Here is a 117,365-nt window from a genome sequence, read left to right on the forward strand (position 1 = left end):
CAGAGATTTCCATGTTAGGTTGCAGAAGTAGACTTCAACCTGTGCCAAGGTAATGAAAGAAAAAAGTAAGAGTCAGTGTTTAAAAATAAACAAAATAAAAAATAAAATAAAATAAAATAAAATAAAATAAAATAAAATAAAATAAAATAAAATAAAATAAAATAAAATAAAATAAAATAAAATATCCACCACCAACACCCCCCAAAGCAAACACGTGTAGCTAATACTTCCCGCTTCACATTTTTGAACACCATCAATTTCTCTCAAGCTTTGAACGCTCTCAAGAGACCTGTCAGGAACACGTCAAGCAATAAATTTCACTGGAAGCCTTCCAAGGAAAGCTTCACTTTGTATTGATTTTTTGTGACTGGCAGTTGCTCCATCAGTAGGTCTTCTTCCCTCTTGTAATGAGGTCTCTGTTAAGGTGAAGAAAAGAAGCTCATGCAGGTGGCTGAGATGTTTCATTTTCGTGCAGGATGGCTTTAAGCATGTTATTCAGCACTCAGTCCCTGTGTGGTCTTAGGCAATTTGTATTTCTATCTTCTCTGTACATCTGATGTAAAATGGAAATAATTTTCCCTGCATCACCCAAGCTGTTATAGGGCACAGAGATACTACAGCCTCAAGAGCCCTGCAGTACCCACAATAGGTTAAGTGTAAACTCAGTCGTTTGAGTAAAGAGCAAAACAGTACGTTATTCTAAATGTTATCCCAAATGATACCTACCAGAGGAAGTAGCTGATATGTAATAATCCCTTGTCTAAAATGTGATAGAAGAGTAAAATGCACAAAACTTTCATCAAAAAGCCTGATTTTTTTTCTCCCCCATCTGAGTGTGAGGGAGAAACTTCAGGAGGGTCCTGCAGGTCTCAGGTTTCAAGGGAGGATCAGGGGCCATTTGGAAACCAGCAGGAACTCATAAATCAGACAGGAGGGGACTCTGGGTCTATGGAGGAGGGAAAAGAGATCACTAACCCCTTCATCTCGCATGTTGACTTAGCCACATTGACTGGACACCTCAAGATAAACTGCCAGACATCTTTTGAAGAGAGGGCCCTGCTGCTTACTGTCTCTTGCCAAGAAATCAGCACGTTTTGTCTGCATCTCAGCTGGAGTTCACAGCTGTGGTCACAGAAGCCATGAAAGTGTCTTACCTAAATTCCTGTCTCACTGTTTTGCACATTGCTGAGCACTTTCAGGTCTCCGTCACCACAGTTACTTGCTGTCGCAGTCCTGCCTCTATCACAGATCACCGTCTATCAGTGAGTCTGCTCATTCATTCCTTTGAACTGCCAGTGCATTTCAAACTGTGCTTCCTTCACTGTTAAATGGGGTTTGAAAAGCTCATGGTCCCTTGCCCTTCAGCTACAGTCGCACTGTAGCACTGAAATCAGCCCCATTCCTCCCACAGCTTCTGGCATGCCAGGTCCCTGCAGGCTGGGGACATGAGGAGGGCACAGTGATAGTGCCCAGTTCTGTTTTCTGATACGAAACTTGTTATTTCCCGTGGGCAGGATTCTCTTTTATATTTACAGATTCAATAATTAGTATAATCATTTTATTTCATGCTCAGGTTTGAATAAATACAAAGTAAATGCACTTCGCTATTCAAATCCTACTGAAGTTTGCTCACTAACTACACGACTGAAAAAGCAACTGAGTTTGTATTAATCAAATTACAATAATAATAATAATTCTAACAAAACTAGATTGCAGACCTTTCACGGTAAACAAAGTCTAGATAAACACATTTCAGTCTGAGCAGATTGTAGCTAGCAAATGTAACCTTTGTCTCTGGATGACTGGTGTATTTGGCACTTAAAGATATTGGGCTGAATCATTACAACTATTCCAACCCTTCAAATTACTTGTGCAATGAAAAGTAAAAAGAAAGATAAATTGCAGTGCATTAAATATACACTTGCAGAAAATGTGCAAGTCGCTCTGGTGCTACCAGAGGTTCCCACTCTCTGCTGCTACAAGTTTCAAGTGGATATGGGATTAGGCTCAAAAATTCATTCCTTTCCAAATTAAAATCATAGAATCGCAGAATTGTAGGGCTTGGAAGGGACCTCTAGAGATCATCAAGTCCAACCCCCCTGCCAAAGCAGGTTCCCTACACCACGTCACACAGGTAGGTGTCCAAGCAGGACTTGAATATCTCCAAAGGAGACTCCACAACAACCCTGGGGTTGTGACAGAAAATGACAAAGCAGTGTGTAACTCCTGTACTATCATCCAAGCTTAGCAGGGGGTTGTGTTCTTGAAAACAGACAGCTAACCAAAGCAATGAGAACCTTAAGGTTTTTTAATTGTAGATCTGAAGAAAAAAAAGAGACCAGATGTCTTTAGTTTCCTGAGAGTGACCAAAATGGGAAAAACAAAACAACAAAATCATTACTCACACTGAGAGTCACACTTGTTGAGTGATAGGGTTACAGTCCTATCCCCAAAAGATTCCATATGAATGCAAATGATTAAGCATAAACATGCAAAACAAGTCAGAGTACTGGACAGTTCTCAACAACTTATGAAAAGACTGTTTTTCTCCTAACTCTGCAGTGGTCCTTCACACCACGGCTGTACTCGTTTCTACACCAGATTCTTGGTCAGAGTGCAACAGAAAACAGTTCCCATATGGTTGGTCTTTTCCTTTGGTATACAAGCCCAGGGCCACTGTGTCGAGGTTTCACTGCCAAGGGCTTGGTGGAAAGTTTTGTACAATGAACAAGGAACCTCCTACCAAGGGAGTGCCCTTTGCTCTCAGAGGTGATTCTGAGGATTACCTCTTCTGGGATGATGACTAAAACTCGTATCTGAGACCTAGGTCCTCACCAGCTAGGAAGATCGAGAGGTCCAAGGTCACGTGCAAATGAGTTTGAACACAGGTTGTACAGGAAACATGTCATGACTTCACCATTAAAAAATTAACTTAAAAAAATGGAAATTAATCCAATTTATAAGTCAAGTGTCTCTATGTATTGAAATATTTCTCCACTGATCCATCCTGGGTTCTAACACTGTCGTTTCATGCTGATAGCCTTACTGCACTTCTTGCAGTGCCCAATTCCCAGGCGCTGCTATCATCATGCACTTGCCGTGAATTCTTTATTTGATTAAAAGGTTATTTAATAACATTGCTTGACAGACAAACACTCTTTCAGAGCACTCAGGCAAAAGGCATTGCTGTCTGCTTCTTTCACATAACGTCGTAACTCATGAATAACCTTTATGATGTTTTGCCACATAGTCTTCTAATGCTGCTACCAGCATCATGGCTCACCAGGTTGTCCACTGATATTTTGGTTGTTTTGCTTGTCATTTGCTGAGACACTATAAATGTATTTGAAATTGTGCTCCTATATTAAAGATGTTGAAATTGCCTTCTCTCTAATCTAGGAGTACTCATGTGGGAACAAATATTCTTCCCAGTCGCACTTAATCTGCATCTGACCTTTACAGTTACAAAGACTACAAAGGAATCATAGAATGGCTTGGGTTGAAAGGGACCTTTAAAGATGATCTAATTGAACCATAACAATTTTCAGTTCTGGGTACACTTTAGTTTGAAATAATTTCTTCTTACGGGTATCCATTCTACATAAGGCATATATTGTGTGAAGAACATGGATGTGTCTGTCAAGAATATATGCCCTGTGAAGAAGAAATAAACTGGGTATTTCAGCAAGCATCTTAAGGATATCAACAATAGGATATGAAGTGGAGACAGCAACAGTGGGTCACTGTCACAAGCACAGCATGCAGACTCTTGTTCATTGGTGGAAAAAAAATAATGCCTGATTAATGGTGGTGACTATGTTGAAAGACAGCACTTTGCAGATGAGAATTTGCTCTCTCATGGTTTTATTGTGCTCTTTCTATTCATTGTCATTTCCGCAGAACTAAGTAGGAGGCATTACTTTCAGAGCAGCCTACTTACTATATAGTTTCATTTCTACATCAGACCAGAACGTGAAACCATACCCTCAACCCAACAGATGTGAATACTACTCTTTCTGTTTTTAGTCATTTCTTTCTGTATTTCTGTTAAGCCTTAAAGACAACCCTTTACTGAAACTGGTTTTCCAGGAAGGGGTGGTTGGCATCATGCAGTCAGTGCAGCTTGTCTTGGAGACCAGCCTTGGTGGAAACTAATGTGCTACTCAAACCTCATCAGGTGCTGTCACAGACTCATATAATTGTAGGGGTTGGAAGACACCTCTAGAGATCATTGAGTCCAACCCCCTTGCACAGCATGCCCCCTACAGCAGGTTGCACAGGCAGATGTCCAGGCAGGTCTTGAGCATCTCCAGAGAAGGAGAATCCACAGCCCCCTTTGGGCAGCCTGTTACAGTGCTATGTGCTGCTCCTTAACACTTCACTCAAATACGTGCAGCTTTATCTTGGTATTATCGAACCAGTGAAAATTCACAAGCTCAATTCACTCCAGTGGTAGCTGTGCAGACTACATAAAATATTTGCTTTTTCCTTCATCTTCCTCCAGCTCTGGTTGTTGGCTGTGCCTTCCCAGTGACACAGAACTCTTTAGTGTCTCCCTGTAGCAGTTTTCCCAGCCATGAGTGATCATTGCCGTCTGCACAAACAAAATCACTGATTTAATACCCAACCTGCTTTCAGCACCAGGTGCAGACATATTCAGTTTCCTGCTTCTGCCTCATGCAGTTCTGCTTATAAATCCGCATAGCAGAAAATCGTATTCTTTCTGTACATGTTCCCCACACTTCACAGCCTGCAGGCATTCTATGGACAAAAACCAGGGCTGAGTTGCAGTATCTTTTTTTACAGTAAAGGTGATGAGGCACAGGGACAGGTTGCCCAGAGTGGTGGTGGATCCCTCATCCCTGGAGACATTGAAGGCCAGGCCAGAGGGGTCTCTGAGCACCTGATAGAGCAGTAGGTGTCCCTGTTTATTGCAGGGGAGTTGGGCTGGATGGCCTTTAAAGGACAGCCTTCAGACTCAAATGATTCTAGCCACCTGAAAGACTTTGGAAGCCTGCTGATGGAGAGAACCTGTTGAACCTACCCTGCAGGGCTGTTTTTTTCTTTGCACTCTTAGCACCCTTTTATCAGCCAGCCTCAGTTGTTTGGATCAAATTCGCAGCTATATTCCATTTCCAAAACTCAAAGAACAACTTATCAAACCGTGGCAGTTATCCAAGCAGTGTTTAATTTTCTCTTGTCACAATTAGGGTCACAAATTGTAGGGATTTAAAATGTTCAGGTTCAGGCCCCAGGCACCAATTAATAACTTAAAGCGATTCATGATAAAATCAACCAAATTCTGCAAATGAACTTCAGCACAACTCACACAACCGGAAAACAGTCTTTTCTTTAGTAGAAATAAAAAACAGAGACACATAGTTGCCTCTCTGTGCCCCAAATTGTCTCTAAAGACAAAGTAACAAAAGCATTTCATGCGTCGCACCGTCGCCGGCTTTAACCCGCTTCTAAGCCGAAGTACGGCAGGGCGATCCCCCGCCTCCTCCTGACACCTAGCGTCGGGATGCGACAAGGACAGGCGCTGCCTCCCGCAGCACGGGTGGTTCTCGTTTCACTGCAAATGAGTGGTGAATTTCACTGCAAAAGTGGTGAATGCGAACCAGCGCTGTGCCGGGAGATATAATGCCCCGCTGTGCCTGGGGTGCATCCAGACCTGCGCTGCCACCGGGCGAGGGGAAGGGGTTGTGCAGCTGTGCTCTGCTCATCCAAGGCGTCCTTGGCAGCCTCTTACTCATGCCTGAGAGGGGGAAAAAGTGCATCGTTAAGATACAATTATTTGATAACAGGTCTGAAATTGCTTTCCCCTCTCTAGGAAAACTAGTACAGGTCCTGAAGTGAATTAACCAAGTTCATTCCTTCTGAGGAGGTAAGTAAAATAGTGAACACATACATTCTATCCCTGGTACAAATAAATAAATAAATAAATAAAAATAAAATTAAAATCATTGCAAAAATAAAAGCTGTCCAAGGAAACAGACTTCACTGAGTGAGTTTTAGTGCTATAACTTCTATGCAGAGTGCAGGGATGTTGGAGCTGTAATTTAGATACTCAGTTGGATATCGAAGCAATGGTCACTGCTGCACAGTTATGGGCATTTATAATTTCTGTCATTGTCATTGGATTGAATGAGTAATCAAAGCATAGAGATTTTCAGATCTTTTAACAGCAACAACATTAAAGAAAATATAATAATAATAATAATAATAATAATAATAATAATAATAATAATAATGGATTCAGAAAGCAAACAGTAGCTCTGTTCCTAAATTCCCTTCATGATATGGTAAACTTATCCTTAGTACCCCACTTCTGTTGCTTATTTTCAGGTTAAAAAGCAAAATCTGCAAGGGGAGCTTTTCTTCTTGACTGGCTGGTAAGAAGAAAAGGAGTACACATTTAGATGCATGGTGTGTATTTTCTGTTTGAAACAGTATTTCTGGCTAAAGATTAAATTTGCTATTTTAGCAGAGGTCATGTAAGAATATAATGAAAGGCAAAGGTTATAGGCAGATCTGTGTCTTTCATTCATTTCACTGGCATGGTTTGTTAAAAAGACTGCTTTATAGCAAAGGGGGAAAATACACCCCCTCAATTTTTTTTATTTTTTTTTTCCTAAGAGGAATGCTCAGAAATTGCTCCTGGGACCACAGCACTTTCTTTTCCCCCTCTGCACGCAGACAATATTTAGGTCAAACTGTAGAGCTCAGACTTGAATCTCTGTGGAGCCAAATTCTGCAATCCAACAACACCCAAAGAGCTGTCATATCACAACTACATCATGACTACAGATGGTGGAAGACAGCCTTTTTAAAACTGAAGGATATGCCTTTTCCATGCCCGAATATCCCTAGAGAAAGAACATGGTACATTTTCCTTGTAAGAAACCAGAGGAAACCGTGAATTCATAGGCCATATGAGGTCACTTTTTCTTACAAACCAGAAAAAAAAATAAAAAAATCAACAGATGGAGTATCCGAGAGTAATTTGACCTGGCATTGCTTGAAGCCAAATCAGATTGCGAGAAAGACACCTTGTATTGCAAGGGACAGAAACTAATCACACAGCTAATAAAAATAACACTTGCCATACTCAGCTACTAACGGGAAATAAAACTACCAGCGGAGAAGCAAAAAATCAAATGTCTAGGAAACTCATTTATAAAGTCTTGGCATGCAAAGCACTGATAGGTTAACTGAGAATGCTCCATCACCGTAAATTGGTAATGCCATCATCAATTTAGAGTGTTGAGAGTAGAAGGACCTAAGTTTTAGAGCCAGTGGTCTATAAGCCTCTTCACCCAAGGACAATTATGTCCAACGTGATTACGGAAGACAGACAGGGCAGGAAAGAAGAAATCCTGGATGACAGTTTCAGGCACTTCTCCCTCGTGTGGTGAAGGGCGAAAATTACATCCCAGCCAGCAATAGCCATCACGCCCGAGCCCTCTCCAGTATTTGCCATAATCACCTGTCAAGGTCTGTCCCCCAGAAAACAATAAGGATGCTCCCAGCAACACTTCGCATCTGGCACAAATAATGAGTGCTCATCTGAAAGCTGCTCAGAAAAGAAGAAATTGCGATGAAAAGAACAAATGGATGCTGGCTGTCTCCTCGCTGCTTTGCCTGAAGGCGCTAACAGAAAGGTGACTTCAGAAAGCTACAGCTCAAGGAGCAAAAAACATTTGTTTCAATCACCGCCGTTCACTCTCTTCTATCATAGATGCTGCTGTTTGAATGCTTAACAAAAGGGTGATATGATTTGCTCCTCTTAGTTTACAGAATCACAGAACTGTAGGGGTAGGAGAGCAACTAGTTGATAACTGTGTTAAAATTTATCCTTCCAGACCATCTCTTCTGTTTTATCTGCAGCTGCAGATGGGAAAACGTCCTGTGGTTCTTGTTTGCCAAAGCAGATGGAAACAGAGTGGCATTCTGTGGAAGTGAGGTACTGGTATAGTGGCAACAAAGGAAGTAAAATAAAGCTGTTGGTATTCATCTCTGATGATGATGCATAATTAAACAAAAAAAAGATAAAATGATAACCACTAAGTTGGTGGAGCCTAATTCCATCCAAGAGAAAGATGTGTTATATTACACAGGCTATCACTCATGTTCTTAACCCACAGGTGTGGGTTTGGTGGGTTGGGTTAGGTGGCTTTGAGCAGAGGCTTGCCAGAAACATTTCAAAGCACCTTAGCTTTATTGCTTCTTAAACTGCAAAATAAGTCAAACTAGCACACAAGAGTAAATCACAGTCTGAGTGCAGCCAATTTACCCAAAGAGCAATGAAAACTTCCTCCTAGATTTCTCTTTGAATATGCATTCATACATTTAAAGGGATAATTTGTCACAGCCGATCATCAGGCAGCCTACCTCCAGCAAAACATTCTCCAGCAAGCATAACATGCTCACAGGTGCAATTCTGAGAATCTTCTTGGGGAAACAGTGCTCAGTGTTCCCACCCATCCCTCTCAAAGGCCTTGAGTGTGCTCTACCCCGTACTGAGTGAGGTTTTACCAAATGGCCCTTAAATTCACCGGTCGTACTTAGGTAGAACACGCAGGAGGCAAAGCAGAGTAGGCTGATGATTCAAGCTTGTCATTTCACAGGGACAGGCTGTTAGCTGTGAACTTCATTATGATGTGACATTTCCTGCTGTTTGTCCAGCTTAGTCTCAGCACTCAGGTGAGATGCACATTATACATTTCTATTACAAAGTCATATTTGAAAATGGACCCTAAAATAGTGACCAGCAGTAGATTTCCCTTGGAGCAGTCAGCACATCAGTGAGGGGGAAAAAAAAAAAGAAGCATTTTCAGTGTAAACCTGTGATTCTACACTACCACTAGTGTTTTCTGCTTATATAAATGGTGTTTGCCCGTAACACGAAGACTGAGGCAGTTGGGGGAAATCATGTTTTTCCTCTCAGTTTGTACACTTTGACAGTGGCCAATGAGAAAAATAAACCAGCAGGCAGTGGAATGTCCCCTGATGGTTCTCCATTACATTGTCAATAACATGTACACAGCAGTCATCCATGCAGGTCATTGTGGCTCAGGTGGAGATTTTGAATGTGCTGTTGTATGTGTGTAACCTAAGAAACTCTGTTTGTTTGTTTGTTTGTTTTCTTTACAGGGAATTCAACATTTGTACCTCAGGACTGTCAGTATTGAGGATTTTTGTTGAAGTTCCCATTCATGCTCCTATACAAGAATTCAGCTTTCATTCAGAATCAAAGCAAAGATGTCCAGCTAATATTTTGCATTAAAAACCTTAAAAAAAAAAAAAAAAAAAAAAGAACCAATATCATTCTGAAGTTAGAAATCAGCTTTCTTGACTAGGGACTTCTTTGAGCATTCAGTGTTAGCCAGATTCTCTTTTGCTAAACATGTTAAGCTTAAAGAAAGAGAAAAAAAAGCTGCCTTACCTTATGTTTTGTACTGGCAAGTGGAGAAACACTGGCAATATTTTCAACATTTGCTCTAAAATAGAAGAAAAGAGACGGGCATAAAATAGGGAAGTGCTAAACTGGAACAGCTCATGGTTCAAATGAAAGCTAAGAGGTAAATGTATGTTGGGTAACTCTCAAAGGCTCAACAGATCCATACATGAGAATGTGCAAAGACACATGTTCCTATTGCTCCTACAAAAAACACAAGCATTAAGAACTTGCACTTCCACAGTGTTTCCCCTGTGTTCTTTTTCCATCTGGATGTTTGAGGCTACAGGAAGTAGCATTTTACATCTGCCCGCTTTAACCCAGCTGTTTTGAACTTGGTCCTGAACACACAATGAATAAAGGCACGAACATTTTGTCATTTGTTTATTTAGTTGTCTTTGGCTACGTATCAGTAAGCATGGCCTTGAGGCGTGATGTTAACCTTGTTGCGTAATGAGATACTTACCACATTAAAAAATACTGGAGCAAAGCCCCAGATCCTGGGTGTACCAGACCTTTTAGTACTGAAAATTAGTTTGCAGAGCCCAGGTCTATTGAAGAGTAAGTGTGAGGAAGTGCTAGAATATTATAAGACCAACCTCTCCATGCTTATGCATTTCATTATGATCCCTGGACAGAAGGTATGACCATGCAGTACCATGATGCTGTAAAACACATCTTACCAGAGTACTTGCAGACTTCAAAGATATATATATAAATGCCTCCACCTCTAACTCCTTGACTATCCGTCTCTGAGGAATTAGGCAGCTATATGCCTGCTGCAGGAAGGGTGCAAAGCAGGGAGACACAGCCCCTGTGAGAAAGATTTTCGTTGTCTCCTGCTGTTGTGATCCTGTTGGTTCTCTCATCTGAAAATATCTTGGCCCCATGGCATAAATATATCACTTTAGTTTTTATGTGTGTGGAAAACTGAAGAAGTAATGAACTTTAATGAGACCCGTGTATTCCAATGCTTTTTCGAGCTTATCTCACTCTTGGACGTGGCGAGGCTGCTCTTGGAACAAGACTTCCTAATGCCTACCAGAACCAATCCCAACAATATTTTTCCCAGCGTTACCCTGTTTTCATAGCATCACCAAATGGTTTGTGTTGGAAGGAGTGTTTGAAGATACCCTGCTCTTTCCTTTTCCTCCTCTTCTTCCTTATCTGTACGTGTAATGTATACATTTGCAATGTTTGTACTGAAATCAATGCTCTCCCCATTGTAAAGGCGAGGCTGAAGGAAATGACCCATGCCTTTGTGCTTTGCTGAGCAGTATTAGCTGGTATGAGTCCTTGCACACGTCAGGGGCAGCTGCTTTCCTGCACTCTGCCTGAAGGTGAAGAATTCTGGATGGCATATTTGACAACAGAGATGACCTGATGGCTTCAAAGTGAGTTGGTCCTTCAACATATCCCTGTGCTTTTACGTTTTCTCTGAATCTCATGCTCTGGGTGGGTGGGGGTGTGTTGGGGGGTGGTTAAGTGGCTGAGAAAAGTGCTGCAGTGCCCTGCTCATGATCCGGTGTTTGTAGCCCTACCTCCATGTGCTGAGTTCTCTTGCAGTCAGATTGCACATGAACACACAGGTAATTGAGTGAACAGGTGAAATAAATACTGGGATGCAGCTGCAGAAGGGTGCAGAGCAAGGGCAAGGCCTGCATACTGCAGAAGTGAAGTGGAGCTTAGCAGTGCTGGGGTTGGCTTGCAGAAGTGTCTTGTCTGGCTACTCCAAGCAACGCATGAAGCATGGCAGCAGATTATGCTGTGTGAAGGGATAATCTTGATCTGCACCCTCAGCTGGAAAGTCACAGTGATTTAACACAAATGGAAATGTACTCCCACAGAAATGAGCTGCAGCTATCCTAGCAGCCTGAAGATTTGTTGCACCATGCATATTATCCTTATCTGCAAGTTCAAACCTGTTTTACACTTGTTCCAAATGCATTGCCTTGAACATGCCTACGATTCCAGTCCCATCTACCCTGCTTTCTCTCTTCCTCTCATAGCAGACCTTTCACTTCTTCAGAACATCCCCACTCCCTTCTTTTTTTTAATTTATCTTTCACATTCATCTTTGGGAACAACTGTAGGAAACACCGGATGTCCTAAGCTATTCACTTCAGAAGTCATTTCACTTTGGCACTATGTTGATTTTGCTTGAGGTGTACCAAAAAAAACCCCTTTTTTGTGTTTCCATTGTTTGTCATTTTAAACTCAAATGTTTGGCTTTAGTAGTATAAATAGCTGTTCCTAACCATTTTCCAGGACTAGGAAGCCACTGAACATGTAGCCCACTTGTACAAACACCATCTGGAATGTCTGTACTAAGTAAAGTCCTGAAGGATTGTAGGAGCTTTACAACATTTTAGTAACAAAGTGCAAATAAAAATTCAGATACTGAACACAAACACATTCATTTAAGCCTGTTTATTGAAAACCACGGCAGCATATATCTTATATTATAGTGATGTACAGTCACTGGGAATATAACTGTCCAGCTGGTGTAAATGTTTTAGTATAAACTCAAATTCTACCCTAAGACAAATTTGATATGGATTGACTTACCATTTTCAAATCAATTGCTATGTTCTTTTCATCCAGACATTCTTCCTGCATTTTTCCCTCTGACTCAACAACTTCTTTTGGTAACAATATCATTTTCATAAGATTTTGGACCATTTTAACCTGCCTTTGGAAATGGCAGCCTGGAGAGCGTGCCCCTGGGAAGAGAGCCAGGCTGCTGGCATGGGAAGGACATGGGGGGGTAGGGGTGGAATCTTCACTTTTTCCAGTCATGCCTTTTTCCTTAGAGCACTGCCCTCTGTCAGTGACCACACAGTGGCAGGAGAAACTCCTTTGCTCCAGAGAACATGCTGCAGATTTCACATGGAGATCCCACCCACATGGAGATTGTCACTCAATGGCAGGAGATTGATTAGGTACCACAAATCACTCTATAGTATGTGTAGGACCCCCTTACACCTCAACAGTATTAGAAAGGTAGCATGAGCTGTCCAGTCTACCTTGTTTTCCCCCAGGCAAAGGGTCAGAGGCAAGCAGTGTGGGTGGGAGTCTGGGGCCTTTGGAGAACGCACTGGAGACACCTGGATGGGTATCAGGGAGCTGTGGCCCAGCCACCAGCTGTGGTTACCTCTCAGTCCTTCAAGTAAGGGTGTTACCATCACAGGACTTCACACCTGTGCCTGTGGAATAAATACTTCCATCTTCTGGAAACCTTTTTCTTTTCCTTTTTTAACCTGTAAAGGAGTAGGGCCCTCAGGAAGCACAAATTCATTTCCCAGGTCTGCTACAGATTTTTGTATGCAGTTTCTGCCAAGACTCTTTGTTTTCCCTGCTGTGTATGAAAATTATTTTTTATTAACACCATGAACACTGCAGTGTAAGAGATGGAGGACACCTGCTACTACCTGCAGAGACAACCATGCTGCTTCTTCCCTTTCCTGAGCTGATCTCCTGCTTTAAAGCAGAAAGGTCTTCTACTATCATAGAACTTTTCACCCCTGCATGAATCAGCTCCTACATCTTACAGCAAGAAGCTGTATAGTTGTTAATTAGAACTGCTGTATTGGTGCAGGACCACACAGCCTGTGTTTGCTTGGCCTGTAGCTTCCCCTCATGGAATCACATAACATCTTATGTTGCAAGGGACCCCACAGGGACTGTCAAACTGAGCATCTTCTGGCCATTCATGAAGTAGAACTCCGGACCACTTCCAGCTCGAATTGACCTCCTGGCAGCGGGATATCTGGTGGCAATTCTGTAGCATCATGAATCCACTCCCATCCTTGCAAGGAATTCTTCTGATACACCTCAAGGTCCCACTCCTCTTTTTTCTCTCTGCACTTAGACATTAAATTAGCCTTTCGCACAGTACTAGCTGATGACTTCCTCACTTGAAAATATGTATTTTCCATGAAAGCCGGAGTTTGCATCACATTGTGCTTTGCAAAATCCTGCATTTCCCTCAATTTCAACTACGTGAATGTTCAGATCATAAACTTTTTGCTGCATTTTGCTTCTTTCCTTACAATTACTGTAATTCTTGGCTGCACCGTCTTAATGACCTCACATGGGCTCTTTGCATGTCACACCTTTCCTCAGTGCTCAATTCAAACAGCACCTCTGTCCCTTTCACAGCTTGTCAGGAAAAGCAATATGCTTGTAGAGGCCTGTGCGTGTTACTGCTTGTGGTAAATAATACAACGAAAAGACACAAATTTCCCCTTTAATGCATCTGTGCTGAAAACAGAAATATTTCATCACTTTTAATATGTGTATGTAATAAGCAGGTATCACTCTGTGGGGCACGGGGTGGTGAGGAACAGACAACAGCCAGCAGACACAAATATATCCCCTCTGGATGCCAAGTTACTAAAGCAGCAGCGTGCAGAGATCCACAGAGGATTTAATTATATCCACAAGCACTATTAGGACTTGTACCATGACCCTAGTTTTCACCAGTTATATAATAATGTTTAGGTTGGCAGCTGTAGCTGCTGCTTGCCTTGCTCCCACCAGCCAGGCCGCTGTGCCAGAGCTCTTCACAGCTCCGATCACATTGGCTGTGACAGCTCCATCATCCTCTTGCTAATGAAATGTCGCTGCATGTATGTGCTGGCTTCTGCATCTGCTCAATGAGGATCTTTCATTTACAGTGACATGGACCTAAACCATACCCACTGACTGACCCCCCCCCACCATGGCCCTGGTGAAACCCTTCCACACTGCAAAGATCTTTTTGCATGCTATCCCTTCCTTTGGTAGCCCCTTGCCAGCCTGTTTGTACATTGTATATCCAGGGATTTGTATTTTCTATTGTGTCATGCTTCTATCCCCAGCCTCTGATGAGTCTCTGTTTGAGACACTTCAATGTGATGTCCCAAAGGTGCCAATATCCTGCAAGAAGATAAGGCTGTCTGTTTCTACCTGGATTCAAGTCATGCAGCCTTTATGGTGTAGCTGGGATACAGGAATGTTTCTACTAGGCAGCACCTCCATAGTGCATTACCCCTTAGAGATGCTCTACCAGAATAGGTGGCATGGTTCGTCCCTACCCTGTTTAAGTGCTAAGCTCTGCAGGAGAACCTCATCTGCAGAGGGGGGTATGACAAACGTTAAACAGGATCCTGGGTAATCTTGGAAGGCAAGGGAGGAGAGCTAAGGAAGAGCATCCGAAAAAAGAATGTATGTGAATCCCTGGCTTTGCCAGCAGTTCCTGTACACTATCAAATGCCCTGTGATGTTCTGGAGGTTGATGTTCCTGCAGTGACGTCCCGGTGTCCCACCAGACCTGCCCTGTGACGAGTTCCAGCACTGGACCACATGGGATTCAGGTCAGGATTAAAAAAGCGTTTAATTATCTGTCTAAATAAACAAGCATGGGTAACAAGTTGTATTTTTTTTCTTTTTTTTTTTCTTTTTTTAATAAGGAATGTTGTCAGTCCTACTTTATTATGCGTAATAGAAGGAGATGAAAAAAAAAATCAATATAAGCACTGCACCTAACCTACTTAAACTACAATCACAATGTTATCTGAATGCCTTACAACATTGTTTAAATCCAGCAAGTAGACAAGAAAACAACAAATCTATGCAGGGTTTTTTATACATATGGTGAGAAAGTTTGCAAAGTGTCAAAATATATTTTCTGTTCTGTATGCTTCTTGTACAAGGAAGTGATGTGCAGAATACTGTATACTTATGAGCAGAGCCTTGACTCATACAAACAATAATCAACTTGAAAACATAAACTGCATATCTTAAAACATTACTCCAAATATCCTACTGTTGCTCATATAAAATCAAATCCAGCACCTATTAAAAAGTTCAGCCAGCTGATTCTCTTTGACTCCAGTGGGCATTTGACCAAGCCCACGATGGCTGTGAAGTACCTGATAGTCTAATTGTATTCATATGAAAAAAATCACATTGCATAGATTTAAACAGGAAGACATGCAATAACAAGACAAGTCACAGTATAGCAAAACCTTGTTTCTTTGGTGAAACAGAAGCAGATATAAAAAGTTACAAAGATTTTAGACTTTCATTCACAAAAAAAAAAAACAAAACAAAAAAAAAAAACCAAAAAAAACCAAAACCCAGACATTCACATTATACACTATACAAGATAATATAAATAGAGAAAAGTATTATGTGCACTGTTTGGGGGCAGGGGTGGGGAATGAACCAGCCAACGCAGTGATGCATTGCCAGGCCGAACACACAAAGGTCAGGTACCCAGGATGGAGCAGTCACTGCCATTTTTTAAGAGATATTGTCTGGGACTGTAATCAGAGCTCCCGATAAACCATGGCAAGGCTGCCTCAAGGATAGCTCTGCCTAGGACAAACTCTTAAATGTTGGCTGTGTTTTCTATTCTTTTCTTTTCCCTTACAACTTTTTGTATCATCTCCCCACATGACACAAAGGCATAAACCTCATCTCATCTGTCTCTGTTTTTGCAATGCTATGTTAGAAAGTGTATCCCAGGGAACTTACTGTTCTTTATTTTCCCTTTTTCTTTCCTTTTTTTTCCTGTTCCCAAAGCTGTGCAGGGAACTTCCCAGAAATAATCAGACACAGTCCTTTATGCGGAGAGGTCCTTTCAAACATTACCTTCTACATTTACTGTACACATCCAGGTCAGTTGTCACACTGACCAGGGTAAGAAATCATAACAGAAAACTCCTACGCACACACTGCACCAATTACAACCTATAATCTCTTTGTGCACACACTTCTTTCTAGAAAGCCAAGATCCTGATTCTTCCGCAAGTCACACAGATCTCACCCATCTAACCACAAACAAATGACCCTGTTTAGCAGGAATTTTGTTCTCTAGGGAAATAGCAAAAGATGGTTCCAAAAGTGGAGCTCAGGGGCTAATACTGCTCTGGCGAGCTCTTTTAATCTTCTTTGCATGGGTAAAATAACATCCAATAAATTAAATCAGTATGGCTTACTTCATTTATTTATGTACGCTTCACAGCTGCAGCATTCATACACAAACATTCATTACTTTATAAAAAGATTAAAAAATGGTTATATATACAAAATTATTTACTTTTTTGATTTTGCTTGTTTTTTACAAAAATTGATCCCCCAAACACTAGGTCTATCTCCATTTTAGAATGCAGAGACCTGTAATATAGACCTTGTAGTTAATGTTGTGAAAGTCACTTTTTTTTTTTCTTCTTTTTTTCTTTTTTCTTTCTTTCAAAAAAGGTGGCCCTGGTTGATAAAGTTAATGTATTAGCACTTGGATTTTTACAGGCCCTCCTTGTCATATACAAGTCCTCCATGCAGTCCTTTCTCACGAATGATGAGGCTGGAATGGAGAGCAGAAAAGAAGTTCCACATTGCAGTCCCTAGTTCATGCTATATCCCCACTTATGTGCTCTAAATTTTGTGTCACATGGACACACACTGTACCTTGAATGATAACTGGCACAGTTTGCATTTTAAAGAAAATTCATGTAACTTTTGTGTTTATCTTCACCTGTTAATAGCAAATTTCAGTCAGTAAAGTTATTTCAACCATTTCCAGCCTAGGTAAACATAAAAACAATGTCATAAACGACTGAAGACCTCTGAGGCCATTCTAACCATAAATATGCCCGAACTTAGTGTGACTTTTCATTTTATATACAGGATTTTAAAAACAACAACAACAACAAAAAACAATTAAACAACATTAAAATCATCTTATTTACATTTTCATTGGTGCTAAAATTGAGCTGTTTAAATATTGCAAAAGGCTGGTAAGTATCATAAAATGATCCACACTGATGGCATATAGAAAACTAATGATCATTATAGGCTGGAAATGGTTTCCTTTTATCCCCATAAGCACTTCTCCTCTATATACTTTCTTAAATTTTCTGATAAACACTTTTTGTTTTTTTTGCAAAATGCATTGTGAAATACCGGAGTCCGTAGTTTCAGAACTATTTCATAATACTCCTAAAAGTGATAGAAAAGGCACAGAAAGTTAGAACTTTGGCTGAAATGGTGGAAATCCCCATTCACCATTTAGCACTCAGCGCCTTGAGTCCTGCCACGTCCTGATCCAGCGATGGTAGTGTTTTGATGAGTTTAATGATGTTCCCTTTCCCGATGAAGAATGTTTATAATAGTATTTCTTAGAATAAGTCCTTTGGTATGTGGACGCTGCAATGAAAAGGAGGAAAAATAAAAGGAAATCAAAATAATTCGAGCATGAATCATACATCTTTACATCCTTTTCTATTTATACTTGGATAATGAGAGGGCTAACAAATGATTAACTAGTATGATCACGTTATGGACAGGAGAATCGTCTCTTACACAAAGTTAGAACACTCCTATAGGAGTTAGTGTTGCTAGTAATCTATTAATTTCAGAGACTTCATAAGAGTCCTGCTGTTTAATTTAAAAGAATCTTAATGGCTTCTGTAAAAACAGAAAAGGAACTTTCATATTAGTTCATCTGTAATATGAGACTTTGTTTATATCTCCTGCACTTCTCTTAAAATATGTGCTTGTAACTTATCATTACTTATAATTATAGATGATGGTTTTTATGTTAATGAGTGTATTGATCCCAGTCCAACACGGACTCATTTTCGAAGAACTTACGATTCATGCATGTAATTTTAGGCATATCCCATCTTCCATTCCCTTGGCAACGTATAGTTGGAACATGACGCTGGATGAAACCATCTTTGCAGTGATATCTAATAAGGGAGTTAATCTCATAACGAGGTTTCATCTTCCCAAAGGTCTTTGCATTTTCTACAACAGGAGGCTGACCACAAGCAACTGAAGGAAGACAAAAAAAGAAAAACAGAGCCCAAAACATCAGTTAGTGAAAGCTCTTCTGAATGTGATAACTGACTTCTATACCAGGGGCTTCAGCAAGACTCCAAAGAGACATGCTCAAATAAGAACATGGAGATCAGTCTTTTCTGTAGCTCTCCTGTTCTTGTAGAGCAAATGGGAAATCACAGGTTGTGCTGTTAATACTTCCTTTTTTGCTTTAAGTTACTGATATAAATTTGAAACAAAAAAGTTTTCATACTCACACAAAGATTTTCACTGGAGAGGGGTAAAACCTGAAAAGCAGTGAAGTTACAGCAAACATTTAAGAAAAATATCTTATTCTCAAAACTTATCATGTCCTCCTCAAAAATACACTGTTTAAAGACACGCTGAAGTCATGCATTCATCAATGCACAGAGAACATATTAACAAGAAGCTGAAAATGGTAACTGGGCATGGTGAAGTGCACTAAGGATTTTCGTTCTTCTTTACTTTCCCAATCCAAAGAGGCAGAGAACAACCAAGATATTAATGTACATCTCCTGGCATTTCTCAGGTTTCTTTTAACTATCAGCTTTAACTGTGTGTAAGCCCAGAATGCTTTTCAGATCCCAAAAGTGCAATTACATTTGGACTAGATCTTAGAGGTCTTTTCCAACCTTAATGATTCCATGATTCTGTGATTAAGCTACATGGTTTTGGAAAGTGTGGAAGGGAAGAGCAGCATCAGGACAGATGATGCTCAGTACTGAAGAGGAAACTGGAATCTAGAGCAATTTACAGACCACTTTAGGGGTAACCAAAAGTTAATGCATGTTACTGTTGTCCAAATGCCTCTTCAACACTGACATGCATGGAGCACCCATCACCTCTCTAGGAAGCCTGTTCCAGTGTCTGGCAACTCTCACAGTATAGAAATGTTTCTTAATACCCAGCCTGAACCCGCCCTGTTGCAGCTTTGTTTTGTTCCCATGCATACTATCTTGGCTGCCCTCATCATTCACAGTGATGTCATCAAAGGAAAGAATTGGTAGTATTTTCAAGACATGCAAGTATAATAGTCGTGCTAGGTCTGTCAATGTCTCTTGAGATCTGCACATAAGAAATCTGCCTGGTTTTAACCACAAATTTCAACTGGTTTTAATTCTGTGCCTGAGACAGAAAAAGATTAGGAGGATATGTGATTTGTGGATAAAGGTGATTTTGAGGGAGTTAACTCAACTCTGAAATCACTGCACCAATCATCAGAAATCAACGTTTTGTCCCTTTGACATTCTAAAACTGGAATAAAGAATTATATGCCATAGTTTCCATATAATGTTTCTACCTGTTCCTTTCTTGCAGGTGTAGGTCAGGTGGTAATTGCATGGAACATCATTCCACTGCCCATTTTCATGCCATATTATAACAACACAGTCTTCTCCAGCAGAAAAGAAACTATCTGGCTGGTTTGGTCGCCAGTTCTCATATTGCTGCAGGAAAGATTAACAAATTCATTATTCCCAGAGTTGAGATATATTTACATTCCATTTTACAGAAGAGCACACAACATTACCTTTAATGAACAGCAATTTCAATTGTTTGGTTCAAGCAGTTCAGCCCAAACTAAACAAAGCTAGATTTACAATATCTTCCCACTCAAGTAACAGATGCAATAAATAGACTACTATCCCTGCTAGTCAATGACTGCTACATGGCAAACCACAGGCTGGCTTCTCAGATTCAAATGACCTATTCTCTAGCTTCGTTTAATGAAGCAATGCAATGGGACAGCTTGCAGAATTAGGTGTAAAATAAATTAAGGTGTCAGAGTGTGTCCCCAGATCACTGCAGGTCAACATCTCAATCAAAAAAATGAATACAGTACAGAGCAGACTTTTCAGTGTAAGAAATGATTATACGAATTCTTCCATCTGAAAAAAACCTTAACACCACAGACAACTTGATCATATGAGGGCTGCTCTGATAGTATTGCTTCCTAATTTTCTCTGTTGGCTCAGGAAGTCACCAAGATGTTGGTGGGATGGCAGAAGAGGCTGAATCTTCCCACCAATATTCTCTTATACGTTGTTGCCATGTGACTGATAGCAGCAGAGAGACAGTGTGACAGAGTGGCATCTGACGTAGAAATGGAGATGAAGCAAAGATGTGGAACTGAATTCCTCCATGTGGCAAAAATGGCACCTAGTCACATTCACTGACACTTGCTGAACATTGATGGAGAGCAACCAGTGCACAGCACTGAGAACAGTGAGGCCGTGGGTAGTATGTTTTATCAGTGACATCAGCAATGTGAAAGACAAGCAATGTTCCGGATGGCCATGCAGACCGCTGCAAGCACAGCATGCAGTCTTCAATAGATTATGTATGCTCTGATGTCCTTGCAGTTAGCAGAGGTGGGATAATCTTTATACCACTTCTTGTTTCATCTTGATCCCAAGTGAAGCTCAATAATTTGAGACTTCCCTAATGTTATGCAAAGGAAAGCTTGAGTAGATATGGGAAACTATTCTTAGCATTTTTTCTTTGGGATTTCTGTGTGTCACCCCATGAAGAATTTAATGAAAGATAAAAATAGATATCTAAAAGAACAGGAATTCAGATAAATGCCAGACTTCAACTGGGCAGACAGTCCCTTGTATGGTCAAAATGGCAGAGTTTCTATATTGCTTATGTTTTCCTGAGTGCTTACATCTTCTTGGCTAGAGCCGGGCCATATAAATGTCATAAAAGTTTAGCTTTCTATTTTCTTAGCTTTATCAAATAACCACTATTCACTGCCGGTGTGAATACATTCTAGAAACAGAGTTAACAAATGCCATGTGAGTAGTATTTACCTTAAATTAATCAGGCTATGAAAAACAAAACAAAATGAAACAAACAAACAAGGAAACCTTGACCTTTCCCTGCTATATGTCATCTCTTCCATCAAAGATTTTAATTCTCTAAGCAATTTAACAATCATAGTTTAAATAAATTTGTTCTGTAGTGACTTTATTACCTTTCCAATTCATAAAACATCCTACAAGTGGAACAAGATTAAATTCATCTTTCCTTAGTTTCACCTGTGTCTAACAGGCCTAAACTACAATACATACTAACTTTTTTACTCAAGACCAGAATTGAGCACTTCACACCAGCTCCCAGCTGAGCCACACAAGCTCCATATGCTGCTACTTGCCTTGCCCCAAGGAGCTGAAAACTTGTGTTTGCTTTGTTGGCAGGGCTGCTGCGTAACAGCAAAGGATTATATCTAGACTCTGTGGTTTATTCAAGAATGTCTGATATCCTCCAGCATGACATGCTGTTACCTCACATCTGATATCATCATTGCACAAATTTATTTTGGCACAATACCTCCGATTCGGCTTGGTTTTAGTGCCAGAACTGCTAAGCAGAGGAAGTTCCAGAGTACTGAATTGCTTTCTTAGGTCTCCACCCAGATCTTCTGTAGTTTCTCAGTTCCTTATTTAGCCACTGATTACATGATAATGGTTCAAAAGGATTCTCACAGTCCTAGTGGAACAAGTTGCTAGAGAAATAAACCGATGTGTGCTTTTTTTTTTATTATTATTACTATTATTTTTTCTTATGGATGATATTTTTGCATAACCAGCAGCTTGAAACTGTTTTCCACTTTCAATATCGCAAATTAGGGGTGACTGCACTATGTGCAGTAAAACTATAACAGCAGAAGATCAGTGGGAAAGAACCAAAAAGAGGCAAATTCCTTATGTCAGACAGTGTATGGTACTGTTGGTTTCAAAGACACTCCTTACAATCACGCATACAAAGTGTGCTAAGTGTAAACACTCTGCTCCCTTCACACACACTAGAAAAAAAAATAGTATTTTAAACATTCAATTCATAAATTTTCTGTCAGAACGCAAAACTCTGAATATTCTAAATAAGATGCCTTGAACGTGCCTGGGTCACTTAAGATCCTCATATTTTGGTGCAGTTAACAGAATTTTACAAAAGTTAAGTCTTACTAAAAAGAAAAAAGCTCAATATTTCAATTTAATTCCCTGGCAACATGTGCCATGCGAGACTGTTTTCTTTTTAAGACCATGTCCAAAATAGATCAGCCATGGTCAGAGAGGAGCCAAAACCCACTGGCACTATCCCATCCAGCCTGCTGCTACTCCCACATCAACATGATACCAGCAAAACCACACTCAGCAGCATGGTGTTTCAGTGGATGAAGTGCAGGGCATCCTTCTGCCAACAGTCAGGCTTCAATCATGGCCATTAGTGATGCTTTTAGCTGTATCACACATAAAGTACAAGTTGTATTTCTTGTATTTTTCTATCTGTATATTCATTTGTCTCTTTGAGAGCTACATCTCCATTGTGTCTTACCATTAGCTCCCACTGAAAATATGAGCTCCTGTTATACAATTTTGCTTTTTCAGAAATCTTTTTTGTGTAGTCTTTTGATGAAACTGAAGCCCACATAATAAAAAAGTACCAAAAACCTTCCCACAGGAATTAGGCCAGAAGGCCTATGGGTTACAGCCACAGCTGAGGCAGGGCACCAGCTTCTCAGGCTTCCCTGGCTGACTGATCTCCAGTCAGTGACACTGCGTGTTTTCTTGTCTTGTGCCTTGTAGTAAAAGTTACATGTGCTTGAGGGAGATTTCCTTATACAGGACTGAATTAAAATTGCAGTCTTAATCAACCTTGCTCAGGTGATAGGATAAAGGAGGAAAAGAAAGCCAAGATGACACAAAGAGCTGTAAAACTACTGATTTGAGTGGCCAGTCACAATTTTTGTCATTCAGATTCACTGTTACCTATGAGATCCTGCCTCGTGGGAGATTTGTTAATTATTATTATTTTTTTTTTTTTTAGATAGCCAGTCTTATTTGAGAGACTAATTTCCTTCTTAATGAGTCATCCATTCATCTCTTTCAGATGTTTGCCTTGCCAAGATGAATCTCCGACCTAGTCTCTGACCTAGCACTGAGACATTTCAGCCCTCCCTTTATCTCCAAAGCGTGCACCAAGTGGTTTAGATCAATGACTGGGTTCTGCATTCCAGAACAGACAACAAACACCACCTTTAATGAAGCACAGCTACTGATGCAAACAAAACATTACTGCTTAACCCCTTTGTAGTGCAAAGCCAGTAATCTCTTGCATGTAACTAGAGCTAGGAAACAGCTTATTTGAAATACAACTACTATTTAGATTTATAGGCTTAATGACTTTACTCCTGGATTAAGGAAGCATATTTTCAGCATGTTTAAATGAGCTTAAAGCATAAACTTGTCTTGGCAACTCTTGGCACTTGTGATGTCCACCACGATTTTCATTTCATTTCAGTTTATATATATTTATAGACTTCCCTACCTGACAGCTTCTTAATGCAAGATTAATGTAGCTAAACAATAAAACAAATAAACTCAACTAACTAAACTAAATTAAATTAAACAAAAAACAAGCAGTGAAGTAGGGAGTCAGCTGACTGGATGTTCTCTGTGCCATTTCATCTTAAGTGAAGCACAACATCATTAAACCAGTATAAGACACCATTACAAAGCTTATTGGCTGCTGTCTCTATTTCCCCTCCCCCCTGCACCCCCCCTCCCCCCCCCCAATTTTGCTACATAACAGGAATATACTTATTCACAGTAGCAGACAAACTCTTAGAAGTCTTCTTCAGAAAAGCCTTGTGAACTGACCCTCACTGTGGAGGTTCTGTTATAACTGGCTTGCAAGCCCTGGTCATTACCCTGCTTTATAGGTTGGATGAATGACAACATATCAGCACTAGGGCTCAGTAAGTATATGGATCAGCTCAGAAATCCTTGGCTTGTGGCTCATGCTGTTAGTCAGCACTGATACAGTTACATGAGACACTCATGGGGGGGTGAAAGGCACTGCATTTCCTTTCAACAGAAAAAATAAAAAAATAAAAAAAAAAAATCAAACAGATTCCTGTGAAGATTTGGCAGTGAATAAAATACTTACATTAACTTTGCCTGGTCTTTAAATACATTTATACATTGAGAAAAATGTATGTTACAGCATAGGGTCTGTTTCACTTCATTTCACCCCAGTCCTGAAAAAGATTTCCTGTTTAATTTTATGAATGGGAGTAGTTTGGCAGAACTCACCAGAAGTATTCGTGAGACTAAAAAATCCATTCAGTGGATGCTTAAGCACAGGCCCTGTTTTAAAACCATGGGTGGTGTCCTAAGCTCCATAGGGTAGATCCCATGCATACTTCAAGCACTTGCTAAAATAACACACTGAAAGAAGGATCGGGCTATGAACGTTGGCAAGTCTCTGCTGAGAGAAATTTAAGTAAATTTGAAGACAACAACTATGTCTAAACTTACCTATGAGCATGTAAGATAAATGACATGTCATGACCCAGATATTCTGAATATTAATCAAATGTCATGACCCCAATATTCTGAATATTTAGATCATTGTTGAACAACCTCCCTCAGACCCTTAATCTGGGCTTTTTTCATGTGATTTGGGAAACACAGAATTTGGATCAGGCAGGCACGCAGTCCTTCCCACTGCGGTCAGTCACACTGTAAGTTACATTTTCAGAAGGAGCTTTGCTAAGGGCCTTTGCAAAAGATTTACCTTTAAAGGCCTTTTTGTTGTTATTTTTGTTTTGTAACATAACAGTCAGATAAACTGCAAATGCTTTTATGTTCTACACAACTTGCAAATACATAATCAAAAAGAATTTTGTGTAGCTCTGTGAACATCCTATAGAACTGATCATGTATCGATCAATAAGCACTAAGATTTTTGCAAAAATAAACAACTGGGAAAAGAAATCTAGGAAACAGGATCGGAATATGCGAGAATGATTTGCTAGCTGATGCATCTGAAACGCAAAAACAGTATCAAACCTATCTTTTGGGGGGAGCACAAGTTGTCACCTATGGCAGAAAGTTCCCACTAGATGGCAATGTCTACTCACGACTGCCTCTAGCTGCTTGCGGTAGTTCCAAAACGATCGTTACGCAGAAAGGATCTTTCTTTTATTAACTCTTTAACTGAAATAAGTGGACAGCACCTCAATGACTTTGACTTGCTCTGGACCAAGTCCTCTTAGGGTGTTAATTTTCACTGCAGCTCACACACTGAGCATGGATCATTTTTTATGGGTATACTGTGGGTTAGTTGTCCAGAATGCTTCTTAGTATAGCATAAGAGAATGAAAAACGAGTGGCACAGAGCTGGTGAAATTCTTTTGCTAATGGGCAGGTGTTTTACTGGAATAAAAGTATTTTACAATGCTAAATACTGGTTGACAGAATACATGTTCTTTGGGAGTCACACCAACATAATTATATGTTATGAATGTGATGCAAATTGTATAGGGTGGGACTTTCTCCTTTTGTGCACAACTTCCAGAAGAGTCACTCAAAAAAGAAAATCTTTCACTTTGTCATTTTTTTCAACAGTTATAGCACATCCGAAGTTGTCCAAGAGCTTTAGCCCAGCTGAAACAAGGCTCTGATGCAACTGGCCCCGCTGGTAAAAGTAAGACAAAAAACCACTTTGTCCTAGAGGCCCTCCTTACTGCCTGTGACATTCTGAACTAGAAACATACCTGTCATTAATAACATTATATAGTTCTCTTCCATTTAAACACAGGTCAAACGAGCATCTTAAAACGAGGCTGTAATGACTGACTGCAGCACAAAATCAAAACATTTGGTAGATTTAAAATCTCCTTCTGCAGGGATCCTGTGGGATATTGGCACAATGAGCTTTTTGTTTGCAGCTGACTACAGTACTTTTTAGTTTGTTTGCTTTATTTAACCCTCGGAGGCAGGCTGCCTCCCTGCAGTACCCGGAGCCTTTTGAAGGGCTTCACATTTAATAATGTTACTCTTTCTATGAGGACGCAGTTATGGATTTGCTCAGGTCAGAGCTTTTTGATTCACTGACCAATAAGGAGAGGAAAAGAGAGGGCTTTGTTTTTGCCAGAATTAAAACTTCTGTTTGGTTTTGCTTTGTTTTTATGTGGCTACCTAGCACTGACAACTGGAGGGCCAGCACTGTGAATTCAGGGCGTAACGTTGTAGTGCCAAAGGGAAGAAAAACGAAATGGAGTCTCTGGACAGTATTAAAAGCAGCAATATGCCCCATTACTCTCCCAGTGACAGACAATCTGGCCACAGACACTAGCCAGCTCTTTATTACTGTGCTAATCTTATGTAATGGGAGTGAGCTCACTGCCCTACAAAGCATTAATTATCAACAGCATTTTCCAAAGGATATGAATAACACCCCTTGTGAGATGGAGGCCCACGGCACAACCCCAAGTAGCTATATATGTGCTTAATCCATAACATGAATAGCTCCAAAGGACTCCTTCACCAGTGTGCCAGCTCACAAGGGTCCTTAACAGTGAAATGCCAGCAATCAAAACACAATGCAGAAGCTGCCAAGAACAACACCAGATTTTTTCTGTGTGGATGGGTGTGCTTTACAGCTGTAAAGGTTACTATTCACAGAGCTAAGTGAATTATTTAAATTCAATTTCCCTAAGATATATTCAAGTGTCACACTGTGTTCACTCTTTCCTAGATCAAGCCAATTGTTAAATATCTCCACTGATATGTCAAGTTTTGTTACTTCTTAGTTTGCATTACATGAAATTCAAGACATGCAAGGACTGAGGTAGTTATGGCCAAACTGTTATTCTCCTACAGTCCTATGACTGTTAGGGCCTTACCTCCTTCTGTATCACCACGACTTTCCAAATGTTATTTGTTTTTGTTGTTTCAACATTAAAATGTATTTGAAATAAATTTATCCATGATTGAACACAGCAGAATTGTTCACTATCACAGAAATGTAAGAAAAAAAATCTACAGAAAGTGCAAGAAATAATTTTGATTCTGTAAACTTTTATGTAAATAAACTCTCATACATGTATTTTGATTCCCTTGTAAATTACGAATACTAACGGCACATAACCACAATATGAAAAAAGAAGAGCATAGCAAACAAAACATGCTCTGTAATATTCTATTATTTCCTTCTGCCTCTTCCACCTGCCAATGCAATCATATCTGACATGTCCTGAGCAGAAATTTGCTGGATTTTGAGGAAGAAATGAACAATAAAGCCCTAGGAATAGTGGGGTGCTGTAAGTGCTCTGAGTTTGCCTCAGTGCCATCACCTTTGAGGTTATATGTCTGAAAGCTGGGTTCTAGGCAGACAAGCCTAGGTAGTCCTAGTTTTCCATCTCAGTGGCCCAGATGGTCCTGTGTGCCACCAGTGTTCCAAATCTGCAGCCATGGCCACTAACTTTCTGCGACCACTGTGGTGGAAGCTGAACTTGCAGCACAAGCCTAGGTCTTGGATTCCTGAAAGAACATGCCACCGAAAACCTAAAGGCCCTTTCTTAGTTGACTGGCAAAATTCTTATCCATTGATTCATTATTGAGAATCCATATCAGAGAATCTAAGCTTTCTAATACTACTAGAATAATGATAAAGAAGAACTCATCACTCTCTCTAGTCCTGTTACAGCATTTGAGCACTCATCTCATATGATCGTATAAGAAGGCTATGCAGAAAGAAAAAACCAACAGTATTTTGGGAGCATATGGAGTTAAAATAGCACCAAGAATTAATGCCAATGCTGGATATGACTATGAAGCTCACAAAAAGTAGCTAATGTGTATGTGTGTATTCAAGAGCACATAGATGGAAATGATGCACAGAGCATTTGGACATTCTGGTTTTCGATAAGGAATTCATGTATAAGCTTTTGTCCAGTGGTCATAAATAACAGTGGCTGGCATTTAGTTTCAGTTTAAAAACTCTAGAAAAACTCTTTATGTCAGGGGAATACCCAACAGATTTGGCAAATTTTCTACTAAATTAGCAGTCTTGAATAGAATTCTGGAACTGGGCTACCAAAATAAAGAACAGCCAAATTACAGATGCACTCTGATATACATAAGTTTTAATAGATGCAACAATGTCTGCTCAGAAATTCCTAATAGAATATGAGTTTTTAAGAAATAATGCTTATTTTTAAGATTGCAAACTAATACTATCATGACTTTTTCATCTGCAAATACATAAATGGTGTAGATTTCTGAACTACAGAATTGAAATTCACTGGAATTGTAGGTCATCATCAGGGAATTACATTTAATGCATACTGCTGATTATGTCATTATTTCTATTAATTAACAGGGAAGTAACAAATCACTAGCAATGGAAAACAGCAATATCAAAGTTAAACCACCCTCAGAGGGTGTCTGTTGTTGTTAGCAAGGTATGAAAAGCTACATTAAGAAATTCAGAATTAACTTATCTAGCATGAATGAGGCTTGATGCTGCAGCCCATCTTTTGTTACAAAAAGTACATGGGGAGAGTTAAGAGAAAGTGATGAAAAAAAGCTCCTCCACTCACATCCTGCAAGGTTATGTGGCTCAAAGGACGAATGGGCACATTGGTTTGACCAAGGAGACACCAAGCAACTAATTGCACAAGAAAACATCATTTTCCTACTTTTTTCCCCATACTGTCACCTCCCACTCATGGTAATTTCCCATGAAATGGCTCATTTGTAAGACATTTTAGAGAACTTTAAATCTTTGGCTATTTACATGAAATGGCAATAAGTGAAGCCTGCTCTGTTCCAGGTGTCTGTCTACATAGGCTGCAGCCACACAGAATGCAGTAAAGTACACATGTGTAATTGTGTGCATACGTGAGCATGTGCACATGAGTAACCTGAAGTCCAGAAGCTTCCCTCTTTAAAATTTTATGTATGGACAGATAATTGATTAAATGCCTCCTGAACCACCTAAGGATGGCTGCTTCCCCAGCCTTGCTGCACAATTGCCATGCAGACTAGGACAGTCTCCAAGAACACCTGGGAGGCTCCTTCTTGCATTCTCAAAGATCCAGCCAATGCAAGAGTCTGTATGCCATTCCTTCATAAAAAAGAAAAAAATGCATTCTGCTCTGTATATGTGAGGAAGAGAGGTGAATTTCTATATGTCATAATGTAAGAGCCGAAGTAAGACACTTAAGTAATGGTCTTAGACAAAAAGTCTAAGAGTTCTTCTGTATGGAAACTCTCAGAGTACATAATGTAAAATAATAAATAAGATTTTAGAACTACATCACAGAATATTAACTATCCCAAAACAAGATGGTGCACTGGTTATTGTTTGCTTGAATGCATATTTAGTGACTACATGTTTTCATGCAGCTTCTCTCAGTTCTGGTGGGAACTTTATAGGCCACCACAAAAAGCTGAGTGAATGATTTAATTTTAAAGGCATCTTACCAGTGGGCTACCATCAGTCCAGCGGAAATCACGCTCAAACATCTTGTCATTGAGGCCAATCCACTGGTAGTCATGCCCAATACCTAGTGGGAAAAGAACCAGGATATTTTTATTAACTTTCCCATAAATGGCAGAGATTTCATCAAAGAAAATTAAAAGAATTTGCTCAGAATGAATCAGACATCCTGTTCTTAAGATTCTTCTAATACCTATGCAAACAACTATTTGCAGGCTTTTTTTCTGCCTTTTTTTTTTTTTTTTAAATTATTTTATTTTCAGATGTCTATGAAAAAAGCAAATTCTCATCTAACAATTTTAAACAATCTCGCCTCTCCTCTCCTAACTACATCCCCCAAAGAAAACAGATTTGTTTCCTATCAGAGCACATACCAGGAAACAACACTGAAAAAGACTCATGTGTTTAAGTCTACATTTTTCAAGTTTTATTTAGGCTGTAGACTGTGACCAACGTCCAGACTGCGCAGCATTAGGACACAGGATCCTTTATGCCTACCTAATATGGTGGCATTCATGTTATTTGAACAAGAAATATAGAGCCACCAGAAAAAAAAAAAGAAAAAAAAAAAGAAAAAAAAAGAAGTTTCATTATTTTCAATACCAAATATGTATCATTTTCTTTGTAAGAACTCATAACAGTAGAGATACGGACATCACACAGCAGAAGTAAACACCAGGAAAACAAAGTGCATCATTTCAAACACTCAAAGTGCATTTTAACATGGAAATGCAAACTCTGAATGAAAAGGAGGATAAGTTGTGAACCCTGCACTTGTTCAGAGAGATTGTAACAGTACATACGATTCACGAAGACTTGTTCCTCATGGGATAAAATGCTTGTCAGGTGGGCTCCTTGCAGGCGGCATTCTCTTTCAGCTGTATCCCAGGTACGTCGGTGGGCAAAGTATTTGTAGCACTGTCCTTGGAACTTGTGCCAACCATAATCACAAGTCTCTGTGTCTGTGACAAATAAACAAACCACAGTTCTGATAATGGGCATGAAAAATAGATATGTTTCACATGGACGGATTTTTCACAAGGAGAAGATGAAGATATCCACTGCCTGTAGAGTGGTATGAACACAAGCAATGAGCACTCATCCTTGAGTACTAATTAAATTTTCTAGTTGTTTTGTCTATCCACTTCAATGTAAGCTGCAAGTATATTACTTATGTAAGAAATATACCCATAACTGGTAACTGTGACCTGCTGATCTAGTTATGCTGTTCCCAGGGAATTCCACAAGGACATTTTTACTCCATTATGCAGGGTGAATGAAATGCCTTTATGTTATACTGCAGTTAGTCTATATACCATCTGAACATTCTGAGTCTTTATGTGAGGACTAGGATTTTTATTTGCAAGTTTTGTGAATGACTGCACTGAATTACCTTGGTCTGGAAGAAACTGATAATGGAAAATAATCTTAAAGGAAAGTTCTTATTATTGTTCAGTCCACAGATGCAAAGTTGCAGTATTATCTTTCTGATTTTACCTTTCCAAATCCTTCACAAAAACCCATCTTCCTGGAGAAACTATCAATTAATGAGCTTTAGGCATCGGTTTCAAAAGAAGGCTATAAAGCTGAAATACAAACTAATGTACACTGCCAGTGCTCATATGAGCAATAGTGCTGATAGGAATATGTAATAGACAGAAGTTCATACCAGCCAGTATTTCCTTTTATATAAAGAGAAATAAACATGAGCCTCTGAAGAGTAACAATCTGTCAATTTGATATTGTTTTGTCAAGGTTAGGCAAATGCAATCAGAATAGATGGTAAGGAACAAGATTTCCATCCCAAGTCTGCTTCTGCACCAGCACTGTAGGAATAACAGTCATAAATCAGGATTTATAAGATACACAATAACAAATACGATGCCTGGGTTAGTCTGATCTGTGCTTGATAATGGGAAGAACCTGTTATCGAGAGAGCTTTAGAGAGGAATGGAAAAACTTCAGAGGAATCTCAGGAGTATTCTGAGTGGTGGTGGATAAAGTGCCCCTAAAAGGACACTTCAGCACAAGGTTATGACATGTTCTGACTACAGCTGGTTCCAGCAAACTCAGCACATGCTGCTCACTCTGAAGAGTCTCAGTTGCATGACGATAAAGAACAGGAACATCTCCAAAGAGGAATATGCAACTTCCCACAAAGTTTTGTATCAATTACCAGCAAAGCTTTATCTGAAAGCAACCATCTTGCCTTTCCACTGGTATATATGCATTGTGGGTATGAATCTGACCTCTTATTTTCAGTAAGTCAATATACATAATTGTTAATAAAGTGCTCTGGCCTAAAGGACCCTTTGCACTTTTTCAGGACAAAGACGAATACTACAAAATATGCCAATGACATATGTCTTTACTTAACTATTATTTAACTATTTAAATTTATTTATTTAAATTTATTTATTTATTTAAAATTATTTACTATTTAACTATTATTTAACTATTACTTTTTTCAGGTCTAAGCTGCTACCAGATGAGAGTCAGTTCTGGAAAAAATAAATTCACAACAGAAGGCTGATTGTTAATTCACAGAAGGAAGAAGCTGCTCACATCCTGAAGCATTAATGTGTCAATTTTCTGGAAGTTTTGTTGCTTTTTTTAATCCTCTGAGATAAAAACTAAACTTTAAAATATATGAATGGATATGTGCAAACATATCACTACAAAGGCTTTCCCTGTCAGCTCTTGGCAACATTCATAGCAAAGCAGTTATTGTCGTAGGAGTCTCATATCAAAATCTTGTTTTAAGTCATTAGTAGAGACATGGATATGAATATGAAGGCATAACACAACTTACACTGTTATCTCTTTTCTATTTTCAACAAGTTAAGCTGCAGAAAGCTGCCTGTGCTTTGACTAATACCAGACATGAAAAAGGAATGTAATCTATACTACCAGCTTGTTAGTTTTTGGTGTTTTCTGCTTTGCATTCTGTAGGAGGTGCAGGCTGTAATCTCTGGGATCTATGCCATTTCAAAGTTTAGTCTGCCTTTGGCTCCCTTGAACATTTGTTTAACTGCGCAATGCTGACTAACAGTGCTGTGTTCTCTCTGAAGGCACTTCAGTTTTTATTATTCATCTTGTTCGGGGACAACCTTGTCCCACAGGAAAGAAGCCAGATAACAACAAGGCAGTGTTGCATATTGAGAACATTGTGGTTGGAGAGCAGATCTGGTCTGTGCTAGTCTGGCTTTGGCATAGGAGGAGCTGCACAATTTGAGAGTTCTGCAGAAAGGTTGAACGGGAGCTAAAGAGTCTTGAAACAGAAGAACTAAAAGGTGAGGCTGAAAGAATGAGATGTAAATGGCCTGAGCATAAATTACAGGTTCCAGAAATTCTCTAAAGGCACTGGACAGCTAACTGAAATACACATACACAGAGCTGACATGCAGGCACCCATGCTGCCCAGACAGCTCCTCCCTCCTATACCAAATGATATGTTTGTTTTCTAAGAACAGCTGAATAACTTCTCCTGCACCTGCTTGTAGCCCAAAACTATTGAAACAAAAGAGACAGGAGTGAAGTCTGAAAAATAAACAGAGTGAAAATGAATTAAGAGATGATAAATCAGGAGGCTGGAGGATGAAAATGTGAACCAGCAAATAAAACTGCGCAGACTGTTTCATCTCTATTATAGAGAACTGAAACAATGCCTTTTAAAGCCTTCCACAAACTAGGAAAGTCTAATTGAAGGTGGTTGTAACCTTCCGACCCAGTCACCTGTGATAGCAGAGTAGGTGGGAGAAACTGCTGAATACAATACTCCACGTTCATTGTATACTTATCCTGGGACATAATCACAGCTTTCTGTAATATGCTTACTCTGGAATATGACGGAAAGACCGACAAATTGCGTGCTAAATTTATGATATTTTAAAAGTTGCCTGAGTAAGCCTTAGGATTTATTACAACTTACAGGCATTTCCAGTGATGTGTGCAAGGAGACACCTACATAGCTTCTGCTCTTTGTAACTGCGATTGTATACATATAAACAACATCTCTAAAGACTGTACTACGAAAAAGAATATTTCTCTGCCAATTCAATACATAGACAGGCATGATAAATACATTTTCAACAGCTGAGATACACTCTGACAGTACGCCCCTTGTCTTTAAATCAATTCCATAAGAGGCATAAAACTAAAACAGGTACTAGAACATAAAGAGAGTCTTACTCAGCTGTGAAATTGATCTGTGACTGTCAGCTTTAAAGTATCTAACAAACGTGTCGGGCCCATTAGCTTACAGGTTTTGAAGAACAACCATTTCTAAATCTTCAAAATAGTCCCCTCTCAGCTGCAAGACATCAGCTAGAGACCATTGGTTTTCAGATAATATCTCTGCACTGAGCCTCTCTCAAATATGTCCATCCCAGCATACCAAGTTCTGGGGACAAAGCGAGTCAAACGAAACAGAGGTAATGACAAGCATTTCATAAAGAACTTATGTATGAATAATGTTATTTAAAACAACAACAACAAAACATTGCTCCTGATACAATTATAAAGAAAAGCTGTTTTGCTTTCAGAACCTGGAACACAGACCAGCTGGCTATATTATCCCAAAGAGGCATGTCCAGCAATAAACACACAGGCACCAATCCAGCACACAGGGACGAACATGCAGCTGCCTTTGGTAAACAGGCTTAGTTAGGTGCACCTGCAGAGGTCCTGCAGTGGAGAAAACCAGACTTTGAGTCTGTGTGCAAGACACCCAGCTCATCTCCCCTCCTCCTTCTTCAGCCATGGAGTATGCGAAGCAACACTATGGGCAGTGGAACTGGGAGGCTCTGAGCTGTGACCTCATTTATGCAGATGCTGGAAGTTCTCAGAAGGGCTTTCCACAGAAAGATGCCAAGGCAATGACCACTGGCTCCCCTGGGATAAGGCTCATACCGAAGTCTACTTCAGTCTGCAGTCATCCTTTGAAAAACCTTTTCTGGATATTTCTGCATTTAGGAAATGACATGCAAATGTCAGCAAATGGCATGCTGTGCTTTGAAAACATGCATGTGATGGAAAAACAGAGTATTTTCTAGCAGAGGTCCTCCACTCCACTTTGATCTAGTCTGATTCAGAAGTAATGCTGGCGTGCTGACCTACAAATCTAGTTTAAAAAGGAAACACCCTCAGTTGCTCTATTTCTAACATCAGACAACTTTAGCTCTCTTCAGGAAGAAGTTCCCGGGCTCAGATTGTCTTCTGAACCGCGTCCACCTGGCAAGAAAAATGTCTGTCAGAGAGCCAGTTACAGCTCACTGGTTCTCAGAACTGATTTCCTTCACCCTGGGTTAGATCACCCTGAAGGCTCCTCAGCTTCCACCACCTGCTGGAGCTCCTGGGTTTGTCCCCCAGTTTCCTAATGATGGCACATACTTAATACTGTGGGGGAACGGGCTGGGCTCTACGTTAACTTGGAAGTCTGTTACCCTAAAAAAGTCTAATTCCGAATTTCATTTTCAGAAGCAATGTGCATTCACTGCTTCCTCTCACTTTTGTGAATAATCAGCACCATGTCTAAGAAAACCTTCAACTTCACTTTTTCTGGGGCTCTCTAAAATGAATAGTATATACTGCAGAAAAATAGGAGAAAGCAATGAAATATAATCTTAGTGTGCTCAACTCCACCTTTCCTGTGGCATTGAGGTACATATTCTGTTGTTCTGGCTGGTCTTTAAATCTAGTGAGGTCAGGACTGGTGCCTTGAAATAAAGCATGCTTGCCAGACAACTGTGTCTCAATTGCCAACACAGTTTTATTTTGTCTGGTGGAGTGGAAATTTGGCACTGAACACTTTTCCCAAGTCTCAAACCACTGCAGGACTTTAAGCAGAGGAAATTTAAATTCCAAAGCTCAGTGAGCAGGACTCTGGTTCTGATTGACAAACTAGGAAATGTTCCCATTAACCACCTAAAATGCACTCTCAGGTTGGTCATAAAAAGCAGCTGAAAGCTACCACGGTACTCAGAGCCAGTCACTACTACGGATTTGCTGAAATTAAAGGCAGGAGGAGGGGAGCAAAAACACTTATTTCTTTTGTTGTGAGAATACTGACAACTTGCAATTTTTAAGAGCAAATTCAGAACTCCTTTCAAATCACTACTGAAAAAACTAAACAGTGAAAAGCACTGGAGCAAGTCAGCTTCAAGAGATTTAATCCTAAGAAAAATTTGTACAGGTTGAGCTAGGAGAGTTTTCAAACTGCCTTCCATTCACTGAAGATGAGAAACAAGCCTGAAAATAGAAAGCATATTGAAGGCTTCAGACACAACATTAATTACACAAACCCAAGGGCCCAGTTCATTCATTTGTGAATGAAACTACTCAGCTGAAAAAAAAGAAAAAAGATATTTTTATAAGCATCAGAAAGTAAATTTTAAGGTCCCATTTCTTTTTCCTATGGAGATGACTTCGTTAATTTTACTGACAGATTTTGCTACCCCTTTTGCACTCCTATCTCTGCACACTAAGTATCTTGCAGCATAAATATTTGTCATAAATACAGCAGCATGTCTTGCAGGCAATACTCTAACAGCTACAAGAACTCAGATGTTTGATCTCATTTCAATTGTCCCATTCAGAAAATCTTTTAAAACTTACTTGGAACTGTGGTCCTGAAACATACTTGTCCTAAAATAACACCAAATTAATCAATCTAGAAAAGTCTGGGATGAAGTTCTCAAGGTTATGGTCCCCAGAGAACTGATATTTATATACTCAGTATACTGAGTGGGATATTTCCTACTTTCCAGTGACAGTTGTTCAAAGTGATGTGTTCTGATGTCTTTCACACTATATGTAATTACTTTAAAACAAAAGTTCAGAAGGCAGTAAAACTTGTTCCACTCATTATCCCGAAGGCATCTCTACAGTCATGAAATAACCTGATTTTGTGTCTGCAAGCCAATTTGAACAGGATGTGCTTCCCTTTAAGCCCAGTTTCAGTTAATATTCAGTACAGCAATAGTATGAATTTTGATTGGTTAAGCATGTGGACAATGCTCGTCTCTCACCACCTGAGAAAGATGGTGTAGATGTAACGCTAAACAGTCCACAGCTACAAATCATGGGAGTCTAACATGCTCAAATTTTGTTCAGACTAAAAAATGTAAACTCATCGCTACGATTTATTCATAAATTTTAATAATTTCTTCAATCCTTTATCTTCTAGAGGAAGCTAGCTTTATCTGGCTACTCTGGAAAAGTATTTAAATGGGAACAGGTAGGTGTACAAAGTTGGAAGTGTCTTAGCTATCCGCTGGTGTCATTCATCTCTAAAAGAAGTTGTATTTTCCTCCATTGTTTGGAAAACAATAACAACAAATAACAACAACAACAAAAAACACAAAACAGACATTCTACTCTTCATAATGAAGATAGATATGTAACATAACAATGTAAGAGTAAATGAAAAAGGATGAGAGTATAAACTTCAGAGTCGGACAAGAAGAAATAACCATAAGCGTGGCTTCTGGCACTTAAATTCACTTTAGTTCTCATGGAAAAGACGACAGCATTTTTCCTTTTTCACAGCCACATACACACGGCCTAAGTAGTTCTAGATTTGAAAGTATATCTTACCTTGCTCACAGAGAGCACCAATATAACTTGGTAGACACAGGCAAGTAAAGGTATTGAGGCCATCTATACATGTGGCTCCATTGCGGCATGGGTTAGACTGGCATTCATCAACATCTAGAACATAATGATAAAAATGTTTTCATAATTCACCCAGCTATCAGAAGGGAAATGTTCTTCAGCCTAACTCATAATTATTACTAGGACCAGTTCACACCAGAAAAAAAAATGATGTACTGCAAAAGGTCCAAGAGAGTGGTTTTATTTGCATGACAGCTGATTTCATATACATTTCCTTTCTCTTCATCCAGAAATCAAGCAGCAGTTTCCTCATGAAATACGACTTTACCAATTCACAAAGACCTGCACTCCTGCTTTAATTTCTAAATCTTCAGCGCTGCATTATGCAGCTGAGAAAGAAGTCATCTTGCACAGCAGGACTGTTATCAGTAGAGAACTTTTACTTGCATTTATGACCATCACACAAAAAATTCTCATCAAGTACAAATATCTACACAAATCTCGGATGGAATGAACAAAAAAATATAATCTCTGATCTCTGGCTGGTAACCACAGGATTCCTCAAGAAAGAGAAAGATCTAAGATGCGGCATCTAACATGTGACTTTTAGCAACAACAACCCACTAATGAACTACATTTTCACCAGTGCAAGCTAGCAAAAACACTGGCTAACTATTTTTTTAATCATCTGTCTTCCTGCAGAAAAATAAATGAAACCGCAATAGTACTTAAAAATGTTCTGCACTGATATCAATTTTTGGTTGAGTTTTTTTTCTCTCCAGTATGGGGTAAGTGGAATTCATTTTAGCAGTATTGCATAAGGGTTTTTTCTTTCATATTCAGTTGGTGACAAACAAACCCATGGTATTGATTAAGGAATTAAACTGAAAGCTTTTCCAAAGACTAAACTTATGTAAAAGTTATATACAAAATAGCCAAACTGTTAGCTTCATCTTAATTTGGCCTGCTGGTTTGAAAGGAAAAACTGTTTATGCTGAACTGGATGGGTGAGTTTCTCAAAACCCACATTCATAGCACAGAAATCCAGGTGTCACAAGCAGCTTGAAGAGATCCCCTGCTAGAAGAGTTACTAAAATACCAGAAATGCATCTGATAACAGTCATACTTATAATTTTCTTGAAAAAAATACCAGCTAACATTCAGTGGTTACATTTGGGTCTAGGCTATTTTACCACTCTTAAATATAGCTACACAATGCTTTTAAGAAATTATCCTGAATAAATTGACTTGATGTATTTATGAATTCATTACTTGGCTTCTAGGTAATTCAGTTATAATTCCCTTACATTTGTGTGTGCACATGATTGTGCACTCTACAGGCAGAGAGAAAATGGGACAGCGGGCCTATTATCATTCTCTTCTTAAGAAAGGCTTTAGTGCAGAGTGTTTTCACATATCCATGTTTTCTTCAACTTAAAAAAAACCACAATCTACTTTCGCAAATCTCATGTATGAAAACTTTATACTTGAATTAATTTGCAGACAATCCAGTAACTAAATGAAATCAACTTACCTAATTCACACTGCTCACCATTGAAACCTGGCAAACATGTACAGATGTAAAATGAACCACGTGGATAGCAGGTACCACCATTAAGGCAAGGATTACTTTTGCATGGATCTTGTCCTGTTAAGCAGAAAAATAAAGTTTACTCTGTGGACTCAAAGAGCTGATTTTTTTTTTTGAAGTTTTGGAAAAATAATTCTTACTTCTTTTTTTGCATTGATATCGCAAGACCTACAGTTGTTATAGAAACTATAATAACAAGATAGAATATTAAGGTATTTTTGTAAAATAGTAAAGCTATTTTCAGGCATCACTATTTATAACTTTAAAAATTACATGGCATTTACTATGAACCAACATAACTGATTTTTCAGAATCTGTACTACATTTGGCAGTCACAATATTCTACTGAAGATTTAGTCAGCATGACACGACAATTAATTATAGCTGAAAATAGTTAAACATAAGCAAAATGAATGGAAAATGCTTTTGCTTTTTTGGAATGGGGTTAGTTTATGTAGAATGACTGGGTACACAGAACATATATCTCTTGAATATACTGGCTGGCTGTTGATGTTTCATTTCACTATATTCAAACAATCAGTGCCCACAGATTCTTATTTCTTCGAAAGTGTTTTCATTCATGCACATTCCTCACCTTTCCTTAAACCACACTTCAAAAACACAAATAAAGGTACTGAGTACATTCGTAGCCGAACTAAACATTAAGATAAAAGCTTACCTGCTGTGAAATCCTCAGGTTTTATGGGAGTTATCATTTAAATAGCTTTTTCTTGCAGAGATGACTTGTAGTGAAGTGTACTTCAATTGAGTTTAAATACCTAGGTATTTGCAATTGATTTAATGCCTAGGAGCAACCATTCACACAAAAATTCACTAGACAACCATTTCTATACATCCACTTCTCACGGTTCGAGGAAAATCATGGAGACAGCCCTTCTGGGATGTAAGAATAAAGGCCTAGCTTACAAAATGCGTTTTGTAACCTAAACTGATTTAAAGACAAGAGAAAACTTTATGTTTTGGTTACATTTTCCCAAAGTGCTTTGGCTATTCTTCACAAAATAAAAGATAACATCTGCTTTACCCTTTCAAGTAAAACTTTTACAGAAGTGGTCTTCTTAAGGTACCAAATTCTCTATCTACTCACTGGAGGTAACTAAACTCTGTTTAAAGCTTCCAGGAGAAAATCCTGCCTTCATAAGCCTGGGCATGTAAGTGGGTGGATTCTTGCTTTAGAGGTTTTTGAAAGAATCTAATAGTCTTAAAATAGAGGTTTCTTTTAGGACTGCTTATATCTAAATCCAAAAAGCAGACCAATGTTAAGCACCTATTTTTACTGTGCATGTGTTCTCCTACCGATATTTTTCTAGTAAACATGTTCGAATTTTATAAATTTAGCTACCTGGATTATCTGAAGATATATAATAGAAAGCTATGTGATTTTAAACTTGCTTCGTTCTTTCTTCAGCTATAACTAGATAAATTAAATTGAAGTTATACTCATCATAAAGATTCGATCTACACCATCTTTGTACTTGATTAAATGGTGCCTAATAACCATTAATATTAGCCAAAATATTGTAGCAAATTATGCCTAACAAGATTTATAATTTATGAAAGACAGATGATGTATCAACCAGGTAAGCTATGGATAAACTGAATTCACAAAGTCTCAGTTTTTTCTTGGAAAATTACCTTGTAGATTAAGAAAACATATTTTTAATAAAAAATTCCAGTGTTTAAATTGCACGCTAGATCTGCTCTGCAATGTGTTATTAAAAAATACTACCTGTAAACCAGCTGTATAAGTGCTATCATCATGCCAACACAAAACAGCTTCCAGATAAAACTGGATAAAATAACTGCTTCTTCATAGAAAACTGGAAAATTGAATAATCACAGTTGAATTCTCTACCACAGTCATCCTGACTTTTAGAACTTGCTGGGCATCTCAAGTCTGATCCAGAGCTCCATGATGCAAACACTCACTGAGCTTGAGTTTCGGTCTCCCATCCTCTTTCATTTTGTCACAGTAGGGTTTACAATCATGCTGATTTCAAAGCTTGAGGTTCTGTTGTATTTCATACAGTGCTTTGATTTCCATACCTCTTATCAGAATTAAGACATTCATTTACAAATATCACAACAAAAATATGTAACAGTGATCATATGTGGAAGTTACCTGGAATTTGCACTGCTGTGCCTTCAACCGAACCCACACTTGTGCCAATCAGGAAATCTGATCCATTAGTGACATCCGGAAGGGAAAATGATGAAGTTACAAGTTCAATAGTATTTAGCTCCTCAGAGCTTACTGTTGACTGTTCATTTGAATAAGGATTGTTTCTAGGGGCTGCATTGTTTGTTGCAATGTTAGAAGAAATTGTTGTGATTTCCTGTTGACCAAGCAAAGCTGACTGTGTTTTCAAGCTTATATCCAAAGGCTCTAAAGATGAAGTTAGCATTGTAACTGTCTCCTGGTCAGGTTTAAATACTCCAACTTCTATACTGTTTGGTGAATCTGAAACAGGTGTGGATGAAAGCCTTGGTCTCTCTCTCTCAGTACTCCTATCACTTTCTTGGCTGGGATTTTTCACTCTCTCTGATGAAAATTCAATAATTTCTATTGTGCTAAGTTTTGGAACATCCGTGCTTGTTTCTCCAAAATTCAGAAAAGCAGTGGGGTAGTCATGTATTGATGGAGAATCTCCAGAAACAGTAGCATTTTCCTCAGTAATCAGATCATTTACAGAAGATTCCATCTCCTCTGACCTCTCAGTTACAGTAAGTTTATTAAAGTGAGGAGTACTTTCAGTAGTTATGCTTTCTGATTCAGGCTCAGGAGAAAACTCTAGCAGAGGAGACTCTGTTGTATCTAGATCTGTAGTGGGTGGTTTATAAGTTGCTGCAATATCAGAACTAACCTCTTTGAAAGTTCCATCCGATGAGTGATCAGACTCATCTGAATCCTTTGCAGATGATGTACTTGGAATGATTACCTCAGGATATTTAGATACTCCGTTAACTAACCGAATAGTTACTGAGGATGTAGGATTTTGAGATACTGAGTTAAAACTCACTGCGTCTGTTTCTTCATACTCTGCTGATGCTGATATTGTTCGTATATACACTGTCGAATGCTTTTCTTCACTATTGCTAGATGATACAGTTGCATGTTGGGACATACTCTGCGTGGTGACCATACTTACATCAAATGTGTCAGTTGTCAAAGCCTTTTCTATCTCCATAGTTAAATCTGGCGTAAGGGAAGGAACTATAGGCTTTTTATCACCTGATTCTTCTTGGCCCATTCCAGAAAACCCAGAAACAGACATTGTTTTGCTTTGATCTGTTATTATTTGGTTGTTTGCTGAAGTGTAAGGCTCATACATGTCATCTGCTGTGCTTGTCCTTCCAACATGTTTAGCCTCAAACTCAGATTCTTTAGACTCATGAGGCATATGCGGGCTTACCAGTGAGGGTACTGTTGGAAGGAAAATTCCCAGTTCACTGAGTACAGTAGTTGTGAGACTTTCTGTTGCAAACTGCATGGCATACCCTGAACCTAAATCCTTATCTACTGACTTTTGTCCATGTCCAGCTGTTACTGATTCACTACTTGGCTGAATTGAAGTAGTCAAAGAAAGATTATCACCAGATCCAAGTGAATTCTCTTTAATTATAGAAAAATTAAGTGTTGAATCATACTTGTCCTCTTCAGCTTTTATGCTATCATCACTGCCATATGTTGACCGTATGGCAAGATTTGGCACTGTCTGCACACTTATTATATCTTCAGGCATTGACTTTGAGTGATCCATGTCTATAATAGTTGTTTTTTCTGATGGGATTTGAAGTCGTTCTTCAATTAGTGTAATATCACCATAAACAGAAACATTCAGTGTAACGCGTCTTCTATCATCAACCACTGGAATAATATCCAGTGACATCCCAGCATCACTTGTCAGCTCTTCCGATGTACCTGTCTTTGGGTCAGCAGCTGTTTGATTTTCCACAATCTCTTTTTCTTCTGTAAAAAGAGGTGCTAATCCTGTGATCACAGTCTGGGATCCATGTCCTGGTGCATCTGTTGTTATAACTTCAGAATAAAGTTCCCCAGGAACTTGCGATGAAGCTGTTAGTTCGACTTCTGTCACAGGAGGTATTCTCAAATGAGTAAATGTATCAGCAGAAAATGAATCTGAAACACCATCCCAGCCAGATCCCTCTCCAGAACTTTCAGGTAATACTCTGCTTGGCATTTTTGTTGCTGATGTTGCAAGATATTTTCCCTTTTCTAGATAAGGAGTTTCACTCAGTATTACAGAAACAGGAGTTATATCATCTGTAGTCAGAATATGTGAAGATTCCTCATGAAAAACATTTCCAGTAGTAGCTGTTGGCCTGTTTGTTTCATTTTCTTCCCTCCCGTGGTCCATTTCCTTACTGTACGGTTCTTCAATCACAACAAAATAATGTGTTATCTCTTTGTCTTTAGAGTTGGAGTGACTGGAACTCTCTTCTTCTAAATCTGGGAAACTGGTGGTCACTGAGTATGCAGTTTCTGTCAGCAGCTCTACTGCAGTAGTTGTAATTTCTTCATTAATTCCAGCATTTGATTCAGTGCTTCTGCTTTCAAAGACTAGTGTCTTGTCAGTGGAAACTTTGGGTCCTATACTTGCAGGATGAAAGGGCTGAGAACTTAAAGTATTTGTGGTTTCTTTGACAGCCAATGACTCTACTGAAGGAACAACAGTAAATTCATCTCCTGATCCTTGTCCTGATGATAATGGATCACTGATGAGCTCATTGTTTGTTGATTTTTCTCCTTTAGGTGTCAGGAATAATCTGGGAATATCTTCTGTAGGGAAAATACTTTGTACCAACTTCTCTTCTTGCTCTGTATCCGTAACTGGAGAACTTAAGTATTTCCTTTCAATTACTATAGACTCAGTGACTCTGTCATTATTAAATGGCAACAATATTTTTTCACCAGATTCAGCTTCTACTTTGTTTTCTTCTGAATATGGTCTGATAGTGGGATGATTCAAAAATTCCACATGTTCATGGTTAGCCTGCGTACTTTTGAAGAATGGATCTTCTGTTGCTTCTCCTGAAGATTCTGTTACTTTTGGTAAAATTTCCCTTGGCCTGTCTTCCCATGAAAGCACATCTTCTGACAAAGGAAGATTTGTAGCAAAAGATGTCACTGTCAGCTCACTAGCTGTTTTCTCTTCTATTTTTGTATCTGCTGCAGTTTGCAAAGTGTTTATATTATGTTCAGTACTTGTGACTAGCTCACTAGGTTCAGCAGTGAAGGCATGAACCACAGCAGACGGCATGCTGACTGTTTTTTTGCCATATTGCTCTTGTGGTTCTGGGTTCCCAGAGGGTGAAACTGATGCTTTTGTAAATGGTTCAGTTAAAGTTTCTGCTTCTCCAGATCCCTGATCAAAAAATGAAAAATGGCTTCCAAGCATTTTTTCCGTAGGTCCATTAGACATTAATTTTGTGGTGCTGCTGTCAGCTTTGAGTTCTTCTCCAGAGCCATGCTCAATCATCAGAATTTTTCCCAAAGAAACAGTTGAAAAGCTACCTCTTCCCTTTTTGCTTTCTGTAGACTCAGCTACTGCTTTTATGCTACCATGTGTCACCACGGTGTCAAGAGTGCTGTTATCAACAACTGATTCTGAAGATGACATGACCTCAGAAGTTTCTAAATCCTCTGTTCTAATTACTGGTGCAACATGGGATGTAACCTCTCTTCTAGAACCAAGTCTTGATTTGATGTCAGAAGGAGCTGTGTAAGTTGGTTCTACTTGTGTTTGCTGTCCTTGGTTTTCTGTACTAAATACATTCTCAGACATTTGAATTGCTACTTCAGACTCAGTTGTCAAGCCATCTGACCCATTACTTGAAAGTGACGTTGTTGGTTCACCTGTTTCTATGTGCTCTTCATATTCTGTTGTAGTATTCTTCAATGAAACATTGATGACATTAATATTTCCTTCATGTTTTACTATTTGTGTTTCCATGACAGACCTTGATGGAACTGAAGTCAAAGTAGCAGACTCAGTGACAACATCTACGTCTCCAGAACCTGAATCAGTAAGTAGGGAGTCTGTACTTACCACTTTTCTTGTGGGACTCCCTGAAAATAAGTCTGCTGGTTCTTCAGCTGATCCTTCATTTATAAAAAGCTTCTTCTCCCTCAAGAAAGGAGTGGCGGTAACCTTTCTGGTTTTGGAATGCATGGTACCTGTTACTGGTACTGTTTCTCTGAGAGGAATGGGTTCCTGACTTACAGTTCTGATTTCATTAGTAGTGCTTCCAAGCTCATCCAGTTCTGATTTTCCCTTTGCATCAGTGGCTGAAATTTCCTGACTTGAATAAACAGTAGTCTGTACTTCTTTTTCATCTTCAACTTTCTTTTCAGTTGCAGCAGAGCTGCCAACTACTTGCTCTGTAATTAATTCAGACATAAAACCGGTGGAAACAGTTGCTTCAGAACTTTGATCAAAAGTAGAATAAAGATTTCTTGCTCCTCCAGGCGAAGCAGAGGTGATTTCTGAAATGGCTACAGAAATTTCTGTTGGCAGTACCGTGCCAGAACCCAAATAAATATCTTGCACTGAAAGTGTTTCTGCAACTGCTGTTTCTGTTGTCATGGCTGAAGCTGAAGTGCTGTTCTCTTCTACATCTCCAGAACCTTCTAAAACTATAAAAGAAGGAGCACTAATTTCAGGTTTTGCTGTATTACTTGTTGCTTCCAGTTTGCTTTCAAAAGGGTATTCTGCATCAAGTTTAATAGTTGATTTATAGTAATTTCCCGGAGTAGCTGTCCCGTATTTTGGAGAAAGGTCTTTCACAGCCATGCTTACGGTAGCAGTATCAAAACCTGCACTCGGAGCAGCAGTTACTGCAGAACCTTCCACAGAAAACACACTAAGAAAAGAATTTGTACCAGAATTGTTTTCATTATTTTCATGACTTGACATTGTCACAATTTCTGTGAGCACAGATCTGGGGAAATCAGATTCAGTGAAGCCATCTCCAGAAGACTCACTAGCAATCAAAAGCAAGTTTTTTGTTTCATTGGTAGAGCTCTCCTCAGTTCCATGCCACATTACAGTCTCCTTATTTTTTTGTGGTGACTGCTCATACATAGAAGTAATGTCTAAATATTTGTCTGTTGTGGTAACTTCTGACTCACCACTATATACTGTTTCTAACATTGCAACATCTGCTGTTGGTTGCGTGACTTCAAATGCCCCCATTACTTCTCCAGCTTTGCTTGGCTGCATTGTACCAGAAGCTTCAGTTTCAGATATTATAAAGGTGTTTGTTTCATTGATTTGTGAAAAGGTTAGATTTTTTGAATGCGCAACGCTTTCAATTTGGTCACTTCTTGCTTCCTCAGCTTTTGTGCTTTTAGGTGCGCTTGTCACTTGTTGCTTTCCATTGATGAACTGCAAAGCTGGAGGAGTTGTAACTTCAGTAGTATTTTCACAGTCTTCTTCCTCCTCTTCAAAGTCCATAAAGTTTGGAAAGAAAGGATCCAATATTATATATTCAGATGAATCCTGCACAGAGTCTGAAGTACAGGGTTCAGTCTGAGATGATTCTGCATCAGTATGGGATTCATCTATTGCATGAGGAAGAATGTGGCGACTGAACAGATCCAAAAACTCATTCACCGGATGATCTGCAAAAAAAAAAGAGCTTTTCATAATCCCTAAGTAACAGTCATGGTTGTGCATTATTGCAGACACATGAAGTATAAACAATCCTTCAGAACAAGAAAAAAACAACAGAAAATTAAAACACAGCAAATTCAGTATATTCTTCCACTCACACTATGTTAAATGCTGCCGCAGTATTTTACATTCTACTCAGGTCCTCTGATTGAGTTCACTGCTTATGTAATGCTGTCCACACCAGAGCTAACCTTTCCTGTGACATACAGGAGAGACAAGAACTATTTCTAGACCACAAGACTATGGTTCCAACTGTCAGCACAGGCTTGTGCTGATTACTGATGTTAGCTAACCTTCACTAAAACTGAGCTTAGGTGAAGCTAAGTGAAGTGAAATCTAATTTAAATGAGGACGTACAGAACATACCTCTATAGCTCCATTTATCTTCAGTATAGAGTAACTCATGTCACTAGTAATACCATGAAAACCACACCACATGCTCTATTCTTTACACTCAGATTCTTGGTTAATAGTTAATAGTTTCACTTCACAAAGTCATTGCAAATTGCCATTCTAAATTATTTAAAAAAAAAAAAAAAAGAAAAAAAAGAAAAAAAAAAAAAGCCAGATTTAAAAATCAGTCATCATTCAGTCAGAAACACAGTAACATAAGTAAAACCTAGTTATTTTTCTTTCTGTTTAATACTCACTTTAAAAGACTTACACACTCTAAGACTACAGACCTCCCATTTTCTGTTGAGGTAGCCAAGCAGATAGAAAGGAAGAAAGAACTTCTAAGTAGACCCTGTTTTATCTATAAAAGCCCTCGTGAATTCCTCTAAGACTTATGATCATAAAGTCTTCAGGCACTTTATAAATGCACCTTCTCAGAACACAATTTCAGACCCACTAGTCTAGATAATAAATGCTATCCTCACTGAATGTAATCATATCTATCCATGCATCAGACTACAGACTCAGAGAATAAACAACGATTTTCAAGCTTTGACTGATACAACACTTAGCCAACTGATTTGAAACTGGAAACTTTGTTCTAAGATGTGACTTCACAAACATATTCTGCTTCTGAGGCTACATTCAAAGCCATTTTGTCCAAAGTGAAATCACACTTTGTAGGTATAAACATGAGTAACAAATGAACAAATCAACATACAGGACTTCTTGCAGTGCCGTAAGTGATGGTTACTATCCAGAGAATATGCTTAGGACTTTTAGCAAACTAAATAAATAATAAATGACAGAGAACAATTTACAAGTATATCTTCCTCATTAGAACTCATTAGAACTCATTACACACAACTAAAAAAAAAAAAAAAAGAGAGAGAGAGAGAGAGAAAGAGAGAAACTAGGAGGAAAAGTATTTCATTTGTTTGAAGTAATTGTCCTACATATGAAGATCATTTAATGTCTGGGACAACTGAGCTCTCAGAGATAATCAGGTGATAATTCTGGAGAAGAATTTATTAAATCAGTGAAAAGCTTACCCTGTGCTTACTGCTAAACTTAGAAGTACTACGGAATCTTCATTCTGATAAATCTCAAGCTGAAGAGTAATGGCATTTCACAGAGAACAAGTATTAAGTGCAGTGAATCAGAGGCTATGACCTAATTGCTAAAGAATTTGGGAAAAATTAAGGTCCATTCAGTTTGTATAGTGTTAAGTTCAGGGTTCCCACTACAATGAAAAATGCTGTCTTATACCTAATTTCTGCCCAGCTACAGGCGTATTTTCCCAGTGAAGCCTGTGGTGTCAAGGACAAGCTCTTGTTAGCACAAAATTGTACACTTTGTTATCAAAATCCTGAACAAAAAAATACACAAGAAATCAATAAATGAAAAAGGGAATGGTAAGTTAAATCTGCTAGGGAGCTTTCAGAACTTCTGGTTCTTGGAAAATTCACTATTATGTGAAATACCGAAATACGGAACCAGAGAATTACAAATAAAAATATGCACAAACAAGAAAGATAGCTGTGTACACAGTCTGTAAGGGAATATATATAAATACCCCAGTATATAGACTAACAAGGCATAAGCATCAATTAAAGTTTAAAATACAGCTGTTCGGACTGTGTGCTTGAAAAGAACTATGTGTATTAAACAAACAAACAAACAAAACAACAGAAAACAAACCAGAAAAAGGAGGGGAGGGGGGGACGGGGACAGGATAGGTTATAATTTGTAGGAGGATACCACGACTAACAAGTTCTGACCAGTGCACTGTTTTTTGTAGGAGTGCACACCTGGGAGTCCCTCAAATTACTAGCTCATGCTAAATCACAGTAGGTAATAAATTTAATGAACAACATCTGTTCCAAATTTACCTAGAAGACATATACAAATTCTTACATATGCAAAGATCTCTATCAGACATTGCTTCTACTTTGTTAGCTTTTTCAAGATCTTACATGCCACAAAGATCCACATAAAAGAGCCTTGGCTATTGTGTGATGTTCCAATATTAAATTTTAAGAAGAGCCTTTCATCAAATACTAAGTGTTATAGTCTTGTTTTTCCCATGAACAAAATTACCAGCTCTTAAGAAAATAATAAGAAATCCAATTGAATTTTTTTTTATTAAAATTTCTTCTCCTTTCTGGAGTTCTGGTTATTCAAGTTGCCAACACTCAGCAGTACCAGCTATAGTAAATTCTCTTAAGCCTTAGAGATGAGCAATAATCTAACAAAAAATACAGCTCGTGCACCACATCATCTTGTCCCCTAAGAATAAGCAAGACTTCAGGATGGAAACTTACATACAATCATAAAATGTGAATAGGAAGGGAAAAGCTCTATCTATCAAAGTGGTTTATTGATGCTCAGGGCAGACACACAAACACTTGCAATAGCCTTAAACTGTCTAGATGTAGCTGAAAGATGCTGTCTATATTTATGTTTGTGCCCATTTCATCTGCAGGGAAAGACATATAGATTGGAGCATGTTATTAAGAGGTGAGGTGAGGACAAGGGAAAGGAATTCAGTTCCTAAATGCTCTTTTCAGTAGTTCACACATTACAATGACATATAAGACCAAAGTAGCACTTGTTCAAAGTGCTCTTCTATCACTCTCAAAAGAAGAAAGTAAAAACAAGTAGTCAAAAAGTAGTCTAAACAGGACTAGTAGGTCTAGACTGCCAGTTCAACTGAGATTTGTCAGTAAAGGCCTATGCTGAGAAAACTGAAGAAGTATGTAGTGAAATGAAGATGAAATAAATAGGTGGATAGGTTTACTTGCAGCCTAGATTGCTTTTTAATTGATTTAATACATTTAGATGTTTTATATTACCCACACAGCAAAAGCATCTATCTCAGAAAGTGCATAACTGTGTATAAGAAATGAAATTCCCTTGCTCCTGGTGCTTTTTGGACACAAGAGGATTTGACTGCTACTACTGAAAACCACAGAGCAATGGATGGAGGTCGCATTAATTTCTATTCCATCTCTTCTCATGTTCCTTGGCTCTAAAGTCAAATTAGTTTTCCACAGGCTCAAAGAAAAGAGTTGCCCAAAGTTACTGCTGCTTTCCACACATGTAAATAATGCATAACGTGATACCAGTTGCTTTTTGTTTGTTTGCTTGTTTTAAACACTATTAGCATACTACAAAGAATTCTAGAAGGCTTCTCCAAGACCATTTGGGAGGGGGGCAGGCATCAGAGAAAGCTTTCCCTCTACAAACCCTTCTGATAAGCATCTGAATTAGAGTAAAAAGTTAAATGAAAAACAGATTTTGATTTTTTTCAAACTTTTAAAAGCTTAAATATAAAAAACAGTAGACTTATAGATTAAGCATTCTTGTAAGTCTTGTACATAATAGAAAAATTAGCATTCAATCTGACATTCTGCAAACAGCACAGTTTCTCTTGTGGATTCCTGCAACTTCTCCACCTATGGGGAAACTTCAACAGTTATGTGTCAAAAGTAATAGTTCGTTATTTTGTAGAACTAGAGGTCTGATAAACCCATGATATCCACTGAAATATTCACACAGTGTACTGTGGACTTTGATTCAGGCCCTGACCAAAAACTGTATGTTTTTATTGTATTTCTGTAAATGTGACACTTAGTGACTGTAAAAAAAGGTAATGTAATAACTTGCAATGAAAATTCAAAAAAAAAAAAAAAAAAGAAAAAGAAAAAAAACTAGCAACATTTGGCTCAGAAGGAAAAGTGATTAACCATTTAAGATAAAAAATGGAGAATCCTCCCTCTTTTTTTCCCCGAGTATGGCTGTTACATTCCATGCTTTACAGGTTACATCACCTTGTTTATTCCCCATAGCTATATACTCTGCGCTTACTTTCAGATACCTCCTCTTCTTTGCTACCCATATTAGATGGGTCAAAGAATTTCACTAAGTCCAACCTTACACAGTGGATAAAAGATGCTTTGAAAAACTGAATCAAACAGACAAATCTGTGGAACACTTAAATAAACATACATGTTGTGTCTGATTAAGACTTCCTAAAGAACCCAAACTCACGGCTTTTATGTGCTATCTGAAAATTCACATATATTTGTAGGACACGCCTGATAGATTAGCAAGTGTGACCTACCAACAGCAAGCACAGTGTCATCAGACATCAATTCAGAAAACAGATAATTCCATTTCTCCTATAAAATGTTTAGTACTGCTCTAAGTATGGGGTCAAAACTGAATTCTTTCAACTGTAAAAAATGTCACTGAGGGCTTACATCTGAGCTTTGGAGCAGATGAAATCTGAGGAATGATTCTAAGAGCTCCAGGTGACTACTGACTCCCCAGAGCTCCACTGAGGAGCAGCTCTGAAGCAGAAGCTGTCTCCAGCAGTTGAGGACTACAGCTTTCTGAAAATCTTCCAGTGAAAGAAAGTCCAGTCAATCCTACAGCAAAGTGTCAGTCTCAATGAATATTTTGACTTAAAAGCATGCTGAAGGCGTGGAGAAGCAATTTGACAAAATGGCCTTTCAACAACAACAACAAAATATAAATTCTTTTAAAGTTTCAAAAAACTGAGTATATAAAATTACTTCCCCTCCCCCTCCCCCTTACCCTACTCCCCCCAAAAAAGAAAAAAAGAAGAAAAATAGTTACATTTAAATTGGTATAGAATGCTTCTGTTTTACAGAAATAAACCACTCTGATAATATCTTTCGGGCTCTTTGTTTCATAGAGGGTTGGCTTTTTAAAAATTATTATTATTATTCTTTTCATCTCATTTCAAAAGAAATAAGATTTTGAAAAACAGACATTTCCTGCTGAAGGAAAATTCCAAGTGTCAGTCTACAGTATATGCAATTCCTCTAACTTGTGCCATCTTGTAATATCATTAACCTACCTAAGCATGGTCAAAGTGCAGCAGTGCTCCAGGCATACCTCATCTCTCCCACCAGAAAAAGGTGGGAATGCTGCCAAGGAGCTGGTCTGAGGTGTTAAAGAAACATGGCTACTACAATACACACCTAAGTTAAAGACAACAAAGACAGGTCCAGAAATAATTAAAACTTTTGATTATTTTAGCCTTTTCACTCTCCATTAACATGGACAACATCTATGATGATGTCTAGTTAAAGCCACTTCTTGATTACTATTAATTCTAAACAAATAAAGGGTTTTATTTAGTTCACTTATAAGTGCTCCCCAGTTAGGTATATATTTCTGAAAGTTTTCTTAACTCTGGATCCCTTTCGAAAATTTTAAGGATGTAATCCACATTTCCACTGGGGATCTTTGGTTGCTTTTTTGTTTTCCTTCCTAAGTTTAATCAAAATTTATTTTTTGCTTTCCATCTGACAGTCAAAAGAGAAGTTACAATTCCTTAAATCTCATTAGTCATTAAAATAAAGAAGAAAATATAGAAGAAAAAATAAAAATCTACAAATTGAATAGAAATCTGAATCATTCAAGCAAATATCTGGAAGCAAATATTGGGAAAGAAAAGTTTGTGTGCATCTGGATGGGTAGGAGTTGAAAGCAATTCAAAGTGGGTGGTCAGCTTTGTCTACTCAAATTCACTTCACCATGCTGCTTTACCTTATTTGGGTACCTCTGTTTCATGTGAGATACAGCCCTGCTGAAAGCCTCAGTATCAGTTGCTGGCATGTTCTTAAGCTACAACCTTTTTCTGACTGCGCTATTCCATATGTTCACACTTGACTGAATTGTTGGCCATGACCAGAAACACCTGTGTAAAGGGTGTCACTCATCTGGACATCTGTTTTGTACAGCGCTCTGGACTGCATCGTTTTGCTTCAGCATCTCTGCCAAATTTTGGAGTAATAGACATGATGATGCAAAAACCATGTCAGAAATAAAGGAACTGTTTTATTATAAAAGAATATCATGAAACCTTTTGGCAGCCTTTGGCATTTCCTTCAGTCTCATTGCTTCCTGCTTTCCCCCCCTGACACAATGGTAAGCTTGTTAAGAAAAAACAGATTGAGTATAATGTCAAGTTGTTAAAAACGGCAGTTTTGTAGTGTCAAGTCTGAGCCCCTGCAAGTGCAGGATATACTTTCCTGGATTATGAGTGAGTATTTGCCATACAATATCCTAAAGACAACTATTTTGTTCCCATTTCCTCTCTGCTCCAATATTTCATTAACAAAACTATGTTCCAGACTGTGATGTCTCACTCCTGAGCATCCTTCCAAAAATGACATTTTACTCTATGCCTATGGAGAAGACACTTCTAAAACTCTGCAGGGCTAAACAAACCCAAAACAAACCACTGGCAAGTACTACATCCTTTTATGCAGCTGAAATCCTAAACAAAGCAGAGTCAAATTGTGCAGCCTGGATTAGCCACTCTGCCTGTTACACATAAAAGTCCAACACTGGGGCAGACAGAAGACTTGGCTGGGAAAGGAAAGCAACTGCTCACTAAAATGTTAGCTTTGATCCCATGGGTACTCTTCCACAGTAAAGAAGGAAACAGGCCTTGCCCCTTGCTAACCTTGATTTACATGAGGGCAACCCCAAAATGCTTCTGTCGCTACACATTTGGAACAAGACAGAATCAATTCCATCTCTACTAATGTGGGAAGTAAGTGCCCCTTCCCAGCAAAAAAAAATGACCTGAAGCCAAGAAAAATTTGGACCAGCATCAAAATGTGACAACCACAGTGCTGAAGCAGATGTCCATGAGACATGAAATGCCCTGTAGTTAATGCTCAGTCCCCTGGAAAACATCAACAATCTTTGGCTTCAGCAACAAACTTAGACTCCCTACTGTAGTAGTTCCCAATAAATTTAGGTTGATTTTATATTAACGTAGGAGTAATACAGGTTTGGTTTTTTTTTTAATGTGCTCGGTTTCACTTTCTTAGCCAGTGTCATTTGCTTCAAAAGTGAAAGTTTATGTGGATCATTTCCTGAGGTTCAAGCTCTACAACAGGCCACTGTATTCATACATATAGACACACAGTTAGGTATGTCATACTGCCCCACCTGATCTAGTTCACAATGCTTTTTCTACAAAATATTGGAGTAGATTATACATATGTGCTGCCATTTATTGCAATGCTTCTCTGAAATTTTATCCCCTAACATCTCTCAAACACTCCATAAGCACACTTAATGTTTAATCTCTGCACAAGCCTACTGGTCAAGTACACAGCACTCAAAACTATGGTGAATCAGACACACTGTTTAGCTGCAGTCCCTGTTCCTTCTCAGGACAAATTTATGGCTATTGCTTTTGTGACAAACCGCACTCACCTATCTATTTAAAGGCTTGAATTTTATTCACTGAAATATGAGTAAGGCTTTTCTGGAGTAGTCTATTGTGGGCCATATCAATCTTGACCAAGACCTATATGCTTGTGTTACTACACTTATCTTTATAAAACCTTAAATGCAAATGTATGTTGCCAAATATTGAGTGATCGTACACATAGACATTGACTTACTTGGCATGTGGATTTTTGCACATTTTATGCACTGCAAATTTACACAGAAGATACAGAACAGATTCTGTAATCACAGTTTCAATGGACTGTTCAGAGTATCATCTCTTGATGTGTGGGATAAACAAAAAGCCTTCACACATATGAGATTCATCTACAGGGGGGTAAATAAGCATGGTTGCTGTAGGTATTACAAATCCAGAGCAGTTTGGGAATGTACTGGACCCTCAATTTTACCAACAATATCTCAAATGTGATTCTTACTTTCAAAAATACTTTTAGGAAAAGAGTACAGTGTCATGCAGGTAAAAGCCTTTGAAAAACTAAATACTAAGATTGATACATAACTTTTTCTGAATCAACTTTGGGATGTCTTTGATCTTCACCCTTTTTTCCAGTCTGCAGGAACATGCACATAGCATGAGGTTGTAACTACAGTGGTCTTATCTGAAAGCAACCCCCAACATATCTGTCAATAATCATCTTATTGCCCCCTAAACTGTCAGCGGGACTATACAACTTTTCCAAAGGACTTCTGGAATTTGCTTGTAATATTTAATGGTGACTCACTACAAGCCTGAAAAGCAAATGCATGAACAATCCAGGAGTCATTTCAGTCACCACCTGACTGGGAAGAAAAAATGAAAGAAAGAAAAAAGAAAAAGAAAACAAAAAAAAAATAGGTAAAATCCCGCAGTCAGTTCTTAAATTAAAAGAATGTCATTCTGTGTACATATAAGTATATCCCTTATATTTTGGCACAGAACTACATCAAGTATGTGGAAATTCTCCTTCAAATGCCAAAAAAATTCAACTTGAAACTATGAAACTTTCACTAGATGCTGAAAAATCAAAAGATTACAGTTAAAAAAATAAAAAAATAATTTAAAAAAAAGAGTGCTCAAATACAGCAGAGGGTTCTGAAAGATAAAATCAAACCCAAAGAAGACAAAACTTTCAACTCCTTATCAGGAAGGGGAGGAGAAATTTCAGCTCTAATCAATAATGGAGAGAAATGTCCATATGATTTTTGATGCAGAATTGTCCTCACTGAAGCAATTACAGTAATACAAGACTGGTCAGACAAGTCCTCAACAATTCATCAAGCAATTTTTTTAATAAAAATGAATTACCCCAAAGAACAAGATGGATGACTTCAACTCCATGTTCCCAAAGGCTACAGAAAATATGTAGCAGACGCTCTAAACACATCCTGACTTGTGCCAGGAAATAATTCACAAACCTCTTGAAAGAAACCAGTGGGCATTATGTATGGGCATTATGTATAATATTGATCAAATTTATCATGTAAACACTAACAAAAATAAGGTGATAGAAAAGGCCAGCTGGATCAGCAGGAGTGAATTCAGTCATTACAACTAAAATGTGCAAAAAAAAAGCCAGCAGTAAAAAAAGAGCACTTAAAACTACACACTCAGAAGGAAAGAATATTGAAAACACTTTTCAAGTGCTATTATCAGATTTAAAATACAAAGTGACCTATCTTAAAGGAATGGCTTTCTATTAACAGCTTTATTATTTGAAGCACTTACAAAAACATCTTTATGTTTCTGGGACCATATCCTGTATTCACTCAAGAGTTTCACTGTATCCCGTTAACATTTCATGTAAAGCAAAACATTACAGATAATGTTTTCTGAAAATGGCAAAGAAGATGATATTCTCCTTGTAAGTAGTAAGATTTCTTACAAAGACTTTAGAACAATCACCTTCTTTAAAAAAGGAAGAAAAAAAAAGAAAAAAAAAAAGAATCACATTGTAAATGTAGTTCCCATGTAAATGACAGTTCATCTTTTCTGCCAAAGGATTTTTAAAGACTTTCTTCACATGTAAACAAAACTCCTAAAGGGATTCTTCTTCCTTTATAGCAGATGTATGAAAAACTACATTGTACCTATGAATAAAATTCCTTCATTTGTCTCATGAATAAACAAAGAGCTACAGGAAAGTTAGAAATGTGTAATCCCTATGTCTAGGACTGAGACGTTTCCTTGGAAACAATGCAAAAACAGCAAGGAATGTGTATGCATCCTCTGAGCAGTATTTAATGTGAGGGCAGTGTTCCTTGTATCTATGGAAGTCTATAAAGGAATGTGAAAAAAGAAATCATTGCTCTTTAACAAGAGTGCAGGAAGAGCCACCAATACTGGCTTAAAAACTTCTTATTAATTCACAGTCTTAGTTTCTTGTGAAAACTTCTGAATATTAAGTTTCAGCTCTGTTGAGTATGGGGCTGTTATTTTCAGAGTATAAAAGGCTTGGTTTTTTAACTGTTATTTGTTTGCTAGCACTTTCTCTCATGCCAGGCATCCTTGCTGGGGCATTTTAAGTATGATTTATATGTGACAGTGGCCAACTTCAGAGCGCTTCTTAAAACATCCTTCATGGCACCAGTACAATACGAATATTCTAAAACAGAAAAATTCTATCTGGTATAGTTAAGTAACAGGTCTATCAGTTAGGATTAAATATGTTGCTTTAAGTCCCTATGGTACAAGTGTCTTTTGAAGTAAAAAATAACTAATTATAGAACAAAAGAGAAGCTGTGAATGTTGTAAAGACATTCAATTACCTACTGTCCCCTAAGCAATTCTGGTCTCAGTCACCTCACTGGAATTACTGTGGTGAAATTACATGGGGGAAGATGATAACAGAATCTGGACACGTTTCTTGCTATTTGACCTGAGTTACTCTAAAGAAAATGAAAACTTGTCTGTCTGTATATTTTACAAGATACAGATAATTCAGTCATTCAGGCTATGAAAATTATTTGAGGAGCTATCTAATATTGACAAACCTGTTTCATTCAGAATGTGCCTCAAAACTACTAGGTGTTTTTCTTTGCGAGCTGAACAAACAAACCCAGAGCTCAAAACAAAGCTCTACTAGGAAAGACAAGATTAATAATTCATCAGTTGAAATAAAACCATGCCCACTGACTGCTGCTAACAGCAGGGAATGTGACGAAGTCTGAGGCTAGATAAAGCCAGCAGCTGCCGTAGCCTTACTGTCAGCTGGAACGTTACAGTTACTAAGCAGACAAGTCCAGATTCCATTAAATAAATGGGAGGCTTTGCATTTAATAAAATAGGAAGTTGGGTCAGCCCAAGTGGAGTCACCTTGCTACTGCTCCAACACCCCCTCAGAAATGAGCTTAGCTCAGCACAGTACCAACAGAACCTTGGCCATAGAAACCACATCAGAAGAGCTGCGCTTAAAAACAAAATGGCATTTTGCTCACCATGATGCTCAGGCACATTTTCAGTTCTCTTTCTCTTAAATGCAACAACTGATATCAGGAATCACAAAGTTGCTAGGAAAGCTAAACAACCTGTGCAGGCGGGATGTTCTATCCATACATGTTTCAGTATGTTAGCAGGCACTGCATAAAGCAGAACACTTAATGTGGGACAGCATTTTTTTCTTTACAATAAGCTTAGGTTTGAGATAGTTCCCTAGCATAAACAATGTCTCAGTAGCATATATCTATCATTTGCAGGAGGACATAAATTATTTCAGCACATAAATGACACAGTCTCTTCTCCCTCAGCAGAACAATTATTATGCTAATAATTTCTGAAAAGCACACCAGAAGTTGCACGTAGCACACGTTCACCTACTACAAAGAACAGTGTCCAGGTAGGTATTTGCCACTAGGTATAAATAAAACAACTTAAAAGAGAACAATGTGGGCACAGGTGAAGACAGCTACAAGTGCAGATGCTGCAAGCTTCTAAAATGGCTCCATCAAATGTGAGGTTCCACATGGAGAAAGCTGGAAGCCATGTAGTCCTGATTCTCCACACCATCACCAAGCACCATCACAACAACCCTGAGCAGTAGAGCCTGCTCCTTGCAGGATCCCACAGCATTTCCACACTCCCCTCAGTAATGAGAAAAATGAAGGCTGAAAGGGGAAATGGTTATTCTCTGTGACTGAACAGAGAAATAAAAGTACCAAGGGATAAGTGTCAAGAAGAAAAAGGACCTATTCAAGCTTAAGACAATGCTGGCAAGAATAAACATGGGTTTGAATTCGCCAAGAAACAATTCAGGCTAGATGTTAGAATCAGAGTTAAGGGGAGTCACAATGATCTGGGACAGCCATCCAGAGGGAGCAGGGAAGACTAACGGATTAAATGAATTTTAAGATGGACCTGCAAAGACCCTGTTCTGCCTCTTCCATTCAGCTTTATGACTGTGACTCATTAACATCTTGCATTCTACATTACTCCTTCTCCTTCATATTTCACAATATTCTTACACTTCTAAGAAAGAAATATGCATGTCAGGGCATTACATGTTGAAACACAAAGGTTTGTAACCCTCTTTCCATAAAATTCCTTAACTACAAAGCACAAGTTTCTGCAATTTCATTTTGCTCAAAGCTGGAGGGGACAAGAAACCAGACGGAGTTGGTGTGAGTCCCAGGGTCCAATAAGCACTTTGAAACACATTCGCTAAGCAAAGACTTTTAAATGTCTCCAAAAAATGCAGGTGTGCAAATTACTCCTGATACAGACAGGAGTTATGTTTCCAGTATCACTGTTAAACAACACCCCCACAAGCATTTTTCAGCTCATAAAATCTTTATGAGCTGAAAAGTTCCTTGGGGTTTTTTTTCCTTTTATTCCCAGCTGCTGATACACTACCTTCCAGTAACAGCACCAGTGCTCACCACTGCAACAGGTAGCAGAGCTGTGAGGAGATAAAAGACACAAAGAGACAAGATTTCCCTCTTTGCCTTGAGATAGATGATTCCCTTGTCCTATCCTGTGCAATGAAGAAGTGCTCATGTGGTCAGACACCAGGGTGAGAGCCACTCTGCTATGCCACTGTGCAGCAGGAACAGCCTGCTGCTTCATAAAGGAGAATGAAGTTCCAGGCTTTCTCCATCATGAAACATCTGTGTGATTATCTTTATAGGAACAACAACAGAGGAATGTTTCCCTGAACACAAATATATTTTCCTCACTAACTGGAACACCTGATCCAGATATGGCCATGTACCATGACCCATCAGAAACACCATGCCTTATATTCCTCTTAAATCTGTACATCCGCCTCAGACGTGCTCTTGTGGAAGTACATGTATTGTTTATACATGACATTTTCTCACTGAAAGGTGACATATTCTGATACAAACAAGTTGTTTAATCCATCCAGTGATGCATTCTTTCCTGTCAGCATTTGAGTGTATTTATCAGAATTTAAGCTAATGAGGATGACCTTCCAACAGGTCCCTAAATTAACTCTGCTTCCATAGTTAAATTTAATTATCCAAAAGTAACTGAAACTTCCCTAGAGAAATTTTTAATGGATTGCAAACATGCATTTTAAAAGCTAGCATAAGAACTGTTCAACTCTTGGATGGCATGAGAAAAGAAGCCCTCTAGAAAACTGTTCCTGGGTGGCTGGCTCAATAAATACAAAGACCTATTTTATCTAAAATCAGAAATATCTGACTTACATATGGTACCGCTACAAATTATTCTGAGATGGTCAAAGAGAGTCTGAAATTCTTGTCAGTAGATTCAATTGACTTTAACACCACCAGCGTTCAAGTCTTTTAAGTGCAGCTTGAGTCTACAATAATAAAGAACATATCCTCCAAATTCCATACATCCACAACACATTCCATGCATCTACAGCACATTCCAGCTGAGGACTTCAAAGCACCTCAGAGAAGGTGATGTCACTTTAGCAAGGCCTTGAGATCAAGTAGAAAGGTACAAGAAATCCTCTCTCTTTCTCCTTCCCATCCCTGAGTGTGGCCATGGAAATGCTTCTCACTTCAATGGGTAAAGGAGAGATGCCCACGGCCTCCTTATAGCCCTTGGGGTGAGTTCTCTTCAAGGAGTGTGAAAAATTTCTCATGGCTCACAAAGCCAATAGTACCTCCAGAGAAATATTGTTATGACTACACTACAGATAGTAAATAGAGCTCCAGAGAGTGCTATTCAGCTGTTAGTACAATAGTATGATTATACTGTAGTTATGTGGTTGGGAACCAAATGTGATAGTGTATTTCCACTGAGCACTGCTTCCGGAGAAAGCTGAACAGCAACAAGGTGAAGAACGATTTTTTTTAAAAATTAATCCCATAAATATTCCCAGCACTTGTGCACACACAAGAAGGAAAATACCACATTCCACAACAGCTGTTGTTTGAATGGTCTGATAAAAAGAAATTGTCATTTCTTAATATATACTTCTGGATACTGACTTTAAAATCATAAGGGCCTTTTCTGATAACCTCCACTGATTATGTTATTTAAGAATGCTAAACTGTATTGCCTTGTCATGAATGTCAAAGCAAAGACAGAAAAACTCTTGTTTTACAAGCAACAGATAGTGAAAAATATGTCTTGCTGTCATTTAGCTGAGAACAAAACATAAGAGGTACAATTTACATAGCTTGACTATGACTGCAGATCAATTTTCAGACAAACAATGAAAGAATAAGAAGTTGAACTGTGTCCGAGTGAAGGGTATATGTTAGTAATACTTGCCAAATTCATTCCTCTTTAGCACCTCCTATATACATTTTCTTCAGTACAAAGAAACGTTTATGGACTGCAGAACAATGAAGTGAAACTGGGCTTGGCAGCCTGTTTCAAACACAGTCTCTCATTTCTGAAGAAAGAAAAGAAAGCCCTAAACCATTCCCTCAGACAAAACAAATCTTTGGCAGCTCTGACTTAATTTGTTGTAAGTAGGTATAGGGTGGCTTTTCTCTCTGATTATCTAAATGAAGGAATTACCACTGTCACATACTGAAAACAGAAAAATAAAGGAAGTTCCTTCTTGACCTTTCACTGGATATGTGATAAATCCTATTATGTTTAAGCAAAATGAAAGTACTGACATACTATATTAGGATTTTTTTCTTCTATGCTGATAGACTACATCACTCGTAAGGGCAGAATTTCAAGGCTGTCAACTGTAATTCAACATATAACCATTAAAATTATGCACACATTTAACTAGAAAAATGTTTGTGAAGACCCAAAAGGTAAACCCCAAATAAAGTTGCTTCTGAGGGCTGCATTGCTCTAGTGAGAGAAATCACAGCTGCGCACTGATCTGCTGTTCCTTAGATAGTCCAGAAATTAGGAACTGGACTAATTCCTACACACTCCATTCCAAAGAAGGTATAGAACAAGACTCTCCAAGGGAGACAGAGAAAAATCCAGAATCATACACTGTTGTCATTGTCTGAAGAGAACAAGAAGATTCCACACAGTGCCAAACCATCCTACTTCTTCCCATCCACTTGGAACACATAGCTGCCTGAATACATCTACTCAATTGCACAACAAACTACTGCATAAATCAGCAATGGAACAGAGAAAACGGTTTCACTAATACACACCCCAACTATTATCCAAACTTCCTAAGGTATAAAAATATGCAATTTAACTCCAGTCTTGAGGAATTCCATTCTGACTTACCGGTCTTGTCTCATTCAATTGAGATTTCCAAGACACTGGCAACAAGCATAGCATCAGTTAAGATAACGATAATATATCATTGAAACAAAAGTAGTGTTTAAATTTTAAAATAATTACTATTTTCTGAAACAGGTTAAGTCACTGCTGATATGACTTGTGTAATTTTATGTCTAGTAAATAAAAAGTACAGAAACAAGCACAAAGTAAATAAAGATACCAAGTCCAATGGGAAAGTCAAATAACAATAAAGCACATATCAAGGGATCTACTTCTACCTCTTGATTTTTAAATATAATTCTACCAAGCATAAACCTGATAAAACCAGTCTTCCAGACTTCCACAAATTATTTCTGTTGGATACACTGCTCAAAATACAAACGTTATGGCAAAGAACCAATGAGAAACAGTTTCTTGCGTAATCACTCAAAAGCATCACATACAGTTAAGCTATAAAAGAGATAGAATTGATTTTTGCCGTTTCTGTTGAAAAGAAAATAACAATAATTAAACAGAATGCAAACTGAACATACTAGATATTTGAGAGTTTTCCTTCTTATCAGTCATTCTACATTTAATTTTTAAAAATAAAGTTTTAGCAAGGCTCCTTAAATATGTTCATTCTACATAAAATAGCTTTCAACTTTTGAATTATGGAGACATATTTTTAACAAAACTAAAGAGTTCAGTGCTATTTCAGAAATTTCTGTTCTGGATACCCATGGAATTGAAGCTGCATACACATGTACAATGTCATCAGCTAAAAAACAGAATGAAATTGCACAAATTGTATCAATTTACGTCTCAGATTCTGTAAAACTGGAAGAAAAAATCTAAGAAAACTTCTAAAAACCCTTCTCTAAAATCACAGGAGATCCATCTTAGGACACAGCAGGATGCAATAGCCTTTTTTAGCTGACTACATGTACATGGCATTGTTAATTGCTACAGACTAATGGAATGTTAAAATAATCTAGTGCTTTGTTTAGGGCTAGTAATGCATGGAATGGAAGCTGTGAAATTAAAATGCTTGTTTCACAGATAGCTGAAGTTAAATCAGTGACGTGACAACATTAAATAAGAAAACTGGAATTCAACCACCATTAATCTTAGCATGAAGTATAACAGTTCAATATTAATCTCACATAGAAATTAACCTCACCTGAAAGCATATATATAATACTTTTCCAATCATTTTGAATTGATAGAAAAATAGACCTACCAAAACTTAGCAAATTGTTGTCTAGATAAAACTTGTGCTTTGCATGCTTCAGTGATCCGAGTAGCACTTCCTGTATATTCTAAAAGTGTCACACCAGCCTGTTATGATACACTGTCCATCACGATGGATTGCAGGTCTAAAAGGCAAAATCTTACCTGTATCATTGCCTGTGATTTGAATAACATACAATCTTATGTCAGTTCCACTATCAGGGTGTGAAGTAGGAGACACCTCTTGTGGTTGTAAGGCCTCTGTGGCCTCGATCACTGTGGGTGGTGCAGTAGGCCGTGCAACTGCAGTAGCAGCTGATGATGTGAAATACTCCTTATCAATCTCTGGTTCTACCATCTTTCCTGTCAGATCATCTTCAGCAGTGGCTTTGCTCGGAGAAACAGATTCATCAATTACTATGATGTCACTGCTTGTTACCTCCTCATCTTCGTCTGGAATAATACGTGGTAACTTTGGAGAAACAGAAGGTTTGGATGCCAATGTAGAATGAATTTTGTCTACAGTGCTAATAGATGATGTAGTTATATCACTAAGAACAGTTGTTTTATCTGTAGCCTTAGATGAAAATGGAACTGTTTTGACTTCTTCCATCTCTTCTGATATTCCTGAACCTTCTGGAGTTTGACTTGAAGAAGCTCCCAAAGTCAAAAGACTAATGCTTCCCACAGTAGAAGGACTACTCAGCATATTATGGGTGGGCAATACAGAATCCCAACTTCCTTCATCTCTGCCTTCTTCCTTTGTGGTGCTTCCTTTGCTTTCATACACTTTTGCTTGTGTACCAAACGTTACAGGCATCTCTTCTGTAATCTTCTCATCTTGGTCAGTAGCGGTCTCAGCTCTGGGAGTCACTGTGAGATGCAATATCCTGGTGCTTGTTTCAACAGGCCCAGAAACTTGTCCATATTCTGTAAGCATTAATGCAGGCACTGATAATTCTGTTGTTGGATACATCTCATCATAGGCTGAACCCATTTCGTCGTGTTTTTCCTGAGCGGTTGTTTGAGATGATTCAAATCCTGCTGTCGTCTTCTGTTCATGCATTTGGACAGATGACATAGGTAAGGTAGACCCTGTGGCAGTACCTAGTTCCCTGTCTTGATCTTCTGTGGGAATCTCCTTCGGAAACACTTCACTAGCTTTTACACTTGTTGCTTCAGTGTGAATTATATTGTCAAAAGAAGTCTGATCAGAAACTTGCACCTCTCTGATGTTCTCACTACCTACAGTGACTGGAACTAGGGAAGTATCACCTTCTCTCTGTGTAACTGTAGTCTCTATCTCTGCTATATCTGTAAATGTAAAGGGTTCCATTGTTTCTCCTAAGCCAACAGATGGTTCTTCTCTCTCCTGAAGTGTTGCCACTGACTCCTCAGTGGATGTCACACTGCCTGTCTGGCTTTCTTCTGTCACTGTGTATTTTGAGATCTCCATCCCCGTAGAAACTTCATCTTCAGCAGAGGTTACTGGTGATTTCTCACCAGCCTTCCCTTGTTCACCTTCTGGGGTAGAAAGGGTCATTTTCAAAACATACCCTGATGTTTCATGATCAGTCACCTCCAGGACAGTGGGTACAGCAGTTGGTAACACAGTACCACTTGAGCTGAACAATTTCATTGTTGCACTACTTTCATCCACTGATATTTCAGATACAGTAAACTTTTCCAAACCTAAAGAGCTGCTTGTATTGAAGACATCTGTAGTACCTTTACTCTGATCCAAATCAGCTGATACAGCCTCTTCATCACTTTTTGTTTCTGTTGTCTCCATGCTTGTCTTGGTTTCATCCATTACTGCTGAAACTGGAGCTCCTGGATGCCTTGTGTATTCTATAATTTGCCCTGGAGATGATGTAGGCTCCATTCCAGAGATACTATCTTCAGTGTCTAACTCAATTCTCTTAGTATGAGATGTTTCTTCTGTCATGTATCCCTGATCCTTATCTGTCTGCAGCCACATGCCAGAAACTGGAGGAGTGTGTGTGAACTTCTCACTTCCAAAACGTCCCTCAGATCCTGCCGTAACAGAAGCAGGAACAACAGTTGTGACAAAAAGGACTTCATCATCTACTGTTCTGACTTCTGGCTCCTTTGTTTTTTCATGCTTTTCTAAAATAGCCGATCCTTCTGTGTGCTGAGATGAGTGAAAAACAGACGTGATGCCTTCTTCAGACTTCTGTGGGGCAATGGTACCTTCTGTGAGAGCAGTGACCTCAGATCCTGTCTCATTGGCAGTGAATACAGAAAAGGATATAGGTATTCCAGATGATGTGGAGTGATGCACATCTTTTAAGTCCTCTCTGCTTCCCTCAGCCGACGCCTCATTATCAAACACAGTTGCAGAAGAACTAAATTTAATGAATGGAGTCGACTCATCTATTGTAGAAGATTGTCCAGTGGTTACCGCAAGCTCATCTATGAGTGTCTCTGATACAGGAGGCACTTCTGATTCTGGGATGCTAACCAGAGCCACGCCAGAAACTCTATCAGGCATAACGGTGTACATGCTCTCTCTTCCCTCCCCCTCTGTAGTAAGATCATACTGATCAGTGAACAAAGCCTTAGGGATTACAACAGTTGTAAGTTTCTTGTCAGATTTTGCTTCCATTGAATTTTTTGTGGGTTCCTTTGTTGAGTGAGAACCAAGATACAGATTTTCTTTTGTTAGTGAAACTGAAGTCCCTGTCCTGGGTAACTCTCTCTGAGAAGCTGGTACCAAGCTATCTGTAGCTGTCATCACAGGACCCACTTCTATTTGTTCAGTCTGATTATCAGCATCATGTTTTTGTGTATCTCCTGTTTCAATATCTTCCCATGAACCAGTGGAACTCTTAGCTACAGCTGTGCTATCCTGAAAAACTACAGAGGTCAAGAAAGCGTCCTCAGTGCTTTCAGACCTACCTTGTTCCTCGGACAACTCTGCTTCAGAGTAAGTGTGCTCCACTTCCAAAGCTGCAGATGTGCTCTCTGTTAACCTAGGTGAAACATCATATTCAGTCCTTCCCAGCGTATCGTAAGGGCTTATTTCACCATCCGTGACAGTCTGAGGTAAAAGGGTGGTTAATTTAATGTTCTCCATAAGCACCTCCATTTCCCTTTTCTCCTCAGCCACTTCAGTAGTCATTTTTGTATCTTCAGTCTCTAGGGTTGCTTCCTCCCAAGCAGGGACCTCTGTTCTGGTGACAGCCTCTTCAGTAACTGAACTCTCAAAAACAGAAGGTTGAAGAGTAACTTTAGCAGATGATAGTTTCACACTGTCAGTTTTCAGAGTTGTAACCAGCTTAACAGTTGTAGGCTCTGTCACAACTTTTTTACCTTTAAAAAAAAAAAAAAAAAAAGGAGAGAATAAAGAAAAGTTAAGGAATCATTCAGTAAGATTACAAACATTTACAACTAGTTCACATGTTCCTAGAAGAAATCACATGTTATGCTGAGAAACAAGTATAGAGGCAAACAGCTTTAGACAACTGTTGAGAATAGGGCTGAGCTTTGAGTGACATAAATATTGTATTATTTAAGTTGCAAGTAACTCAGTGTCAGATGAAATGAGAACAGGAACAGTATGTTTTGTAGCTGTTATTTATATAATTATCCCTGAGTGCCCTAATACTATACAAGTATCCATTTGACAGCTAAGTACTGATCAGGAAATATAGAAGTTTATTTCACAACATCATAGATGGGTGGTACTGCAAATCTGCAGGTTTTCTTCAAAGCTTACTATAGCATACAACTCAAATGTATAAGGGGACTGAAACAGCACTTCAGTTTATTTTCAGCATATAATTACTGATTACTAAAAGGAGTCCTCACAGGACAGCATGCGTGAGCAACAGGAACAAACATGCCATCAGAAAATACTATGTATTAATATGCTGAAAGAACTGCTGCATTGCTTTAAATTACACTGACAGAAATTCTGATTATGAAGAAAGGTAAGAACAGTAAGTCATAAGACTAAAAACTTAGTGTTATGATGATGTTGATTTCTGGAAAACACTTCAAAGATATAACTTTGAACCTCCTTCACAGACAAAAATGCTTCTATGAGAGTGCTGTACATGGAAAAGCAGAGTGTTGAAACTCCCAAATGATGTGAGCAGTAAGGGAGTAGCTATGCTGGCCAGCTTACTAGGCACAAATAACTTTATGTCATTCCAATGAATGATTTAAATGATCATGGTGCCATTTTTCTACCCAATCCTGACACAGACTGCTACCCCAGCAGAGCAGGAACTGCACCATTCCACTACAAAGTTTGGTACTGGAATTTAAAGCCTTGAAAAAGGTGAATTTGTGCTTAGAAAGCAAGATTTACTTAGGAAAAGTCCTAGGTATATATGTCTCCTCTTCTGCCAGTTCTTGTAGGTCAACAATCTTCAGAAGAGCAAGAGGAATAGAGAGGTCGAAGATGTGAAAGTCATAAATCAGTGCTGCTCATTTCCAAGTGACAAAGAGTCAGAAACTTTGGGTGGATGCCAGCTAGAAGCAAAGTACAGTGTTTTGCATCACACCAAGCATAAGGAGAATGCATTAAATAGATTGCATATTGAGAACTAGCAACTTACCACAGACATCACTAGACATTTGTTGTCTTTCAAAAGAAAATACTGCTTAACATCTATTTGAGCAAAGAAATCTATTCCTCCAACACACAAATATCAAATCAGATGCAATATTCTGTGACTCAATCCTGAGACCAGAAGGTTCTTATTACTGCTGTGAGATAGTAAAAGAGACAAGGAAGCTCTACCCAGTGTAAGAAAAGAATACCAGTTACTTATTAGGGGAAAAGTGCATTCTGAAACTGGATTTTTTCTGCCTGGCACAGAGATGAAGATGATCCGAATAATGACCTGGGACTTCAGTAACACTGGAAAAATTAAAGGAGTTAAGAGTATGCAGAAATAACAGAATGTAAACAAGGGGAAAATATTTAGGAAGGGTCAACTCTAGCCAGATATATTTGTATTGTGACTGTTATACTCAAGCAAACCCAGTATGTATGCACAGATCAGTTACTTTCACACAGCTATGACTAGGGTGAGCCTTTGATACTGAATATGTGGATTCCGCCTGTGCAAGTGAAGGTCATGCAAATATTTGTTTAGTTTCACACACCAAACTTTGAAAACGTCACCTTTGCAAAAGGGTTATTTGATCTGCCTTGAATGAGGCAGAAGCTGCTTGCCAGATGCTGGCAGCTTAGAATATCTAGGTAGATTTACAGAGCAGTGGGATGAGGAAAAAGAACTGATATTTCAGCTTTCTTGAAGAAGTGAAAGTGAAAAAGGAATACTAAGGGTAAAAACACAGGATACTGCTATGTTTAAAGTGATGTTGTTTGCCAGCAGAAACAGGAATAGATTCAGTCTCTACCATATAGCTAATCATTTGTGTTTGTGTGGCTTTGTAAAGAAGATTTAGCCACTTATATACATTTTTGTACGCCAAAGTTGAGCAGTTGAACAAGTAGGACCAAAATTCTTGAAAGCTCACAAAGTAAAGCCATTCCAGTGGCTTTTGAGTTCCAGGGTACTATGACCTGAAGAGGATACTTACTATTTGTTTCAGTACCTATGATTTTTGAATGTGAGATGTTGCTCCCAAAACCAACAACGTAAAAAGAACTATGCCTTACAGTGTTTTTAATCACTGAGTGTACAGGGTGGTCTAAAGCATGAAGTTTCTCTTCATAAGCAGGAAGTAAAAAGTAAATTAGAATAGCTCTGCTCACTGGCAGCAACTAATTGCTATGCTGACACCAAGGAACCCACAAATCTGTCACAAAGCTCTTCAGTACAGCAAAGTGGGAAGCGCACAGCATAGTCCCACATTATCCCTTTCAACCACAAGATTCATTTCCTTAATGGAGACTGAATTGTTTTGCAGCAAATATCATCAATTGAGTGCCCAATTACCTTAATTCCTTTAAGAGCCAATTAAGAGCGCTCTTTGAAAGAATATCAGTATCAAATACTCCCTTATAAAGCTAGATAAAAATGAGGGTATAAAAGTTTGTTCTATAGACAGTGAAGTGAAAAGTTCCTTCATCTGCAGCTGGGAAATTTAAGTAACTTTCTGATCTCCTAGAAGTATTTGCAAGTGCCAAAAGTGAAAAAATGTGCCCAAAGTGCCCAAAATGAAGTTACTTTTTGTTCCCTATATTATATTTTCTGCTTATCACTGATAAAATCAGTACACGGGCAGTAAATTTGACCAAATACTAGGTGCATTTGCTTCAGCAAATGTGAATTCACATACTGCTATAAGAAAAGTATATATATATTTTAATAATCAATCAATGAGCAGCCAAACTTTCTCTTTTCCAAGACATGCAATTGCCAACATACAAAGAGTAGTTCTGGTTTAAATAAACTTCAGGCCCTCCTAAAATTGTCTCATCATAAACGTGATATATAAGGCTTTCAATGCACATTATCCAGATGCACAGACTTTTGAGTTTGTGTTTTGAGATTCTTCATGGAGAAATCTATTAGTGTTCTTTTTTTTTTTTTTTCCTTTTTTTTTTCTTCTTCTCTTTCTGTGAGAAAATAGAAAACCAAAGAGAAAGTTGCCTTTTTAGTAGACTGAGCATCAGTTTGAACTGTTGTCCTCTCCACCCAGATGTTTTGTATTACTGTCCTCCTTGCGTCATGCATGCAATATGCTATCTCCTCTGTCCTTCTTCTTATGCAAGACATGAGGCAGATTTTCCTAATAAAATTCATGAACATATTAGCAGCAAGAAAGCAAATTATCTCACCAACAGCTGTTCATATAAAAGACTATCTTTCAGGTTTTTAATCAATTCATTTTATATTGAACACTCTAAATTAAGTTGATTTTGGATAGAGTATATGGTTTTATAGAGATACTGCACATTTTCATTCTCTGTTTACTTATTTTATGCTTTCACTCTACAGCATTTTCTTCCCCTTCTTTCCCACTATTGTTTAAAGAAGGATTTGAAATAATGGAGTAATATTAAAACTTATTTTTTTTTCAAGGAAATCACACTGCACTACCTTTTACGTGGTTTAACTTTGGAATTACCAAAATAGGATTTTAATATGTTCTGTTCTATTTAATAATATTTTCAGGATCCCTAGGTGTACCTCTTGGAGGAGAAAATGCATTTTTAAAAGATTACATACATTACCTACATTATGACTTTTATATACACATTTTCAGCACAATCAGTTCCACAAAACTTTAACCATGTGTCTAAAATGAGCCACTGGAGAAGTTTCTTTGCACTTGGAAATATTGCTTTTCTATTTACATTTAGTTATGTATGTAAGAACCTGGACGAACACAGACCCTACGGAAGGAAAAAGAGATTTCTTCAAGTCATTGACAGCACCCAGGACAACTAAAAAATAGACAAATACATAAAAAGTTTTAAGTCGCAATAAAACCTGGAAATGCTGAATTCTTTCTATGCATCACAGAAGCGAAATTTTTTTCAGAATAACACTGACCTTGAAAAGATGCAAATTAATGGTCTGGCATCTTCCATCGATGGGTGACATCGATGTATGACACCCACACCAGCAGTTCACTGTGTTTCATTTCTACATATTATGAGATGTCCATTTCTATCTGCTGCTTCACTAAGTTTGCTCTGTTTGTTCCTTCCCTGCCACCTGCCCCAGCACACAGGAAGTTGTTCCAGCTGGAGTTTAAACTACAGGCAGAACCTCACAGCTTGGACAAGTCTAAGAATAAGACCAGAACTGTAAAAAATAAAAGCTGGAACTTTGGGTAACAGACAGAGCCAAAAATTTGTCAGTAGTACACTGACTAGGTATTCACTCTCCATCACTATCTGTGGGATGTGTGCTACCATATGGAGGCCTCAGCACCTGATGTTACAGTTATACAGCTTCCCTATAACTCCAGAAGTATAATCCCACTTGCCTACACTGTTTTGGCATCAGAACACCAGCCAAATTTAATGAGAAAAATAATGAAAAATCTGAATGTGGCGTCATTTCTCACTTAAAAAATACATGCCAAATCAGAGAAACTAGATGGGATTCTTAAAGGTAATAATTCAAATCAATAACTAGTTGGCAGTCTGTCTTATTTGAAAGGAAAAACTGGAGAAAGAAAGGTTATACATCCTCCTGACATCAGCAGCTAAGGCTGCTTCCTTCCAGTTAACAAAGCAGCAAGAACACTGCAAACACAAATACTGCTAAGTGAAATCATTTGCTGTTTTGTAACATCTGAAGTCAGGCAGCTAAGGGGGGAAGGATGTTATCCCCAGTCTCCCCAGATGTAACTGTGGTTTTGAGAACAAATTATAATGTGCCTACCCACAAAAAGATCAATAGCAAAAAGTACTTCTCTTTCCATGTTATTTATAATTAAACTGCCAAAGGAAACATAATTTAGTTGAGCCTCTTTACTCAGCTCTTCCTAACGGAGTCTACATCCCAGAGCTAAACAGAAGAAACAACCTTTGTTTTCTGGCTGCAAAAATAAATGAGGGAAGAATAAAGAAAGCCAAGACTGTCACTTCAGTCAGGAACTGGTACAAAAAATCTCACTGCTTTGGTCTCACCACCCACTGTGAGAGGAGACAAATTACCTGTATGTCCTGTGGGTGGTATGCAGCTCTGAAAGCAATGAACACAGGCAATAAAGAGCAAAAAGGATTTATTCCCCCTGTACTTAAAGACCCAAAGGGTCAGACTTTCTACCTTTTTCATCTAAGAGGATGAAAGGAAAATGCCTCCCATTGCATCCTCTTTCCTTCCCTACTCAGTGTTTGTGCTCAGGGGTATGCTTCAGCAGCCCACCTGTGCACCTCTCAGAGAAATGCATGTTTGCATTCTCTGGCAAAAGAAGTGCATGCACCTGAAGCTGTACCTCCAGAGGCACCAAAGGGCTGCAGCTGGATTACAGGGCTTGGTCCAGGATAAATCAAATCTTGTCTTTATAGCTCACATGATATTTTTAAAAGGTTAAGTCACACCCAGACACCACCTCCTCCTCCTTCTACAGGTATTAAGAAGGTGTGTAGCACAGAGAACTCCTTGCCTGTTTTTGGTGTGCTCTGAATGCTTTTGCAAAATCCCTTCACTCTGTAAGTGTGACAGGCTGAGATAAGAACCACTGGAAGTTGTCCTTGTGCACAGCCTTTCTGCACAGCCTTCATGACATTCACCCATAGGCCCGGCAGGGAGCTTGGGGAATTAGTCCTCCTGCACCCAGCCCAAGTTATTTCTGGACAGCTCTGCTGCTTTGTAGGCCTTGGCCTACAGTGTACTTGGGAGAGACATAGAAATCCACCATCTCAGCAAAATAAGAAAGCCAGAGAACTGTTGTATTGCAGTAAGGTCTCAGCTTCACAAAGGGAAAGAGAGCATGAGCACAGTGTTGTATACACCAGCCAGTACCATCACCTACAAACATTTGCCTGCTCAAAGTTATTTTGTCCATGCTGACACTTAAACTGAGTTATGAAGAGGTGGAGGATGCTGGCTCTGACAAAATATGTATTTTACTGTTTCTCTGAAGATAAACTTTTATTAAAAAAGAAAAAAAAACACATCCATGTTAACATTCTTGTGTGCTGAGTATCACTATGGCTGATCTCTGCAGCCATTTTCAAGCTGACAAAAAACTCACAGATCTCCCTTAGTGCTTAGTTAATGCCTCTGACATGAAGTTAGAAATAATTCTGTCATCCAGAAAATTGGGGGGACATGCAGCCATCAATGGTTGCTGTGGAGAAGGAAAGCACTGCTCAGTTATTAGAAGTTTTCAAAACCAAGACACACACAGCTAACAGATAAACAACGTTTCTGCCAGCTTTTGAGTTATACCTAAAAATGTTGTTCTTTCTACTGTCAGACAAGTTAAGCACAGCTGATACCCCTGGGCAGCAGTTTGCTATCATGACTGCTAATGATGGAGGACATTTTTTTCTTTCTAACCTTTTCTTTTTCCCTGTTTCCGTAGAAAGCACTGCTATCAAGTTACCAAAACCCACATCCTAGTGAAACACACCAAATGAAATAACAAGAAGTAGAGGGTTCAGTTTGGAGAGTCTTTGGGGCTGATAGGGGTGAAGTATGCATAAAGATAAGTATTTTCCCTTTGGGTCTTGCAAATTTGTGTACTATTGCATACTAAGAAGACTGTTGTTTGTGGTATTTCTTTGTAAAAATGCACTGATTTTGAACTTCAGATGAAGCAGCAAATAAGCAGGACCCATTCACAAGAAGTAGATAACCTGAAATCACTCCTGATGCAGCTCTACTGAGATAAAACAACACAGACCCTGTTCATGGATGACCACATAAGGCAATTCTCCCTCTGACATGGAATTTTCCAATTCCTGGCTAAAATTAAATCATAAAGCCAAACAAAATGGTGTAATGAAAGAGAATCAGTGAAGGTGCATGAGATAAAAAGTCAAAATGAAAAAGCAAATTCTAAACAAAATGGCAATCCAGAATAAAATATTCCAAAATTTCAAACAGGAGTTTTGAGTCAAGCAAAAACGGTTTTACTGAGGAGCTCACAAAAACCATACAGGTATATGAAAGTATTCAGCTTTAATGAACCAGCATTTCTCAGCAAAACACATTTTTCAAAGCTTCACTGTCCTCCGTGTTTATCTATTTCAGTTTTGCTTTAGATATCCATATCAAAAATTGCATAGATATTGTTTAGTGCATTTCTGGAGCACAATTTATTCTACAGATAGCACAGTATAAAATGCCTAATCAAAAATCTGCTGAAGTCTATGGCAAGGTTCCCACACACTTCACTGAATTAAGCGCGAAGAACAAGAGGCTGGAGTGTGAATGGGGTTAAATAAATACCCTATCACTTTATGCAACAATTAAATATTAAACACATATCCATTAAAAATGAAGGGTTTTTTTGCTGCAACCAAACATCAGTGCTCTACAACTGTTCTACCATTAATTCTTATGTGGAGTTGTTGTTGGGTTTTTTTTTTTGTTGTTTTGTTTTTTCGTGGGTTTTTGTTTGTTTTGCTTTTGAACTGTGACTAGAAGCCCTATAGTTTAACACCTGAAAAACTTCCCCTGATAATGGCCTCCAAGGAGCTTCAAGTACTTAGTCAAGTGTCATGAAACTTTTCCAAGCTTCATCAGGTACATCATTAGGAACCTCTTAGGAAAAAATAAAAATAAAGTAGAAAAGACGTCTAGCAAAAGTCAAGGGATGAGATGAAACACACGGATAGTATTTCAGAAACTCAGAGCCATGTGGTTTCGCTAGAATAAGAATATGGGTGATCAAAGTGAAGAGCGTCATTATTTTTTAACAAGATTTTTAGATTTTAAATCATATATTATTAGTCTGGGTCATTCTGTTTTCCAGAAGTAAAGACACTTTGCACAACGTAATTCTGTAACCAGAAAGCTGAAGTTAAAAAGCTGAACTTTACAATTAAATGTTGTCCAGGTCTGCAGTTTTATTGCAATTAGTACCTACTGGTTTTAATTTACAGCTTCAGTTATGTTTTCTTTTAATGTGCATTTTGATCACTGTGAGTCTGAAAGTTAGATTTTCAAAGCATCATTTGATGCTTCTTCTAACTCTACTGCAATCTAAAATTATATTTTGATATCCATCTTACTTTCATACATCATACTTTCAATAGCAAGTTAGGATTAAAGACATTAAGGAAAGCTGAAGAAAGAGGTATCCCTTTTCTTAAACTCAAGACTTGTCTTCATAATGATTAAAACAGCTACCTGCTTTGCCACAGACCTATTGCTTCAGAGCACATATAAATTTGAGAGTTAGACTCATTCCTTCTGGTGCTGGGTGGTATTTGCTGTTGTGGCCTTACTCAGGGAGGAAAGTGTTGCTCAGCATGAGAAGTGTGAGATGAAGGTCTTCAGTCATTGCCACTGCCCTTCAAACTATATCATCATGTGGGCACAGCACTCAAGGCTGAATCAATGTGAACTTTGCTGGCAGAGAAAACGGTATGGAGACGCCTTAAAAACCTCAGGTCACTGCAAGAACATCTGTGCTGCAGACTTTGGCACTGGTGCTACCTGGACAGGCAACTTGTTCCTTCCTTGTTTGCAGAAGCACTCAATGTTTTTTCTTGTAGCAGATGTGCATAGCCACTTCCCACTTTTATTCTTTTTCATCCACCGAAATGTTTTGAAATATCAGACGCCTAATGAGCACAGCAAGAGCTATGGGCAATCTATTACAGTTAACTGCAAATAATCAAGGTTTTAGGGAAGAACGCTTAGTTGTTTATCAGTGCAGGAATCTAGAGTGCAAGCTTACTATCTAATAAACTATGCTGGTTTGGTAGTCTCTGTTTTCTCATAAAAAGATCCATGATCATAGGCTATAGGCAAACCACTCAGTACTTGTGTCGGCCTTTTAGAGGGATTAATGAGTTTCATGTCTACTAGTCAATCTTACCTGCAGCTTACAAACAATACATATGAAGAGGCAGGAGGGGTATGACAGAATTAAAACACAGTTCTTAATGTAACTAGTCCTTATTCCTGGTATACTGTTCCTCTGAAGTCCTCCAGGACTACTTTCACATGCAAAGTTTTGCAGCGTCTAACTCACAAGCAATAAATAACAATAATAAAAATTTAAAAATGTATGTTTGAGTGTGTTAGAACAATCAGACCATAACATTACATTAGATCTTGGGATTTGTTCTCAAGCAGCAAGGTTTGTTCATAAAGGAGCCTTCAGTGCCTTGGCTAGAGAGAGTCACATCTTCAATTAGCACATCATTGACTAAGCAGGGGACAGCAGCGGTTGCAGATTTCAAGCAATATTGACTTACAGCCATAGAAGTGAGCCCCTCCAAACTGTACTTTTTTAGTTAAAGGCCAACACAACACATGCAGTCTTTACTCTGTCTGCAACCATAGGAACTTCACCAGAGAGGCCTGTAGGAAAATTATTGAGCGGTCTGACCTCCCTGTGCTGGTGAGGAGGATGCAAAACTCAGGATGTTCAGCTGGGAAGACACAAACTCCAACCTGTTACACATGACCAACCTTATAATAGTATCAGTGTCCTCTTGCACCAGGAACAGTCCTGTGATAGAAGGGATCATAAAGGACAGAAACAAAGTGATAGAATCCTCTGCTAATAGACAGTTAGCTGGTCTGCAGTATTTGAAAGGTCTACATAGCAGCTCACGTTTAACACCATGGGATGTATAGACGAGTTATCTGGAGGTGAAACAGAGGTGGAGGTGTAAGTAATTATCAATAAGGATGGAGAAAAATGTCAGAGAAGTGCTCTGGAGGAGGCTGCGCATATGAAGCCCTGTCAGTTCTAGGAAGGTCAGAGAGACAGGCAGGGATCTAGAACTGCAGTGCACAGGTGAGATGATGCTATAAGGAAGAGAAGCTTATGGTAGAAGCTGGGGAACCTCTGAGACAAATGGAATCTGTGCAGGGATAGACTGCACCATAATAACAGCAGAGCCAGGCTGCTTGACCAGAAGATGGAAGAGGTTACAGAGAAACGTTTAACCTCAAAGACCAAGGAAAGTTGATGGGCATGGAGAAGATCTGATTTAGATTGATGCAGTCTAAAGACAGATGTGGCTTCATGTGCTTCAGAAAATATAAGAGTAATCAAAAGCAGCAGTAAGAAAGGCAATTTAGACCATCTACAGTGCCAGCTGAAAAGTACATGAAAAGTTAGGTGGGTGAGAGCAGAACTTACAACTGCTTTAGAAGCATAAAAAGTATGACGGGAGGAAATGACAGGCAATGACAGCCTCCGGATTACTGGCATTTCCATGGGTAGGGCTGTATGCAATCTGTAAACAGCTTCTCTTATTGCCACCATTCAGAATAGTGTCAGGTTAGATGACAGGCATTCCCTTGGTCAAAGAAGACATTTTTTTCTGTTCTCATGTTCATTGACATTACATAGAAGATATCAGGGTGCAATCAGGCACTGAACTACACAGTATTCCAGAGTCACAGGTCCCAGGGTGACTATGTATACCATGTATCACTGCATAACCACAGCAGTACTCAGCAGGCTGAAATCTTACCTTAAAATTTTGCATCAACAAGATGTTACTTAAAGACGTTTGTCTTAGTTTGGCTTTTCTCTCTCTCTCTTTTTTTTAAAAAAAAAGCCATAATGATAAAACATTTTTAAGGACTTGTGCACTTCAAGAACTGAAACAAAACATAGTGAACAATTTTCAGACTTAGAACAGTGAGTGTACTGAAAATTATAACTAAAAAAGCTTACGTTCATAGCAGTAGGCATCAAACTTGCTATCTGGGTAAGGAAAGCCTGTTTGGTTCTCATAGCGATACAGGGTTCTCACCCCAAGCAAACCTCCACCACACTGAGGCCTAGCCACAGAGGCGGGGTAACGAACACTTCCATCCGCCAGCCAGCCGTAGTCACATTGGTCAAAGCCATTCCTCCAGGCAACATACATGTTTCCAACAGAAGCAAGAACACCATCTCTTTGCCGACATAGCTCTTTTGCTTCCTCAAAGGTGAGCTTCTCAGGAACAGAAACATGAACAACTTCATCTACAGGGAGAAAACAAAGACAATAAAGGTTGAGAATCATATTCCATGTTCCAGCCAACTTAGCTTCTCTCATCCTGTCCATATCCTTGTGAGTTTACTTTCAAATTTTGCTTAGATAGCTTTTGCTTACCATTATGCTCAAAGCAAACAAATGAACAACAACAACAAAGAAAAGAAAAAAAGACAGAAAACCAGAATGTCACATTTTTGTACAAAAAAGTGCCTAGCAGAAGGCCCACCAGTTTATACTCAAACTATACACAATGACCTACATGATGGTTGGAAACTGTGTCTCTAGGCAGTGGTAACAAGAGCCCTGAAGCTCCTCTGTGACCTCTGCTGGATCAGACTTTCCAACTCAACTTCGCTAATTAAATCCAGCCCAACAGAATTTACTTTCTCAATATAACAAATCCTTTACATCTGCAAGCCTTTTACCTGACCTTTTTAGTCATCACTAAAGTCTCTTTTGGGACACAGACAAAGAGCAAATGCTCCTCCCTGCCAGCTTCGCAGCAGCTTTGAATATCATATTTACATCAACCTTGTGGGGAAACTCAGATGAGGGAATGCAATAGACACGTTATGTGCACAAAGCCCTTTTTGTGAAAAAGTTGAACTAATCTAGACTACCCCTACTATAGTTTTGTTTCCATTAAATAGTAATTTGCACTTAATAACCTCTCAGTTAGAGACTGAAAACAAACAGTATGTCTAATATTTTGTTTCCAAGTTAAAGAGTCATTATGTAGCTGATTTGTTGCCTTGTTCACCCAAACACTATAAGCAAAATCAAGGCTCTGATCTTTCTGTCCTAGGAATGAAGTAAACTGACTTCTTTCCAGTTTTTGCTCAGGCTTCAGAAAGGATTGATCAAACTTAATATCAACACATCCACCTGCAGAAAACAGTGCAAACTCAAAATATCTGTTCCAAGATAGCAATTCTCTCCCACACCCCTTCTACGCAGACCAGAACACAGCAACCACTGTTGCAGGACAGCACTGCTTATTCACACTGGACATGCAATCCATCATGCTCAGCTGCTGCCTTACGACAACCTAGCAAAACACAGACAGACTACATCACCCCAAGCAATTTCATTCACATATTACACTTGCTTCAGGCTTGAAAGGAATGCAAGTGTGAAAGAAGGCAAAATGCCAATATTCTTTTTCCTCCTAGGTAGAAACTCTGGTTTGTTATTACAGCTGTAATATCAATTCCACAGTGTAAGTTTCTTTATACGTGTCATAGGGAGTTTCTAAATTGGAAGTAAAGTAGCAATTGAAGGACAGAACAAGTCTACCAGGAAGCTCTCATGATAAAGTGGATAATCATTCACCCTCAGAAGTACCAGAATGCTTCATCCAGCTCTCCAGACCACATAGATAACACACCTTTTTATTGAACAGATCTGCAGAAGACAACTTCTTCTGAACCGTGGGGCAGACTGCATATCATGGCCAACACAGAATGATGGGTTCAGCTATCCCACAGTGCCATCCAGATGGCAGTGTCATTAAACATTTCCTTAGTACAGCTCCCCCTTCTCTAAGGACTATATGCTCACATAGCAGCCAATATACACACAGAAATTATGTAGGTTGCTCTGTAGGTTGCAAAGAACTTACCCAAAAGGCTCAGGAAGATTTTTACGTAGACATTTGCCTGGATCTGTCTGTACATGAAATATTGATAATACAGCAATCTCAACAGGAGAGAAGCATGCCTGTACTGAATCAATTCTACTGACTGAACACCAATTCATTTGGTTCATATCTTGAAGCTGGCTGTATTCATACAGACACAATCTTACCAGAAAAAAAAATCCAATGATTAAAAAAACCCACATATTTAAGAAAAAATGCAGTCTAACTAGAACAGTTCAGCAAGCAAAGTAAAAGTCAGGCTTCTTCTCTCCCACCTATTTGGCATTTTAATATCTGAAAATCTGAAGAAAAAATCACTTAAAATGTAAAAGGGTATGAGAAGAATCAGTAAATTTTTTTATTTTCCTTTTAATCACTTGCCATTCACGTATTTCAAAAACATTAATGAAAAAGAAAAAAACTAAATACATGCTAAAACTCAGCAGCTTGCAACTCCTCTGAAGAGTGATTTGCTATGATTCCAAAATTCTTGTTTAAAAACAATCCACCTAAGTGCAGAAGTCAGATTCCAAACAGCAGTCACTCATCCTACAAACTATGACTACACAATATGGCTGTCCAGTCTGAAAATTAATTTAAGTTCTATATGTTTGTTTGAGTATGCACTTGATGTGTGTAAAAAACCAAAATGTTTTTTTTTTAAAAAAAAAAAAAGCAAAGGTTTAATAAAGACCTTGCTATAGAAGTCCAAAAATTGTTAAAAGCTGTCTTATAGTCTTATTCCAAAACCACATTGGGAAAATAAATAAAAAATTAAAATAACAGGTTTGCCTCTTGTCAAGCACTTGAAAAGAAAGCAGTATTCAGTATATTTCATCAGCTGGACAGAATCAGTTTCATTTACTTGAGCCCAGAAACACATGATGCAAATGAGTCTGCACAATCCTTCCTGCACATCCCACATGCAGCACACTGTGTATGTATCATTAACATGCATGATCCATGTACAGAATTATTTGCACTTCAGAGATCTGGTGACTCATAGAGCACAGGAACAATTCATCAGGACCCACTGTTTGTGTACACCAAGTGCAATCACTTGCAATATGCAGGGATGTAAAATGTCCTGCATTTCCTAAAACCAGCCTTACCTTACTGCAGATCATGCAGAACTCTCCTATCTCTACATTTAGATGAGATACTTTGCTATCTCTGTCACTTCTTACATTATTAGTAGTTGGTCAGGAAGTGATGCTTACCAAAATAGCAAAACTTTTCATGCACGTGCTGCAAGGACTACTTAATAATCCCCCACTTCTTTTCCCTGCACTTCTATCCCCACAGCAGTGTGGAAATTCAGCTCATAGTACATGAGAAGAGTGTTCATCCTAATTTAATGTAAACCTATGCTTTCCATCAGAAAGAGAACTTGGTTTGAAGTCACTCTGTTCTCCATATTAGCTGTCTTTTTTCCTCTTTATTGCTTGTTCCCCTCTTCAAACAGATCAAACACAATGAGGAAACCAGCTTTTTCTCTTGAAGACAAGCTTATTCACTGCAACCCCTAAGGAAAAAACTTAAAATCCACAAACTTATCAGCTAGTTTTATAGCAAGCTTCATTCTTTTGAAGGCTAGTTCACTTATCCTCTCTCATCACAGACATCTCACTGAGCCAGGCATGTCTGTAGGTGTGAATTTCATGAATCACACATCTTAAAAGCAAGCCCAGAAATAAGGGCAGGCATAGCCAGGAGTCAAAATGCAACATGTATTGACTAGGGCAAAAGTAATAAAGCTAGATTTAGTCCTCCAGCACAGACCTCACCAATAATTTATCTTCCCATAGATGAAACCACAACTAAGGGACTGGTATATTGCTATTTCCTAGAGTAGCTCTTTGAGCCTGGCTATGTGGCGCTCTTCTTTCAGAGTATAGCATTAACCCCCTCACCAGTGTGGCAGGCACAACAAGCCACTTACATGTGCAGAAGAAGGCATCAAGTGCAAGTCATGACAACAGTTTTACAGGATTCCCCCAAACTGCAGAGAAGCTTACAAGAGGACCTGTGTGTCTCTCACTGAATATGCTGTAGACAAATGTGGTAGCACACATGTGGTGGCTGTACTCATTTGTGCAGTGGTAGCACAAATGTGGTGTTGATAGTGACTGGTAAATACCCACTGAATCTCGTACCAGTTATCCACTCATTTCTGGGGAAGGACCAAAAGACCTTTACATTTATCAGTCTTAAATATCTTTAGCCTTTTTGCCCATTTTATTCTCCCAGAGCAACAAGACTCTTTGTTAACAATATCCCATCTGGGATTCAGCAACACTGACTAGGAAAAAGAATTCACAAACATTCGCCAATCTTGTGGCTGACTGCTCAGATTCTACAACTTCCACTATCAGCAGTGTCATTTAAAGAAAGACAAAGGAAAGAATCAAGGCAACACAGGGGAATACTAAATACACAAGAAACTAATAGTTCCCAATAAATTTCATTTTTGCCTCCTCTCTTTGGCCAAAAGATCCTTGCAAAATGCAGACTGATGGGGCTATCAGACTGCTTGTGAGCCATGAACAGAGAGTTACTGCCCACATCTACCCTACCTATATACACACACATGAGGACAACAGAGACCATTACCCTTGTTTTGCTTACTCTGGAAAAAAAGCACATACACATCTGGGCCAAGACTGACCTGAGAAGTTAACCACTATGTACAGTTAGTTTGTTTAATAGTCCAGCTCTTAAGTCAGCCTTCATTTCCCAAGCTGCACAGACAAGATTTGTTGTCTCAGCTGCAATTCTTTTCCTCCCTCCTGCCTCTGCTAAGGGCTTCTTCTCTGGTACAACAGACTAGTAAAGTAGTATCTTTAGCAGCAGCCCAGTCAAAGGTGAAACACTTTCTAGGAAAGGAAAACCTGGAAAACCAGCCTGAAAGTACAGCTTCGCTCAAGTTCACTTAGAAAAGCCATACAGACTTAATGCTGCCTTGAACATTTTATCACAAAGACATAAGCAGCTATGTTGAACTTTAAAGTAGAACTTTGGACAAGCTGAAGTCTTTTTCCCTTACACGTTAGAACAAGTTAGTTGATTCCTTTTGATACACATCAGTAACAATTTAATTAAATTCTCCTGATTGTCTTAGATCCATTCTATGCAAAATCACAGGCTGAACAGGAATCTATTGCACTTCATAGGACTGGAAGGGTATACTTTTCCCAGCAGCTTGCCCTCAAGCATGCAGAGTACCTTGGCAACTGCTATATCCCTACAGAGTTTTGTCACTGCCTCATGCAGTGGCAAAAAATGAAATCTGAACTGCATATGATTTTTTTTTTTTTCTTTTTGTGCTTTACTTTGATAGAAAGTATTCAGAAATACTCCCCAAAGACAAGATTTCTCATGTTGCAGCTCAAATATCACATCATTCATAGAAAGCAGAGTGGAATTACCTTCTGCCTTAATTTCCACTACGTGAGATCTTGAGAACTCTCATCAAATCACATGGTTCAAGGCTGGAGATACCTCCAGTGAATACCAACACAAAAAATGTGGCCGCATCACAGGCCTTGAACTCAGAAGAAAAAAATATTTGTCCTTGCTTCCTTTTTAAAATCCAATTGTCACTCCAAAGTCAGAACAGACCCTAGAGAATTTCAGCTGCTCCAAACACAAGAGGCTTCACACCTGAAGCTGTACTTTAGATCACGACCTTTTAAATCGTTATTGTTCTCACATAGATTTCCATGACAACAGCAAAAAAAATGCATGAGATTAATTTGAAAGTATTTAACGGCCATCTGGTTTTGTTTTCTTTTTCTTCCCAACACTCTCTGGGGGGCTGAAAATGGTGCATGAAAAGTAGACTTTTTAATCTTCCCCACAGCCACCCAAAAATAACTTTCTTAGCATGACTTCCCATCTGCATATTATATATGTTTATTAGACATATATGGCTTCTAACTGGCTTTGCCCAGAAGATGATGCTGCATGGAGTAGTTTGTGCTTTGGCTCTGCAGCACACTTTCACAGCCCCTTGCTTCATCATTAGGCTTTGGCAACCAGATTTCACTTTGTCTCTATTTCTGACAGCACATCAGTGTCAAATCAATCACATTCAACCTTATCTGAAGACAGAATGGAAACCCTCATTCCTCACCAACCATCTCCTTACAAGGGAGTCTCCTACATCAGACATTGGTCTGGGCACTTCTGAGTTGGAGCTGTGTTTGGAGAACCTCAGTAATGTCCAGACCTTTGGCACTGAAACTCTTTACATTAAAACTTTACTTAGGAATCCTCTTTAATACTTAAAGGTAGATATTCTAAATGTTTTAAACACTTAGCATATTGGAATATGCAACAAAATATGAAGGATTATAAGTATATGAGCACACAGTACAAGCCTGGTACATATTTAACAAGATTTTAACTCCAGTTTTTATCTCCACATTCTTATTTTTATCACTGTTAGCTCAGCAAATGAAAATCCTTCCCAGAAGTATTATCCTGTGTTGTTGTTTGTTTTTAGCAAAACTCAAAGTATTTTATGCATAATTGCGCAGTCTTCAATTTCTATGGGTTTCCTTAGAGCAAGGAAATGGCAAGATTTAGTTCAGACAACTGGTTTTAATTTAAGCTAATTATTTTGTGCTTCTAGGAGAAATCCAAGTTTTTGGCTAACTTATATGGCCAGAAAGGAAGAAAACTGACATGGTGTTGCTTCTACAAATCCTCTATGTAACAACCCAAATTAGTACTGCAAATTCAATAAAAATTTATACTACAATGTATTTTAAGTAAGTATTCCTACCACCATTTATGGCCTTCTAGGGGAACAATATCTCTAGTTCTGGCCAACGGACCATTAACTATTCAATAACTTCCACACTGACATCTCATTATGGTCCAGATTTTGATATCATTAATCAAACAACCATCTTATTCCATGAATAGTCATCCACCCAACATGAGCTCTCTGAATAAGGACTTATTTAGCCCAAGTGTAAGAGTTGGCACTAAAACAGAACAGACTATGTAGATAAGAACTTTCAAATTTGGATGGAAATAATCATGTTTAAGCACAGTTCTATAATATGCAAAATATCAGCTGTTTTTAATGAAGTGCTGACAGCACTCAATACAAGGGATGGGTTGCACCTTTCAGAATTAACATTAGGTGGGGTAAATATGGAAATAAGAAATTTGACTGAAACTTAAATCTTGAACTGCTAAATTTTCCACCAGTGGAGGAGCATGCTATAATATAGGAGACAAAATGAAGAAGTTGTTTTCCTGCAGTGTTCACTTTCCAATAACTTCTGTTGGCAGTCAGCAGTTTATTTAAATTTAGTCTGTCTTCTGCAGATGAGTGGTTGTAAAATGTAATCCCACTGATGTAATTTGAAACAAGTTCTGCATCTAAAATTATCATTTGATCTTAAAAAAAAAAAAAAAAGAATAATAGTAAGAAAAAACATAAACAAAAGGCAAAAAGGAACTTCTTAAAAAGGAAGTCTGACTCGGAGGCACAGGTTTGCCTGAAGTTGGTGCAAAAAAGTTATCCTGCATTATACCATAACATGGCACCACATCTGTTCCTCTTCAACAAAGAGAATAAATTAATTCCTCAGCATGTCAGTATAACTTATCTATATCATATAACATTCCTGACTTGCAGATACTATTTTCTGACTCAAGTTCATTGAAAACTGAGGAAATAGACAAAAAAAAAAATAAAATAAAAAAAAAATTGTTTGGCTGTTGCAATAATCGAATAATCTGGCATTAAAATTGATAGACAAAAGCAACAAATTCCCTGGCAATTATCTTCTGCACCACAGCTGCCTCTTCACATAAAGGACTTTCCAGTTACATAAATAGAGAGCTTAAGGATAAATTTTATTATGTGATCAGTATTGATCTGCTAGTACATTCTTGAAGTCAGTAGTGAAACTGTGACTGACCTAGTAAGAATTCGCCCCTTCTCAGATTCAGATTATTACCACAGTTAAGTATTTTGTGTAGCAATACCATTATGTATGACCATAGCCCACAAACTACAGCAATTGGGACCATTCTGTGACCACGTGGTCTTCATGGGAGAATTCAAACACCCCAATATCTGTTGGTAGGACAAGACAGAAGGGTGTAAGCAAACCAGAAAATTTCCGAGATGTTAACTGATCATTAGCTGATGATAACTTCCTCCTCCAAGAGACAGAGGAGACAATGAGGAGAGGTGGCAGGGTAGACCTACAAGGAGGGGCTAATGGAAAATGTGAACGAAGATAGCCCTGGTTGTAGTGATCCTGAGATGTAGAGTTCAAGATCGTTAGGACAATATTGAGGACACAAAATAAGTGTGCTGCTTTGCATTCAAGGAGAGTAGACACTGTCCTCTTTAGGGATCTGTTTGATAGAGTATGTGGAGGGAAGAGAGGCGCAATAACGCCGCCTAGTACTCAGTAATTGTTTTTTCCAAGCTCATAAGTGATACATTCCGAAAAAGAGGAAGTCAGACAAGAACACCAGAAGGCCTGAAATGAACAAGGAGATCCTGAACAAACTCAAACACAAAAAGGAAGCCTACAGTGAGTGAAAGCAAGAACAGATATCCTCGGAGGTATATAGTGACAAAGTCCAAGATCAGCGATCAGGGTAGGAAAGCTAAGTCCTGACAGAATTAAATCTGAATTGAATCTAGCCAAGGAGGTCAAGGGAAACAAGGAAGACTGCTATTAGTATGTCAGTAATAAAAGAAAGAATAGGGAAAATATGAGGCCCTCCCAGAAGAAAATCAGAGACCTTGTTACCCAGATTATAGAGAATGGTGAGGTATTTAACAGCTTTTTTGCCTCAGTCTTCACTGACAAATGCTCTAGTCCTACCACCCAAGCCACAGAAAGCCAAGAATGGTACTGGGAGAATGAAGGATCACCCACTGTAGGAGAAGAGAAGATAAGGTTTGAAACCACCTAAGGATCTCAAGGATGCCCAAGTACACAGGATTTGATGAGACACATCCAAGGGTCCTGAGGAAATTGGCAGATGAAGTTGCTAAACCTTTATTCATATCATATTTCAGAACCAGTGGTAGCCCAGTGAAGTTTTCACTGACTGGAAAAGGAGAAACATAACCCCAATCTTTGTGTCTGTTGAGATCACAGAGCAGATCTTTCCGGTAACTATGCTAAGGCAAATGGGAAACAGAGGTAACTGATCACATGCAGTGTGGCTTCACTAAAGGGTAACTGCTTGACAGATTCTGTGACCTTCAACAGTGGGCTTACAGCACTGCTGAATAAGAGAAGAGCAACTGGTGTCAACTAAATGAACTAGTGGAAAGCATGTGATACTGTCCCCACATGACATCCTTGTCTCTAAATTAGAGAGACGTGGATTTGACAGATCAACCACTCAGTGGAACCGGCAACATGGAAAGGATTGCAGTCAATAGCTCACTGTCCACATGGAGATCAGAGATAAATGCTCTTCTTCAGAGATCTGCCTTGTTTAACATCTTTTTTTTTTTTTTACATAGGCAGTGGGTTCAAGTGCACCTTCAGTAAATCTGCTGATGACACCAAGCAGCATGGTGTAATCTCAATGGAACACGATGATGGGATGCTATCCAAAGGGACCTGGACAGGCTGAGAAATACCTGTGCAAACCTCATATAGTTCTACAAGGCCATGTGCAAAGTGCTGCACCTGAGCTGGGGCAATTCCAAATATGAACATGGGCCAGCTAGTAAGAGGATCAAGAGCAGCCATGCAGAGAAGGACTTTGGGGTCATAGTGAAAAACTTGACATGAGCTAGCAACGTGTTTGCAGCCCAGAAAGCCAGGCATGGTCTGCTTCAAAAGATGCCCGACCAGCAGGTTGAGGAAATTGTTTCCCTCTAATGCACTCTCATGAGATGCCACCTATATTTAATTCTGGGGCCTCCAGCATATAAAGATGTGGATCTGATGGAATGGCATCCAGTATGAGTTTCTCCATAGTATTACATTTCTCGGTACTTAAGAGATTCATTTTTGAAGGATGCTTCAGTTTTTCATTCCAGAATACAGATTTGTCAAAACTGCTTCTGAAAGCTAGGAACAATCTACTTTGACTGTGTAAGTCTAGATTCAAGAGCTGATTCAGAAGTGAATTCCATCAGGGTTTATGAAGGAATGGAGGAATGTTATGGATTCTTCATGATTAAGCAGAATTGTCCACTGACAGACACAGATGAAACATTAGTAAAACTAAGACAATACTGAGCATTAATGAAATTCCATTGCTTAATTTTCAGTTCCCGAGCTTGTACACATTATAACTATCTTAAGGGAGGCTGTTGTGAGGTAGGGCTTGGCCTCTTCTCTCGACTAACAAGTGACAGGACTAGAGGGAACGGCCTCAAGTTGCACCATGGAAGATTCAGGTTGGATGTTAGAAAACAGTTCTCCAAAAGAGTGGGCAGGGGCTGGAATGGGCTGCCCAGTAAGGTGGTGGAGTCACCAACCCTGGAGGTGTTCAAGGAACGTTTGGATGATGCGTTGAGTGAAATGGTTTAGTAAGAACTATTGGTAATGGGTGGACAGTTAGACAGGATGATCTTGTAGGTCTTTTCTAGCCTTCATGATTTTATGATTCTAGCCTTTGTAAGACCTGCATTGTTCGTATTTGACAACTGTTAAAAAGTGAACACAGACTGAGACCAGACAGCTTCTAAATGTAAGAGAAAAATACATACTTGATTTCAGTGACTAAAGTCTCTAAAAGTCATTATTAGGAGAAAATTCTGCATGATTTATTTCCCGTCTTGTATAGAGTACAGATGAGCAGTGAGTACCTTAATTTTGCATATCTGCTTATACAAAGGTAGAACTTTTTAGGTTTTTACTCAAAACCACAGCTGACTTAACTAACCACAGTAAACTGAACACATATCAATCAAGAAAACAGCTCAAAAAATCTATGTTAATGAACTAGAAGTATTTGTTTAGAAAAGAACAGTGAAACTGGTATGCAATAAAAATCTGCCAATACAGAATAAATGTCACCTTCTCAAACCACTGCAGTGAATGGATCTGTGCATATGAAAATAGACCAATCACAGGAAAACTTAATGTTTTTTTCCTTTCACTATTCAACCTTTTGGTGAACCAAGACTGATCACAGATTCATACCATAGATTATGAAGTACCATAGACTTCACAATCCATGGTTTGTAATCAACGGATTGGATTTCAATTAAATATCCTTCTAACTTTATGTTCAGGACACATAAAAACGCCAATTATATACATTATGAACTATAATACATTTAGCGGCATTTGTATTATATCCATCTTCATATATATATAAAACATATATACAGTTTCTCAAACGTTTAATGTATTTCTTTGAATATCCTTTTATAACATCTAAAAAATAAGACATTTTTACACCAGTTTTGTGTTCTGCTGTCACGAACTATAGCATCTTTAAACCTGACTGCCTCTTTGTAGACTTCACATTTGCTCTTATTTAAAGTCCAGTACATCACAAACTATAGGTTCACTCCATTCAGCAATTCCCTTCAGATTTGAAACAGCCAAAATGCATTGTACACAGAACTTATTCCTTTGCTTTTCCATATTGGAATCCATATTGTTTTGAAATTTGTCATGCAGAATAAATATGGATCTATCTTACCTTGCATGTGTTCAACATAGCAATACACATCATAAGTTTCATTAGGAAAACGGCGTCCATACGTTCTCACTCCTTTCTTTCCCATTTTATCTCCAAAGCAACCAATTCTTGGATGTCTAATTGGATATCTGAAATGCAGCATGTCCATATTTATTAACATGGTAAGTCAGAACACTGTCTTTACAGGCTAAGTATACTAATTTGGAGAAACTCTGTCAAAGTGCCTTTTAAATGTCTCACCTAACAGTCTGGTCAGACAACCAGCCAGCATCACACTGTTCAAATCCATCTTCATATGCTGCTTTCAGTTGCTCTGGGCTTGCTATGACAGCACCGTTGTCCAAACAAGTCTGCTGAGCCTGTGTAAAATTCAAAGTGTACCTGCTGGTAGCTGCACGATAGTGAAATACTACACCTGAAAAGATAACAAACTCAGATTAATGACACATCTTGCATCATTTCTGCAATCATCATTATATCGTAACTTCACCTGGATTTTGTTACAATGGTAAAAACAGATGGGTACAATTAAAGCACTAGAAGGCTGAGATATTACAGCAATTAAATTACGCCTGCCTATCCCCCATACCAGTAACTATGTGACATCCTATCTTTTTAATAGTTTGAACTATGTTCAGCATACTCTGAAAAAGTAATAAAACCATTTAAGCATTTCCATTTAAGTATAATGGAACTCTGTGATAAAAAGGAAGAATGCACACTGAAGTACATCCATATGCTATGGGCACTACCTGCCACACTGGCTATTCAGCCCATCCAATTGCAAGTCAAATTGTGTGACCAGGCAAGACTGAACACACCTATTCACAGGAAAAAGCAAAAAAAGAACCAGCCTTTTGGAAGTAGCCAGCTGCACTAACTGCATGCAGAAGTGTCAATAGTGAATGGGGCGACCCTTGAGTTTTCAAGGTCTGCCAGCCACAGGGAAGTATGCAGCCAGTGGGCACCCCAAAGAGCTCGTTCTCCTGATTCAGACTGTATCACCAGTGTTGGCCCTCATGTCCGATCCTACACATTTACAGATTATTGCAAATGCAACAGTTATAAATACATGCCTGTTGGCCTATTTTTCATAACTACGCTTTCCTGCACACAGTACCAACAACAGAGACAAAACAAAGCTTGATTTTATTATGGCTTTTTCTGGTTCTGGAAAGAATCTAGACGATTTCCAAAATTACAAGAACATGTCAGATGTCTGGAGTGAGCAGGGTATGAGTAAAGATGGTTTTGGTTAAAACACATTCTGTCAAGGAGCCATGTTCTGTTTTGCATACACTTAGGATTCCCACTCAGTTTGACAATGGCTGTGCCTGTACACCTGAAACAGCCCATAAAGGGCACCAATTCTAAGACGGCAGACAGCAGATATTCCATCTGGCCAAATCACATCCCTCTCCATGTCTTTTACAGCTTAGCACCAAAAGGATGCCTCCTGATGATGGCTGAAAAATAGCTCCTAACGTCATTTATTGCAATCAACATCTTCAGAAGCATTTTAGCACCATAAATAACCCACTATGCAGAATTGCTACAAAACAAGAAAAATACATCACAAAATGTTATTTTTAGAGATAATATTATTGGGGTATTTCCTGACGAGGGAGCAGTATATTGTTATAATGACCTGGGAAATGTTGACATTCAAGCAATAACAGATTTAATGATAAATCTTTGTTATTAGTATATTGTTGAAAGATGCAAGTCTGATAACTTTCTAGTAAGCAGCAATATGAGTAACTTAATAAACTGACCAAACTCCAGCATACTTAGAAATTGTAGGTGTTTTTCTTAAAGATTAATTTAGTAAAATAATCCTATTATCAAAGGCCTAATTATGGACAATAAGCAAAAAATACTAATTTTTTTCCTTATTGTGGTTTGCTAAGAAGGTTTCTCAAACAAAACATAGAACACACTATGTGTACTCACACACAGGTAGTTCAAAGCTCAGTCATTAGACATTAATTTTCATTAAAGCTCCTGGCAGAGAAACAAGAAATGGAAGAAGCACCAAAGATTTCAACTTTACTATGGACCCACACAACAGCTGCAGCCACCACCTGGAACCTCATAAGCCAGTACTGTCCCCATAAAGTTAATTTTCAGAGTCGCTGACTGAATACATAATGCAGAGTGCTTCTTCCAAGCAGCAAAGTAATTATTTCAGCTTCAAAAAGGGACAGGGACAACTTCCCATGACTCCCTTTCTTCTCACTTGAGAATGAGAAAAGCAAGTGTAAGGGTACAGACAAGAGCCACAGCACTCCAATGGCCTGTGCACTATGGCACAGCCTCAAGAAAGCATATGTTCTTACTAATGTAAACTCTGTTCTGGGAGACACAGAAAAGAAACGTCAAAGAAATTTACCAGCTCCTATGCCCTTACACTTCCTCTGCTGTAAGGTATCTTCCACTGCCTGCTTTAAGCAAATTTACAGATCATTTGTGTTGCTTTAACTTGTGCAAAGCCTTATCTATATGTATGTGTTTGTATACATATAAGAATGTGTGTAGCAGTATTTTGGCTTTGTTTACTCAATAACCATGCAGTTCCGTATCACATGTCCATCACAGAACACAGCCTTACAAAACAGAAAGTTAAAGTAACTACGACTAATTACTTTATGGAATTTAAAAATTCAAAATAACAAAAATATTAATTGGAGATTTAAGAGCTTTACTTTAATATATTGGGTATTTTATAACAGAATCAATACTCTGGGCCACATACCTGCTTGTATAAACCAGAATGACTTTATTCTGTGGTACAATAGTAAATAAAAATTCTGAGGTACAGCTGACCTGCTTGGTCATGGTTTTATTCACAAGCTGGCCAACTTGGCCTATTTGGATGCTTCTGTACCAGTAATATACAGTATTTGACACTGACTGTTATAAAAAGTCAAACCAGAAATGCACAAGTATGTGAAGTAATTTGCTCATTTGGCTTGTTGTTTTAACTAAAACAAATTTTATAGACATTTAGAGTCATTGCCTCTAATACTTTTTCCCCCTGCAAATTCACTTAACTGATGTAACATTACTTCATCCAGGCACAAGAACACTGCTTTTCCATACAACCAAAGAAAAGCTTATTAACTTAGCAGGAGAAGGCAACATACTTCTCTGAACTCGCGTAGTGTTAAGCTGCCTACGTATGAGTGCATTCTCAACAAGCCCCTTATTTCGGACAAACTGAAAGCAATCAATGGCCCTGCTGATGACATGTGGACCTTGCATTACCTTAGTAAGGCAGGACTAAAGAGTTAATGCTAACATCAGTGTAAAGAAGCTGCCGAGAAAATGCCTTTGGTCATTTGTAAATCCTGGAAAGGAACTTCGAGAATGCTTTGTTCTCCTCCCCCAGATCCAAAAGGTAAACTTCACCTATTCTCAGAGTTTTAAGGCTCTTCCACTTCCAGTGAGGAGCCAATGGACATAAAAGAGCCTCCAAGATGAATGGGAAGGAGGACTAAGCCTGAGCAACAGCTGCAATAATTAGAAGACCCCCTGGGGCTAAGAAGATTAAAGTGCAGGACTTTCATTGTTTCAGTTAGACAGAGAGAAGGGAGCAAAATCCATTGTCCAAGTTCTTGCACTTTACAACATTTGTAAAGGATTTTTCCCCTTTGTCCACTTGCCCTCTGAATGAAAAGGCAAGAAAGGAGTTGTCGTAGGAACAAATAAAGCAACTGGAAAACAGACTACAACAGCGTAATGTTGTCACAGAACATCTGGCAAAGACAGTCTAATTACAGGAAGGAGCAACAGTGTCTGCAAAAAAAGAGCACTCACAGGAAAGTAATCTCCAGCATCCAAAATTCACTCCTGCTGTCTGAGCAGGAGAGAATGTCTTTTATTCACTTATCTTTGCCTTATAACAGAGAAGGAAAGCATGAAGTGTTTCACTTAACAAACTAGGACCTTCCAGATTAAGAGACTGATACTATGATTTCACACCTTTGGGTTGCAGCTTTACTTTATCACTTGCCAGGGTATCATGCTACAACACTTCCTAGAACTGGAGGGAAAAGATCCTTCAAGACACTTCCTGCTTTATTGTGGCTAATAAACAGCTTTCATTGGTGAGCTCATGCCGCTGCAACTTGCCTGCCTGGAGTCACATAAAGACTAAACTTCAGAAGTAGTCTTGTACCACAAAGAATATGTAGAGCAAAAAGAAATTATGGTAGAGGTTGTTATTATATTCATTTTTATTTTCAGGTCTCAGTCAAAGTGGTGCAGAGACTTCCAGCATCCCTCAATGCCAAAGCTAATAAAGTTCTAAACAAATCAGGTGATCTTCCTTGCTTCTATACAGAAATCAACTTACATTACAAATACAATCCAAAACATAGGCAACAGGGCAGAGCACTACATCAAAGGAAGGAAAGGATGGTATTTTGAGCTTCCTGTAATAATTTATCTTTGTTCCCCACTCCAGACTCAGCAACCATCCTGCGACTCCCATCTCTGGCTCTGGCAACCTGAGAGTAGGCTTGCATTGCATCCACAACATCCTGGCTGCCAGATGCCTCCAGGATCCTCTCTACGTGCAAAGAGAAAGAATAAACCGACCACCCAGTTCCACTTGCTGGCTCTCTAGGGACAAGACTTCTTGCACCAACTTGCACACCACCCCTCTGCCCAAAATCTTTGCCTCCATCTTCACAGAGTAATGCAGCAACATGCAAGTGTACCCAGGCTTCTCCAAACAAGAGGGTCCAGGGAAAGAAAGTGACTAACGCTCAGCCTGAACTACATTCTTCTCATGGATGACTTGCCAAAGTGGAGGACTTGGTTACTACAACTGAATTACCTCGGAACAGACAGCCTAGATCACCTACTTTTTTTCTTACCTCTGCATAATGATGTACTTGGGCACACATGCATTCAGTGAGTGTCAAGACACTGCTACTGAAATTTAGATTGTTTAAAAAATAAATTAAAAGAAGTGCATAGCCTCTCAGAACTGCTCTGACAGTAGGAGATGACTGACAGGATAAAAGTCAGTATAGCCATGCATATCAGCGTCTACTTTACTTTATCTTCTTAAGGGAGGAGGTGTGTGGTCCTCTGCAGATCCCCAGCCTGACCTCAAATCACGGGCAGCCTGAAAATGTGCCAGGAAGTTGCCACCTCACAAGTCCCTGTGCCAGGGCTGTGGCAGAGGTATCACAGCATCTTCATTCCTACTCCCTAGGCGCAGTGCACACAGAACCAGCTATTTCAACACAGCATTCAACACCCCTCCCTTTGACAGCTATTGTATATTCTGCTCTTTACCTTGTAGCTAAGAATCCTCTATCTTCCCTACCATCACTTCCTCGGGAGACTAAAGCTTAAAAATTAAGCAGCCCATTTTTATTTAGTTTTCAAGGAAGTATGGATTTTCAGCATCAACAGGTGATAAGGATTTAAGAAAGATAAATCAAAAAGATAACAAAACTCCAACTCTTCAAATACCATACTTAGGTGCTAATAAAGGGGAGTTCTGGCTTTAGAGAGAATAAATCAATTACATTGTCAACGCACAATCTCTTAGGGCTCAGAGCACAATTGAGAGGCAGTGTTCCCACACTGGAAACAACATCCATTTATTATCATTATAATGCCTGCAAGAAAGAAGAGTTTGCATAAAAATGAAATTGTGAATTACAGTCTACTCTGCCTCCCTAATTGCTGCTTCTTCCCATTAAAGAGGTCAGTATTTTAAGCCTAGGATTTTCCTTATTGTCTTTTTTCTACAATCCAATTTGTAAAAAGCCTCTCAAGCAGTGGACTCAAATAGAAGCTAACAAAAGAAGGCCCGTGAAAGCAGTGAACTCCCAAGATAGCAGTAAGAAAAGGGTAACATTATTGCTGAAAAAATACTCTCTGACAAGATTTTCAAAAAGAGCAAGAAAACCGGAAGGATCACATTTGCCACTCCAATTAAATGTGCAGGTATCTCCAAGGCAAATAACCAAAAACTGGCTCAAGTTAGTTCAGATTCTTTCATTTTGCTTACACTTGGCCAAATACTTTGCTTTTTAGTATCACACAGAACTACAAAAAACAACAGTTCCATTAAATACTCAGTTATGTTTGAGAATGAGGAGTGCTGCTACTCCACTTGTCCAAGTCAGCTTTTTATAAGGAACCTTACATCTACTTTATACAAACAAACTTTATTATACCTAGAGAAGTTGAACAAATGTGGACAGATATTGTAGTACTTTTACGCTTTGTTGGATTCAAACTTACCACTGTTTGCTACTGAAGGTTAGGAGCCTAGTTTACACTATCTGTCTAAGCCTCTCTGTTTAGGGAACAGGAATGAGAACTGCTATAGAGCTCATCTCACCCACAGCTCTCATCAGAAAAGAGCTGAATGATTAGCTTAGACTAGGCATCTGACTTTAAATCACTGAAGATAAAGCAAATTCTACCCTGACTTCAGACCCAGCACAGCTCTGAAATGTGGGTGACTGAACACTCAGGGATGATGGTCAGAAGGCCTGAAGATCATTGCCTGATGGCAATCAACGTCTCCATTATCTTTATCCATGTATCTATACCGGGATGCAGGTGAAACGCCATATGTGTCAAAAAGCAGCTTGAAATGGGAATGGAGAGACAGCTTAGTGCCAGCTAAGGAGAAGGGAAAATAATTTCTCCTCAGCGTTTAGAAGGATCTTGATAGTTGGCAATTTTGGGGTAACAGCAACAAGGAAGCAATTACAAACAATGGCAAAACAGGTTTCCAAGGACAGTAGTGGCAGAATAGAATAATTCAGTTGGAAAGTACCTATTAAGATCAAGTCCAACTGCTATGGACTCATAACAAGAGACAGTTCGTTATGTAGGTTTAATGATATCAAGAAGAGTCCTAAAGATAAGCTCAAAACACCATAGAAAGATAAAATTACAACAAAAGGAAGATCTGCTCATGAGAAAAAGAAATTTTCAAACAGTAAAAGGTAAAGAGATCCATCATCTCAAATGGAAAGCAAATAAGAATTATGTGTTCCACATATTCCACTTTTCCTATGGGATCCAAGTGCACTATAGCAGTGCACTGGAAGTCCAGAAGGCCAACTGTATCCTGGGCTGAATCAACAGAGTGGCCAGCAGGGAGAGGGAGGTGGTTGTTCCCCTCTACTCTGCCGTTGTGAGGCCCCAGCTATGTACTGCCCTGAGGACCCCAAGACAAAAAAGATGAGGAGCTGCTGGAGTGGGTCCAGAAGAGGGCCACAAGGATGAACAGGGGGCTGGAGCCACACTCTATGAAGAAAGGTTGAGGAAGCTAGCAGTGTTCATCCTGGTGAAGAGAAGAGTCCAGGGAGACCTCACATTGTGCCCTTTCAGAACTTTAAGGAAATTATAAACAAGAAAGAGAACAACCTTTTACATATGCAGATACTGATAGAAGAATATATCACATGTAACATCGTTATCTGCAACACCAAAGGAACAAAATTTCAAGTGACCAAGCATGTCCTTCTGGTTCTATATTGCTATGGCTTCCCCTTAATTTATTATTTGATTTAACACAGAGAACATTGCTTTGGCATTAAAATAATTGAAACAGAATATTTAAGGGGAGATTATAATCAGAAGGGAAATCAACTTTTTACACAGGTTGATAATGACAGGACAAAGGGGAATGGTTTTAAAGTAAAGGAGGGTTGATTCTGATTAGTTCTCAAGAGGAAGATTTTCACTGAGAGGGTGGTGAGGTGCTGGTATAGACTGCCCAGAGAGATTGTAGATGCCCTTCCTCTGGAGATGTTCAAGGATAGGCAGGATGGGGCTCTGGCTAACATCATCTAGTGCTCAATCTAGTGACTTGCAACCATGCCTGTGGCAGGGGGGTTGAAATGTGATCATCCTTGAAGTCCCTTCCAACCCAAGCCATCCTGTGATTCTACAGTTCCATGATTCTGTGCTTCCTGAATCATCACATAAATATTCCTTCCCACCTCTAAACTGTCCCCAGACTGAAGTTGGCAAAAGCCCCCAGTAAGTTAGTCACGTAGGGTTCAGCGACACAATCAAGAAATTTACTGTAATATCAAAGTCATAGTAACTGCTTTGTCTACACACTTTTAACCCACTGAAAAGGTGAGGCAAAAGGCACTTGCTCAGACCTCAGAGAATAAGTACTACGCAAATGCATTTTATCTTTCATTCCATGATCATAAAATATGCATTTAAGCAAGATGAGTGATAATCTTACCAAGCTCTGCTTGAAAGTAGACCAAAGCAGTGCTGAGCCACACCAGTTCTCAACTCGGAAATTACCACAATTAACACATACTGTGTTAAAAACAGGTGGTGAAGAATGCACAAAGAACACACATCTCTCTTTCAATAACTGTCATTATTTTGGGGGGCACACTCAAAAAGATGGCATAAAGTAAATCATTTTTGTGGCTAATACAATTGGCTTTTGCTTGTTTGTTTGTTTAAGATAATAGCTGAACTTGCAAAAGTGCTGAAGACCTTATTGAAGAAAGGGTACAAAATTTAAGAAACAACACTAATATGAAATCTTTACAAGTCTGAAAAATTATATTTGTTTAGTTAATGTAGAAAATGGGAAATCAAGTGCACAAATGATAATTTAACAATGTTATTTTACCATGTGGATGAAGACAAAGCTTGTCCTATTCCCCGAATTTTGACATCAAAGTATTCACATGAAAGAGTAACTTCAGAAAGAAAATGCTGTGTTTGAAATTTTCTGTCCATTTAAAAAAGATCTGAACTATGCATCTCATTGCGGTATTCTGAAGCAGCACTAACACAAGCTAAAGAATTGCCATAAATCATCTGATATTTTATTGTAGTGAACATCTGCTGCTCCTGGATATAGATATGTAGTCAAGGGAGCACTTTAAAGGACTAAAGAATGCCAGGTACATTCATTACTGAAAAATAATGTTCAAACCAGGATTTCTTTTGCTTTTGCCATTAAGACTACACAGCTTATGAAGTTAGAAAGACATTAATGGCTACACTGATTTATTGTATTTCCAAATTAAGACCACACCTTCAAAACCCTTCATTGAACAGATGCCAAAAGACTGCTAAACTTAGGTTAGGAATAGTGGAAGAACAGTATAGTATTAAGCTTACAAAAAATCTTAGCCAAAGCCATGATTTCCAACAGAAGATCCTAATGTTTGTTTTGGGACTCAGTCACTTGTGTAAATACCTAAGTTTCAAAAAGCACCTGAGTGCAGAGAAGTGCAAGGTATAGACCAAACTAAAGCTCATGCAAGCTGATACATCCACACAGCCCAGTGTTCTTCTAAGTAATTTTGGTCCATAATTTGCATTTACGTGGCACAGTGCCTGGGCTAACATGTCCTGCCTTTCAGCAGTTTAATAGTTCGGGCTTAATGCCAAACTGACAGGGCTATATAGCATCAGGCTCTGGCACAGTCTACACGTGGTGCTGTGTAAGCAGGACCTTAGGAGAAAAATGCTTACAGATCAGATGCTACTTTTGCCACTGACACTCTATTTAATAAAGTTTTGTTTTTTATGATTCTTTACAGGAACAATTATCTTCCTCAAAGTTTTTGAGGCTATCTTCTTATAGCGCTTGCATGACAGCTCATAGGTCTGGGTCATCCACACAGAAGAATATTAGCAGCTTTCTACTGACTTGTCTTCCTGCTGCTTTTGGTGGGTGATTCTCCTAGCTATCCAACTTTTATTATGAAGACAAAAGAAACTCTTCCTTGGTGCTTGATGTTTCTATCACAGAAAGAGCTGTTTGAATGTTAGACGGTTTATGGTCCCACAAGAAGGCAGCCAGAGCTCCAGTACAGTGAAGCAGTTGCTTCTTTTCATCCTACAGAAATAATTATTAAGAAACTGCTTCTGCCTGCCATTTTTGTCTTCTTATAAAGACATAGACATTTTCAGATAGATGTATTATGTTATGTACCCTAGTTAAAAAACACTGGCTTTGGAAAACTTTAGAGGCACCTGCTAAGAAAAATAAAAAAGTAATTGTGAAAGCAGGAGTTCAAACTGTAAAGGATATAAAACCAATCAATGTACTACTGGGACAAGTAAACAGCATTTGATCTGTGAATCAAGACTACCTTCCCAGAACATGTGCAGGAGAAATGAGAAAAATATAGGCTGGAAAAAATTCTTAATCAAAAAGATAATGGGACAAGTAAATAGTGAAGGAAGAACAATTTCTTAAAAATGGTCATATTTACGCCTTGCAGTTATATGTACTAGCTGTTATCAGCTTGACTGGGATTGACTGTAATTACTGCTGACTACAAATGAAATGAATGAATTCTTACCATCAACAGCCAGTGATACAATGCCTTGTGTGTCCTCAACTCCATACATCACATCACAGCGGTACACCCCTGCATCACTTGCACGCAGCCTAGAGAAAGTCAGTGAAGCATCACCAGTCTCCTCTGAGTTAGGTGGAACAGACACCCTGTCCTTGTAGTTCTGGCCTATTTTGATGTTCCCATTCTGGGCCACAAGGACTGTGGTTTCCTTTGCATCTTTTCCGCTTTTATCCAGTTCAACCTTTGACCATTTGATTCGAAGATATTCGGCTGCATAGCTGGAGGCTATGGTAGGTGTGGTTGAAAAGAAGCATGGAAGGACTGACGTTCCAGAGAGAGATCCCTTCACCAGGGTTTTTTTTTCTGCTTTAACTAGAAGAACAGGAGAGAGAAGAAGAGAAAGGATATATCACATTAGCGACCAGCAAAATCAGAAACAGTTATATTTCATCACTATTTAATGATTAACAGACTTCTAAGACCTGAACTCCATGAACCCTAGCTGGTTCACAACAGGTCTGACCAGAGTAAGCCAAAACAGAGTTTGTACCAACATCATTAGGCCTTGACTGAGATCTTTCCTGTCTGGGAAAATTAGTGCTCTTTGCTTTGTTTTTTCCATTTGCTGTAGTCATTGACTGTAACACAGATGGGTATTGGCTTCCTTTGGAAACTGTTTTGAAGGTTACAGATGACAGCTCAATTTTCAAACTTCACTAGACTAAAACCATTTGGTGAGAGACAACCAGCTACCTCACATTTGTTGCTGGCCAAAAGTAGGTACTTAGGGGAGCTAGTGATGTTTACACCTTGTTTTACCTTATAGTAGCCTGTTCACATGCTCATGTCCTAAATGTAAAACACAGCCCAGAACTCTGCATACATTGCATCCCTTACTCCATTTCTCTTTCAAGGGTTAACTCTTTTTATTGTATACATGCTGAAACAAAAGCCTTTTCAGAGAGATTATCCTAAATTGTCATTCTTTCAAAATTATTTCCTTGTAGCCCAGGGGCCTTTAACACATTACAGGAATGGGGTATTTTAGGATGTTAAAGCAGAGAAGGAAGCAAAGCACACAGAAAGTCCCTGCTTGTCTCAAACCTGACTTGATAGGACCTTTATCATTTTTATGACATCTCCAGCTGCAAACACTTTACATTGAAATGCTTCCATCTGACAATATCCCAAGGGGAAGGTTGACTACTGTTCATCCAACCTGCACACAGCAACTGTCTGCAAGCAGAATTTCTGTTAGATTTATGTTGTTATGTGATGTTATTTCACCATATTTAATGGCTTAATGAAGATTAAAGGCTGACATATAATAGAATCTATATCTCCTCTTTCACTGACGTGCAATCAAACATTTTTTCAAAGGCTAAAAATGCTAATCATTAATTTGAAATCACCTAGGATTCAGACAGTTTAGAAACAAAATGTATTCAAATACCAGGCACAGGCATGAAATAGGAGATACCAGTACTTGAAAAGTTATCTAGCTATTTATTTACCATCAAAAATATCATCACACTATAAAGAGCAGAATATTTTGAAAGAAAAACATGGGAGAAGGAGAAAAGAAAAAAAATAGATAAATAAATGAAAAACTCTTTATTAAGCTGATGATTTTTAACAGATGCACATCACACAGAAAACATTAAAGGTAACATCTACAAAGATGACAGTCAGCAATCACCAGTATGACAGTCATACATTTTTACAACAAAGTCCTAACCAGAAAAATACTGGCCCAGCCAAGGATGACCAAGAAGTTGGAACAGAAGTCCTCAAATCATTTTCATTCATGACTACCTAAGTTAAGATTCTTAGGAACTCAATGCAGAAACACTCAAGCTAGATATTAGAACTGATTAGACCAGAGAGAGTCTAAAAACAATGGTGTAGCACTCTGCCAATACAGCTGCACTGCATCCAAAGCTCAGCTGAAAAGTTCACACAGAACTGAGCTGATTTACCAGCAACATTCTTCACTCTGATTCAGGAATGTAGTGAGATTTTCAGCCTTACGAGCAAAGATTGGTGAGATAGTACAACTCACATTTAGTAAACACAACCTAATTGTTTCACACAACCTGAACAAGATCTAGTAAGGATGTATTTATAAAACACTGAATGACAAAAACAGGACCAACATGTAACTAAGACTGGACAATTTACTAGGCTATAAGACAAGCCTGCAGAAGTTACTGAAGACTACAGACTAGCTCAAAAGATTTGATTGCAAACACATTTCTTTGGGGAAAAAAAAAAAAAAAAAAAAAAAGAAAGAAAGAAACAGGAATTCTGGAAGACATATTGATTAAAAAGAAATAAAAACTTGACATCCCTAGAGCCAACTGATTGCTAAAAACTGTAATGGGCTGGTTTTATTCCAAGATTTACAGTAGGAATACATCACTGACTCTTATATCACCTTTAATTCCTTGGAACTTTATTTAATTACAGTTGGGTAGAGCTAGGGAAGTAGAATGAATACTCAGTCCTATCAGTTGTGGTGGAAAAACTGCCAAATCACACAGGTGGGAGATTAAAATCAGTTTCAAAATATTTAGTTTTTATTATGATCTCTTGTCATCTATATATATTACAGGAACTTCTTAAATGAAAAATGATCTAGTTATAATTACACTGACTGACAGAATTTTAATAAACTTTCAAAAGAGTTGTTTTCGGTTATGTGTGATCTAGAATATCAGTACCAAACCCTGAGGAGATTTCCTCTTTAGAATTTGTGTCTTCTCATCAGTAGAATGAAACCCTTGACAGCAAACACATATCACAATGATATGCAGATTAGATCTACCCTAAACTGGACAATATCCCAGCATAAGGGAGAACTATGTACCTATAAACAGACACATCTAGCTGTAGAAAGCACTAAGAAGTGCTTTTAGAAAGTACTGTGTTTTGACTAGCAGGTGAGAAAAAGAGACAGGGGTAGAAAATACACTTTACTGGGAAAAAAACATGTTTTGCATTGAAGATTAGCCGATATTTCTGTGCAGTTGTGCAGTTTCAGAAAACATTGATAACATTCTTAAATGAAATATGGTTTTGATATGACTAAACTGATTGGCAATTAATATGAGCATTCCTTTCTGTTGCTAACTACAACACATCACTCTTGAGCATATTTAAGTCCTTAGGGAAAATACACAGACAACAAAGAAAACAAAATACACAGTTAAGTCCAAGTAACCTGGCTACAGATCTACCTTTCCAGAACTGCCAGTAAAGTCAGTGGGAGCTTTGTAGTTGGTGATGGGTCAGTAGATTCAAGCACAGAGCATGACATTTAGTCAGGTTACCAACAGACTCTTGGTGTCTCAGCAGTTGGTTTTTGTGTCTTCCTTAATTTAAATATTTAATGGCTTCAATATCACAATAAGAAGCAGGAGCAGAATGAAGACCTTTCCCATATGGTGTTCTGACAGAAAACAGTCCTGTCAGGGTAGGGTTTTCACAGACTAAACAACGCCCTATATTCCCCAAACCTAAAGCTAAGACATGTTAATCAGTCTATTATGGAGATGATGGAACATGGGAATATTTTTCCCTAGATGCCTTATCTTACCAATGACATGTATTCTTATATGTTTCTCTTGAAGCTGAACACAAACTACAGAAAAACTTCTTGCTTGAGCACAAGGCATTTTCTCATAATTCTTTGTGCAATTTTTTTTCATTCAATATATCAATATATTTCCTGTCAAGCACAATTGAAAAGACCAGTGAGATTGTGTGTTCTCTTACTATAGCTGCACTATAATATCACTATTATGAAATGTCTTGTCATTAACCTTCATTCTTTCAATAAAGATATTGAAAAAATAAAACTTAATACAAAGCTTGTACAAACTTGTATGAAATTTTGATAGTGGAGGTAACAGAAGACCAAGACCCAAAAAAGTGCCCCACTCAAGTTCTTTACAAGGTGATCTGCAGCCTTAAGAAACAGAGTAAGAGAAGGAGGCAAAATAATGAAAAAACAATTATTGTCATAGTCTGCAAGAAAACCATTCTGCCAGAAAAACATAAATCCCAGCTGCCAAACTCAGTGTAACATGCATACAGACGTGCAAACATTATAAGCGATCGCACATGTTTTATAGCACCTACATAACATTAACGTGATATGCAAAAATGATGTATATTCTTTATATGCCTTCAAAAAGACACTGTCACGTACTGTAGCCTAGGGTGTTTGTATTATCTTCTGAATTATAGGGCTTTCATGAAAGCACACTTATTCATGACATGATAAATAGTAGCTTATAATGAGTGAGGTAAACTTCAACAATGATCATAATCACAGGGTCTAGCTTGTGAACTACAGAATTGTAATACCACCTAGTTCAAAGTGAGTAAATGGTAGGCCAGGAGTAGGTATAAACCTTGCTCATGAACTTCTGTCATTAATTCTTCACACGCACCACAGCAAATAGCAAAGGTCTCTTGGAAGGGCACTCCCGTGACCCCAGAAGCTTACACCGTATTTCCTGCTGCCCTCCTATTCAAAAAATGCCTTCTGAGTATTTCAAGCCTTAAATAAGTCATGCAAAGGCATTCTCAGTTCTCTAAGGAAAAATACTTCTGTTGCTACATAAAATCTAAGGAGCAAAACATGCAAATATGCTAGGTATTTATGAATGTGACCGTTCAAACAGATGAGAATGGAAGAGAAAACAAAGGCAGGAATAATACTTAGTGGTGGACACAGAAAACTTTGTGCTTATAGTCTTTTTCCTAAATTAAGCTTCAGTTTTGTGTCTGAATGAGCAGGGAGGTGATCATCGTCCTGTACTCAGTTCTAGTAAGGCTTCAACTTGAGTGCTGTGTTCAGCGTTGGGCCCCTCACTAGAAGAAAGTCATCAAGGTGCTGAAGTGTCCAGAGAAGAGCAGTGAAAATGGTGAGGAGTCTGGAGCACAATTCTTGTGAGGAGTGGCTGAGGGAACTGGGATTGTTCAGCCTGGAGAAGGCTCAGGAAAGGCCTTAACACACTCTACAGCTTCTTGAAGGGAGGCTGTGGCAAGATGAGCATCAGCCTCTTCTCCCATATAACCAGCAACAGGACAAGGGGCAATGGCCTCAAGTTGCATCAGAGAAGGTTCAGGTTGCGTATTAGGGAAGAGTTCTATCAAAGCATGGCCAAGTGCTGGCACAGGCTGCCCAGGGAGGTGGTGGAGTCACGACTCTGGATGTGCTCAAGAAATGCTTAGATGTTGAACTAAGGGGCATACTTTAGTGAGGCAATACTGGTGGTAGGTGGATGGTTGGTCTAGATGATCTTGAAGGTTTTTGCAACCTTGATGATTCTGTGATTCTACAACCTAATAAATCTCTTGGATTCCAGAATTAATAACTTTGTTTGCTTGGTTTTTAGAAAGGGGTGTTTGGGGGAATATCCAAAGAAACCCTCTTGGAGGCACTGGAAGATGAAAGGAAGTGCTTAGGAAGATGCTCCAGTAAGCAACTGAATTAATGATGCCAAAATGAAACATCAGACTGAATGACAGATGATTAAAAGAATAGAGCTGCACAGACTGGATAGAAAGGTTAGCTTCTAAACAGTACACATTTTCAAACATTTGTGTTCTCAATTGATGTTTAAAGTTTTCAACAAAACATTTTTCCTAGCAGAAAAAGACAACTTGCCAAAGTTTATTTCTTTCATAAAATAATTGTTGATTTTGACAAATTTCCCATATGAGCTTCAAAAGAATGATTCTAAGCTTTCAGAACAGTTTTACCCAAAAGTAAACGCTGCCATTAATCATAGGCAAGTGACTATTCAGTTAATCCATATGGTTAACCAAACCCATTTTGCAAACAGGAAGCAGGGAAATCTGTTTCAGAAAAGATTTCAAGGCATCAATTTTGCAATCAAATTCAGGATTTAGGAAAAAAAAGTAACAAAAAATTGAAATGTAAGAAATTCCCGTCTAACTTTTCAAAATGCAAACACAGATTTTATTATGGTTTTTTCCTTCCTTCCTTCCTTCCTTCCTTCCTTCCTTCCTTCCTTCCTTCCTTCCTTCCTTCCTTCCTTCCTTCCTTCCTTCCTTCCTTCCTTCCTTCCTTCCTTCCTTCCTTCCTTCCTTCCTTCCTTCCTTCCTTCCTTCCTTCCTTCCTTCCTTTTTCTTCCTTCCTTCCTTTCCTCCTTCCTTCCTTCCTTTCTTCCTTCCTTCCTTTCTTCCTTCCTTCCTTTCTTCCTTCCTTCCTTCCTTCCTTTTTCTTCCTTCCTTCCTTTCCTCCTTCCTTCCTTCCTTTCTTCCTTCCTTCCTTTCTTCCTTCCTTCCTTTCTTCCTTCCTTCCTTTCTTCCTTCCTTCCTTTCTTCCTTCCTTCCTTTCTTTCTTTCTTTCTTTCTTTCTTTCTTTCTTTCTTTCTTTCTTTCTTTCTTTCTTTCTTTCTTTCTTTCTTTCTTTCTTTCTTTCTTTCTTTCTTTCTTTCTTTCTTCCTTTCTTCCTTTCTTCCTTTCTTCCTTTCTTCCTTTCTTCCTTTCTTCCTTTCTTCCTTTCTTCCTTTCTTTCTTTCTTTCTGTTCTAAACAGCAGGACTGGGAAGGTTTGTCTCCAACCTTGTAATAACCTTTCTGAGGATGAATATTACATAAACTTACTAATATTTCTACAAAACACAAAGATATGGATCAAGCCCATACTCTATTGGATTCACATTATAGTTTACCTCATTTATGTCCTCTTCAGCATGGCCATATTCTGAAGAATTTCACATTTGAGAATCTCTGTGGCTAAAGTATGATTTTCAACTTCAAAAATAAAACTCATGAAATCCACAATGCATTTCTAGGAACACAAGGGTTTTTCTGCACTTCTTCCAAAAGTTTCAAGTGAATAAGGACAGGTCAGAACTTGGTCTATGTTCCTGAGATGACCGTACCAGCACATTCACAGAAAATTTGATTGTGTTATTGAAATTCTATTTCTGGAAGCCACGTGAATCATTTATAAACCATTTCAGAGGTGATGAAAGGTGGAGTAAATTGAGGGGCACCTAATGGTGTCATCCCTTGTTCTACCAGTCAGTCTCACCTCTCCACAGACACCGATGCACTCCCAATCCCCTAATTCTATCAGTTCAAGCAATTGCATAAATCAGTGAGGCAGATCAAAGATTTGATACAGCTGAAAACTAACTTGCAAAAAGGGTTATCTGATGTCTTTCAGACACATCATTTACCTGACTCAGCTGGATGTATATCCCCATAAATACTGTCAACACAAAGAAAAACATGTCAGCCAGCACCAGCGTATGGAGAAGGGGCAGAACTACCCCATGTAGTGCTAAATGATGTTTGAGATTAGACTGACCATTGAATTATGCCCTAAATAAACATGATCAGATTTTCAATAGGTTGTAACAGAATTGTCACCTTTATATGTAATGTCATATTGATTTGTCTCGCTTATTCTCTTCTTACATACTCTCCATCCAAAGGTTGATTACCAGGTAAAATCTCAACTTCATGCCTCTCATCATGTGAGCGATGTACTAGCATTTACTCAGTTTTAAAGTTGACTAATCACGCTACAACTTACCAAATACAAAGTTTTAAGTTTCCTATGTAAACTGGTATTGTTAGTCCATGACCTCTTCTGACAATCACTTGCTTTGCCTTCCAGAATATTTCATATGAACAAATAATTAAATACCTGCAGACCCAAGAGCTATATACATCAATGTACATTTACAGACATTTTACTGAGTAAAAAGTGGGAGGGGAAAAAAAAAAAAAAGTTTGATATTTAGTAACCAAATGAGTCTTAGCCCTCAATGAATGAGAAAATGGAAGCTTAGTTTTAGCGCCTTGCCCTTCCCTGAAGCTTTGAGTCTATTGTCTCTGAGAATGTCATCTAATTGTCTTGGTCTGCTGTGTGTTTAGCAAAGAGTGGAGAAACAAAACTAGATTTAAGGAGGAAGTGATGACAGAAAACAGTGAAGGATAGTGCTTGCAACCTGAGTGAAGAAAAAAAAAAAGAAAAAAAAGCCCACCACTTTTTCTTCTACAGTCAACACTAAGCACAACAGTTTTTATCTTACAGGAAGAACTACCTAAAAAAGAACTTTGCTAGACACGGTATATAGAACTACCATGGGGGGAGGGGGGGGAGGAGGAAGGAGAGGGGGTTGGAAGGAAAAGTGTTAAGAATATATTTGATTTTCCAGAGGCTTCCGAGAAGAAAAAAGTAGAATAAAAATTCTCTTAATTTGAGGCTTGGGAAAACTATCATCCCAATTTTCAAAGTCTGCAGCTGCTGCAGGGACCTGCTCCCTACTAATTTTGAGTCTAAAGTTTCAAACCATAGCAATCATATATGAATATACACTTCAACATTAATGTGTAATCTCCACAAGAAGTAAACAGGGCTCCCACTTTCTATCCAAAGCTAAGACAGGCAGCTGCTTTAAGATGTTCCTGCTCCAGGCCCCAGCAGCCAGGAGCTCACTGCAGCTTGCAATCAGCTTGGCCTACAACAGACCCAACAGCAGAGGGTCTGGCAGACTCAGTGCCCACCCCACAAGAATGTCTCCTTAGGCTCATTCTTCAGTTGTCACAGAGGCAGGCAGAGACTGGGGCACTTGGTTCCTCCATATTTCACTTGTATGTGGCACTTTTCACCCTGAATATAGCGAATGTCAGATACATACAAACTCGTAAGATTGCTGTCACATCAATTACATGAGTACATGCATTGGGATCTGACTGGTAGGTGTGCAGAACTGCTGTTTCTGTAGACCCAAGACTCCCCCAGTTACTTTGCCACCTCTGCAGCCTGACTAGATCTGTAGCAGCAAGCTGCTCTTGCTCTCATGCACCAGCACTGCTCACTGCTGAAGCCCCCATGACAGCTGTCTGCCTTTCACCAAAATTATCCTAACCTCCCCCTCCTCCCCCCCCCCCAACTTATTAGTCTCCACTTTACCCATGCAGGGGAACTTGTCTGTGGGCCGTGCCAAGTGAAGGTGTGAGATGTATCTGACACAACAGGTCCAACATTTCACAAGCAGAGGTTAAAGCAGTTAAGTCACATTCCTGAACATTTGAAGAAAGGAAGCTGTTTCGTTTTATGCTTTGTAATGCCTTTATCACATTATCACACTGTCTTATCATTACTTGAATTATTGTAATGGCACTGACTAACCTCAGGAGGCATAAATAGATATGTGAAAACCTTGCCAAAAATATGCTCACCCACCAAGAGTTTTCTACGTAAATCAGTTGGGAGAAAACAGGAACAAAATTAGTTACACAGTACAGCAAATAGTGGCAGAGATAAAATCAGAGAACACATTTTTCCAGTCCTGGGAAATACTTTATCAATTGGACCATGCTGCATCCTGCTGTCACTGGGATGAATTTTAATAAATGATTCCATGTATAACAGACTTACCTTTAGGTAGCATATATGTTATAGCTAACGTAGAGCACATCCATATGATGCTTTTTATATTTAACAACATTTTGACCTATAAATAAAGAGAAACAGAATAAGTGGTTAGTATAACATCGAGTCCTTGTGAAGTGTAGCAAGTCAGTACAACTCTATTCACCTGGTTGATAATAGAAGCAGTCTTCAGCTCAAAAAATGCTGTTCAAAATGATGTTCAGCAGGACAGTGAATAATAATATTCTGATCTTTTTCCATTTTATACACTGTTTTAAATCTAATCCCACACAGCAACAGCAGTTCTTAAGTACAACATGATGACTTCTTCCTCCTGTACAGCCGCCAATTCAGACGCGGCCTCCAGTAAGCTCTGCATCAGTAAGACAGACTGCCCTATCAATTAGCATCGGCAAACAACCTTAGTCTGAAAAGAGGTTCCCACAATAACTTCATGAATTCTGAGTGTGATCAACATCTGCACTATGACACTTTCCATCTACAAACGTCCTGCTTTTAAAATTGCTGTACGTATTATTTCATAGAGGAAATTTACTATAGTGGCAATGTAATATAGATTCTAATGACTATAAAACACCAATTCATTGTAAATTTAAGTTTACTGAGTCTGCAGTAAACATGTCAAACCCCTTTGTTTGCTTACCACTTCTTTTACAGGCTCCATGCTCTAACAGCTGAAAACATATATAACACATAGCATTGTGAACATGCAATGTATTGTGTAAGTTCTCATTTTTATCCCAGTTGCTAATTACACATCTACAATTATCCTGCAAACTTAAGAAGCCTTCTAGCAAAAGCATCACAATTCTCATAAATGTCAACTATTGGAAACACAGAACCATAAAGGTTGGAAAGGACCACTAAGGTCAGTCAGTCCAACAACTGACCCATCACCACCATGCTTTTATCAACAGTCCCTTCCCCACACAGTTATACATATGCACTACTGAGGCATCACAAGGAATAGCTCCCAGCAATGATCTGACAAATGCCCTTGAAAAGTTTTAAATCACAGAACAGAGACTTTCCTGATACTGCTGTCAAAATGCACTGCCTGGCTCAGAAATAGGCAAGAAATCTGAACACTAAGATAGATTACAGCTGAACAGCAAAATAGGGATTAAACAGATCTGTGTTATTGCTATGAACCTCGTATTACATGTACATTTTCTGCCATTTTTTACATTAGCATTTTGCTTACTTAGCATTTATGTGTAATGTTGTAGGGTTAAAGCCTTAACTAATACACCCACAGACTTCCATAAGCTATGCTGAACACGAAAGTGAAACACGCAGAGTAACTTCTTCAGAAAATTACTGATGATGTGATCAACTCCAGGAAATTTCCCTACACCGATAGCAGCTGCAGCCCACACTTCACATGAATCTGTGTGAATTGGCACCTGACCTGTAAGGACTGAATGGTTCAGAAAAGACGCAAAACATCTCTAATGAAGACTTTCCAATGAGGCAATCTCTAATATAACAGCATCATGCTCAAAATTCCCACCCAAAAGGGTTCAAAATCCAAGCCATTTTCATTCCCTGTATGCAGATGGCCAGGGCTGGCTGGTTGCACTGGGAAACATACACTGCAACCTATTCCCAGGGCGTGGAGGAAAGAATACAGCTGCTTTCCATGGAGCAGGCTGCACACTGCCAAAGACGCCTCATCTCTGCTTCATCCATTTGACAGAGCTCACAGCACGGTGTGATATCACTGATTTGGCAATATGAACTTCACAGAAATTGCACTTTTTATGAGCAAGTCCCAAACAAGAACCAAGACATCTCTGACTTTATTCAATTTGAGCCCCATCCTCCACTAAGTTTTTTCTGAGAACTCTTACACTAGATGGCTGGTTTTATCCTTCTCCCAGGTTATACAAGCAAACTTGCAAATGGAGTACACACAGGTGTTTAATTCACATCTAACTTCAAAAACCTATACTGTACCTCAGAATATTATGCCTCCATAGAGCACTGTTGAGAGTTAGAAGGTTGCACTAGGTAAGAGCTGCAGACATCAGAGTGCTTTGAATGCAGTGGGACAGTTTTCAAATAAAGGCAGCCACATGTTTTCTCCGATAAACACTCAATCATCCCTGCTATTACACAACATCTCACAAAATGAGAGGTCACTGTGAGCCTGCAGATGTGCACAAACCAGAAGATGCTTCAACCATCTTTGTGTCCTGAAACCACTGTAAAACACCCAGGCCATTGCCAACTAACTCCTACAGCAACACAAGTACAGTGAAGGCAGCACATAAAGGAGATCTACAGTGTTCTCCAACCAAAAAAGATGGTGAATGCAAAAGCTCTGCCCTTTCTGAAGACGTGGTAGTTCCAGACCTTGCGAGCTGTTCTATCCACATGTGTTTCCCACGTGTCACACACTGGCTGCATCAACAGCTAAACAGAAATCTAGAACAAACTACTTACAAGTTTAGTTCTTTGTGTTTACCCAAACACTCCACACCCCTTCTTTCTCAGTAGGCAACTGTGGCTTTTGAGACCAGAAACAAGGCAACTGGACAATGGGATGAAAGAAATTCACAGTGGAAAAAGAACAAATGACTTTCCAGGAAGACAGGTATGCAGCACCTAAACAGGGTAGGTTGCACACTTCTCTGCAGTAGCTGCCCCTCTGTCAATGGACAACATGTACCTATGCAAGGTCTTGTGTCCCCAGAAGCTCACAAGTACTGCAACAACCAGTCCCACATGTGGGTAATTTCACCAGACCTGCCACTTATCTGCAGATGCTGGTAACAGCATTCTTAACACAGTTTGAGGAATCTGACTGTAAAAACATCTTCAGCTTTCAGCCACTGAACACAGAAAGGCACATATACACAAAATGAAATGTAGAAGCAGAAAAGACAACCACAGAGAGATGGATTCCAAGACACCTTGTGGCTACTGAGGACCAGATGGTAGCAAACCATTAGAGTATTCATGGTTGGGACGGGATTTTGACTTGGCCTTGTGATGAGGACTGATGAAACTGTATCTGCTATAGTAAGAACTCACACAGCTCAAAAACAAACAAACAACAAAAAAGTACTGTACATGAGCACAGAGCTTAATATGAGACACCTGCCAAAATTCCCCACCCAGCACTTCAAAAATCTCTCACTCAATTTTCTCAATCTCTTTCACCATGAAGCCTTTAAGCAATGAAAAATGCTGGGGGAAGGGTTTCAACCCTTGGGTTCATGAGCATCATGAACACAACTGCCATGCAACATGCCATGCATAGGTTTTCACAGTGTGGTTCTCCATGGGTTCCTATAAACACTCCTGGGTTACAAAGTGCTGCTCTACAACAGCTGCCAGAATTAAACATGAAATTGCCTTGCTACCCAAGTCTGAGAAACTGTGGGCAGATGCAAACAGCAACACCCAGCCCAGCCCCAACGGGCAGTCCAGACTGGAAGGAGAACAGGGGTCACAGAATCACAGAATCACAGAATTGTAGGGGTTGGAAGAGACCTCTAGAGATCATTGAGTCCAACCCCCCTGCCAAAGCAGGTTCCCTACACCATGTCACACAGGTAGGCATCCAGGCGGGTCTTAAATATCTCCAGAGAAGGAGACTCCACCACCTCCCTGGGCAGCCTGTTCCAGCGCTCCGTCACCCTCACTGTAAAGAAGTTCTTCCGCACGTTCGTGCGGAACTTCCTATGCTCCTCAGGCACACACCAATCTCCCTCAGGAGCAGCCTGTGAGGCAGAGGAGCCAGCTAGCAACCAGTACCTCAGTCACTCAGGACACTGTGATCAGATGGGGCTGCTCCTGCAACAAAATCTTTGCTCCAGGAGTGGTTTGCATTTCTAGTCCTGCCCTCTACAAAAGCCTCTACTGGCTGGCTGCAGCATTAAGTATGCACTAAGGAGCCAAACTCTTTCCAGTCATACCTTCTCCATGAGCCTTTTTTTTTTCCTTCCCCCTTGGTGTTGCTATACCTAGAGGAAGAGAAAGCCTTAACACTACAGACACAGCAAGAAAGTCCTGCCAACTGAAGGCTGCACTATTTGAGAAAGTGTTTAATTTCCACCTCCTATTAAAAAATAATAATAACAATAATAATAAAAAAAATCATCTTACTTCATGTGACCATACTTGGGTTGCCCACTGGCAGGAGTCCAACTGGACTGGTCCACTTGCGTTTGGAGCTGCTGCGCACAGACTGATTCATAGCAGTCATTTGCATCACATTTCCCAACTGGATGCAGCTCTGAGCTTTATGCAAAAGGCACCACATCCCTGATAAACTTTACATCTCTGAAAACTAACAGTGGGGGTTCTCCTTTCTGGGAAAGAACAGAGCTCCTATTTTTGCAGGCACTGCTCCTTCCCCCACAACAGCAAAGAGTCATAGGAGCAGTGAGTTCTGATCAAATTCCAGCTTGTGTTTAGTTTACAGTGCAAGCTTGATCTCACACCAATGCTATTTTAATTTAACCAGATGGGAGAACATCATGTCTCTCTAATTCCAGGTTAAGAAATCTGTGAACTGTCCTGGTGTGGGACAAACTGAGATGTACCATACAAAAGGTTTCCCTGAAGGTGGAAAACTGAGAAATTAACTACTGTCCTAGAGGTTACAGTGTTATAGAAGAGTTATATGCAGCTTCTCAGGTCACATCGCAACTGACTGAGCACATGCTCTGCAATTGTATGAGATGCAGAGCTGTATGTTGAGTATGAAGAAAGTAGTCTGCCCATTTAACCTCTTTGCCTGTATAATAAAATAAGGGGGGAGGGTGGGGAGAAAGGAAACACCTAAGAGAACCTGGCACTAGAGTCATAAGTCAGAGTTGCTGTACCTACTAATGGGAAAAACAGTAGACTGCATAACTTTCCAGTGCAGCCCAGGCAAGCTGGAAATGTCCTATCCCAGATGCAGTGCTTTTCCTACTGTTTCCTGAGCACCAGGCACTGGGACATTCTCAGCTGATGTCTGTTCTGAAGACTGTGCACTTTCTTTTCTGCTGGCAGGCTTTTGGTCCCTTCATGCCATCTGACTGTTAAGTAAGTGCCAATACATACCAGCTTTACTGTAAGTGCAGTTTAATTGACTTTGCTAATTTCACCGCATCTCTCCCATGTGATTAATCAGCACACTGGGTCATCACATGGTCGTCTTGGCTTCCACCTAACTCATCACTGTCATCTGCTGAGCCTGTTATCACTTCCAAAGGTCCTCCTATGGCCTTCACCAAGGCTGTGGGGCATCTGCTGTATCCTTACAGGGCAGCTCAGCCTTGCTCAGCTCTGCCCACCTCTCCCAGCACCTCCACGCGCCCCAGCTACCAGGGAAGTGGGCAGCTGAGGTGGTGCTCCCCGGGTAGCTCAGTGCAGAGGGCAGGAGGACAGGCCGGGCAGGGACAGGCACTCCAGCCGTGAGGTGGGCACTGAAGCGCTCACACAACATGTCCGCCTCTCCACCGAGGGAGCGCACGGCTCGTTGTGTGAAACCCGTTACCATCAAACGATCCGCTGCCCTTCAGGGCATTAAAGCGGGGCTCTCAGAAACAAAGCACGCGTTTACTGCTGCTGCTCCAGCACTGCCCCGACGGCTGACCCGGAGCAGACACGAATTGTCCCCGCTGCCTCACGGCTGCCCCGGGCCCGCCCGGCACCGCCAGCCCTCGCCGGGGGAGGCGAGCAAGGCGCCGTCCCCCGCCCTTCAGTCACACCGCGCCCACCCGCCGCCGCTCGGCGACCATTTTATCCCCGTTATCATTCTCCATTTCTCTTCCCGAACGTGAGCGAAGCCGCTGGCGGGAAATTAAAACACTCATACAACCACAGCCCCCCGCCCCGCCGCCGGTCAGCGGCACCGCCGGCCGCCGCCAGGGGGCGCCATAACGCTGCCGCCGCCGCGCCCCGTCCCGTCCAGTTCCTCGAGAGCGGCGGGGCCGCACCCGGTGGCATCGGGACCCCCGCCCGGCCCCGCCGAGGGTACGGCCCTAAGGCCGCTCTCAGCGCCCGTGGGAGGGGGCTCCGGGCGTGGTTTCAGCGCGCTGCTAGTGAGCCCCGCCGGCTGCCCCCGCTCCGGCCATCAGCACGTCCCCAGGGTCCGCCCCGCCGCCGCAGCCAGCGCTCCCCGCCCGCAGCCAAGTCTTACTCATCCCCTTTTGGAAGGAAACTTCCTTCTCTCTCCCCACCAACCCCCACCCCCTCCCCCTTTTTTTTTTTTTTTTTAATGAAAGAGAAACCACCCAACATTTACACTCTGGTTGTCCTGGGATGGGTTTCTGCAACACGTTTCATTCCTTTAAAAAGGAGAAAGAAAAAAGAAAAAAAATTTAAAAAAAAAGAAATAAAAGGTGTGTGTGTGTGTGTGGGGGGGGGGGGGGGGGGAGAAAGGAAAGGAAAAAAAATGCCTTTGGGGCTTAATCCCGGTGCCCGAAGGGAATGGGGGTGGCCGGGAGGACGTGACAAGTGGGACAAAGAGGGCTGGCCCGCGCCCCGGCGCCCCTTTGTGTAGCGGAGTCACCTCGGGGCCGCTCGTGGGGGCGGATGGAGGGACAGAGGTTGTTCGCGGGGCCCCATCCCCTGCAGTGGGTACCCGACCCTCCGGCAAGCTCCCCTCACCCACCCACCGTACACACAGACCCTCTTTTTCCCGCCGTCGGAACTCCCTTAATTCCTTCCACGATGCTCTCTCACTTTCTTTGTAACACAAAGGCGAAAAGCCGAGGGGCGGCGGGGGAAAGCAGTGCCCCGTGCCCCCGAGAGCCGTCCGTGGGCTTCACAGGGGTTGCTTTGCTCCGCTGACCCCGCGGTCTCTCTCCGCGCCCACTGCCAGCCCCTCCCGGTCATGGAAATGTGGTTCGGACGGTGTCCGTTCTCCCGCTCCTCCGAACTGATGCTGCTACCCGAGAGCCCCACTCTGCCCTGCCAGCAGCGTTCAGAAACACAAGGGGTAAAAAAAAAATAAAAAAAATAAAATAAAAATAAAATAAAAAAGAAGAAAGATGTAAAGACAAAAGAAAGAAAAAAAAAAAAAAAAGAGAAGGAAAAAAAAAAACGGGGGGTGGGGGTGTGGGGAGCACACAAGGGCGGAGGAGGCTGAGCGCACGCTTTTCCAACGCAAGGAAACCTGGTGGCCGGAAAGGTTCCTTCTGGCCATTCCCTGCTCCTGCTGCACGAGCGCTTTGTGTCTGCAGTACCCGTAGGAAACAGCTTCCTTTTCTTTCTCCCCCCGGAGAGAAAGTGCCCCATCGCACATCAAGGTACAGCTCTACCTTCCCGAGACAACCGGTACGAAGACTTCTACCGGGGCACCCAGTTCTCTTTGTTCTCCTCTTTGCACCGAGGGGTTTCGTTGGGTGCCCGGGCATCCCTTCTCGTCTCCTCCGGCTGTCGCTGAACTTACCCCAGGTTGTTAAAATTCACCAATCATTACTATCCTCTCCCTCTTAAGGTTTGCCGTTCAACTCTTTGTCCTTACAGGTACCGACAGCGAAACGATCTCTTTAAACCTCACGCTAGGTGTTTGCCGGAGACCACACGTAAAGGAGGGGGTGGGGGAAAAGCGCGTTAAAAAGAGTTATAGTTACCTTAAAAGGTAGCGTATTGCAGAGAATGCAAAAAAATCACAACGCGGTGGCCAGGCTAGTCCAGAGATCCCAGTGGCCGCATGAACGAGTAAATTCCCTGGTTGGTGCTGGAAGGAGGTGCTGGTTCCGGGGGTCTCCCCTTCGTCCCAAGCCTGCCCTCCCTCTCTTCCCACCGGCGAGCACCTGCCTGCGAGCCGCGCCGAGCTGCGGGCACACGGAGCTCGCATGCAAGTTCAAATGCGAGCCTCAGCCACCCATCATTATTATATCGTTGTACCGTCAGCGCTGCAGAGGAGGGGCGCTGGCTGGGCGAGAGGAGGGTTCTCAGGCTCCACCAGAGCCTCCTCGCGATTGCAAGACTCCCGCAGCCAGCAGCTGGGCGCGGGAGAGACCCCGGCTCCGCACCGCCCCCCGCGCCTCGCAGCCCCCGCGGGCAATGCAGGGGTCCCGTAGCCCCCCGTGAGCCGGGGAGCCCCGCGCGGGTCCCTCCGCTCACCAGCATCAGCCCCACGGAGAGGGGCAGGCGGGCGCGAGAGGAGCATTGTTCCCCAATTAAACAATTAACCGGGGAGAGAATGGGGAGACCTCCTCCGCTCTGGCTCCCGGAGTCGGCTGCAGTGGGGAAAGTGGCTGGGACCAAAATCCCTTTTTCCCCTTTGCCTCCCCAGTCTCAGCACAGGCTGCAATAAAAGAATATATGGGTGATTGTTCCAAACTTCCCTTAGCGCTGCCAATTCACAGGCAGCCTCGGATCGGCAGCCTCCCGAGCCAAGCTTCTCCACCCTAGTTTTACGCATCTCCAACCACTTTTCTTTTCTTTCTTACTTTTTTTTCTTTTTCCCCCTTTTTTTTTTTTTTTTTTTCTTTCTTTTTTTGCCTTAAGATTAGCCTTTGCATTTTCTGTCCCGACCTCTTGGAAATGAAGTCATAAGCAGAAGTCTAAACCATGCTTCAAAAGGGGACTTTCATCAGTTAATAGTGTCCTCATGCTACACAGGCAGCTCCTTCCCCAAAATGTACCTATCTCACTATGTGGCAGAC

The 117,365-nt window shown here is 39.5% G+C and overlaps 1 protein-coding gene across 4 annotated transcripts; it reads right to left on the reverse strand.

The window, feature by feature from the left end:
• Positions 1 to 16,436: 16,436 nt before the first annotated feature.
• Positions 16,437 to 116,785, reverse strand: LOC107306522 (versican core protein). 4 transcript variants are annotated; one of them, XM_032441291.2, is made up of 16 exons: positions 116,325 to 116,785; positions 108,730 to 108,805; positions 99,292 to 99,663; positions 89,192 to 89,366; positions 88,952 to 89,079; positions 77,343 to 77,636; positions 63,225 to 66,395; positions 40,951 to 46,473; positions 38,751 to 38,864; positions 37,199 to 37,312; positions 30,406 to 30,564; positions 29,587 to 29,669; positions 19,611 to 19,755; positions 18,101 to 18,283; positions 17,513 to 17,653; positions 16,437 to 16,811 (listed from the first exon to the last, which is right to left on the reverse strand). In XM_032441291.2, the coding sequence occupies exons 2-15, from the start codon at positions 108,797 to 108,799 to the stop codon at positions 17,523 to 17,525; spliced, it is 10,662 nt and encodes a 3,553-aa protein (XP_032297182.2). In that variant the 5' UTR covers positions 108,800 to 108,805; positions 116,325 to 116,785; the 3' UTR covers positions 16,437 to 16,811; positions 17,513 to 17,522. The 4 variants fall into 4 exon arrangements, with proteins under 4 accessions (XP_032297182.2, XP_032297183.2, XP_015705248.2 ...); XM_032441292.2 differs by having other exon boundaries at positions 16,437 to 17,653; positions 65,982 to 66,395; XM_015849762.3 differs by having other exon boundaries at positions 16,437 to 17,653.
• Positions 116,786 to 117,365: the final 580 nt, after the last annotated feature.

Source organism: Coturnix japonica, chromosome Z, assembly GCF_054131305.1.
Source record: "Coturnix japonica strain WE chromosome Z, WE-NBRP24, whole genome shotgun sequence".
NCBI lineage: Eukaryota > Metazoa > Chordata > Aves > Galliformes > Phasianidae > Coturnix > Coturnix japonica.

Coding starts and splice junctions, on each gene's coding strand:
- LOC107306522 (XM_032441291.2), bottom strand. CDS start 108,799: ATGTTGTTAAATATAAAAAGCATCATATGGATGTGCTCTACGTTAGCT. Junction 77,637..88,951: donor CTATGTTGAACACATGCAAG/GTAAGATAGATC, acceptor TTCTCCCTGTAG/ATGAAGTTGTTCATGTTTCT. Junction 19,756..29,586: donor GGACTGATGGTAGCCCACTG/GTAAGATGCCTT, acceptor TCTTTCCTGCAG/CAATATGAGAACTGGCGACC.